The following is a 144179-nucleotide window of genomic DNA, read 5'->3' on the forward strand; positions in this document are numbered from 1 at the left end:
TTTTCTGCTTTCATGGCGACTTGATATTATAGACATCTATTATAACATTTGTTACAGTTGACTTAAATTACCTGTTCACATGTCTTGTTTCCTCACTAAACTCTGGGCTTATCGTTGTTAGGCCCCATGTCTATTTGAAGGTCTTATATTATCAACACCAGGCACAGAACTTTTTTTCTGTGAAATGCCAGAGATGGAAAATATCTTTGGAAAAAGATTTGAATTGCACCTCAAGTATGGTCGCTAAAACATGAGTTCAAGTTATACTCTACCAAACTATAAATACAAATACACAAAACCTACTCACCACCCTAAAGTGAGAGGTTCATAATCTGTCAGATTTCGTGTGAGATTTTTCTTTAGTGCCTTTTACATCTAGACCACTCTACTCAACACCCCACATTAAGAATAAGCAAGCAATAAAGTTGGCTTTGTTAATCAAAGTGTTTTATTTTGGGTGATCTTTTTCAGGGAGGTAACAATTGACAAAGGTTTAATGATAGGTTAAATACAGCTAAAGAGAATATGATAATGGAATAGAATCAGGGTCACTAAATCTTTTCAGTAAAGGTTCACAGGAATTAGTAAATATGATAAAAACAGGTGTGGCAAGGATGTGGCACCTCAGGAACTCTTACATGGTTAGTAGGAATGTAAACTAGCCCAAACTCTTTTAAAAACTGCTGTTAAATTTGAAGTCAACACATACATTAGGACCCAGAATTCCATGTCTGGGTACTAAAGCTCGAGAGACTTCTGCACTTGTCGACCACAGTATGTGTCCAAAGATACTTAAAACAACATGGTTCATATTGGGTCCAAACTAAAAATAACTCACCTGCCCATTAACAGTAGAATGGAAACAAATTTCATTATATGCATACAATGGAATATTATACAGCAAAAATGGAGATAAACGTGACAAACTTAGAGAAGCTAGACACAAAAGAATAAATATTGCATCATCATATTTATGCAAAGTTTAAAAACATAATATAGATTAGAAAATGTTTTAATATTCTATTAAAATGTATCAGTAAGGGACATATTCATAGGCAGCAACCCTGTAAAGAAAAACAAGGAGGGAAAGGGCTGTGATTAGAAAGGAATACACTGTTCCGGAACTGGCAATGTGCTATTTCCTAATCTGAGCAGAAGTCACCCATTAAATGTTCGCTTACACAGCACATTTAACGTTCGTCCGAGTTCCGACAGATGTGTGACATCCGCGTGGACAAAGGTAGGGGATTGGCTGCGGGGTCAGGGGTGGGCTGGGCAGAGGAGCACAAAGAGGGAAAAAATTGGGACAGCTGTAATAGAATAACAATAAAAAATACAAAAAAACCCTTGAAAATGGCTTTAACAAAAGAATAAGCAAGTTTAGCTAACTGATACTATCGTTAAACTGCCTCGCTTCATAGGAAACGTGACTAGGACACACTTTGTCCCTTCGCGCCACATGCCGTTCCACAGTCAGCCCTGGGTTCACAGACAGGACTTGCCCATGAAGCTCACGGCTTAATCGTAAGGCCCAGACTGCTTAGCTGCTCAGTGAGTCTAGCTCTTATAAATAAGAAATGATAGATACTGATATTTCTTACAGGAATATGTGACCTTCAATAGTATTTAACCAGTCTTTTAAACTGGTTCCCCCAAATTTTAATTTACACTTGAACTTTGTAATAGAAAATTTAGACTGTTTTAGTCTTAATTCTTTGGATAAAGAACTTGTATTCACATGATAATTATGAAGATAATAATAGGCATCACATATCGAGTGCCTGCATTGTAGCTGAGCGTTAGAAATATATTGTGCTTCCTATGTGTTTGATACATCGTATATGTAGTCTCATCTAATCTCCATTGCAACAATGGAGATTACCCTACAATGCAAGGATATTTACAACTCTTGCTCAGATGACCTTCACAGAGATCAGATAATTGGTAAATACAGTTACTATATAATAACTCTCAGCTAGGATTTGAATGCACATCTTTATTTCAAACACTGAATGTTTCCTGCCATACCACACTGTTTCCCCAGAAGAACCCAAAATGTTTCTTGCTATACCATGTTGTAGCCCCCAAAACACTAAGGGGGTTACACAAGACGTCAGGTTCCCTGAACCCTGCCATGTACTCGGCACCGTGGTGAATACTGTCGGAAATGCAAAAGTGGCAGGACGCAACATGAAGAAGATACCCCGTCAAGCCTGAGATGCTGCGATCCAGCCCAATGAGAAGACAGTGGCCACACATTAAACAGCTGAAGGACACGCCAAACATCACACAGTTAAGATGGAAGCTGTGTCCTACAGAAAAAAATAGATTCTGCTTCTCTCTTTTTATTACTTTTAACTTTTGAATTCACGAGATTTGTACCTATGGCTGATTTCTGCATGTGGCTGGGCGATAAACTAGGTATAACCGTCACTTCCATGGCTGCATCCAGGTACAGTTTGTTCTCATAACAGAAGATTGGGCCTCAGCTATTTTCACTCTCGTGATTAGACCCAATAATGTCTAATAGAGCAGTGGGTTGGGAGTGGGTGGAAATAACAAAGACCTTCCCTGGATTATGGGCTAGAACAATGGTTCTTAGTCAGAGGCAACCACAGTGTCCCCCCGGGGAGAGGTGAGCAATGCTGCTAAACATCCTAAAACACACAGGACAGCACCTCCCTCCCTACCCACCCCCAACAAAGATTATTTGGCTCAAAACGCCAATCGTGCAGGGTTGAGAAACCCTGGCCTAGAATAACCTTTAAGAAAAACTCAGAAAGAATAGAAGAGAATTTGGGAATGTGCCTGGTGATTACAGAATTAATCAGCAGAGAGCAAAAGCACACACACACAAGTCATTAGAAGAGATGAGGTAAGATCTCAATCTATAATAGCAACCACAGAGAGACAAGACTACCAAGAAACTGGCACCATTTGCAAGAATAAAGCTTTAACATGCTACTGACACACACATGCACACACACGCAGACCAGTGAAAACACATGTTACATTCTTGGGGAGAAGCAAGTAATATCATAAAGATGCTCACTTTCCCTAAATTAACCTGTAAATTTAAGGGGCCCCGATTTTTTTTAAAAGGGCAGAGTAATTTTTTTGAATTAGACAACCCGATTCTAAAACTCATAAAAAACAAGGGAAACAGGAAAATTCTGAAAGAGTAATGAACGTGAACTATAAATAATAAAACAATTTCTGAAGCTACAGATACTTGGAATAAAGTGATATTGGGATGACAGAGAAATGGAACAGACCAGGACTCAAAAAACACACACAAATGCAATGGAAATTTTATGTTATAAAAGCAACATTTCAGATCTACAGATAAAAGATAGATTATTTAGTAGTTGACTTTGGGACAACTGGGAAGCTACCTGGAAAAACATAGAGCTTCACTTACTGCCATGTATAGGAGTACTAGAAAAAACAAGGGGACTTTTAAGAAACAACCTCAAACTAGAAAAAATTCATCAAAGCTTTTCAGAAAACCAAAACCCAGGAATCAGGAAATAAAAGGTGAGTCTATTCATCTAGGTAAAGAGAAAAGAATGACAGACAGGAACAATATACTTGCGACTTCTCTCACAAGGAGCTAATCACCCTAATAAAAGAGCTCTGCTAAGTCCATAGAAAAGCAGCAACTCCACAGAAACATAAAGAAAGGAAATGGACTGTCCAATGAGAAGGGAATTCAAATGGCTCTTAAACTTGTGAAAGAAACCAACCTCACACATAATAAGAGAAATACACCCCCACCAGATTGTCGAGGTTCTAAAACTGGGTGCGTGTGTGGGTATGGGGACGCAGTGGTGGGTACGTAAGTCTACAAATCAGACTTGAACTGGACGGCCTGCTGTGCCCACCTTTTAATCCAGGAATTTCCGTATCTATTCGCATATGCAGAACGTAGAAGTTATTCAGTGAGATCTTTATTGTCAGTAACAAAAAAATTGATAAGATTCCTAAGTGTTTATTGATAGTAACTATAAAAATCAGGAAGAATATGAATGTTCATGAATTGTGGACTACAAAATTATAGAACATTTATATAGATACTACATAGCCACAAAAGTACTAAAGGAGCTATTGATGTGTAAATATACACATGGCTAATCTCCAAATTTCCAAAATGTATAAGGGAGGACCCCAAAAAACTGGAATTATCTCCCAGATGGCAGGTCCTTTTGTGGTACAGGCTTCCCCCTCTAGGTGAGTGTTCTAGGAACCCATCTACATCACTATACCAGCTGGTGTTGCTGTGAGAGGCTGTGTTTGGCTTCAGTGAATTTTTTTGAAAGATTCTCTCAATGCATGTGCCCATTTCATGGCAGGTGATTTACAAGTGCACCTGCCCACACTGAGCTGAGCATCTAGCAGTTTTTTGACCAAAAGTATGGCAGACCCCCATGCCCACCCTCCCCACTCACCCAGCCTCGCCTGTTAGTTACCCCAGATGAAAAGTCCTCAAAGGGAGATGTTTTTCCGTGTGGAAGAGGTGAGACAAAAATGGCAGCAGCACTAAAAGGCATCAAAATTGGCAAGTTCAAAAACTGTTTTCAGCAGTGGAAAAAACACCTTGATGGGTGACTGACGTTTAAACATGTAAGAATAAAGACACAATTATTTATAAATAGAGTCTGTTTTGGGGGAGTCCCCCTTATATAGCTAAGAGAAAAAGCAAAGACGGAGAGCAATACATATAGTATATCACCATTAGTTTTTTTAAAAAAGGAGGTGAGGAGAGGTACATGCATGCATAGATATTACATATTTGATTATATATGCATAAAATATCTCTGGAAAATATCTCCATGGTATCACTCCATGGAGATATTTGACTCGTGTTGCTTCTTTAGAGTTGGGTGGCGAGGTGTCAAGAATAGAAGGAATACTTTCTGTTCATTCTAAACTACTTTCACATCTTTTGAATTTTGAACCAAATGTGACTGGCACCTATCAATCACTAATCAATCAATAAGAACATTTCAGAAAAAACCCTGGCACAGTGGCAAGGCCTCCAGCTCTGGCCAGCCAAGTTTCTCGCCCTTCCCTACTTCTCCTGCCTTTTACAGACTGCCACCGCTGAGGAAAACTGGGAATAGTGAGTTTAAAAGCCCAGAGTTATCATTCCTCCACCCGCATATAGCCAAGGCTAGAGCTCTGCATGGGTTCCCAACAGCCTGCTTTTCAAGCCACAGGGGTGGAGAATTTAGCTTATTTTTCAATCGGGTGGAATTCAGAAAAGAACTGCCAAAATGATTAAATAGACTGGAGAGATCGGTTCATAAAGAAAGATGAAAAGACCTAAATGTGTGTAATTTGGCTAAATGACAGCGGGGCTCGGCCATGGTCAGTGCCTACAAGTGCTCAGCAAGTTCAGGCACCAGGACAAGAGAGGAACAGGGGAGGAGGTAAACAGGAGAGAGATGAAAATGTGAAAAGGAAAACAAAGTGTCTTGGTCTTTCTATCCGTTTCTCCAGAGCAGCCTCTCCAGGAAAGCAGTGGATGTCTTGAGCCTTGGATCATGTCCTAGAAAATCTTTATCTTTGCGTAATTATGAGCCCACACCAGCTCCTAGGCAGAGTGGCGGGGCGGGGGGGAGCAGATGTCACCACAGAGGCCTCTGTCTCTATTAAGTTCCCTTTCCCCTCTACCCATCTCCTCGAACTGGCACTGTCCTGGATCCAAGTGACCACTGTGCTTGTTTTTTTCTCCCTTCCACACATAACCCAGTAAGAGTCAGACAGACTTGGGGGGCGGGGGGCTGTCTGTGCAGAGTATATTCATCATCTTTCATATTTCAAAACCTTGCTGGGTGCCTATGATCAGGCTAGAAACAAAACTGCAGGCCCCTGCTACCATCACGGGGTTCATGATAGCTCGGGACAGTTCTGCCACCAAGAACTGACCAGGGAGATGGCCAGGTTGTCGCAGAGCAGGTTAGCAGCAGCACTGGGCTGTGCCTTAGGCCCATCTCCCTAATCAGCCTCTCACTAAGCTTATCCCTTAGGGATAATCCCTGGAGCATGTAGAAAATTTACTGCATTATTGCATTAAAAAGAAGTGCCATGGGGCATGATTGCTCCTTTCTAATCTTCCCTCCTACTTTACAAAGCAGGGAGTGCATTTACGAAAACCGTTATCTCAAGTGGGCATGCAGGCTGAGAACATAAATGAGATACAGAAAAGATATAGATACATAGACCCCATCCATGAGTGCTTCAGGTCTTGACTTCCACAAATGGATCTCAGAAAACTGCAACAGGATATACAGATGTGCTAGAAATATTTGAAGTCTATCCTAACCTAGTTGGGCTAGTATATTTTAGGGAATCATTACTTTTCACACCCAATCCCATAATTCTTTCAGAGTCAGGTACTGGTCTGGGTGGGCCATGGACTGACACGAGTTCTTATGCCTGTTTATATAATGGTGAGTGCCGGCATGACCTCTACAGCCAGGTTTTCCCAGAGCAATGGGATATCACGTCAGTTTGTAAGACATACTGCTGTGACTGGCCGTGGGAGAGCGTATGCTTGCTTTGCATGGTTGGCTTTATGCTTTGTTTATCATTACATGGATGATAATTATGACAAGCAAGTACTTATGTCACACTATATTAATAGGAATGCTGTAGCAATCGCTACAGACAGGCCATCACCGCAATAAAAAGTGAAATGTCACTGGATGCTGGCTCTGTGCCACAAATTAAGATATTGTAGCTGTATACTTAGAGCTTGTTTATTTGAGCTACCTTTACTACTGAAATTCCAGTAGGAAAATACGCATTCTGTTACTGCAGATCTAAGCCTTTATCTTTTAGCACTTTGCTTTATTCTGAAACAATGGGATTTGGGTCACAGGAGGTGACTTGAGAATGTAATTATTGCAGGACAACAGAGCTGCCTTCAATGGGGTGCTCTGAGCAGACAGCACATCATTATCTGCAGGAGGAGGACTGATTCATTAAAGAGAAATAGCTGGGCGGTAGTTCGGGCCACTTTGGAGAGACATGAGTAATCCCCTTAAAACGGAGTCTGCTTTCCCACTGTGAGAAGCATGGCCCTTCGCAGAGAAGAAGGGGATTGCCGAACTGAAAAGCTGCAAGTGACCTTCCAAGGTCATCCAGTTCATCCCCTTCAGGCAGAAACGTTTAGAACCCACAGTAATTAGACGATAAGGCAGCCTGAGAGAGTGCATGCATTCCAGCCAGAATTGCTCTAACATTAAGAACTTCACTTCCAAGAAATTCGTCCTGGGTTGGAATATAATTTCTCATGCCATGGCTAACTGGCTTTTGTTTTTGTTTTCTGTTTTCTCCTCTTGAAAGACATATAAGCTGCTCAAGTGAGACTAAGGTACTAAGGAGCCCAGTGAACACTACCTGCCCAGAGGTGGTGAATTCTAGAGAACCCCTTATGTATCCCTTCTTTTCCTCCAGGTCTAAAGGAGAGAAAATGCTTTTCTTGGCTGGCAGGGGATACTGGCAGGAGGCAGCTGGTCTACCTGTTTATGGATAACGAAAATTCTTTAAAGGCTCAAGGCACAATGCAACAGGGAATCATGTCCAGTGCCAACACCCCTCCCACGCCCACCCCCCAGCTGAAAAAAAGTATGAAAAAAAGGAAGGAGAACAGCAATTTAAAAGTCTATAAAAATACTGAGCTCTGTGGGTCTGAGCCTGGTGCTTGAGTGTGAGGGTGAGCAGGGGGTCTCTTTTTCACCCAGGTAATGATTGTATGAGACCCATAAGGAGATGGTTAAATTGAACACTGAGATGACTGCTCTTTAGAGGGGAAAAATATGTCAATCACACTTTGCCTTTGACACAAGGAAATTCCTTGAAACTGAGAATGGAGAGTGGAAGGGAGGAGAATGTCTCCTGATGTGGGTGGCCAGGAAACCAGGGGCCAGAAAAGCATGAGAGGAGAGAGGGAGAAAGAGACAGAGAGGGGGAAAAAAAACACAAGATTGAATTCTAATCAAAATGCTATGAGGCGTTCACACCAGGCCTTGAGAGAATATTAACAAGGTTACCCAAGGGGGGGCCTTTAGCCCCAGGAATTATTAGTGAATATGGAATTATATTTGCACAAACATTACCAGATGCAAGGAGCTAAATGTCCTGCAGATGTGGAAGAAGCCAGCGTATGTTCCAAATAGGCAGCAGCTTTATTTGTTTTACCCTTCTTACAAGAGCCTGGGCAGCATGGTTCTGAGAGGTTACATTCTGAAATGACCACCCCAGCATTCAGCCCCTGTTTTCAAACACCAACTGCTGCTTGCAGCAGCCTCTGAAGTATCACTGCCCAGAGGCAGGCAGGTGGCCCTCGGGCAGGTTTGACGAACTTGGCAGCTCACCTCCACCACCTCCAGGTACCGTAACACTCCAAGGGATGAAGATGCTCCAAGAGGGACTTTCTGAAAACAGAAAGAGATCAGAGTCAGGTAAATCACAACAATTTAAAAGAGTTTTGAACTCAAATACAACTGGCTGCTGTTAGGGGAAGAAGACAGCAAAGTACATAAGAAACAAAACATTTCCTTCTGATATGCCACTGTCAGATCCTCAAGATTCTATTAATTAAAATTCATCACTGCTGATGGACACCTATATCAACTGTGCAGATGGACAGGTTATTGCCTCCGGGAATCTCCTGAATTTGTAGCTGTAAATCCCCACCATATTGTGCTCACTTCCAGCAGGACTAGCCAGCGGGAGCGGCAGAATCGTTCCACACGTCGAAATGGCACGTAGAGGCAGTTGACCGCTCCAAGTCCCTGGTGGGGGCTCTGTCCATGTGTGGGCATACTTATGTGTTTTGTAAAATTCACAAAAGTAAGGTGTTTGGCACCAATTAGTTAATATCACCCTAACTTTCCCTCTGTCCCATTTTACTTTGTGGGGATTAGTTTTGGAGTTGAGTCGCAGATAGGTTTAGCTTGAGCAGAGGGGTATGTATTATGTCATTCATATCACTTCTGTGTGTGGTTGATTGCTAGCCACCTGGTTGTAAGAATGAAGTCCAAAAACACTCCTGTCACTGTCATTGTCATTGTCTGTTCATCCAGGGATCTGGGGGAGCAAGGTATATCACACTGGAATGGGAATGCATCCTACCGTGCCCAACCTGGAAATTAGGAAGATAGTGAAGGAGAAACAAGATTCGAACAGTACAGTCAGAAGCGAGTCCATGGAAGACACCTAAACCTTACCACTCTTTCATTTAAACCTTGATAGAAGTTTTTCCAAAATTAACAATGGGAAAATTTTGCATATTTCACAAGCAACAAGTTGTGGTGCTAAAAATTTTTTCCTAAACTATCAGTAATAAAAAACAAATTTATTTATTTATTTTATTTTATTATTGTTCAAGTACAGTTTTCTGTCTTTTACTCCCATCCCAGCCCACCCCCCACAGTGCTCCCCACCTGCTTCCCATCTCCAACCCCCTTAGTTTTGTCCATGTGTCCTTTATACTTGTTCCTGTGAATCCTTCCCCTTTTCCCCTGAAATTCCCTCCCCTCTCCCCTCTGGTCACTGTCAGCCTGTTCTGTATTTCAGTGTCTTTGGTCATATTTTGCTTGCTTGTTTGTTTTGTTGTTTAGGTTCCTGTTAAAGGTGAGATCATATGGTATTTGTCTTTCACCACCTGGCTTATTTCACTCAGCATAATGCTTTCCAGTTCCATCCATGCTGTTGCAAAGGATAGGAGCTCCTTCTTTCTTTCTGTTGCATAGAATTCTATTGTGTAAATGTACCATAGTTTTTTGATCCATTCATTTACTGATGGGCACCTAGGTTGCTTCCAACTCTTGGCTATTGTAAATTGTGCTTCTATGAACATTGGGGTGCATAGGTTCTTTGAGATTGGTGTTTTAGGGTTCTTAGGATATAATCCTAGCAGTGGAGTTGCTGGGTCAAAAGGCATATTCATTTTTAGTTTTCTTAGAAGATTCCATACTGTTTTCCATAGTAGTTGTACCAGTCTGCAATCCCACCAACAGTGAACTAGGGTCCCCTTTTCCTCACAACCTCTCCAACACTTGTTGTTTGTTGCTTTGTTTATGATGGCCATTCTGACCGGTGTAAAGTGGTATCTCACTGTGGTTTTAATTTGCATCTCTCCGATAGCTAGCGATATTGCACATCTTTTCATGTGTCTCTGGATCCTTTGTATGTCCTCCTTGGAGAAGTATCTATTCAAGTCCTTTGCTCACTTTAAAAAACAAATTTTGATGAATCATACCAGAAGAAAGTTAAAATATGTTTTTGTTCTATCCATGCATGTTACATATTACCATTTTTGTCATGTTAATAGGCCATCAGAATAGGCAGCATATTCAAGTGTATAACCACATGTGTGTATACATATACATGTGCACACACACACATATGTAATATAGATGTATTTCAGGTCGTTAATAAATTTAAATTTCATCTTGTTTTCCTGAAGTTTGTGATGTTTGTTTGTTGGGTACCTTTTTGGTGATTTGCTGTAATATCTTTTCTCATTTCTAAATAAGTACTACCTAATTTTTTAAACAGAACTGTAAATTTTTTTTTCTTAAAGAAGACCTTCAATATTATATAAGCTCCAGACCTCAGATTTGGCTCTGGTGTAAGCAATTTTCACTTTATTTTATTTTATTAACCAACTTATAAGGTTGGGCTTGTTCATACCAATTTTTTTCTTGAAAACCTTTTTATTTTTATTTTTAATAATTTGTTAAGTTTTCAATTACAGTTGACATATAATATATTAGTTTCAAATGTACACCCCGGTGATTAGATATTATATAACTTACTAAGGATCATCCCAGCAAATCTCATACCCATCTGACACCATACATAGTTATTAAACTATTATTCACTATATTCCCTATGCTGTACTTTACATCCCCATGACTTTTTGTAACAACCAATTTGTTCTTCTTAATCCCTCCACCTTTTTCACCCATCCCTGCAAACTTCTTCTCACCTGGCAACTGTCAAAATGTTCTCTGTGTCTGTGAGTCTGTTTTTGTTCTGCTTGTTCATTTATTTTGTTTTTTAGATTTCAGTTGTTGGTAGATCATACCATTTTTAAAAGGAGGAACCTGAGACTTTAATTACATAGCTTCTTACATGAAAGGAAGTCCATCAGGCGATGCCCTAACTGCACGTCCCAGCCCCACCAGAGGGCACGCTGGTCCCGGAAGTGATGCTCCTGTGCGCTCTCTAGTGTAGTTTAATGGCCTCCACTGACACCCTTCCCCCTACCACTCTAACCCATCTGCCCTTTGAACTACCTCATTGTTAAAAGATCTGAAAGATCTCACTGTCAGAAAACTTCTTCATTTCCTCTCCATCACTCTGAAATGTGCCCTGGTGGACCCCTTGGTCAATTCCTTCTTCTGTGACACCTGACCATTTTCTCTGGGTGGTGTTTACACTGCATAGAAACCGGAAAGACATTTCAAAGCATCTGGGCTGACGGACATACCATCTTTGAAATTGTTTTTTTAATTGAAATTCAAAGCACACCCTCTCTAGGAAGCCCACCAGATTAATTCCAGGCAGCCAAAGGCCCATACCCTCATCATCTTGAAGTCCCTCTATAAATCGCTATTGGCTATTCACAACCACATTGGATGTGTTTGCTTATATTCTTTTTCTTATTAGAAAAAAATCAAGATTAGCAATGCCTAACAATCTTTACTACTTAAACTTGAATGCATATTTGGATTCCAAAATTTTTGTGGGAACTCAGTAAAATTTTCAGACTGCCTAAGGAAGTGAAGTCTGTTTTTTTATCTTCAGTACACCTCGCATCAATCATGTGCTTTCAAAATGAAAATATGCTGGTCCGTTTTGTGTGAAAACAAAAAACCTCACTCCTGTGGTAGAACAAAAGCTCATCAGGCTCCTGATCTGGTTCTTCCAAATCCTAATGTATGTCTTCAGCTCCTTCGGTGTGTAATCGTAGCAGACAAAAACGCTTCAGTTTCTCTGTCTGTAAAATAAGAATTGCATTATTTCTTTCCCATTTACTTCACAGAAGTCCCACGGGGAATGAGCGTTAAATGATTAATGACTGAAAGTTCTTGGACAAACACAAAACGCTTAATAAAAATAATCCCTCACGACCACAGTGATAGGCACCAATGACCTGATGCTAAACCTTGACCGAGAGGGAAGGTGATTCAGATAAACTTTGGGGCCTGTCCATGAATCCAGGCTTCTTTTCCCCTGGCGAGACAATCTGGCCTCCTGCTCCGTGACTCCCTCCACAGACAGGCTCCTGTTCACAGCCCTCCCGGGCTCAAACCCAACCCCCAAGTAAGATGAAGTTTGTCTTCCTGGTTGTAGAGGAGGCACATATGGGAAACTGTGAAACGCGCCGTTGTGAGGTCACTAGGGTTTTATCCTCCCTTTTTAGGAACATGCTTGCTCAACCCATGCCACCATATTTAAGAAAACTATTTGAGATAAAAATTTAGTGTTTCATTCAGTTTAGGTCCTTCCTAAGAGAAGTCCTTGCATAGCTCTGGAAAGGGTTTCCAGGGACGTACATTTCCTGTCAAGATTGAAAAAACCAGGGTGTTCTTAAAGTAGGGGTGTCAAACTCTTGTTCACCAGGGGCCACATCAGCCTCACAGCTGCCTTCAAAGAGTGAATATAATTTTAGGATTGTGTAAATGTAACTACTCCTTAACTAGGGGCAAGAAGCTCAGTGCTGCCATTGGGTAGAAATGAGATGCTGGGCCTTATAAAACAAGGTTCAGATTTTTTCAAAGTTCAGAGGGCCAGATTCAGCCTGAGGGCCTTGTATTTGCCTCCTGTGGCTTAAATAAAGGGTATATATATCCCTCTTGGTAGAAACTGTCCCCGCTCTCTTAAAAGGAAACAAGAGATTCTGGCATATTTTCAGTTTACTGTGTTTATTGAACATACTTTATTCCTGGTCTTCAGGTATAAGACAGCCATGCAAAGTCAAAGTCACCTTGAACTTGGTCTGATCTGTGAGTACATTCAGAAAACTCAAGACGCATACTTACTCAACCTATGTACCGCATGTTAAAGTGTCTTGTCCTAAGTGACTTTCTTTTTATTCTCTTCTGTAAGGGAATGACAGGGAAATAAGGGAGCTCCCTTTAGAGAAAAGAACCACTAAGCTGTGTTATTGTTCATGAAACAGGACGAGGCAGCATGAGGGGCTTAGGCTTGGGAACCAGACAGACCTGGGTTTGGAATCTTAACAGCACCAGTGACTAGTGGCGGGATGTTGAGCAAGTTGTTTAACTTCCCTGAATCCGTTTCCCTGTCTATAAAAATATATATGGTCTGTCCAGAAGGCATCCAGCCATGTAATATGAAAAATAGAGACATTAACTGAAAAAGATGCAAGACACAAGAAACATTGTACATAGGACAATGACGCCTCAGTCCCCTTCAAAGTAGGCACCTTGGGGCCTCACACAGTTCTCCCAATTGCCATTAGCTGCCCCTTCATAGTTTCCTGAATCTCATCAATGGTCTGAAATTTATTCCCTTTCAAAGGCAATTTTAGTTTGGGAAAAAGCCAGAAATTGCAGGGTGCCAAATCTGGGCTGTAGAAGGGCTGAGTCACTTGGGTGATTTGATGTTTCACAAAAAAACTGCATGAGATGTGATAACGTGATGCATCAGCAGGCATGTTGTCATCATGAAGCTGCCAGTCACAGCTTTCCATAGCCAAGACCTCTTCTGAATCACCCAAACAGTTTCTGCAGAGGAATGTTCAAGCTTAATGCAAAGTTTGACACAGATTTGTTGCCTTACTCAGTCATTTTGAATGCCATGGCCACAAGGTACACGTGCTCACTCAACGGCGTCTACCATCCCCACTGGCTAGTACAGTGTAATCATTGTTCACACGTGCACATTCCAGTCTCCTCTCCTTGGCCTCCAGGTTACATCAGTATAATGCAAACCATTCTCATTACCTTAACAACGGCTGGACTTTTTTCGGACAGACCTTGTGTGTGTGTGTGTGTGTGTGTGTGTGTGTGTGTGTGTGTGTGTATCACAGTGAATATATATATATAATAGTGAAGAGCAAAGTAGATATTATATAAAGTGCTTGGCAGAGTGCCTAACTGGAATAATTAATCATTATTATGATTAATAATCATCATAATAAAAATAACAATATATTCCTGAATTGTCAACAAATCTATGATGTTAAATCAACAAAAGTTTTTGAGGACCTATGGCAACTATGGGAAGGGTAACTGCAAAGACACAGAAATAAAAATAACCCTCAACGATCAGACCATAAAGTTTCATTTTTTAAAATGTTCCTAAAAATATCTCTTTATGTATTTTTTGCTTTCGCTTAAAGTATATGCCAACTATAGCATAGTTTTTTTAAAGGTTTTATTTATTTATTTTTTGAGAGAGGAGAAGGCAGGAAGTAAGGAAGGGAGAGAAACATCAGTGTGTGATCGCCTCCCGAATGCCCCTCACTGAAGACCTGGCCCACAACCCAGGCATGTGCCCCAACTGGGAATCGAACCAACAACCCTCTGCTTCACAGTCTGGTACTCAATCCACTGAGCTGCACCAGCCAGGGCTATAGCACAGGTTCTTAAATTGGACAGGTTTTAACTGCTATACCATGATATACTCATTCCTCCGAAACACTACGTACCATAAAGTTGCATACTAAAAGCAAAATGGAAATGGAGAAAACCATATTCAACTTTGCAGCCAGAGCACTCACAAAAACAGTGATTATTGTGTGGGACATACCTTCAACAGCCCAGGAAAGCAGATCAGCTAGCGCTGCCCTCAGGGGTAATGTTGGAATGCACAAAAACAGTAGTGTGGGACTTCTACTTCTGGCCAAGATGGAGTGTCAAGGACTAGATTTACCCTGTTGTATAGGATAAAACAGAAAGAAAGAAAAACAGTCTGGACAAATATATAAAATAACAGCCCTCAAGACATTGGAAATAAGCAGTGGAGGTCCCTGGTTTCTGAATGATGACGAACACAGGAGGTGAGCCTTGGGGTTGCCTAACTCACTGGAGAGAGCCTCCAGGTTTCCACACCAAGGGAAGGACTTGCGCAGAGCCCAGTGGTCTCCTTGAGTTGAGGCGATGGAACTCAACCTCTGAGTTCCAGGTAAACCAACATGGCTAGGGTTCTCAGAACGGAGGCCTGCAGAGGAGAGAATTGCACAGAGAGAGAGAACTGATATCCACAGAAAGTTCCCTTCAAAATTTTGGAGGGGACACACTAATCTCAGAATGTGATCGAGAAACCTACTTGGAACTAAGGAATGAACTGCCTTACAGGATAGAAGCAAAATGCTGGAAGAAAGAACATATTAATAAAGTCATGGAAGATATTTTTTAATTCTAATTTGAGGATGTTTATTGATTTGAGAGAGAGCGAGAGATCAGTGACCTTTCATACTCACCCTAGTGGGAATTGAACCCCCAACCTAGGTATGTGTCCTGACTGGAGATGGAACCCACAACCTTTTGGTATATGGGACGATGCTCTAACAAACTGAGCCATCCAGCCAGGGCAAAAGATATTTCTGAACGGACCTTTTACAGATGAAAATAAAAATGTTTGAAACGAAAAAAATTTACCCTGAATGAAATTAATAGCAGATTAGACATCATAGAAATAAAGATAAGTGAATTTGGGGACATAGCAATAGAAAATGCCCAAGATTACCCATAGATATTAAAACAAAAGGAGAAAAAGAAAATAAATAAATAAAGCATCACTGAACCATGGGGTAACTTCAGGCAGTCCAATATTTGTGAAATTGGAGTCACTAAGGAAAAAAGGCAAGGGGGACACAAAAAAATATCTGAAAACTAGTGCCCAAAATATTTTCAAAGTTGATGAAGACTATAAACCCATTGACCCAAGTTACTCAATGGGCTTCAAGTACAGGAACATGAAGAAAATTACTCCAAAGCATATCATCACAAATGAATTGCTTAAAACTAGTGATAAAGGGAAAATCTCAAGAGTCTGAGAAAAAGAACACTTTACTTACAGAGAAACATTCATGAGGAAGACGCAGATTCTTGTCTGACACTGCAAGTGAGAAGACAGTGTAGAACATCCTTAAAGTGTTCAGAGAAACACTTTAACTAGTTAAACACTGTTTAACTAGAATTCTGTAGTCCACAAGCATTTCTTTCAAAATTAAAGTAGAATACAGTTTTAGACATATTGAGAAACAAAAAAGAAAAAATTGACAGATAATTTATCTATGATCATCTCAACAGATAGAGGAAAAAGCTTTTGTCAAAATCCAATATCCATTCGTGATTTTAAAAATGTTCCCACAAACTCTCTCAATTTGATAATGATCTAATCTTTTTTTTTAAGCCATAGTTAATATCATACCTAGTTGAGAAAGTCTACATGCTTCTTCTCACAACAGGACTAAGTCAAAAACGTCTGGCCCACTACTTCTAGTCAACATTATAGTGGAGGTTCTAGCCAATACGGTAAGCAAGAAAAAGATTCAGTTGGAAAGAAAGAAGGATAGCTGTCTTTCTCCACAGAGGAAGTGATAGTCTATGTAGAAAACCCTAGGGAAGCAATGAAAAAGCTATCAGACCAATTAGTAAGTTCAGCAAAGTTGCAGGGTACAAGGTCAATATACAAAAAAACCAACTGTATTTCAATATACTAGCACTGATTAGAAACTTCAAAATGCCATTTACAACAGAATTTAAAAATATAAAATAGGGATAATGTGACAAACATGTTTAATATCTGTGTACTGCAAACCACAAAATATTGCTAAGAGAAATTTTAAAAGACCTAAACTATGAGTGATACATTGCATTTAAAGATCAGAAGATTCAATATTGTCAAGATGTCAGTTCTTTGCAAGTTGATCTGTAAATTCAATGCTTCCCCAATCAAAATACCCACAGGCATTTTTTTGTAGAAATTGGCAAGTTGATTTGAAAATTTATATGAAAGTGACAAGGCCTGAGAAACCTTCAAACACTTTGAACAGGCAGAACAAAGCTAGAGAACTTATACTATCTGACTTCAAGACATATTATAAAGCTATAGTAATCAAGACAATGTGTATTGTTGTCAAGAAAGATAAACAGATCTATGGAACAGAACAGAGATGCCAGAAATGGACTCACACACATATGATCAATTGATTTTTGACAAAGGTACAAAGGCAATTAAGTAGAGAAAAGATAGTCTTTCAATAAACGGTGCTGACACAATTTTATATTAATATGCAACAAAGGAAACTTCAATATATAACTCATACCATATACCAAAAATTCACTCATTATGGACTAGACACTTACATGTAAACTCTAAAAGTCTAACACTTCAAGCAGTTGTTTATTTGTTGAACCATTTGATGTAAGTTACAGGTACCATGATATTTCAACCTAAGTACTTCAGCACGTATCTGAAAAAATTAAGTGATTATCCTGTTTCCAGGTTGCTGTTATCATATCAGTAAAGTTAATACTGACACAATAATATTGCCTGATATACAGTCTATATTCAATTGTCCTTAACTGATTCAGTAGTATCTTATTCTTGATATGTTTTTAATCCATAATCAAGTGTTTCTGCATTGCATTTAGTTTTCAAATCTCTTTATCTCCTATAATCTAAAATAGTCCTCCCTCTAGTCTTTAAACATTTTATGACATTGACATTTTTCAAAAGCCCATGCCAGCAGTCTGGAAAGATGACCGGCGATCTGGGTTTGTCTGATTGGTTCCTCAAGCTTGGAGACCCGTTAAATATTTTGGGCACATATACTTCACAGGGGATATTGTACACTTCCTGCTACCCACAGCAGATTCACCTAGAGGCATTTGTCCCACTGGTGATGCTAAGTTTAACCACTTGGATAAGTGATATCTATGGAATTTCTCCACTGTAGAGATCTTTCTCTTTGTAATTAATAAGCATCTGTGATATAATAGTTTGAGATGTATGAACATGATGCACTCCAGTAACAGTTCACCAATGATGATCTTTCTTTTAGTCCTTATTTTTCATTGAGGTAGAACTGATACATTACATCAGTCTCAGGTGTACAATGTAATGATTCCAGATATGTATACGTATATTGTGAAATGACCGCCCCCCCCACCCAGTAACTCTAGTTAGCATCCACCATTGATGACCTTTATCCAAATCAGTCACTGCACGGGTGGGTGCAAGATAGTACATTCGTCATTTTATCATCCACTCTGCATACATTAGCTGGTGTTATTCTGCCAAACAGAACTTTCCTCCCTTCCCCTGACTTGTTTTCTTGTAGTATCACTAAGGCATATGAGTTCTTTAAAATCAATGTGTTATACATTACAATATTATTATAATATGTTATCTAATATGTTATCAATGAATTATGTGTTATTCTTTGGATGCTCGAGTGTCTCAAATGTGGCCCCAAGGGCCCCCTCAAGGCTGCTCCCATGTCCTTTGGCACTTCCTTTGGAGTTGTTGAGCCCTCCCTTGATTTCCGGCACTAGATATTCTGCAGTCATCTTGTGTTTGCTCTCTTCCAAATTCAGAATTGGCCAAGAAGTCTTGTTTTTAATGACAAATAGCATTTAGAAAGCAAGACCTAATTTCTAGGTGTGCTCCATGCTACTGGCACGGAGTTCATGCTGGTCCCTCCAAGTTCAGGGGTCCCCTTCATCTTTCCCCATTCCCTGTGTATATCTGGGTCCTTAAACAGGGGGAACCCAAGTTCCCAACTACCTCAACATTCTTTTTGCTCTATCCTGCAACACAAATAAAGTACCTTCAGTGCTCCAATACCAGTCCTAACAACAAACCTTAGGACTACGAAGTTCCAGATTTTGTTACAGAACTTTCGAACCTTAGACTCTATTCCATTTAGATTGAGTTCAAAAGTTACTTTAATTCTTTTTACCTCTGTATTTATGTTATAAATGTAATAAATGGTTATGCTTCTATTTTTGTTATATTTAATTATTCTTCTTTCAGCCTTTTCACTTTATTTTGAATTTGTAAGACATTTATATAATTAAAAAATTCAAGCTACGTGGGATGACATGCCCAGCAGTATCACATTCCTAACTCTATCTTATGTAGTTCATTACCTGCCCCCCCCCACACCACCTCAGGTACCCTTGTCAGAGTCTATTTACCCTTCCTGTGTTTATTTCTGCAAAAAATAAGCAATACATAGACACATTTTTATTTTCTTTATTTTATTTTTATTTATATACGCATATACTCTGCTACACCTTACTTTTGTTTTGCTTAAAAATATATCCTAGAAATAACTTTGTATCAGGTCACAGAGGTCGGCCCCATCATTTTCTATGGCTGCATCGTACTCCATTGTGTGGATATACCACAGCTTACCAATCTCCCATGGCAGGAAATGAGGCGTTTCCATTTGTTTGCTATCATAAATATCACTGCAATAAGTAATTTTAATTATATATTGCTCTGTTTTATGGAAGTGTAACTCCAAAGTATGTGTCCAAGAATGCAACTGTTTGCTGGGCTTCCATGAGAAAACACCAGTGACTGGGTGGCTTAACCAACAGAGACTTATCTTCCCACAGTTCTGGAGGCTGGAAGTGCACGATCAAGGTGTCAGCAAGTTTGGTTTCCTCTGATGCCTTTCTCCTTGACTTGCAATGGCTGCTCCCTTGCAGTGCGCTCACTATCTTTCCTCTTTCTGTGTGTGGTCTGTTACAATGTCCTCTTCTTATAAGGACCCCAGTCATGTGGGATTAGGATGCACCCATATAATCTCCTTTTCCCTTATCACCTCTTTAAAGGTCCTATCTGCAAATACAGCTACAACCTGAAATGGAGAGTCTTAGGACTTCAAGATACAGACTTGGGAGGGGACATAATTCAGCCCATAACCAAAAGTGTGTGCTAATGTCAGATCCTATTTCATTGGGTTTATACAATTTGTGCTGATGCCGTCAATCAAGCCCTTATTTTTAAATCTTAAAATACAGCTGAAAAGACTATTGCTTAGCAGCAGCCACACTGAAAGGTTTTTCTTTCACATTGAAGGTTGTTATTTTATTCCTGTCCTTCCAGCTCTCTTTGCTTAGGAAAATCATGTTTAAGTTCCACAAATTTCATGTTATACCGTCATCATTTTTCTATTTACCAAGTGCGTATGGGATACTTGGTGTTCTAGAAACATCTTTTGTAGCACACCAGACTGGACCTGAAATTGTTGTGACTCGATGTTTTCCCTTGAGTCTGGGTATTGTTTGACAAAGAATTCTTCCCTGAAAATCTCTTCTGCTACAGTCCTGTTTCTGAGAGTCGGACATGTGAGTTTTTTTAAACTAAAGAGAAGGGTGAACTTGGGGAGAGATCCAACTTTTCCAGTCTAGGTGAGGGAAAGAGGAATAGAGCATACCCTATTCTAGAAGCATTTAAAATGAGAAACACAGATTGCATTGTCCTTAAGATGCAAGAAAGAGAACTAAGTGCCTTCTTCAGCATTGCCCTGGCATTATAGGTGTATCCTGTACAACCAAGTTCTCATTCTAGGGAATAGGACCTCGGAGGGAGACAGTAACACTGCAAGAGATTCAGAGCCTGCCTCACCCACGTGGTTCTCACGGGTCGAGTGAGCAGCCTGTCAGGACTGTTCCTTCGGGTCCATCAGCCATCAGCCCGCCTTCATCACACAGAGCTCCCTCCCTGCCTGCTCTCTCCTCGTCTTCCTTTGATGAAACGGTGTCATATTCAGGCCTTTATTTTGCAAGTGAGATTTTATTCCCCAAACAGTTACAAACCAGTGTTCTGTAACATTTCTTTAATCTTTTTCAATGACAAAAGAAAACATTGCTACTGTATTGCATTTACATAGTACAGATGTAAAAGCAAAAAGTCTTTTCCTGAGCCCTAGAGGGGACTTACGACAGTATTTATACGTTGTTATTTATAAAAACAAATTCCAAGTGATGGGAGAAGATAGGAAACACTCTCATGCACACTTGGGGGGGTGTACACATTGGTTAACATTTCTGGAGATAAAATTAGGAGATAATTATCAAGATGTAAATATTTCACATAAGTAATCTCAAAACCAGTTATTTCACTTTTAAAAGTTTACCCTGTAGTTATTAAGATTTGTTTTCTTATGTGTACAAATACATATTTACAAAGGTGTTCACTGAAGCTTTGTTTGCAATAGTAATAATGTAAAAACAATCCAAAATGTTGACCAAAAGGGGATTGTACAATAATGATACTCTTATTCAATGGGATACTGAAGTTAGTAATTTTCTTTTAAACTGAGATACTGATGTTTACTGATACGTAAAGCTGCTTAAGACAATAAGACAAAGAATGAAGTTGTAGAGCTTGTAAAGAAAGAAAATGTGCGGGTGTTCCTGATGCCTTTGCACAGAGCTCTTCCCGGAGGATGCACCACTGCTAACAGTGACTCATTGGCAGTGGCATTCGGAGTGGGGGTGGGATATTGGAGAACAAAACTTTTACTTCTTCTTGTTTTATATAATTCTTTACAGTTTGCTTTTTTTAAAACCATGTACTTGTATTCCTTTTGAAATAAAAAACAAACAGGATTTTAAATAAGCAATTTCCAATTTCCATGTTTTTGGGTGTGACCCCTGTCTCCAGCTCCCTGCTAAGCGGATCATGGTGCCATCATTTCCGATTGTCCCCTGAAAGTTTTCTCTTTTCTTCATCCTTTCTTTTCAGTAGCCATGCCACACAACGGACGAAATGGTTGAGTTTTGTGTAAGTAATAGCAGGCCTGGAAGGGAGAAGATAAGGAATTTGGGCTTTGTCTTACATAATTCTTTTTGTGCTATCATAACACATCTGAACTCCAGGCAACACACCCTGATGCTCATGAGCAAAGAGGGAAAGGGCAGGATGCTGGAGGTGGAGATGTGCCCAACATCTGCCTCCCCGATCGGACATTACTAATTGTTCTGTTTGTTTATTTTCTCTATCCTGGAGACCAGAAAATAGTTTTCTCCTAACAAAAGGCAATTGTGAGGTGTGGGTGCTTATTCATTTCATTATCAGGGGAGATTTGACCAGTATTTACTAGAGAAAGGTTAAGAATTACTGACTCGTAACGTACGGCACGGGGACTAGAGTCAGTGACATCGCGATAACTGTGTGCGGTGCCAGGTGGGCACTGGAAATATCTGGGCGATCTCTTTGTGAAGCATGTGCTTGTGTAACCACTACGCTGTACACCTGAAACCAATACAAAATAATACTGAAAGTAAACTGTAATTGAAAAATAAAACTGCAAAAAATAAAAATAGGTAAAACAAAAATAATCACTAGAACTTACCAGATGAAGGCTTTGTGAAATAATATCTGATGGCCTTGGGCCTACAAAATTTTTTACAGCCACGCGGAGAGAGAAGTATTGGCTAATGCTCAGAGCTGCCAAGGTGACAAATCAAACAGCACTGGACTGTGGGACGTCAACATCTGACGCTGAAGATTCAGTTGCATCTCAGAGTTGCAGCATGTGACAGCTGCCCACGCCATTCTGCAGTAGTAGCATCTTCTAAAAGCACTGGATGGCCCATTTAAATGCAAATGAAGTGCATATCTAATTTCCTTTTTAGAATATGTAGAAGTATTTCGCAATCCCCCTGGAGAAGTGCAGGCTCCTTGGACCATTGCAAAGCCAGGGCCCGTGATCCCTGCCAGAGAAGACCATCAGCATCAACTGCTTCTGAGAAGCCAGGAATGGTAAGAAGTGGCACCAGGGTGTGTTACTGTCCCTTGTGTGATTTGAATTTTAAAAATTAATCAAGAGTTGACCTCCCTAACTGGATACTTGAACAGTGTTATTGTTCAAGGCTTTTCTTGAAACCGTGCATCACTGATTAAGTGAAAGGCAAAGCCTAAAGTCTCCCCCATCCTCCCTGTCTGTCCAGCGATGGAAAATCAGCTGCCTAAAGCCAGGACATTCAACGCCCTGTGCCCATCCAAACACTGATGTCTGCTCTAGTCTGCAAGTGACCGGGCCAATGCTCAGTTTCTGTGTGAAGCCCTAAACTAACGTCTGCAACCCACTGTAGAGTCTACAAAGCGTCTTTCCCTCCTAAATCTTGCTCTCCTCCTCATACACAACCACGAGTTACAGGGCAATTAAAATACAGTATTTTTTTAATATGCTCAATCTGCGCCCCTTGTCAGCCTGTCAAATAAAGCCAAAATGTCATTGTGAATATTTATTAGAGAATTGTGGGAACATTTTTATGTTTTCTTAGAAACAACTCATTAAAATTGAAAACAATTTGCTACTCTTCCAAGATGAGAGTTTGACTTCAAATATTTCAAAGTTTGCCCAAACTAGTACCTGCATTGTTCTGTAACATTCACTTCATTGAAGCACAGTTATTTATTGAGCACTTCTTGTGTACAGGGCGTGTCTCACACAACCTCAAGCAAGACTGGGCACTGTTCTAGAAGGATCTGTGGGGCCTGTGAAGAACAAAGAGAGGCAGGAGATGGGATGGGGGTGAGGGGCTCTATGAAATTTGGGACCACAGGATGCCAATGGAGCATCAGGAGGGCTGCTAACCCCCTCTGGGGAGAAGAACGTGTCTCTGGCTTTACAATAGATAACCATCACATCCTCACAGTATGCTAAGGGGAAACATACTGTTTGGATTATAGAAAGTGGTGAGAAAGCATCCTGTTTGAGGAAGGCAAATGAAAACATGCATATTTCCCCCTTGGCTTTGCCCTTGTTCATCATATTTTCTTCCAAGTCCCTCCCTTATCTCATCGCGGGCTGTGGCTCCTCGTGAGCTACACAGGATGCTGGCTCTAAATAGATTCCTGGGAAAGGGCCTGAAATGCCTGTGTCATGCCAGGGCGTGGGAGGCAGTGAGTGAAGGGACTGGGCCAAGACACCAGGATGGGGGAAAGGTGCCTGGAAAACAGCTGGTGCTGGTTAGCAGAACACCCGAGGCCAGGAATAGGCAAGGCCAAAGGGTCCCACCCTGATAGCCAAGCAGACCACTCAACTGAGACATTGCTTTTGAGACTCTCTACTTGCCGTCCTCTCCACCCCAGCGCTGTCTTCTGGGCCTCCCTCAAAAACCTGCTTCCCTCCATGGTGACACTTGCATCCGGCAACAATTTCTGTTCACTTGCCATCCCTATTAAGCTGTGTGTGTAGTTCAAGAATTTTCTTTATCTCCAGTGTCTGTCATAGTGTTTGGCTCAGAGTAACTCTCAGAAAATATTTGTTTCTATTTCTTTAATTTAAAAAAATTGCCAGAAATCCTCAAATTAAAGTAAAACACACACCATTCGTCCCACTGCTTGTTAACAAAAATTATATTAACATGTAAAAATGTTAGACAAATGAATTAATAAAGAATTTAGTCAATAAATCTCAAGAGTTGAAGAGACTGTGGGAAAAAAAAACATCAGAAGCCAACAATCGAAAGGATCATCTCCCTACCTCAAGATGCTTGACTTTATGACATCAGCAAAGTCCCTTTCTCCAGGCTTTGGGCATTGGGGTGTAGACGTCGCTGGAGCCCATTGGTCCGTCTGCCACAGAGCCAGTGGGCCAGCAGATAGGAGACCTAAGTGCTCACTCGTCCAGAGACTTCTTCTAAAGAGCACCTTAACCTCATCCATTTCCCCTTTTGGATCTTAGTCTCCTTGACTGTAAACTGAGGAAATTCATTCAACAAGTGTGTTATTAGTCACATGCATGCCAAACATAAGGAATATGGAATAAAACAGGAGTCATTGCTCTTATGATGCTTACTTTCTAGGGGAGAAAAAAATGGATTAGGTAAAATGTTAGATGGTGCTAAGTGTTGACAAGTGGGGAGGAGACCAGTGTGTCAGAGCAGAGTAAGTTCAGGGGAAGGCAATGGGGAGAGAGGCCAGAAAGGGAAGCTGGGAGGAAGAATGCAGACCATTCGGGCCGTATAGGTTTGAGTAAGGGTTTGGGGTTTTTTTTTCCCTCGTGACATGGAAAGCCAGAGGAGTGACTACAATTTGACAAGCATTTGAATGGGTCTCTGGTTGCTGATTGAGAGAATGGACTAAAGGGGATGGGTAGGAAGCAGGGAGATGTGTTAAGACCTCATTCTCTTGACCTGTACCTTTTGCTACACTTTATTTAATTACAGACAGATCCACGTTTCCTTCTTGCAGTTATCCCTCCTAGGGGCACCCTGCTCCGCTCTCCAATTCGAAATTCTAGCTCAGAGCTGTAAGGGCACTCAGGGAACTCATTATCCTTAGCCCCCATTTTTGGATGAGGAAACTCGGGCCCAGACCCTTAGGAAAAGCCTGTCCAAAGCCACACAAATAAGTAGTAGAGCCAGGGCGGCCCCTAAGTGTGACTTGAAGGAAATTAAAATATCTTCTTGATACAAAGATGTTTTTCCTGAAATTCTGTTTGTTAATTGCAGTCTTCCCCAATTAATTGTGATCTCAAAGAGGGTAGAGATCTTTTTTTTAAATTATTATTATTATTATTATTTTTAAAGATTTTATTTACTTATCTTTAGAGGGGAAGGAGAGGGGAGAGAAACATCAATGTATGGTTGCCTCTAGTACATCCCCTGCTGGGAACTGGCCTGCAGGGAACTGGCCTGCAACCCAGGCATGTGCCCTGACTGGGAATCAAACTGCAATCTTCTGGTTCACAGGCCCGCACTCAATCCACTGAGCTACACCAGCCAGGGCTTGATCTTTTTTTTTTCTTTTCCTTTTTTATGTATTGATTTTAGAGAGAGAAGGAGAAACATGGATTTGTTGTTCCACTTATTTATGCACTCATTGGTTACTTCTAGTATGTGCCCAGACTGAGGATCTAACCCTCAACCTTGGAGTATTGGGACCAACTCTAACCAACTGAACTAGCCAGCCAGGGCAGCTTCATATACTCAGCACTTAGCACATGATAGGCACTCAGTATTGGCTAGATGAGTAGATGACAGAATGTCAAACCCTCAAGAGTCTCTGTTTACATGTTATTAACATCATGTCTCCCTACTCCACTCCATGGCCTCACGGTGTTAAAAGTCAGACAAATGGAAAAGCCTAAACATTGATTAGAACTGAGCTGAGCATTCTAGCAAATGGGGCCTTACTTTTTAATGACGACAACAACAAAACGTGGCAGCAGGATCGCAGCAGGATTTCCCTAACACAGTAACCGTGAGAGCTAGAGACCCTCTTTTTTTCCTTCCCTCCTTGATTCCCAAGCAGTTCCAGGATAAGAGAGAGAACATAAGTTCTAAAGGGACGTTCTTCAGTGAGAAGAAACCACAGTCTCATTTCCTGTGACATTCCGTGCCCTAGGCACGCAGGTCTTGTTCTTACCGAGGTGCTCACTAGCAGTGACAATGAAACTGGTAAGTGTAGCCGGGCTGGTGTGGCAGCTGCGCCTGTCCACCAGGAGAGAGGCCCCAAGATGTGCACACTTGCTCTGGCTGTGACCTTGTGGATACACACTGTTATCTGGTTGCTGATATTTTAAAACTTGGGGGACTTGAGTGTACACTACCATGTCTGTGCTCCAGAATGGCAGCTGTCCTGTTTAACAAGTTTACCAGAAATCCTCCCTGCAATACTCAGCTTCTCCCTGGTGAGTTCCGTGTCTTTATCTCCTGTGGATCCCCAGTACCTCAGATACCAGGTTAGTAGTAGGTGTGGAATGGAGAAGGAAGGGGCCTGGTAGGGAGGGAGCGGAGTCCCAAATCCATTTGTCTCTGAGGTTTCAGAGCGGGAACTAGGCAACGAGAGCCAAGAGAAGAAGGTGACCCACACAATAACACGTAACAGTTATGTGCGGTACATGCAGTGACGACCCAGGATTACCTTTCCAGTCCTTCAGTTTTATGGCCATGAAGTAAGCATGCATTAAATAATTTTTAAACAATGTTCTCTTATGTCTTCCTTTTAAAAAAATATTTTAAAATTTATTTTTATGGAGAGGAGGAGGGAAGGAGAGAGAGAAACATCAGTATGTGGTTGCCCACCTCCCCCCCCCACACTGCGGACCTGGCCCACAACCCTGGCATGTACCCTGATTGGGAATCGAACCGGCGACCCCTTGGTTTGGAGGCTCATGTTCAGCCACTGAGCCACACCAGCCAGGGCACATTAAATAATTTTTAAATGAGTGTATTTTATGAATGAATAAAAGTATTGGTGCTTGGCCTACCAACCCTTCCAGCTAAATGGTTCTCCCATCACCTCCAGGTCCCATCTGCCCCAAGGCTCTCCCCTCTGGCACTAGGTCCCACACAACCCTGGACCCCAGCACGGGAATGTGATAATATTAGAAAACTTACTTCATCTTTGTTTTATTATCTAATAATTTTTTTCACCGAGAGCACTCCCTTCAGGTTAGTTACAGATTAGGTTTGATTCCTCCAATGCCAAATAATGCAAGACACAGTGTCAGAGTCTTTCCCAAATTCACAATGTAATAATTAAAGAATCACCGGGGGGGGGATTAAAATAAAGTAAAAATAAAAAGAAGAATCACTGGGGTCCCAACAGGACCATCTGTCAAAATGGGAGGATATTTTGCCCATCAGCCTTGTGGGTGTTATTTACGAGGTTCCAGGACACCTGCTCAGTGAGCATAAGCATGTATTGAAATAGTTAATAAACCTTGAGAATCGGCTGGCTCAAACACCCCGACTTTTTTAGATAAAAAGCAGGCTGAGAGGTTAAAACTTCCTGGGATCACTTAGCTGTCATGGCAGAGTCGGGGCTGGGAATTAAGTCCAGTGTTCTTCCAGTAACGCATGGCCTCCTGAAAAACGCAGCCTCTCCTTTTTTGCTTCCCACTGCCTCCGTCCTCCTCGTGGAAGTTGATCCTCTTAAATGCAGAACTGATATGGACAGATCCCTCAAAAGAGATGCTGGCAAACAGAAAACTCGATGATAAATAGGGAGATGATGCAAGAGAAAAAGGGCTGAATCCAGAAATAAATCATATCTTCACATGGTGTTTACCGAAATTGTGTTTTGAATAATTTCCATAGAAATTATTTTACCCACCACAGGAATCCTGCTCCTTCCCACAGGGATTTGACTGGACAGAAAGAGAAGCAGGATGAAGAAAACGCAGTAATTTAGATTTATATATAAAACACTGGTTGGAACCTAAGTAATAGCCCTCGACTAATCAGAATATTTTATGCATTCTGCTTTTTAGTGGAAAGAGCAAACCACAAGAAAGCAAGCATATATCAGAGATTTAAAAAATGTTTCCAGGGCTTAGTTTAGGCTTTAAAAGTTTCCCCCCAATTCCCTGCACTGTCTGACTTTAAAATATTTCACTGCACACCTCCCTCTTTCCCTCACATGTGTTCATCTGTTCGTTTAATCAACCTGCCAATATTTATTGAGCCTTCCTCTGATGTCAAGTACTCCGTTATATCAGACAGGAAAACATGGGCTTGCCTTCAAGTTCAATGCCTGCTTACAAAGTTATCCTAAGAATATTTGGATTTTTATCAGTTTTTCACAGTTACATTTCTAGTTTTATAAAGGGATGGTAGTTCTGCACTGAGTATTTCCACCTGGACTTCCAGATCAACTCTCTCTGTCTGGCATTCTGCTTTGCGCTTCTGGGGGATGGGAGGAAGGACTGATCTTTATGGACCAGATAAATATGTTCCTTTGCCCCGAAGTTCAGTGAATGAGAGAAACCAAAAGATCAGCAGGTCAGAGGGTGGGAGAAGTGAGAAGAAGGGCTCCTGCCTCCTCTGCACACACCCCCGACACACACGTCAAGCCCCATGCCTGCCGAGTGGCCAGGGATAGTGGCTACATCCCTCTCCTACCCACAGAACCTGTTGGAAACCCTTTCCTGGAACTCTGTTGAATTGGCAGCTGTCATATAAACCCTTGCGATTGCCAATCACACAACCATGAGTATACTTGTGAGCAACAGCAGAAAGCAATACAGCTGAAAACCTGAAGTGGCTAGAAAAATGAAAACAGGTTAAGATACTCTTTCTATTTACCCTCAGAAAAGAGGTCTGTGGAAAGCCACCTCCTGTTCACAGCTGGGGGAGAAAGTTTCATATTCTGTCCTTCTCAACTCTAACCCTGCCATGACAAGACAGCACGAAGGGTCAGTTTTACTTGGCTGAGAGCAGCTGCTTGGAACACAGTCTTGAGAAAATGTTTGAGGCCCCCTCTCACTCTGTGTATCTTGGTATCTGCGATAGCAAAACTGAAGCTGTCACACTTTGGTCACCTCGTGAGAAGGCAGGTGCCTTGGAAAAGACAATACCGGTGACAAGAGAAAGCAGTGGGAAAAGAGAAGGATCAAATATGAATGAACTGACTCCATAAAAGAAGCCGTAGACCTGAGTCTACAGGCCCTGAACTGAGCAGGGCTGCTGAGGACAGGAGACTGCGGACGCCACCCATTCATAGAGTTGTCAGGAGTTGGCGCCAACTCAAGCGCACGTAACACATGTCTGCCGTAGACATGGGTTTGGGAGACATGCTCTGAGATGTGGATTTTGACTGGCATATCTACCTTTATATCTCTAAATACATCTAATTTGGGACCCAACAGAAGCTAGTTCCTAGAACCACAAGAGTTACAATGTTCGTCACCTACCCCTCCTCCTTTGTACTCATTTTACATAAAAAAAGAAGAGAACACATAAAGGGGAAATGGTCCACTGAGAGCAGTAAGGGGTCCAGCACAGTGAGTCTCAACCTCTTTCACCTCCTGGCACACATACACTAAAATTCTGCAGCACAACAGAAAATATATTTTTCCCTGGTCTGACAAAAAAAAAAGGTATAATTTTGATTCATTCACGCGGGCCAGCTACTGTTGTATTGGCTGTTGTCATTTTCTTTGGGTTGTCATTTTTTTTATTTGACAATCTAAGGGAAAAGAGGTGAGTGCCCATGACTAAATAGTCAGGTATCACATGTTTTAAAAATTCTTGCAGCACAGTGGTTAAAAACTGCTGGTCTAGCATACAAATTTTCCCAGAGTTCATGCTCAGTTCTACTTATTAAAAAAAAAAAAGTGAAGAAAAACAAAGGTGATTACAACTGTCAGTGAGTTTTGGAAAGGCCACAGGACTCTAACTGGTAGAGCGGGGATTTGACTGAGACAGTGAGGTTAACTCTCCCTGTTTTGAGAGAGATCAAGATATCTGCTGATGTTGTTTTTAGGAAGACCAAGATCCAAGCAATAGTCATGGCTAGGGTCCTAGCATTGCACAGACACACAGGGTGTGGGAAGGGATCTAATGGAGCTTGATTACACAGACGAAATAGAAAAGAGTCCATCTAAAAGGCACTCCGAGAAGCTTTTTGGGGACTTTGCTGTGGTTCTTTTTGTTAAAACATAAACTCAGAAGTGGCTGGGAACGAATGACGGTGATTTAAAGGAACAGTGTGAAGATAACAAATGTCTTGTTCTTGGGGTCATACCATCTGGAAAAGCTACGGCATGCAGAGACAACAAAGTAAAATGCTCTTCCTGAACTTTAATTTGCTCATTTCCAAGCTCTATTTCCTCCATGGAACATATGTCCTAGGTCTGAGGGGAACACTGAAGACTGAACATTGAAGACAGAGGGGAATTTTGAAAAGTCTCTTACATTTCTCCAAAATTATCCTCTATTCCAGATCCACACTTCCTTGAGGGAGCGATTCTCTGTCTTCTTTGAAGACTTGTACCCTAAAGTTGAAATGGCAGCCAGACAACAAAAAAACTATGGCCTTGGCCCTTAATTTTAAGGAAATAGTATTCTGAGAAAACTTCTGTTTTGCTGCCCACGTCACCAAGCCTCTCCCTTCATTTTGCTAGCTGACACTTGCCAGGAAAAAAGTGATAGTAATGTCTGCCTTAAAACCAGTAACTAGCTTTCCCAAAGACCACCTAAGCCTCCTGACAAATATCCTCTCACAAAGAAGGGGCTGTAATTTGCACTTCCTCAACAACCAGGGAAGAGCATCTCTTAATTTGGGGGGCGGAGAGATGAAAGCATCAACCCTTTAAAAACCAGCCGTTTAACTGCTCTGATGATCAACCCTGACAGCAGGACAAGCGTTCAGGTGAAGCCTTGCCCTTGGCCCAGCCCTGGTGTAGCTACGCCGCTTCACAGAGCTGTCCCTTAAAGTAGGGCCCTCACCAGGAAACTGAAGTTCTTTCCATTCCTTCCTGCTCTTTTTCCTTGTGTGACTTTTGTCATGGTACTTAATCTATTTGGGCCAATCTCACAAACTGTAAAATGAGGGGTAGAACTAGAATTAAGACAAAGGTGAATAAGAACAATCTCCAAATCACTGTCATGGTTTCCCAGAGTTTAATGGCTCTTGGAAGCTCTATCTAGGGTGGACTCTGCCTCACTTTAAGTCCTCAGAATGAGTCGAATATAAGACATCATGGGCAGAGAATGATAGCTATACCCAAAATTACGGAAAGAAGGGTTTGCTTTCATTGTGGAATCTATTCCATTATTTTAAATATATATTCAATATAAATTAAAGGTCAGAGGTGAATAGACTGTGCTTTAAGTAAGTTTGGAACACAGATGCCATCTAGTCTTTGCACTCTGCAAAATTCTTCTTTAAGTGAATAAATGTGTAGGCTAACTCTCCATTACCTTGATCAGCATCTAATACCAACCTGACACTTAGAATTAAATTAGAGAAACAAAATTGGATACTTTGGGACTTGAGGGCTGATTATACTACTGGAGCTAAGAGTGGATTTAAACCCTTTCCTTATCCCATTTCAATCTAACTAGATATACACTCTCCATTACTGAGGAACAGAGGTGTGTCTGCAGAGGCGGAGGTTCCCCTTGATGTTCTTGGACAAGGAAACCTAATCCTTTCTTCTGACACACATGGTTGCAATAGAAAGCGTTCTCCAACTGCCAGTCTGGTTTTAATCTATTGTTGCAAGCAGGGCAGGATTTGCAGGGAATGTGAAGAAAAGAGCAAAATTACCAGCACTTACTATAAAATAAAAGTGTTGATGAGAAACCCAATTTTAAACAAGTGTTCAAAATCGTAAGCATGAACACAAGTGTATGACTATAAACGTTTTTAATTGTAAGTCTATCTACAGTCTGCCTCCAATACAACATTTGTATCTCATTTTACTAAAATTCTTTGGCTTACCAAAGGATAGCAGTGGTAAAACACAGCAGTAAATACAGTGGCGCTTCATTTGAACAACACTGCTGGACAATGAAATACTCCATCAGGGAACTTCAGACGTAACCAGATTCACTCTACATTACATAAACTCCTAAATGCTAACTAGTTTGTAGGGAAACATTTCAAAAGTGTATTTTATAATTCTTCTTAGAAGATGCATTGAATAACAAACATCTCTTCCTGACGATTCAGGATTAGCATTTAAAGTCCTTATTAAAATAAGCTGAATATACTGTACTTCTTAAAGGAGCACAAGATGGTGAGCTTGAACAATGGCGAGCTCTTTGGTGATATTTTCCCCAACACCAAAAGGTTTCGGGATGTTGTAAGAAAGTACCAAAGCAGACAAAACTAGCTTGTTTTTGACAGGTCCAGTGTCTGTTCTGCTGCCAGCTGTCCCTTCTGTGAAAAGCCCTCCAACCTCTGACAGTTATTTGTGTACTTTGTCAAAATAAAATTTAGATTTAAAAGATACACCTACTCTATGTAAAGCACTAGATTACAAACTGGGGGAAGTGTAAGAAATACTGTACAAAATACAGCCCCTGTCCAAGGAGCGACCTTGCTGGCTGGATGACACCTAAGTCATCAGGTCGGCCCTGTCCAGGTAGCGCAGTTAGTTAGAGCGTTGTCCCAATATGCCAAGGTTGTGGGTTCGATCTCCCCTCAGGGCACATACAAGTAACCAATGAATGCATGGGTAGGTAGAACAGCAAGTTGGTATGTCTCTCTCTAAAGAAGATCAATAAATTAAAAATAATAGGTATAAGAGGTACCAGGTCACCACTGTGGTAGGAAACACAAATGTATCCTTTCAAATTTACTTCTAAGTTTGGAAATAATTTACTTAAAAATACAGATATTGAAATGATTACACTGTGTTCTGATACACCTTCTTCAATAGGAGTGTGTCTCCCATGAAATGATCAGTCATGTGAGTCTTAGCAGATAAAAGACTGAAATTACTGTTTGAGGAATAAAGTAGGCAGGCCCTTTGACAGCTATCTGCTGTAACCCTCATCTTATTTTTAGGCTTTTACAATCCAGATGGTGTAGGATGTCATAAATCTAATCTTACTAATTCCTAAGGTCACTGAATCTAATTAATAACATCTGTAAAACAAACTGTATTTTAATGTTTTGCTGTATGAGTACAAATATTTAGGCATTTTATAAAACAACACATTTACAAGAGATACTTGTATATCCACTGGCAAAATCTCTTTCCTGGGTCTCAATATTACATTTCAGGGATTTTAAAGTATCTTTTGCCTACTCCTTTTAATTTCCATCATCCAGCTGTCCACGTTTATTCCACAAACACTACCTGGCAGTCTCGAAGGCTTCCTTGGTTTCGATTACCTTCTATTTTGTAGGTCAGACCTCTCCCCCAACTCCAGACCTATATATCTAATGGGCGTCACATTTGGGAGTACTATAAGCACCTCAAATTTAACAGAGACAAAAACAAACTGATCAGTTTTGTTGAAAAATGAGACTTGATTTCCTTAGATGCTTTTTTTTTTGCCGTCATCCCTACAATTCTTTTCCTGCTTATATTACACCAATTATGCTTGCGCTTCAGCAGTACTTTGTACCGCTCTGAGATTTTAATGTATGGTTTTGATTTATAAATTTTGACTTAACCTATTAGATTTCAGTTCCTTTAAGAGTATGGACATCCTTATTCCATTTGTCTCCTCTCACTCTCTATGGAAATGTGGTTATTTTTAGTATTCGTTCAATGGATAAATACAACAGAACACACAAAGGAATTCCGATGAATCTCTTCGTTGTGCTTTTACTGATCCGTATCTTACACATTTGAGAGCTTTGGGGGTGCATTAACAAATGAGGGAATAGTGTTTTCTCATAATTTAACCCAAAACAAACCAATTCCCTCCCCTGGACAAGAAGTACAACCACAACCACCCTTCCTCTCCAGTCTTGGTGTGTGCTTCTAAAACACCTAAAGCACTGCATCATTTATTTATCTACTACCCCATTAGGCCATGCACTTCTTGGAAGGAACACGTCTGTACCTCCAGGGCCTAGTGTCTGCAGAACGGATGAACTGAGGCCACACTGGTCTCAAGAGAGCACTTACTGCTCTCCAATGGGACTGCGAAGGCCCCACTCGTGCAAAAATTTCTTTAAAGCAGACTCTGAATAACTAGATCTGAAAAGCAACTTCCTCGACTTTCTTCCGGTCTAAAACGCCGCTACTGATATCCCCGAAGGAGCCTCTCTCCCTTCAGGAAGCCTGAGCAAAGACTAGGTCTCCAACGGATACACTGCAGTCAAGCCCCACCCCGTTCCTGTCCCCACCTGCTCTGCAAACGCCGGACTGGCGCCCCCCACGCTCCGATCCCTGCAGCTGCTAAAAGGCCCGAGCCCGTGGCTACCGCGCAGGCGCAGTAAGCAAAAGGGCAGAGAATCTGCGAGCAGACTGGCTCTCCGAGCACACGTCACTGAAGACAGAAGGCTCCGCCCTCCTCAAGATGGCGCTGCACTCAACGCGGAAGACGCGTGGGTACTGGAGCTTCATCCGGGCACTTCACAAAGGACCCGAAGCTGCCCCTGCTCCCCAGGTAATCAACGCTGGCCCTTCTCCCATCCTGCTAGGTCCTTCTCGTCTCTCCTCCCTCCTTCCACTTGCTTATCTCTTTCGGTTTCTTCTGCAGAGTACCGGGCCGTCACTCTCTTAACGTGGACTCGTTTAAGACTACCCTTCAGCCCGGAACGTGGCGACTTTGTGAGAGTGCGTGATAACGTAACGCGCCCCTTGTGGGAGGAGCGCACCACCGCCAGCCCATTCGGGCCGCCCACCTTCTTATGATCCAAATGCTGTGTTATGATCCTCATCCTAACAGCAACCCTAGGGCCCGCAGAGAAACTAGCGAAGACGTCTTGTTAGGAATCGGGAGGTTTAAACTGGTGCAGCCGCTGACGTCCTCCCTGTGGCAGTGCATTTTCCATTTTGGTTCCCCCTATTTACTCCAAAGTAGATCTGCCGAAGTGCGCCGTCCTGACCCTTGCACTGCTGTTACCGTCATTCTGTTGTGCTGAGAGCTTGACAAGGCCTTCACTCTGTCCTTCGCTGCTTAGAATTTTACGCTATGGCAAAAGACAAGTGTGTGTGTTTCATCCAGTCAGGCATTTACGTGTAATCTCAGTGGTAGGCATTTGCCATGCATCACTTGGGAGCTCTCTAATGAATGAGCAGGAAAAAGATTTAAAATTCTGTGATTACTGGGTGGCTTCGTGGCACCTTTGCATATTCGTTGTTGTATTGTGTAGGTGTGAAGATTTTGTACGGTAAGTGGTATCTTGGTATCTTGGAAAGAGCATTAGACTGGAAGTTAGGAAACCAGAGGTAGATTTGCCAGCCACTTGCTAACTGTGTGACATGACAAGTCACTTAATCTCACAGGGTTTATTCTCTAGCAAAATGGGTGGAGGGAGGGTTGGACTGGTTGACACTTTTATGTTATTTCAGACTTTGGAAAAACCTATGGCTTCATGATTATGAATCAAAATACAGCGATGGGATTATGAAGACCAAGATTTAAGTTCAACTTGTTTTTCTAATCATCCCATAAATCACTTAACGTTCTGTACCTAAGTTTCTTCATTGATACGAGCCCAACAAGATTCTTGTAAGGATGAAGGATATTATACTGAAAAGCTCTTCATCAACAAAAGAGCTTTTTAAATGTTATTTTAAATTTCAGGCAGCAGTGTTAGGGCAGAATTGATTCAAATTAGATAAATCCATCAAATACTCCCCTCTTTGAAACTTGGGGGTCTGATTCTACAGAACCAGAATTGGTTGATTACTATATTTATAGCCAATAGCAGTGTGTTAAAAACCTATGGTATCAAAATAACTAAGCCTTAGACCCCAACTTCCTCTCACTAACCTCAAAAGCTAAGGATGTCATGACAAGTAGAGAATCAAAGAGAAAAGTAAGGAAAAGAAAGTAGATAGACCCTCTAATGATTGCCCAGGGAGCGTAAGGGGACTAAAACATTACCAGTGTTAAACAAAAAATGTTTTAATCATCAATTGTTTCAGTGGCATTTACAAATATGGTTACCTAAAAGTCAATCAGCTGTTCTAGATTATTTCAAGATGTAGAATTTCCAGAACAGATTAGTATTTCCAAACCTTTGATTTAGCTTTGATTAGAATAAGAATTAAATGTGAGAGCATCTTCTAGAGTATAAGTCTACATACAGTTTTCAGGCATTAAAAATGATGGTTTGAGGGGGGAAGGGGGAGGGGGCAAAAAAAAAAAAATGATGGTTTGAAGTGCTATCACAGTCTTTTGAAAGACCAGTTGAAAAGAGACACAAAATTATTTACAATATTATATTTGTAAATATATATGTTTATATATTATATAATATATTATATATAAACACATATAATATTATATATTATATAATATGTACAATATATACACAATATACTATATATTGTATGTTATAATTTATTATTTATAATAATATAAATATATATATATGCACAGGAAAAAGAAAAGAAAGACTGGAAGGAAACAACCATCTTTTTTCTCTTCATCCTCATGCAAAGATATATTTATTGATTTTAGAAAGAGAGGAAGGGAGAGAGAAACAGTGGCAGAGACAGAGAGAAACATCGACGTGAGAGAGAAACATTGACTGGTTGCATCCTGTACGCACTCCAACCAGGGATTGAACCTGCAACCTAGGCATATGCTCTGACCAGGGATCGAACCCCCAATCTTTTGATGTAGGGAACAGCGTTCCAACCAACTGAGCCACCTGGCCAGGGCCAAGCACTCTTTTTTTGTTTTGCTAGGTTTTCCTGAGCAGTGGATTAAAAATGATTTAAGTTTTCTTCTTTAAGCTTTCCATATTTTTCATATATTCTAAATTGAAGATATATCACTTTTAGACCCAGAATAAAAATTTTAAGTGTAAATCTCCATATAAATCCATAGTCATTAATATCATCTGTGATATCTCACAGAGATACTTGTCCCGCGGTGCTGTTATTAAAATGGCCTTAGAAAATGACGACAAAAAATTTATGGCCACTTTTCCCGTGTGTATCTTCTTTTTCTCTTGAAAAGCTTTCTTTGAAGTCAAAGAGATTTTGTGAACAGATGCAGAAATATGTGAAGGAAGAATTGGATTCTTAAACCAGATGCATTAGACATTTTTATGATATCTCATAACCTTTGTAGAAAACAAAAATTATTTTGCAAGAGAACAGTATAATAGAAAGAAATGTATATTTATCCTATGGGTGATGCTATCCAAAACTAAAAAATAGCCAAGTTGCTTCTTACTAGATTTGGTTGCACAGTTCCTCCCTGACGTGAGAAGCAGAAGCGGAGGAGCCATATCTCCTTTGTTACAAACTCTGATTCCCAGTGGTTTTCTTAAACATGCAAAATCTTGGCTAATAAACATGGCATTTGGGGGCCTTTAATTATCTCAGAGGCAGGCTTTTACCCCTCGAGGCTAAGTATAGACTCAGGTTTAAAATTAAAAAATAGGGAGAAAACAGAAATAACAGAGTATCAAGCAATAGTCATTTTGAGATGCCTATAATTTATATGAAAACGGTTTATTTTGCCAGGTGTTGCCTGACAGAAAGCCGTTGAAGCCTGACAAGATGAGAGTAGTTGCAGAGTCAGAATGAAGGTCTGACATGTTATGTTTAAATGCTGATGGCATTAGGTAAATAAAAGCCTGTCATCATTAGTCAAACACAGAATTCATACTTCTTTAAACACCAGCGTACGCTTTCATTGTGCAAAGAGTGACATACTGATGGTTAGTAGAGTTTTGCCAGAATATGTATAAGCATTCAATTGAAACATAGAATGACCCCATTTTATCACACTTGAACAACATGCTTCGTTATTCGCTGTCCGGTTTGGCTGGTACTAACACACTGTTTCCACTGTTGACGGCCTCTAAGTATAGCCATCAGGTGAACGAATTATGCCTGCAAAAAAGTAGACAATGTATTGAAGTTTTGACTTTGTATTTATTTCTTACAAGAAGGCTTTTTAAAAATTGCTCTTTTGAATTTTTTTTATTTTAAAATAATTTTGGATTTACAAAGTTTGCAAAATTCATATTTATTTATTTATTTTTATTGTGTTTTAATGTTACCATTTATCGCCCTTATACTTTCCTTCCCCCTGCCCTCTGTAATCACCACACTGTTGTCCATGTTCGTGAACCCTTTTTTCTTTTTGCTCAATCCCTCCACCCCTGTGCTGTCATTCTGCTCTCTATTTGTGAGTTCATCTCTGTCTTGCTTGTTAATTCAGTTTGTTCATTAAATTCCACAAACGAGTGAAATCATGTGGTATTTGTCTTTCTCTGACTGGCTTATTTCACTTAGCATAATGTTCTCCAGGTCCCTCTATACTGTTGCAAAGGGTAAAAGTTTCTTCTTTTTTTTTTTATGTCCGAGTAGTATTCTGTTGTGTAAGTGTCCCATAGTTGTTTTAACCACTCATCTACTGATGAACACTTGGATTGCTTCCATAGCTTGGTGACTGTAAATAACGCTGCAGTGAACATAGGGGGGCTTATGTTCTTTCAAATTAGTGTTTTGGGTTTCTTCAGATATGTTCCCAGAAGTGGGAGAGCTGGGTCGAAAGCCAGATCCCTTTTTAATTTTTTGAGGTACCTCCAAACTGCTTTCCACAGTGGTTGCAACAGTCTGCATTTCCACCAGCAATGCAAAGTGGTTTCCCTTTTTCCACATCCTTGCTAGCATTTGTTATTTGTTCATTCATTGATTATAGCCATTCTGACCAGTGTGAGGTGATAACTCATTGTGATTTTAATTTGCATTTCTCTGATGATTAGTGACATTGAGCATGTTTATTGACTAGCTGTATGTCCTCTTTGGAGAAGTGCCTATTCAGGTCCTTTGCCCAACTTTTAATTGAATTGTTTTTTTGGTGTGGAGTTTTATAAGTTCTTTGTAAATTTTGGGTGTTAACCCCTTATCAGATGTATTGGTGAATATGTTCTTCCATTTTCTGGGTTGTCTTTTTATTTTGTTGATGGTTTCCTTTGCTGTGCAAAAATTTTAGTTTGATAAAGTGTCATTTGTTTATTTTTTCTTTGTTTTCTTTTGCCTGAGGAGATAATATTAGATAAAACATTGCTATGAGCAATGTCTGAGATTTCACTGCCTATGTTTTGTTTCAGGATTTTAATGGTTTCAGATCTAACATTTAAGTCTTTAATCCATTTTGAATTTATGTTTGTGTATGATTAGTTTCATTTTTTTGCGTGTACCTGTCCAATTTTCCCAACACAATTTATTGAATAAACTGTCTTTAGCCCATTGTATGCACTTGCTTTGTCTGTAAAATATTAGTTGACTAAAAAGGTGTGGGATTATTTCTGGGCTCTCTATTCTGTTCCATTGATCTATGGATCTGTTTTTATGTAGTATCATCTGTTTTGGTTACCTTGTAATGTAGTTTGATTTGTAGGTAGCATAATTCTTCCAACTTTGTTTTTCTTTCTCAGGATTGCTGTCACTGTGCAGGGCCTTTTGTGTTCCATATAAATTTTTGAAGTATTTGCTCCAGTTCTCTGAAGTATGTCATTGGTATCTTGATAGGAGTTGTGTTGAATCTATAGATTGCTTTGGGTAGCATGGACATTTTAATGATGTTAATTCTACCCACGAACATGATATGTGCTTCCACTTATTTGTATTTTCTTCAATTCCTTCTTCAGTGTGGTATAATTTTCTGAGTACAGGTCTTGTACATCCTTGGTTGGGTTTATTCCCGGGTATTTTATTTGTTTTGAAGCAATTTTGAATGGGGTTGTTTTCTTAATTTTCTTTTCTGATAGTTCATTATTGGTATATAAAAATGCAACTGATTTCTGGATATTAATTTTGTATCCTGCTACTTTGCTGAATTCATTTATCAGTTCTAGTAGTCTTTGGTGGAATCTTTGGGGCTCTCTATGTGCAATATCATATTATCTGCAAATAAAGACAGTTATACGTCTTCCTTTCCAATTTGGATGCCTTTTGTTTCTTCTTCTTATCTAATTGCTATGGCTACGATTTTCAGTATTGTATTGAATAAGAGAGGTGAAAGTGAACATCCCTGTGTTGTTCCTGAACTTAACACTTGTAATTTTTTATGATACTGGCAGTGGGTTTGTCATATATGGCCTTTATTATGTTTAAGTATGACCCCTCTATTCCCACTGTGCTGAGAGTTTTTATCATAAATGGGTGCTGGATTTTATCAAATGCTTTTTCTGCCTCTATTGATATGGTCATATGGTTTTTATCCTTCATTTTGTTTATGTGGTTTATCACATTTATTGATTTGCAAATGTTGTACCAACCTTGCATTCCCAGAATAAATCCCCCTTGATTGAGGTGTATGAGCTTTTTGATGTATTGCCATATTCCATTTGCTAATATTTTGTTGAGGATTTTTGCATCTATGTTCTTTAGGGATATTGGCCTATAATTTTTTTTGTTTGGTCTTTATCTGATTTTGGCATTCGGATAGTGTTGGCCTTGTAAAATGAGCTTGGCTATCTTCCCTCCTCTTGAATTTTTTTTTTTAAATACTTCGAGAAGGAAAGGTATTAGTTCTTTATTGAATGTTTGGTAAAATTCACCTGTGAAATCATCTAGTCTAGGATTTCCATTTGATTGGAGTTTCTTGATTGCTGCTTTGATTTCGTTAGTTTAGTTGATGTTCCTGTATACCATTCACCAAGGTTCCTCCTACATAATCATAATCCATTGAAGAAAGCCAAGACCTTAACTTGGTCCAGCACTAGCTACTAACCCAGTACTTCAGATTTCCCCAGGTCTTCCCTTAGCCTCTTCCTGGTCCAGGATCAAGTCCAGGACCCCACATGGCATTAGGCTGTCATGTCTCCTTCAACGTACAGCACTTCCTTAGTCTTTCACGACCTTGGCACTTTTCAAGAAAATTGGTCGCTTATTTTGTAGAATGACTCTCAGTTTGGGCTTGTCTGATGTTTTATTATGATTAGACGAGGTTATGGATTTTGGCAAGAATACCACAAGAGATACTGTTCATAATGAGGCTTTAAGGCAGATACTAGCATCTTTTATTTTTTATTAGTTTTTGATAATCCTCACACAACGATATAGTTATTGATTTTAGAGAGAGAGGTGAAGAAGGTAAGAAACAGAAACATCGATGTGAGAAAGAAACATTGATCAGTTGTCTCCTCTACACACCCTGGCTGGGGGCGGTACCACAACCTAAGTATGTGCCCTGACCGGGGATTGAACCGCAAACCTTTTGGTGTATGGGATGACGCTCCAACCAGCCAAGCCCCAGCCGGGGCAGCATCCTCTTTTAGATCAGGAGGAAGTAAGTTTTAATGAAGTAACTTGCCTAATGTCACAAAGGTAATTAATTCGGGAGTTAGGATAATAAAATTCCCTATTGGGATTTTTGTTCCATATTTTGCATTTAGTTATTGTAGGTCTGTGATCTAATGACCTTAAAATGGGGCAGTGTTCACAATGACTTTACCCTTAGCCCTTCTCTGCCATGTATTGCCTGTTCAACATGCAACATGAGCTAATTAGCATGGAGAGCTATCAGGACCTGCTATAGCCATCTGCAATTTTGCTCGATGATAACTGTGCCAGTGTGATCAGTCTCTTCATCTCTCTGTGCTTTTCTTAAATGGGTAGTAAAGGTGTTGTACGGATCCGCTCTCAAGCCCCTTTTAAGCTCAGTCAGTCTAGGAGTCCATTTGTTTAAAGTGCTCTGTAGAGTTGGTTTTCCTTGTGAACTGACTTGGCTTACTAGAAACAATCATATTTCAACTTTTAAAGATATCTTTGAGTAGCTAGTAAAAGCTGATGGAACTATCAATGAGGAACAGTAGAAAAATGTGAGGAATTATGCCAGCCATATTACGGCAGCCAGAGCCAGGAAGTGCAGAGGAATGTGAGGCTGCCGACCACACATCCTCTCTTGGCATCCTTATCTGCTGCATGACTGCAGGTTGTAGAACTATCTGCAGGGGCTTGCACAATGGTATATTTATACCTGTATTTAAACCTGCACACACACACATCTGGATGTCTTTCAGGAAGGGAATTAGCATTTAGCTAGCGCTCGCTATATGCTAATAATGCCTTGTGCTATGTGCTATACATGTTTTATACTTTTTACTTCTCACAGCAATCCTGTACATATTATTTTACCCATTTTATTAAAAAGAAAACTAAGGTACTAAGAGATTAGCTCACTTTCTCAAGTCACAGAGCAAGTAAATGGCCAGGCCAAGATTCCAACTCAGCCTTGCCTAAGCTTTTCCCACTTGACCAGTAGTGGTCTGTTATCTAATACAATCTCAGATGAACCTAGGTTAGATAAAACCGAAAAAGCACAGCCTTTCTGGTTTAAGAAGTGGAGGAGCACATCAGCCCTGCTGGTTGACCCCTCTACCCACCACCCCCTTCACTACACCCCAGGGACCACACAATGTTGGGTGTTTTATGATGCAGGTTGGAAACTACTTCAGCTCCCTTGAACATCTGAGTGAGTTTGATGGCTCGGCAGCATGTGTGATGGATGGGTTAGTTTTAAGGAGCTGCCCTGTAAATGAGTAGTTGGGGAGTATTTACTTTGACATATATGTATTTTATCAGTGAAATGCAACATATAATCTATTTATCTAAAGCTGCGCAAGCACTTAAGATAATAGCAGTCCATTTTTTTTCCCCTTTCTTCTTTCTCTCCAAACACAGCTAGAATCTGCATAGTGTGCTGATCTTTGTGCACAGAGGTGATTTTATGGATTCCCTCAGTCGCTATCAGGACTCCTTGGCCTCTAGCCTCAAGAGCACTTACCCCAGGTCTGCTCTTGATTCCATTCTCCCACCACCACTCAGGGGTCAGGAATTTCTCTTCTAGAGACTGCAACATGAGGCCTAAGCCTTTTTCCTGAATATCCACAGGACGAATACACTCACTTAGGGTAGAAGCTGCCCTGCCAGGGTGAGATGCTAGATGCAGAGAGATAATTTATAGGCACAGGGATGATCCATCGGCTCCAGCTTGACTTAATTTAACTCTGCTCAGGCGTTTACAGTTGGCTCTATATATCATTTCTGAGCAATACTCTTTTATTCCCAGTTGGAAGTTTAACACTTTTTCTTAACTTCTCTGTGCACTGAGCGAAGCAAGGTCATATCTAGGTCTTCTCACTGCCCCATCATCTGAGTTCTATTGGTCCTCTAGTCATTTATCAAAATGTACCTATAGCCCTGGCTGGTGTGCCTCAGTGGATTGAGTGCTGGCCTGCAAACCGAAAGGTCACTGGTTCTTTTCCCGGTCAGGGAATAGGCGTGGGTTGTGGGCCAGGCCCAGTGGCAGGGGTGCGGGAGAGGCAACTGATCTCTCCCGCATTGATATTTCTCTCCCTCTCTTTCTCCCTCCCTTCTCCTCTCTCTAAAAGTAAATAAATAAAGTATTTAAACATATTTACATATAGCTCTCTTTTTTCTAAGCACACAGTTTTCCTTGCATCTATTCAACCTACATTGGTTGGCTAAGGGACCGCCTCTTTGACTGCCCCTTTGTCTCCTTAAAGCAGAGTGAAGCCACCCTGGTTTCTGGTGCTTGGAGATTCTCACAACTTCTGCTTCACCATCCATTGCCCTCCAGGCCAAGACACTGAACAATGTGCAGGGATGGCAGTCTGTCCTTGTCATTCCTGCGCTGGTGTTGTGGCTGGAACTCATTACAGAGCCAGGCAGCTCCGCATGTATAGGACCCTTGAATGGGTGCCCTCGGTTATGTTGCTACTTATCCCAGGTTCTTGGGATGATATTTGTAGATATTTCATGAAGGTACTTGAAAGCATAAAAGGAAAGAACATATCTGGCCTTGTTAAACATTTTCAAGTGGAGTCTATCATTTTCACTAATAATAATACCCTCTTCTAAAGTAGCACTTGGTCGTTTCCAAAACGCTTCATGCAGTCTCATTAACCTTCGTTAGATTATACAAAGTTTCACTATTTAGTCTTCTAACAGTTTTAGTTACTGGTGAAATTTTCATTGTCTTTATTTCTTAAGCCAGTTTTGTAAGATGGCGAATTTAAGTAAATGAATATCAGTATTCCTTAAAGATTTAGTTCAGTGGATATTATCGTTTTTCATCTGCACTAAAATCAGTTGAATGTGCGATTTATTTGGGGGCCCTGTTGCAAGTCCAGTCATCCCCAAATGTGCTGCCGTGGGAGTGGCACCAGCACACGCCTGTTGGGTGCTCACCACCTACCACCTACCTGGTTTTAAGTGCCAGGGAGCTAATATTAGTCCCATTTTATAGATGGGGATACTGAGAGACTAAAGGACTCAAGGTCATTTAGTGAGCACGTGTGAGAGCCACAACATAAACCCCAGTCATCTGATTCCAACCTCTGCACACTAACTATAATACATAATAAAATGGCATTAAATTCTGAAACAAATTGCCTGTGATAATATGCTGATAACTGCTTTGCACCTTTTAAATCTGTCCCAGGAAGGCCACTTACGCATCTCACCACGGTGACGCACCGAGGAGCAATTATAAATCATCCTTGTTGTTGCTGTTCCTACAGTCTTGTTTAGCTCGATGAATTATGGGAACAGAGCAAAGCTGTCTTGTAAATTTATCTCCATGTCTCTATTTGGCTACTGCCACTAGGATTACCCTGTGTAAAATAAGGTCTTTTAACACATGAGTCCCAAGGTGCATGTAGGAAGTTCTGTTTACACACAGTCTATAGCTAAAAGGTCAACCTGTGCACAGCCCGGCAGGCAGAGGGGAAGTGGTGAGTGTTGAAGCTGATGGATGGCCCGGACCACTATCTAGGGCCTAATTGGGATTTATGGCTCGAGTACGTTCTTCCAAAGTAGCGGAGGTGCGAAGTGGGAAGATGGGAGAGATGAAAGTAATTAGTGCTGTGGGCCATTTCAGCAGGGGATAAGTAGGGATTTTATTCTAAAGGACTCTCATTCCATAGAGCTCTTAAAGAGGTCTATAATTCACTAATTAAATTAAAGTGAATTATCAATTAGTGCATTAAATAGGATGCTGTTGAGGCTTTAAAATTGGCAACATTGAACAGTTTATTTTATATACCAAACAAAGGGCTCCTCACGAAGTGTTTCTTGTCTTTCCCGTGAACAGAGACCTCGCACAGGTCCTTCTCCTTTATATTCATTCAGCCCCACGCTTTACTCGCTGTATTACTTTAGGCCCCTTTGGGGAAGCAGGAGAATGTAATGGTGAAGGGAAATGGAGCTGTTTACTCAAAGCCCCGAGTTGGATTCCTCATTCCTCTCCTCCCATGGGAGAATGGTCTAAGCAGCCAGTTCATAAATTTTCGAGAAGAGAGATCTCTTGGGCTGGGGTAAGTGTGCAGGATAAAGGCGGAGTTCGAGGGAGACATTAAACACCAGACTCTGTGGAGCCCTTGCCAATTCTGGGGAGAGAGCCAGGTTGGCCCTCTGCGGATACTAGTTACCTGGAGGAAAACCCTCCTTTGCAGGTAGCTTTGGCTTCTCCAGTGGCTGGCAACTTTCCAGCCACCTCCCCTTCCTGCCCCCTGTGCCACCAAGCTGTGAAACTCCATAACCTGGAGAAGCACGTGTCTAGGAGGATAAGGGGTCGCACGAACACTATACTTATCATTTTAAAATTGAATGGCTCGTCACCGAGATGAAGCGTGATAAAGCAGAAGGTGTATGAGTTTGGGGATCAGATGGGCCAGGCTCCACCACACACTGACTGTGTGTTGCCCGCCAAGTTATTTGACCTCACCAAACCTCAGTCTTCTCATCTGCACAGTAACAATAATAATACATCGAAGGAATTTTATGTGGATTTGAGATCCTGCCCTGTATATCTTGGCCAGGGCACTGCACTTAGTGGGTCCCGCATGCCTGACTATTTCTTCATCTATGTAGAATTCAACCCAATAACCTTTCTCTCCTTCACCCTTACCAACCTTAATAATTCTTTGATTTCCCCCATCTCCATATTTTTCTCCTCTTCCTTCCCCCTACCAAAAAAAAAATCAGTCTGACCAGATTAATGTCCTAAAAGCAGAGCTTGGATTATGTTGTTCCCTTGCTCGGGAACTTTGGGGGCTTCTCATAAAGTTCAGATTTCTTAGGGCCCCACATGCAAGACCTTTTACCATCCAGGACCAAACCGCCCTGTAGGCCTTTGCTGTCTTACATGGGTCCTTTGCCCTGGAGTTCACAGAACTGCCAAGTTTGCTCAGAGCTATTCCCTTTTACTTCTTTTTTCCCCCCTTTTACTTCTTTGTTTAAAACCATCCTCTCTTCTCGAAAAGGCCTGTCTTCCCATGCTTGTCAGTATTCCACTATTCTTTAAAAACGAGACAAAAATGACAAAAACTAACAACCAAAAACACTCATACGTAGGTTCCAGAAAACTTTGTTCTGAAGCTAAAAATGATTGCTTACATTTTGAAGTTTTGTAGGACTTTGTACTTTTCTTATAGAATTAATACACCCTTATATTCTATCTCTGTTTATAGGCATTTGCTTGGCTATAGGCTATAGGCTATAGAACATCCTCCTGTTTTATTTAGATCTTTCTGTGAACACTCCAGCAGGAAACAGTTTGTAAAAGATCTTGTTTCCCAAGCTTGATCTTAGGCCGCCTTTGGCAGGCCATCCTCACCAGGAGTATGTACCTGGCTACCTCCCGTAGTGAAGGGTGGGCAGGAAGGATTCGTTCTGTTGCACCTCAGCTATGATAACTGTATGTGTGAGAAAGTGAGGTATTACTTAAGTCTTTGCCATATTAATTTCTGTATCAGAAGGATCTTAGTAAACATTGAGTTAAAGAACTCAGTGAAAAGTAAAACCAATGTGATAAGAGAAAGTACATACCACAGGCATTTAGCGTATTGTTCAGTTTAAACCATACATTTTGTGTATATTTTTAAGTAGTTAATTACAGAAGATGCTCGATGTTTGCTAGAGTCAAAAGTGATCTCATTATTGCCCCAAATATCCAGATGATTGGGAGATAATACCAATTTTACTATACTGGTTTTCCAAGCAGGCTATGAATTTTCATACTAGTCCCAATTTTATTTTTCACAGGTGTAACTAACTGTACTGGAGTTTCTACCTCTGTATATTATACTAAAGCTTGTTACCTCTGTGGATAGAGAAGTACAGGATTAAGAATTAAGATGAGATTATTTTATTTGGAGGATAGTTTTGCCTCAAGAACTATCGATTCAATAAGTGTGCCATATTATCTATACAACAACTGATGTAGTTTTTGCTTTTATATTCAAGAGTATTCTTTCTTCAGCTCATGAAAGAAATTAAAAGTTCACTTGTATCAACTTTGCCATTTTTAAAAAATCAGTGTGTGGTTGCCCCTTGTGTCCCCCCTACTGGGGACCTGGCCCACAACCCAGACATGTGCCCCAGCTGGGATTCAGACCAGGGACCCTTTGGTTCACAGGCAGGCACTCAGTCCACTGAGCCACACCAGTGAGGGTGCCATTTTTCTTAATTGTTAATTTTAGGTTCTTTTAAAGCAGCATGTCAAACCATGCCTAGCTCCTTTGCTATATAGACATTGACATGTTCTGTGTAGATACAGGAAAAACCCCTAAGTCTCGCTGCACCGTCACACAATGTCGACAGTAAAGCCATTTGTAAACTTTCAACCTAATGCTATTGCATTTTTTTGATAAGAGTGGAGTAGTGTGAATTAGGCAGAGTTTATATCTACGTTACAAAGAACTTATATTTTTTTCTTTTAAAATGCTAGTTGGTAAGGAAGTTTTTATTGTTATACTTGCTTACCAGTTTCTCACTTACATGTGTAATAAAACCTGAAATCAACCAAGCATAATCAGGAAACCATCCCAGAATTGCCATCTCTGTTAGAAGAGGGGTGATTGTAGCATCTTCCGGGTAAGTCTGTTAGAAGAGGGGTGATTGTAGCATCTTCCGGGTAAGTCTCTGCCTACAGTGGCCACACATCTTTGTTAAATCAAGGACCAATCGTACCCATGAATCTTTTAAATGTCTTGGAAATTCCAGTGTGTCAGCATCCACGTGACATTTCCCACGTTGTTTTTCACATTCTAAAATGGACCAGAAATTCTCTGGCAGACCATGTGTCCTTAATTTTGATTGGGAATACATTAACATATCTATGGCTCAAATAGAGACAGCTTATCCTGTGCATCTTATTTTTCTGTCTGAACAGCAGACTCTTTGGTCAGGCCTCCATGAACCTGTCTTCTTGGAAGTCAAACGCCCTCCTGTAGACTAACCATGTGGAAGGAGGGTCGTCCAGCTTCCATTTGGAGCACATGTGAGAAGGGATGGGGGAGAGAGGAGTGTCTCTTCAAAAAGGAGTAACAAAGCCATGACCACTGATGGGATTACTGTCAGCTGAATGACACTGAAATTTGTTTTTAACACAGAGAGATCATCCAGAAAAGCATGTCAAGTGGTAAACATTTTTTTTTAATCAGGGTTTTTTTTTAACCCACTAGAGGCTCAAACTTGGAGAGAGACCAGAGTCGAAGAATCCCAACCAGAGACAGAGGTGAGAGAAGACTCACTGGAACTAAGGGTTCCCAGGGGGTAGAGAATTTCAAAGCAAAAGAAATAAGGAGTAAGATAGTGGTATAGTATGACAAAGATGAAATATTATCCATTAAAATTTACAGTTGGTTTATCACTAATGATATTAGCACCCACAAAGCTGTTAGAAAAGTTATGGGTACAGGACAGTAATCGCAGGGATATGAGAGGTGAGGAAGCGAGGCTGGATGAGGCAAGGATCTGAGAGGGTGACGGGAGGTAAAGAATGGCCTGACCAGGTGAGTTTTTTGGAGCTAGGGGCTTTTAGGATGGAAGAGACATGAGCTTGTGCATGGTTATAGGAGCCAGTAACGATGGAGCGGCTGAGGGTATGGGTAAGAGATGGAAAGAAATGGAAGAAATGCAATTCAGAGCAAACGATTGAACGCAAGGAGAGGCAGATCAACTCTGAGACTGGGAAAGAGGGGTAGAGATGGCTGTGGGCCTAGATCGGTTTGCTAAGAGTGGGACAGGAAATCTAGGGACTCCAAAGCCTGATGGTATAATTGTCTCGGGGGCTTAAGACACAAGGAGGTGAATAGGTTAGAGGTTGTAGCGTATGGACTCTAACGTCAGACTGGGCTCAAATCCAGGTTCTTCCACGTGATAATTAGATGTCCTTGGGCAAGTTACTGAACCTCTCTGTACCCAATTTATTCACCTGTAAGATGAAGTATAAGTTAAAAACTAGAACTCTGTAGCCAGACTACCAGGGTTTGGAGCTAATAAATCCTACCACTTATATCCCTGTCTAGCAGTGTGTCCTGAGCAGGGCAACACCACCTTTCTGTGCCTTCATTTCTTCATCTGTAAGTCAGAGACGATTATAGTGTCTATCTCAGAGGATTGCTGTGAAGAGTAAACAAGTTAGTATTTAAAGGTGTCTAGAACTGTACCAGGTATATTGTGAGCACTACACAAGTTTTTGAAAAGGTTCAGTAAGCAGTGTTGAGATTTGAGTGTCTAATTGGGATTAAAAACCATAAATTAAATTAATAGGTAGATTCTGCATAGTTTGAGATTTTTTACCAAGAGCGCTCAGCTATCGTGGTGTGTGAGTGAAGTTTGAGTTGTCTAAGTCTTGATCCAGGCTCGGAGTTTTTGCATGGCTGTAGGGGCAGACTGACCAGGGGACATGGGGTTGCTAATGAGAGTATGGTCCAAGTGATTGACCTTGGGGCGAGGCTGGGGAGGGAAAAAGAGGGGATGGATAGGACTGCTGCAAAAAAGTTCAAGTCAGAGGCTGTGATTTTCTAAATGAGTTTGGAGAGCAGGTACAGTGGGGCTAAGCATGACAGAGTTGAAAGGTGGAAGGTTGTCGATTGAGTAGAATGTTGAAATTTATAATTTCAAAAAAAGGAAGAATTTTGAGTGCTAACAAGGTCCAGGGTATGATGGTGGCAATAGGTGGTTGAGGTTGAAGAGATCAATCAAAAGTATGGAATCTAGTGTATTAGATAGAAAGTCTATCTGATAACTGAACTCTTCTTGGATGGAAGTTAGGTAGAAAGCTCGTGTCCTAAGCTTTTTAATCGATTTAGGAGAGTATTCAAGAGGTGGGAAGATGACAAAGTCAACATCTAAAGAAATGTCAACATCTACTCTTTTCCCATTTGTGTATTCACATAAGACATGTTGGGCCATTTGTACCCAGTGTCCCTTGAACTATTAAAAGACCCTATTCCATGGTGTATTATTTGAATCTGTCCACTGGTGAGCTCTGTCCTCATCATTAATTCATGGGTATGGCAGGTTGTGAATATTTCAAATGTATCGAAGCAGTCAACAGATATGGAGCACTATCTCCAGGCATTGGAGATAGACCAATGAGAAACAACACAGACATTCCAGAGGGAGAGACAAATAATAAACAAGTAATTGAAATATATAGCATGTTAGAAGATAGTAAGTGATATGGAGAAAAAAATAAAGCAGGTGGAGGAGATGGGGACTGTCAAGGGCTCTTGCAGTTTTAAATTGGGGGCTCAACAAAGGTCTCCAGGCTGGTGACATGAAGGTGGTGAGAATATGTACAAGGTGGATCCTGGGGTAAACAGGAAACAAGAATGGGTGGGCCTGAGGCGGGGGCTCCCCTGGCATGTTTGAAGACCAGCAAGGAGGCTGAGGAAGAGTGAGCATTTCCTTTGTTTAACACATACTACATAGTACTTACTGTGTTTCGGACACTTTGATAGATGCTTTGCAAATACTAACTCATTTCATTCTCATACGACCCTATAAAGCAGTCATGTTATGAGCCCCATTTTACAAATGAGGATCTGTAACACAGATGTTAAGTAACTTTCACAGGAGCAACAAAAGGTACCTACCTAGAAGGGGTAGGAGCCAGCGTCCTAAACCTGGGTTGGTTTTACATTATGCTGCTGATGACCGTGGGAGGACCTGAAGTCAGAAGGCCGATAGGAAAGTGCAAGCGAGGGAGTCAACTGTATGGAACTTCAGAAACAATTGTAAAGATTTTGTCTTTTACTCAGATTGAGTTGAAAAGCCACTGAAAGGCTTTGTTTGGAACAATGACCTGATCTGTTGTAGGTTTTAAAGCCTCACTCTAGCTGTTATGTCAAAACAAAATAGGATAGAGGAGCAAAGATAGAAGCAAGGAGAACCCAGTGGGGACCAGTACAAGATTCGAGCAAGAGAGGCTGGTGGCTTGGACTTGGATGAGCAGTCAAGATGGTTTCATGAGAAGTGGTCAGATTCTGGGTATTTACTTTTTTAAAGTATGTAGAACAAACAAGATTTTTTTTTATTGATTAGATGTAGGATGAAAGAAAGAGTCAAGAATGCTCCCCAGGTTTTTGGCCAGAGCAACTGGTAGAATGAAGTGAAAAAGGAATCAATAAATCCTTGGTGGGGGTAGATGAGGAGTTGAGTGTTAGACGTGTGGGGTTTAGATGCCTATTGAACTTCTAAGTGGCAGGTGGACAGTTAGATATAAGAGGCCAAGCCCAGGAGAGAGGTCTAGACAGAGACACAAAGAGGTTGGGTGTGATCATCTGGGCAGTATCTTTAGCAAAAGAGAAGAGGTCCAGGTACTGACTCTGAGAGCATTCATTCCAACATTAAGAGATTGGGATGATGAAAGGAACCCGCCAAGATAGTGGTAGCCAGAGCAATGGAAGAAGTAAAAGGTGAGATCCTAGAAGCCAAGTGGGGTAGACATTGCTTAGATGAATTCACATGTTTCTCTGCACACACATAGACACACCACATATCATATATGAAGATAGAAGGGTTAGGATGCCAGCTGCTTTTACTCATTGAGTGTCGTAGTCCCTTTTTGCAGGCAAATTTACTTGGGAAGCCAAAGTACTAAGTAAGGTAGCTTGACAGGTGTGGAATCAGAGCAAGGGGTGTTCACTGAATCACCTCGCTGGCTAGTGTGTTCAAGGTATGATAACCCCGAGCTCCATCTCCGTTATGGGACCCATTCCCTGGGCAGCGCAGTGCTGGCCTGTGTGACAGCGCCGTTTCCCTTGGTCAGCTCTGGAAACACATGGCCAAGGTTTTTGGAGCTTCTTTTTCTAAGCTTCCACCCATCCAGGGGGCCTAGTCTTCCCTTAGATATGTTAATGTACCTCATCTTGTTTCTATTAAGTCTTATTCTAAGAGTTCTTATACTTCTTTGGCGGGAGGAGGAGTCACTATTTCCTTTGATTAAAATGTGGACCTTCTACCTAGAAAAATATGTACCTAAACTCTCAGAACTTTGTGTACAATCGCATCAACCCAGGTTAAGAACTCCTTTAAACTCCCCTCTCTCTGCTCTGCTGACTCACAGAAGTTAAACTTGGTCCCTTCTTTCAGATATTGAGCCCCCCTCCTCACGTGCCTCCTCGACCACTTACTCATTACAAAGCCTGTCTTATGATCTACACCACAGGACTTTCATGGGAAATAGTTTTATAGTGAGGCATTTATAAATGGTACTTTAATAAGTCTGGAGAGTGAGACAGACCTTCATACCTTACCGCTTCCTGCACAAGTGGCTTTATAGTGAAATCCAAGTTATGCTTATCCAGTAACACAGAAGAGTACAGTTCATGCTGGCCAACTTGAAATTCAGGTTTCAGTGGGGGTGTGAGAATCTTACTATAAGATGCTGCTGCTAAAATGTTTAGGAATATATATACACATATATATACACACACATATATATTAAAGTTTTAGAGGAGTATTAAAAATATTTGCCTGAGGTAGAGGAAAGCCATTCAGAATATGAAGAACAAAACATTCATCTGAACTTCACAGAAAGTATCATGAGAGCCTTTCGTTCCCTCCTTAATTTAAAATGCATTTTAAAAACCTGCAAAACCGTAATAAAAAAAAGGAAAAGGAAAAGAAAGTGTCATGAGTGTCAGTGATTAGAACTGATCAGATATTTGGCTGTCCTTTTCAACCAGAAGATGGATTTGAACCAGATTACCACATCCATGCTTCGGTTTTGAAGAGAGGGGGTGGGGGAGCCAATTATTTGTCTCTTTGTTCAAAGGCCTTTTTTGTATTGTGGATCCTGAAAAGCTGGTAGAGAAGCCAGCCTTTCACATCCATTAAGGTTAACCCTGAAACTGTTGAATTTGATCTCTTCCATTTGCCATCTGGATACAGTAGAGAAAAAGCTATTCTGCATTGGGTTGCTGGACACCATCCAGAAAATAATATGTCAGGGGCATCAAAGGCTTGAGGCACTTGGTCCAGTCTGTCTAATGATCACAGGCAGGGTCTGCTCTCCAGTTTTGCAGTGTGTGTGTGTGTATGTGTGTGTGTGTCCATATCCCAGTAAAATAGATCATAAGGATTACTGCCAACTTGTCAAAGCTAGGATTCTTCCATCATAGACTTCAAAAAAAAAGGAAGGACCAGGTTTTAATTGGGCAAGGCTTGCTCCCCAAAACTGAGGAAGCTCCATCTCATTCCAATCTTTCCCCTTTCTTAAGGAGAGCACTTAATGCGAGGAAGATTTTAATTCCTAGATGGTTTCATCCCACACCCAAATGCCAACTTTCAAGTCTGCTTAAACTTGACCGCATTTAGAATTGTGTTCCTTACCCTGTGTATGAGTGGGCCCAGTGTCTGGCCAGCTATTGGCCAGGCTGGCAGCTGCCCAGGAATCTGACAACCACATCTCATTATTCACACCAACTGGAGCCAATTGTGGCTGGATTTTTTTTCTTTCTTTTCATTCTGTTATTTTAAAATGTGAATAGGAAGCAAAAGCAAGCAATGGCATGTTGTTTGCTCTCCTCTGGGATCGGGGAGGAGCCTTGCATAATAAGACCTGTGATACCAGGGAGCATATGGCTGCGTTTTAAGGTAGCTGGAGGCCATCTAACTCTAAGCTCCGACAAAGCAGGCTTCGGTGGGGGTCTTTGCAGGATGTACTTAGGGATGAATTTATAGCTTTTGCAGTGGCTAAAGTCATAGGGCCATTGCCATTTTATCCCTTGCACAGGGATGGGATGGCAGGAAAAGCTGCCAAAGCCCAACCATGAATATTGTTTTTCCTTGTGGACAGGAATGAGCCCCAGGCTACTCCCTAAATACCGGGGAGACACCCAGATCTCCCACACTGACCCCGGAAGCTGGAGGAGCCCCTGCTGGGCCCTGGCCAGTGCACTGCAGGGAGTGTTGTGGACAGCGGAACTCTGGCTTTCTACTTTGTCCAGTTCAGCCTGTGTTACTAGTCTGCTCCACACTGTTACTGGCCATACTCCCATCTTGTCACTCAGGGACTTCACTCTGAAAATCTTCCCCCTCTTCTCTTACCTCTTCAGATATCCTGGTATTGGGAAAATCAAGTGGTATTTGCCCTGGCCACGCAGCTCAGTAGGTCAGAGCATCGTCCTGACGCACTGAAGTTGTTGGTTCGGTACCTAGCTGGGAGACACATAGGGGACAACCAATGGGCACACAGATGAGTGGAACAGCACATTGATGTTTCTCTCTCTCTCTGTACAAAAATCAATAAACAAGGAAAAAACCAAGTAGTTCTCCTAGATTAAGAAAAGCAAAATCTCCTCCCAATTCAGGTAAAGCAATGTTTACGGCTTTCAGCAGAAGTCTCCCTGCTAAGCTTTGTGCACATACAGCAGGTCCTCTGATAATGTCGTTTTGTTCAACATCGTTTCGTTAGGACGTTGACGAGGTTCCCTAGGAGCTGCACTCTTCCGTCAGTTATGGTAGCACTGGCTCCATTGCAGGTCGTTTCACTTAAAGTCGCAGGACCTGCTGACAGTGAGTAAGGACTTACTGTCGCGCAGCTTCCAGCCTGTCCCTTTCCCTGTCGATGATCTATTTTTAAAAACTAAATTTATTGTGATGACACTGGTCCATAGCGTTGTATAATGCTCAGATGTACAGAATTACAGTTCAACATCTGTCTGCTCTATTGGGAGCTCCCGGCCGGAAGTCCGATTTCCTCAGGATGTCATAGTCTGACCCCCTTTGCCCTCTCCTGCCCCCGGTGTGGTGTGGAGCAACCACCACACTGTTTCCGTTTCTGAGTTTGTTTAGTTCATTAGTTACCTTTTGTCTTCCATGCCACATACAAGTGAGACTATACAGTTTTTGTTCTTTTCCATCTGACTTATTTCACTTAGCATAACACTCTCAAGACCCATCATGTCACCAAGGGCAACAGTTCATCTTTGTGATGGCTGAGTAGTATTCCATTCTGTGTGTGTGTGTGTGTGTGAGTGTGTATGTGTATCACGTCTTTTTTATCCAGTCATCCATCCATGCCCATTTAAGCTGTTTCCTCGTCTTGGCCATTATAAATAATGCTTCAGTGAACATAGGGGCACCTGTATCTTTACAAATACGTGTTTTCATTTATTTCCTACAGTGTTAACCTGCTCTGAGATCCCCTCCCTCGTTTAAAAAAAAGAAAAAGGAAAGATTGTGATATCAGGTCATTATTAGAGCCAGAATTCCTGGCTCTGCTACCTCCTCTCCAAGTGACTTGACCGTCTTTGTCTTAGTCACCTCGTCCGCACACCGGGACTGGTGCCTGTGCTGTAGGTTTGTGGGGACAGGTAAGGGATGCAAAGAAGAGCCTGACGGAGCCAAGTGCTGAGTGTGTGTTTACTGCCGTGGTTGTTGTCATTATTCCATACACTTTAGAATAAACAAGTCTGGTTATTTTTTCTACCTCAACCAAGTGGTCAGCACTTTAAGCCCTCTATTACTTACTGAGGATGAGAAGATTTGGGTTCTACTAGGAGAATTTCAGGGATTAGCAAGCAGGAGGGAGCGGAGCAAGGGAAATCCTTAAGATCAAGTGATGGCTTTGCTCGCTTTGAAGTTGCAGCGGGAGCACCGTGTGTTGGAAGGAGCTGAGGCCCCAGGCCCTGCTGGCAGATGTGCTCCTACGGCACCGGCCTTCGGTTTTCACCCCCTGTGTCTCACCAGTTTCTAGAACAGTGCCTCTCAGCACAGTGACTCCTCTTCTTCCGTCTGGTTCCTCACAAACTGCTAAGATTTTTTTTTAATTATCTTTTATTTTTTGTCTTTTAACAAAAAATTTTAAAACTGCCATTATCTGTCTGGAGCCCTTTTTAAAGGTTTTTAGGAATCTGCCCTGGCTAGTGTGGCTCAGTCGTTTGGGTGTTAGCCTGCCGTCTAAAAGGTCACCGGTTCGATTCCCAGGCAGGGCAAAGGCCTGGGCCCCAGGCCAGGTCCCTGGTTGGGGGTGTGCGAGAGGCAACCGATTGATGTTTCTCACATGTCAATGTTTCTCTCCCTCTCTTCTTGACTCTCTAAAATAAATAAATAAAATCGTTAAAAAGTGTTTAGGAATCCCCTCTGTGTGAGTTTTGGTGGGAGGCAGGACCCCTTCTGCCACAGTGGAAGCCAAGGAGGGCTTCCTCATGTCTCTGCCCTCAGCCGGAATGAGCAAGGCCAGGCTCCTGACCTGAGCTCCGGGGATAGGACGAGCCTTACTGACCCGCCTGCCCCGTCTGCTTCCCCAGCCTCGTCTGGCTCATCGCCCCTCGCTCACTGCACACCAGGAACTCCAGTCTCCCCTCGGTGTAAAGAGATAAAGATGGAGGATGGAGGAAAGGAAAAGAAACCTTCCTGGCAAAATAGTCTGAAGAACACAAGAAAACATAGAACGAGTAGCACTGTGGGAAAGGGTCAATCTTAGGAGGGGTTGTTCTTTTTAAAACGAAAGACAAGAAAAGGTGGTTATCCTCATGGAAATATATGGAGGTACAGAGTAGAGAAGATACTTCAGACCAAACTCAGTAAAGCAAGAACGGTGCCTCCTCGTTGGCATGTTTCAGTAACTCGGAGGTAGTTCAGGCCTTTCTATTTAAAACTGGATGACCCCCACGGTGTGTTAGAGACACAGGAATCCCGTATCCACTGTGGAAACTGAACATCGAGATTCCAGATGTGATAGCAGGGGCCTGGAGTTCCGTGAAAGACTTTGAAGAGAAAGGAGGACAGGGACTGACATGCTTGAAAAACAAAGGAAAAAGAACTGATTTTTCTCTGGGAATGAAAAGGAAGCTGGTGATGAAACTCAGTCATTCAGCAATTCTGTCCGGAGCACCTGTGGTTTGCAGCGATGTTGCTTTAAGATAGGCTACTGACATGTGACTGTTCACCAGGTGAATTTCTTTATTTTCCTTCAGGAAGTATAGCGTGGTCTTGTTTTGACTTTAAATCAGTGACCTAATATTCCAAACTGATTATTTCCTAACAAAGGGAAGTTAAAATGATTCTGGTGCTAAAACACACATTTCTTCCTAACTCACCAGTAAACATTGGGATTTGCTGTCTCCTCATTGCTACCAGGGACACCAGTAGGACCAGACCATTTTTCTCTCCGGTGCTTTCAGTGTTTAGGGACCAGTGCAGTGGAAGCCCCAGCCTTGAACCATGGCAGCAGCAGTGAGGAGAGAAGGAGGAACTAGATTTCAAAATATTTTGTTTTAGAAGGTTACTTGTGGTGTTGAAGTCATTCATTACCTAACATCTGATGTCGATTGCAAGATTCTTCATTTATTGTTATTAAAGATTCAGATTTAAGAAACATACATAGTTCCACTAGGTATTCCCATAAATCCCATTTTTTAACTCAACTCAGAACACCCCGATCCTGCAGTGTTCTGCTGTGTTTCGGCCCCTGCTGGGTGCCCTTGGTGCCTGGTGGGGTGCACACAGTGCTTGTGCTCCAGAAAAGAGGAAATGACACTGGTTTGTGGGTTAGACCCTCTCCCCAAGGGCAGAGCTGAATGTACACTCTGAGCTCCCTGTGGATTTGTGAATGCCTCTTCCACAGCGAATTATTAAAATAAAATGCCGGGAAATTATCTCATAAAATTCACTCTGAACCTTAATGTAAGATTGCTTGCAACTTTTTAAGGGGTTTGTAAAAATCGTTTTTCTGACATTTTATTACAGAAGTAATTTATTACATTGGGACAGATTCAACTAAAACTCCAGTACATTACACATTGAGAATGGTGTCCTGAGAGCTGTAGATACAGATGACTAAAAAATGGCTGGCACTGCCACAGGGAGTCTGGGAAGGGGCAACGGGAAGACGGCCTGCTACTCACGGGAACGGCCGCCCCGTGTTCTCCTCTCTCCCAGGGCTACTGCGTGCCACGCACCTGAAGACCAGCCTTCCAGCGCCTGCATTCTCCAAACCACATACAGTTAGTGTTTATTTCTACTTCATTCATACATGTACATTGAACTTCTACCCTGTTGATATTAGGAATTTAAAAAAATGACTCTTACCCTTGAGGATTTCTCTTGTCGCAGAGGGTAATAGACTTACTCGTAGGGAAAGTAAATTACAGAACAGCCAAGTGCTGTCAGGGAGGGAGAGCAAAGAACTGCAGGTGCTTGTAGGAGGAAGTAACTCACCTTGCCTCGGATGGTGGAGAAGACCCCAAAAATGTGGCAACATCCGAACCAGCTCGTATGAGATAAATTGAAATTAGTCAAGTGGAGAAAGGCAACTGGGCAGAGAGAACCAAACGCACAAAGGTTGGAGCTAAGAACGAGTATGGCTTCTTCAGGGAACTCAGAGAGGCATACAGTTAATTCGTGGAGAAGAGAGGCGGAAGAAAAAGGCTGCAGCGGTGGACTTGGGCCTTTATTGACTTGGCCGTGCTGGTGGGTAGCAACCTGCAAAAAAGGTAAAATTGAACCTCCACCTTAGCAACATGAGGAAACTTGTAAAATACATAAGTCATCTGCAAGGGCATTGGGCTATTTTCTGCAACAGTGGTTTTAAAAATTCTCAAGATGGAAAACACAGAAAACCGCTTTAGTATAACCGAACTACGGCATCCACAGCATCATCTACTACATTTCCACAGCATCATCTTACCGAGGTGGAGGGCGGGAGGGGGTGGGGGCGCCTACGCAGCAGCCCGGTTGCACTCAGGACACACATGCCTCTTCCTCACTGCCTGGTGGTTCGGACGCAGCAAGCATTGTGGTCACTTCCTCAGTGGTGATTATTTGGTAGGGACATCAAAAACAAAAGCCAGTGTTGTTTTTCACAAAAATGGCGAGAGCTTGCCGATTTTGACAAGCAGTCATGTCACTTGTGGTACCGAGTATTTTGTGGTTAATAATTATTCGGTGTACAGTGGTTTGTCATCTAAGGTAGATGAAACGAAATGTGCTTTCAAACCATCTGATTAAACTGTTGAAAAGGAGAGCAATATTCTATTATTTATTTTAATTATCTTATGAGTTATTTTACCTAGTAATTATTTTGTCTACTAAGAACACTAGTTATTGACCTGCTGAAATTTATTCATAAAGGAGAATTATATACAACATAAAAATTTCCAGTTGGAGAGGGGAGGCAAGTCTCAAAAACTCAGAAGTAAACTGCATTTGAAGTCACAGTTTGAGTGTAGTGAAGCTGTTAAAAAATGATCATTTTTCACTCAAAGCATATTTACCAAAATAGACTATACCGAGACAAAATATATAATACATAAAACTAAAATCAAAGTTACAACCTTATTGGAAAATAGCATTAACTACAAAGGGGACATGCTAAGTACTCACTGGTAAATAAAGGCAGTTTTTTGGACTTACTGGGAATCAAACTAAAATATAAAAGAGAATCATTACTTTTTGGTTTATGCAGTCACAACTGTTTTAGTACAAAAATGCACAAATCCCAGATGAAACAACTGGAATTGAGGGACTGAAACTATGATGCTGTATTACCGTCCTAATGGGGTGAGTACTTCCTCGGCTTGAACAATACACAGTGAGGCACCTTCACAGAAAACGTGTCATCAGTTTGTATGGACAATCAGGGAAGGCAAAGCTCTCGTGATTAAGGAAATATTCTTGAATTTTAGTAGGTACAGTGAGACAACCGACTAAGGAGCATTTTTACACACACACACACATACGTGTACGCACCGAGCGAGTGCAAGTGAGAACCATCATGGTGCCGGTTAAAAAGGGGAGAGAACTGAATGTGACGGTGAAGTTTTACAGTTAGAGCTAAGTCAGTACTCGACTGTGTGAAATTCTAAGGTTTACCAGTAAGTGTGAGCAATTGGAAACTCTGAAGCGCCCCCATTTTGATACTTCTCTGACAGCACCGTCCCTGCACCTGTGTGCGGGCTCCCAGTTCTTCCGAACCCGTGTAAGAGGCCCAGACCCCTTCCCTGCAGGAAGCGAGGTAGCATCGGAAGCATGCACTGGACTAACTGGTCCGGAACGTCACAGGCTGGCACTGAGCGCTTCCAGAGACCATCTGGATAACCTTCCTTCCAATCTAAAGAGGGATGTGCATTAATGGTCAGCTGATGTTGGTTTCCAAGTTTATTTATTTATTTCCAAGTTTATTTATTTATTTCCAAGTTTATTTATTTATTTCCAAGTTTATTTATTTCCTACAAAACAGCATAATCATTCTTTCTAAGGAGCTGCAAAAAATATCGTAGACATTACTGTAGCCAGTTAGTATATAAATATTTTTTTCACCTTTTGGGCTTTCCATTCTAGATCCTAACGCTGACTCTTGTGGTTTTAGTTGGGTATGATATTGACTCCAGTGCTACGATGATTGACAAAAAATAGCATGTTATAAAGTGTTAAGTGTAAAACATTTACCCCAAATTTCTCCTAGGGCTTCTCTCTTCCTTAATTAAGGTTCATTTATGGAGACACTTGCCCCAACCACGTCTAAGGAATCTGCATGTGTGTGGTGTTAGATTACGGAGGATTTTGTGGACTAACTGAGGAGCTTGGACTTGACTCCATAGGAAAGGAGCAACCAGTGGAGATTCATTATTTTACAAAGATAGTTGGTGGTGTGGAGACACAAATGTCAGGTCGACGCCATTGAAACAGCACAGGTGAGATGGTCGGGGCTTAGACCACACTGATGGAGATGGGAGAGTGAAATTGTGTTGGGTAACATCCCTGGGGATTTAGCAGCTGATTAGATGATGCTGATAAAAACAGCTAATGTTTTTTTCCAGCCTTATTGAGATACAATTGACATGTGACATTGAGTGAGTAAGAGGTGTCCACGTGACGATTTGACAGGTGTGTATTGTGTGGGACAGTAACCAGATAAGGTTAGTCAATGCACCCACCACCTGACATCCATACAGTTTCCTGTGTGTGTTGTGAGTACGTCTAAGATCAGTCATAGCTAATACTTCCTGAGCGCTTTCTATGTGCTAAGCACTTTTTATGTAGCAATTTATTTAATTCTTGAAAGAATCCTGTGAAGTAGTACTGTTAAAATTTTTATTTCAGATGAAGGAAACGAGGTACAAATACTTGGCAAAGAAGGCATATCCAGTAATTGGAGGATCTTAACCCACAGAATCTATAGGGGGGAAGGAATTGGAAATGACTGACGGTTGGGAGACTGAGTCCATGGCTGTGTCGTTCACCAGCGTGAGGACACAGAGCAGCAGGCTTGCGGGCCGTTGAGTGGCCGGGTATGAATCAGCAGGTTGAGTTTTGACATAACATTGAGTCTGATTTGCTGCTGGTGAGACATCCAAATGGACATGTTCATTAGATAGCTAATAGTAAGTACTGGAAATAATACTTGCGTTAAAATTCATCTTTTCTCAAAAAGAAAATACTGTTTTAATGGATATAGTATGCAGCTGCAGTAAAACGTGAAAGATCGGTGATACTGTCTCCCCGCTGCGAATGGCAAGGGCACTGTTAATCGGGAAGCCTTCGGGCTGGTGTATTCTCAGGCCCTCTGCACATTAAGGTAGGTAAGTAACTGTCTCACCTTGAACTGTGTGACATTTTTCAGTCAAGTGGATAGAGAAGGCGACTTTATTCATTATGATTTGTACCACCCTATCACAAGTGAATTTCGTTACCAGCTCGGCTCCCACCCTCACCCTTTGCTCCGCGCATTCCTCCAGATACACCCCTGCCTGGCCCGAACCCTGGGGCACTCCGGTTCAAACCCTGCCGTTTATGGGAACCGCTTTTGTGGAAATCGTTAAAGAAAGACAGGCCTGTGAATTCTCTGGCCAAGGCACTGCCTGTTTTCTGTGTCATTTCAGTCTCATTAATCAGCGTTGCAGCGAGGTAGACACCGCGCTGTGTGTTGTACTGTCCCCAGCACAGCAGCGCCTGCGTCTCTGCCCCGAGGCCGTGGCATTGGGGAAAAAGAGAGAGGGAAGCCATCAATCTTCCCAGCTGCACATGTCAGCAGTGACTCCTCCCCCCTTCCTGTTGGCTGTCTCTCTCACCACCTGTGTTTAGAATTAGCACGGAAGCTGCTGCCCAGATGAATAAGAACCACTGTCCCTGTCACCTGCCCTGATGCCGACCACCACTTCTAATCGAAAACAAGCCAGTTATCTTTGTTGTGAGCAGTGCAAGAGAGAGAACCAGCCGTCCCCTTAGAAGTTCATTGTAATGTAAAATTGAAGCAGATTTTGGGCCGTACCTTCTAGAAGGTAGCATCATGTAGTGGATCAGAGGGATAAAAGTAAATAATTTCTTGAATGCTTTGCTAGTCTCTCCTGGTCTTCCTCTGCTATAGTGTAGGCAGCGGAACTTGATCTGTGTAGGTTCGGACTCCACTATTTCCTAGCTGTGTATGACTCACCAAACCCCTCTGTGCCTCAGTTTCTGTATCTGTGAAGATAGTGTTACCTACCTCACAGGGCTTTTTGTGAGGATTAAATGAGGTAGTGCATTCATAGCTCTTGCTATAGTACATTGCACACAGTAAGCACTCAATAAATGACAGCTATTATTACTGTTAACTTCTTGTTCAAATAATAAAACTGAGGTTTGGATAAGGTGCTAGGAGAGATAGATGGAATTTGAACCGAGCCCCGTCTGATCCGCAGAACTCATGTCCTCTCTATGCCATTATATTTGTTCCATTATAGTTCCACCTCACAAATAACTTCATATGTGAGCTTGATGAATCTGTTAACTTTATTTATGCTTTTATTACTGTTATGTAATATAGTGACTGATATTCCTATAGTATGAGATTTATAATTTCATGTCAATTAATATAACCAGCCATATGCAGAAAAAGTAGGCATATTTTTAAAATTTGCCTACAGAAAATGTTTATGTCCTTCCAAAAAGTTAAATAATACAGAATTGTCAAAAAGGAAGTTATCACTCCCATTCCTTGGGGTAACCGCTAAGTTAAATGTGTGTTCTCCTTCCTTGTCAGCATCATCTGTTTAAAACATTTATGTAGAATCACTGTGGGCTAAGCATCGTCCCTGAGCCTGGAGGGGGTGCGGTTATCCCGTGTTACCGACAGGGAGGCTGTCTGACTTGCAGGACACACAGGCAGCCTGCAGAGCTGGTACTGGACTCTGCGCTCTGGTCCAGAGTTGGGCCTCTTCGCCTCCTCTTGTGCTCTCAGTGCTTACATTCTTCCTGTCTGTCCTGAGGTATTCCATCATGTAAAAATGAGACAGCAATTTATTTCATACTTCCCCTACTGATGGACATCTAATTGCTTGCAGTTCTTTTGTTACTAAGTAATCATATAAGGATATTTCGCCAGAAGTTCATACATGTTTGTAGGGGTATCTCTGAAGGGCAGGTTTCTGTTTGCTGAATGGTTATGTCAAAGTATACAAACACTTAAAGTTTTGACCTTCACAAATAGTCAGATAACTTATGGATTGTTTACTGCATGCCAGGCACCAAGCACTGTACACTAATAATCTCATCCTAATCCCCCAGGTACATGAGGTAGGTATGTTACTATTCGCAGGTTGTAGCTGCTCAAGGCCACCTGAGTAATAGGGCCGGGGCTTCAGCCCAGGCCACCTGGAGCTACAGCCTGCTTCTTAATAATGGTTGGTAACCAAACAAGTTATCCTTATTCTTTTTACTCCTTGCCTTTGCCATTTTCTAACTCATCTAAAGCTGAGTTCATCTGAGTTGACAGAGGGTCTGAACTGACGCGAATGTTGAAATAACCTTGGGGATTGTATCCGTCTGCAGGTCGGATGCTGAGGAGGGGAGCCGGGGGGGGGGGGGGGGACTGGGAAATGAGGCATTCAGATATTCCCTCCCTCTGAACTGTCTTCATGCCATGAGAATAACGTTAGAATTGTTTTTTCTCTGTTTGTAGGGTGAGTACCTGGTAAGAAATTCTCTCTCAGAGGGTCAGAGAACTCTAGAGATGGCCCTGGAGTCACTTCATATGTTATGTCCAAGAATTTCTGGCATCTCAGCTTCACTTAGTCAAGACCTGCCGGTGTGAGCCCAGGTTTGTGGTGGAGGGACTGAGCCAGTCAGGGGACCCACCTACAGCTGCTCGAGTGTTGGATCTGGACTCTCTGAGTGGGATCAGAGCGAGTTTGAGACTTTGCCAGGGAGGGAAATGGGTAGAAAAAAAGCATTTTTTTTGCAGAGATAAGTTTGTTTTTCATTCATGGCCATTCTGATATCAAAAACTTCGTAGTGGGATTATTTTCTTGGTGAAGTTCGAAAAACACAGGCTCCCTGAATCCTTGTGCCGTGAGGACGCAGGGAACTGGACATTGCCAAGTGAGTCTACCTGACCGTGGCGGGTGGTATGCTTACCTGTCGCAGGTGCTTTTCTCACTGACGGAGGGGCATACGCACAGGTTCAAAATCTGCTGGCCGTCATGATGCCGAACGTGGTCCCAGAGCTGCCTGAAGCGGAAGAGGCCTCTGACCGCGCATTAATAAATAGCTGGTCAGGGATTTTGTTACCTGGACCTGTAAATTATAAGCAAGTGAACTTTTCCCATTTTTACAGTCTCTTTATTTTATTTGTGTGTGTGTTTCCTAGCAGATTGGCAGCTTTGGAGAATAATTGTGGGGTAGTTGGCTCAGAACAGTGGTTTTTCAGTCTTGGCTGCACATTGGAATCACCTGGAGAGCCTTTAAAACTCCCGATGCTCACGCCAAATCCCAAACCGGTTACATCAGAATCTCTGAGCCTGGGGCCCAGGCATCAGTGTTTTTTAAAGCTCCCAGCTGATGGCCGTGCAGCCAAGACTGAGAACTGCTGGCTCCGAAGATGTCTTCCCTTGCTCGTTGTAGTGTTTTCACCCAGGCCTCGTTTTACGTCGTTGACATGGATTTTAAGAAGAGATAGTGGTGCCCCAAGCCCCTCTCTAACGGGAGCCTGCGTCAGAACAAGCTGGAAGGCTTGTCACAGCACGGTTTGCCTAGGTCATCTCGTCTCTTTTTCTGGGTGACGCTCACCCTGGCAGTTTCTGGGCCGGCAGATTTGCATGAGGACCCAGGAACTTGGCGTTTCTAACAAGCTCCTGTTCTGGTGCTGTTGCTGTCACCGGGAACACCTGAAAAAGCCCGGCTCTGGGGCCTTCCTTCCACCTTCTGCTCCTCCAATGTGGCCAGGACAACTGCCCGCAGGGAGTCCCCACAACAGTGTTAGGAAAGCTAATGGATGCTTCCGGAACTTTGCCATTTACCCCACCTTTCAGTGATCATACAATCTAAATTTTGAAGTTTATTCCACATGCAAATACAACCTTGTCTTCGCATCAGATCACTGCCCTATGCCCTTTCTCCCTCACAATCAGAGCCACCACCCGGAGGGTCACTGGCGTCCCACACAGAACTTGGAGTTCACCTTCCCACAGAAACAGTTTTAATAGCAGTATTCAGTTACAGCTGAAATGGGCTAGTAAAACCGTGCTTCACGGGTACTGCGGGCTCAGTGACGCTTCCATGGGCTGCCTTCCAGGAGCTTAACTATCATTTAAAAAATGGACTCTGTGAGTTTCAGAAAACCGATTTTCAAACAAGCTCTTATAGAACATAACTCATTAAAGAGCTGCCTGTAACTAGAGCACTCGGTCCATCTTGTTTACCGTTATTTTGCCCGTTACATTTGGAGCCAAAGTAGGGGGAAAGATTTCTCATTCACCCCGCTCACATTTATGGGGTGCTCCCCATGTGCCCAGCCCTGCCGTGTCCTGAGGACATAAAGATGAAGGAGTCTGCCCCTGCCCTAGAGGAGCTGGTGTTGGAGGTGGGAAAAATATTTACTAAGCAAATAAAGAAATATTTACCAAGTTACCGATGCGAGCCGTGCAATAATGAGGAGCTGGTGAAGGAGGGGTCTGTTCTGCCTGGGGGAGGGAGAGCGAGCTCCCTCCTGCTCCGCGCCAGCTCACCGCCACCTCTGGGCCTGTGGCCTTCCGGTAAACGTCCCTGTGACGCACTTTCTGCTTCTGAAAAGTGTGTGCCTGGAGGGGAGGTGTTGGTGGGAGGAGGGCTCTTCAGGGCCAGGCCGACCGTGAGGTCGTCAGGCGATCCCAAACCGGACTCAGCCCGCGTAAAGGAAGGAGGTAGCACTGGTGAGGGCTGGCGTCCAGATCTGACCCACCTCCCGATGTCTTGTGCGTGTAGGGGGTTTCACCTCGCTGCGTCCTTCCCTGGAAAGTGAGGCCGGTCATTCCTATCTGCATCAAACAGGTGAGGGCCGAGCAGTGCGGGCAGCGTCTCTGCTGGTGGGCGTTGCCCACAGGCAGGAAGAGGCCCGTGCAGAAGCCTCTCGTCTGTGGTGGGAGGGCAGCGCAGGGCCCACGGGGAGAAAGACGCCCAGCCCTTCATATTTGGAATCGGCTTCAGTAAGTCTCGAGGAAACCTTTAAAAATCAAGTATATTCCTTTAAACTCATTCACTAGTCTAACAGCATGCTCTAAATGCTTATCATCTATATCTCTAAGGAAATCTCATTCTTTTAAAAACAAAATAATTTTCCCCCTTTAAAAAATAATGTTTCCTTCAGTTTTCATTGTTGGCCTACATATTGTTTCTTGTGTGGGGGCCGTAAAGACCTGCTTTCTCTTATACTGAATTAATGTGTACAGTATTGATTCCCAGGTCTGACCATCTGGTTTCATTTCGAAGCAGAAACAAACCCATTTTTCTTGGTGCTGAGTCAGCACTTTCTCTCCAAACCCGGGGTGGGGGGCTCTGTTCTTTCTGGGAGAAAGAGCTGACTGTGGCAGAACAAGGCTGAGTGGCGGCCAAAGCACGTTTCAAGGAAGCAGCACCTGGGTCCGAAGTGCTGTTTTCCTGTGCTGGGTCTCTTCTGCTTCAGCTCCTGATTCACTAGTTGGTAGTAGAGACATTATAAAGAGAATATCGAAGGCGGATTTGAGGCAGCTAGGACTCAAATCATTGGGTGACATAGGTGATAACATTGCGAGGCACCAGCAGCGAGCTACGGAGTATGTTAAGCTGTGTATTTTATTTGCACACAGTAAGAAGCCTAAATAGACTCACAGGAAGAGATTTTCATCCAGGTTGGTTGACAGCATTGTGGATGGCTTTTCTTAAGTCACAGTCTGATAACACGCCATTGGTGGAACCAGTCAGTCGCAGTGGTTGTTCAGCCAAGGTTTCACTTTACCTCTGATTGGAGTTGCAACAGGTGTGACGAGTGGACAATCGACTTGGCAGCTGGGTGCAAGCACCTGATGCAATAAGAGTCTTGAAACCTCTTGTTTTGGGTTCCCACCCCCATGCAAAACTTGAGTGTTTTAAAGGGAGTAGGCAGCCTCCTTCTAATGTATTTTATTCACTTGGGATTAAAGACAGAAGCCTATTTAGAGCATCACAAAAATGATCTTTTTCACAAAAATCTCAAGCTACATAATTAGCAGCTTGAGGGGTTTTTTTAGTTGCTTTGGGTGCAATAAGTTAAATTAAGATTATGAATTTTGCATATGCTTGGTACCTTAAGACAGGGAGAGTTGCAGCTACATCTGCCAGATTGATAAGTTCTCCCTTATGACTCGAACACCTGCCTGTTACATAACGAGTCAATGAACGTGCTGATTCGAAGCGGCATGATTTGTTAAGGAAATACACCTGAAATAAAAATGAAGCCCTGTTTGTAAAAACGCTCCTTTTTTAATCCTCCCGGCACCTGATGGGATCGTTGGCTGATGCTCCGGGCTTCCCGGGACTGCGTGGAGGCCTGTGGGCGAGTCTTGAAGCTGTTTTCTTTGTGGTTTGCCTTTCGTCCACTGGGAAGCCCATGCTCTTTTCATTTTCATTTTTTTCCAGCTCTCGCGCTTTTGAACACAGGACCCCCATCCTCCCACCACCCGAACTGCACATTCCAGCCCCGTGATCTCATGGTACCAGGCGTGTCTCCCCTGCCATGCCGCCAGGCCGCCTGCTGACTCTCGCAGGGGGAACTGCCGGGAACATAAACTCACCGCAGAAAAGCAGGATGCTCTCTGTCTATTTTTCGGAGCAGGAATTCACTTCTCATTTAGAGGCTGTATTTTTTTAATGGCTCCTTGAACACTGAAGAAAACATTGCTTATTGCTCTTATTTCTCGATAACATCATCCCCTCTGGGTGGACGTGGAGAATCACAGGACGTGCAGAGCGGACAGATGTATTAGGTCATGCTGAGTCCATTCCCACCGGCCACGGCTCTTTTTTTCCCAGAGTCTGTCCTCCAGTGCTTTTCCCTTCCAGTTTTCTCAAGAATTAGTTTCTGCATTTCTCCTGGGGAGCAGTTCTTCAGTTTAACCAATTTATGTGGGAATATGAATATTCTTTTTTTTTGGATTGATATTACTACTCTTCCTAACTATTTACATTAACATAAACAGTCCCTCTTCATCCCAGGTCAAGTATTTCTGGATGGTATTTTTTTCCCTTCCATTTATTAAGTTCAGAGCTTGTTTTTCTGCTTTGCTTTCTCCCTTCATCAATCAATCCCTAAAGCCCATTAATCATTTTTACCTCACTGAAAGCCCGTTTGCTTATTTCCTGATGAGGACCCCGGGGCTGGTTAAGGTCTCAAGGTACTGGAGGAAGCCTCAGTGATGCGTATTTATTCTAGGCTAACCCCTCTCCCTCCCTCTCTCCCTTCCTCATTCTCCCCAAAATCTCAGTTCTCAACCACAAACTATTTTGAAAACAATGTTTCTAAAGTATGATGAGGGAGATAGTCATTCACAGGCCTCTTCTGTGTATGCACATGTGTGGCTGTAAGTGGTAAGATAATATTTGTTCTGAGTCACTTCAAAGATATTTTTCACATCCTCGGAGTCACGCATCTTGTGGGTCTCCCGAGTGCCTAGATCAAGTGTGGTTCTGGGCCACGGGCTTCGGTGTAGCATTCCAGTTTAGGGCTGTCATCTCAGGGCCAGAGAGGAAGATGAGCAGATACAGGGAAAATAGATTGTACTTATAGGATCAGGAATTCTTAGGGAAGGGAAAGGCAAAATTTAAGTAGTCTCGGCATTCATGTATCTAAAGGAGATTAGCTCTAAGGAGTTGGTGTTAGGTATAAAGGTAAGGACTTTTTAATGTTGTTTTTTTTTTAATTTCAGCTTTATTGAGGCGTAAGTGACAAATAGAGCTGTAAATATTGAAAGTAAGCATTGTGGTCATTCGATACACATTGTGAAAAGATTCCCCCGTCTAGCTGATTAACACACCCATCATCTCGCATATTTATGGGTGTGTGTGTGTGGGGGGGCATTTAACTTCTCTAAACAAATTCCAGTCACACAACACAGTGTTATCAGCTGTAGTCACTGAGTTTCATATTAGATACTCACATGTTATATGATCTCCTGGGTTGGAGAACCCAATGTTATTTGGTTCTCCTCAAAGTAATCTATAGGCTCAATCTTGATTTAAAAAAAAAAATCAACATTTCTTCTCCTGGAACTTGACAAAGTGATTCTAAAACATATTGGGATGCATCAAGGGCCAGTGCTGGGTGGGCAGGCTTCCCCCACCAGGCCCCAGGGTTCGCTAAGAAACACTTGTGGTTCGGGTGCAGTGACAGGCACGTGGACCGGTGGGGCCAGCCGGGAAAAGCAGGTGCAGACCCAAACACACGGAGACACTGACTGAGGACAGAGGTGGCCTTCCACAGCAGCGGGGAAAGAGACTGCACCAAGTGGTGCTGGAACAATGAGGTATCTACATAGGAAAAACAGAAAAGAAATTGGATGCCTAGTTCACACCATATGCCAAAAACTCCAAATGGATACTGGTTTAAGTGTGAAAGATAAAACGTTAAAGCCTACCTACATGCACATACATGTGCTTTATATAAAGTATATATGGGGGGGAAATAGGTTTACAGTTGTTTGTGGAAATAATACAATAGTTAATTAAATAATAATTCAAGAATAAACTGTGTTTTGCATGCTCAGAACTGTAAACTTACGTTTGCCCACCTCTGTATGTGTGCACACATGTATCTTCATGACCACAAGGTACTGAAAGATTTTTTTCTATGCCATAAAAATCTGTAGTCAGAATTATGTATTTGGTAAAAGAAAGAACACCTCCTCATCAAAAGATAACATAAAGAAGACAGGCACACAATGAGAGTATACTGAACAGGTGTAATTGATAAAATATTAGTATCCAGAATATATAAAAGTTCTTAAATCAATAAAAAGACAATCCAGTCTAAGAGTAGGCAAAATCCCTTGAAAAGGCTGGCCACAGAGGAGGAAGTGAAAGTAGCCAATAGCAGTAGAGTCCTCACTCTTTAGTAATCAAAGAAATGCAATTAAACCATAATGAGATTCTACCTCGTATCCACCCAGATTAGTTAAAAATAAAAGTGCTGGCAAAGCGTTGTGGAGGATGTGGAATTAACAGTAGAGACTGCAGGGTGTTCCGCAGCTGGGAATAGTGTAGCGCACTGTGGTACAGTCCAAGGTACACATGCACACTTGTGGCCCAGAGCTTCCACTTGTAGGTGTGTACGCTAGAGAAACTTGGCACATGGTACACAATGATACCTGCGTTTGGAATGGTCTGTTTTTCCCTGTAACTTTTTTTTTTTTTGCACATTTTCAAACCTGCAGAAGAGTTGCAAAATTAATGCAGTGAATGCAACAAAGTGTTACTAGATGGTGCCTGTGCAAAACATGGTAGCTAGTGGGAGGCTCCTCTGGGGCTCCAAGGCCAGTGGTACCAGCCTGAACCCCCATTCCAGCACTTACTTGCGTGGTCCATGGGCAACCTGTTAATATCTGTGAGCCTCAGCTTTCTCATCTGCAAATTGGAGGTGATACAGTGCCTACCATCCTGGGAATTACAAGGATTAAATACGTTATGTAAAGCACTGAGCACAAATGCCTGCAAGGTCTTGGTAGTCCCATGAATGATGGCTGCCAGGATGATGGTGCATTTTATTTCCTCACATTCTTTTAGTCACAGCACATTTACTGATAAACATTCACTTTTGGTTTATCACTGTAGAGTGTAAAATCATTCAGGGGAAAAATTGGATATTTTCACCCTGTTTTATAATTGTTCTTTTTATTTACTATTTTACCTTCAATATTAGAAAGTGTAAGCCAGTTTAAAAACTTACAAAACTCCTTGTGAAGAAATAAAAAAAACCAAGTGTGATTTATCAAAAGTAAAAGGAAACTGAAGCTTGAAAATTTTCAGGAACTTTATCGAGAAGTAATATTAGAAATATAGTGGAGGTTTCTAAATTTCTAGCCCAAGATCCCATGCACTTAATTACATTAATTATATAAGTAGCTATACTACACTTAGGTTATTATATAATATTGCAGATAATTATATCAGCAATTATATTTAAAGAAAACTCATTAAGTAAGCAGTAGCCTTTATTTCTAACCTGTGGCCTTCATTGCCTTAACTCAAAAAAAAAAAAATGAAATCATGTGAAAACCCTTGAGGTCCCTTTAATCTCCAGAGAAATGCGATTCTCTGTCCGAAGTCTTTCGCACTGACCCCCAGACCCACGGTTGTCTTTTCCTCCAGGGAACTCCGGCCAGCACTCCACTATTTGTCTTTCCAAACTGATCAAGGTCATGTCGCCACGCTGTTCTGTTACTCGTCTTTTCCAGAACACGCCCTCTATCTCCAATTGGATTGCATTCCTTGAGGATGCAGACCTTTTGTGGTGTGTCTTTGTATGTATAAGTTTTTGAGTGCACGAGACCACACATTTTGAATATCATTTTCTGTCCCTAATAGCACTTAACACCATGCTTTGCACAGAGTAGACAGACAGCAAATGCCTAAGAATGATGAGTGTCAGATTGCAGTTTAAAAACACGGACTAGCGTTGTGGCTGCGCTGATGTGGACATAGGGTTCGTGGGCTCTGCCGCAGAAGCAAATGTGTTTGTTCTCCTCTGTTCCAGAAAGATGCTGTCAGGCGAGTGTTCTCAGGCATTCAGCCTACAGGGATCCCTCACCTCGGCAATTACCTGGGGGCCATCGAGAGCTGGGTGAGCCTACAGGATGAGCCCGGCTCCGTGCTGTACAGCATCGTTGACCTGCACTCCATCACGGTCCCCCAAGACCCAGCCGTGCTGCGGCAGAGCGTCCGGGACATGACGGCCGCGCTCCTTGCCTGCGGCATAAACCCGGAGAAGAGCACCCTTTTCCAGCAGTCTCAGGTCAGCTGTGCACATTAGAACCGAGGAGACTTTTATGTTCAGACTATTTGAGGAAAATTTTGAATGGTTTACCTAGCTCCCAAAAAAAATTGTTCAAGGGTGATTTCATCAAATGTGATTTTCATTTTAATGTTTTCCTTGTAGTCATATCATGAAGTATCATTATAATGCAGTAATAGTCTTCAGTTTTCCCCCCACTATACATGGTAAGTTTATAGTGCTTCATATACCAGAAGTTGTGTCTCACTAGTGCTCACGACCCTGGAGTTGATTTCCTCTGCTGGGTTGCATTCCAACTGATGACCTCATACTGTTGCCTAATCTCCCGGGGATCGAGGATGGAATTTAGTGACCAGTGCTTTTATGTGACTCCAATGTCGCTTCATTGGGTATTGCATTTGGAAGGCCTATTGGATAAGTCCCATTGTTCATTCTTTGTATAATAGCTATTGAGAAGATTTGAGAGAACTAGCTGGGAAATTGGAAGGCAGTGTCCAGTGACTTGAGTGCAAGCCAAGAAAGGTTTGAGAACAAAGCCAAGATATTTGACTCAGACTTTCACTCGGGGTGAAGCAGTTTGCTCTTGGGCAGGTAGCCTGGACAAGAGACAGGCCCAGGAGAGACTCCATAGCAAAAAAAGGTGAACGTGTTAATAGGATCGTGCCCTCATTGCATTCTGCTTTAGCCTTGTGACAAAGCCCCAGCCAAGGAATGGTATGTTACATGTGTTCACATATGTACACATGTGGCATGTGTTGCACACGTGTATATCTCCTTCCTTGGTCCTAAACTTCTGACAGTTACTATTTTTATGTATGTTTTATCACCCACAGAAGTTAATGTAATGATTCACACAGAGCAACCATTTAAAAAATATATAATAAATGGAGAGCATCTTCGCAAAATAAATTGGTTATCAACAAGTTAAACTTGTTACCAGCTTGGAGATAATTTGATAGAAGAATACAATCTAAATACTAAAATGACCATAAAGGTAATTTACTTCCATTTCCTTCCTTACAGTTGGTCAGGAAGCCTTTACTCACACACGACTTTTCAATCCCAGACAGGTCTAATTGTTATAAACTCCTTGCTTATACTGAGCAGGCACCTGCCTCTCTATATAATTTCCGTCCATTGAGTTAACTTTCTCAAAAGTACGTGATAAGTCAACTCTGTGTTCCACATGACTGCTCTTCAAATGCTTGGAGACATTCCTGTTGCACCTTCCTTACCCCACAGGTTTTACCTTCTTCACACCAGGTGTCCCCAGATCTCTCACCCTCTTCATTGTCTGACCTTGAAGAACTCCCTCCTTCTCTCCAAAAGGAATGTGCCTCTGGTATTTTATGAAACAGTGTTTATTCAAACCGTTCACATCCAGCTCTGACATTGCTGTGCTGATCATCCTTAGAACCTCTTTTTCAGTCACTAGTATGCGTTTCCCAAAGTACATCTTCTTCAGCCCATTTGAGCTATTTTTAATACAAGTTTTCTTTTGATCCTTATGTGATACTCTTTCTAAAAAAATGTATTCCTAGTACTTATTTCCTAGTACTTATATTCATACTTCTTGCGGATGAAAATGTCTGATCTCCACCAAGTAACCACTGGCCAGTTTGCTTTTTTAAGTGACCTTTAAAATTTACCACTTTTTGTCCTGACCGGGTGGCTCAGTTGATTGAAGTGTTGTCCCATGAACCAAAAGGTTGCAGGTTTGATCCCCGGTCAGGGCACATACCCAAGTTGCGGGTTTGATCCCCACTCAGGGTGCGCATGAGAGGCAGCTGATGGATTTCCTCTCACATTGATGTTTCTGTCTGTCTGTCTCTCTCTTCCTCTCTCTACAAACATACCATTGGGTGAGGATTAAAAAAGAAAATGGAATGCTTATTTACAACACATCCAATACTTGCACACTGAGCTCATACCCCCAGGAATGATGACCATATTATGACTTTTTTCTCTGCAAGGGGTTTTTGGCAGTGACCTCCATAAACATTTAATTAACTGAGGTATCTTCTTCCACGCCGTACTTAGCTGTTCAAAATAGCAATTGAGAGTAACCCACAAAATGGAGACTCTGTAAGAATTCCCTTGGACATGAGGAATAATAAAACTCACCTTTGGTTTTTTTATGGTTCACAGCGAGCTCATCGGATCCCAAAGTGGCTGTTGGTCCAGGTCAGAGAGTCGGGGTGACGGGGGGCTGAGACTTGAGTGGCCTGCATGCAACTCTAAACTCCGCCAGGGTTCCACTCCCATCCCTGCCTCCGGCTCCCTTGGGAGAGTTTCGATAGTTTGCCATTAAAAGTTGAGGGAGGTCCTCATCTGCCCACACTCTGCAATATATCCCACAAACACAGAACGAAAGCCTTCTGAGGTGCGTTTCTGACCTCCTGACATGCTCGGTGTGGGCCACCCACTTATTTAATAGGGGCAGCCAACCTTACCACACTTCAGTGGATGGGCTGCATATTTTATCAGGTTTTCTTTCCTTTCTTAAATAGGCAATCATGAAAATTATAAATATGTACAACTTATAAATGTGCATATCTGTATATGTGTGTAAATGTATGTATATGAGCAGGGAGAATACTACGCCACGTTCGCATCACTTCCTAACACTGTGATCTGTCTCATCGGTGTTTTCTTTGTTGGAGTGTCGTTGAAAAGCAGACTCCACGCCTCCTGGCGTTGCATTCCCTGCGTAGCTCAGTGCGCCTCCCTATAAACTAAGGAGATTTTCTTACATAACCATAATACTGTCATTATGCCTAACAAAGGTGATAATTCCACTTATCATCTAATACCCAGGTCATATTCAAATTATGCCGATTCTCCTGGCACGGCTTTTATAGTTGGCTTTTTAACGACAGTCCAGTCAAGGCCCGTGCATGACATTCCATGATGGATCCTAAGTCTTTTTTGACTTGTCGACTAAGTCTTCTTTTCTGTAAAGTCAATTTTTTTAAAATTTAACTTTGATTTTTATACTCCCATTTTTTTATGCCTTTGATATGTTGAGCAGGGTTTTTTTTTTTATTTGCTATAAAATTACCTCTTTTGAACATGAAATAAACCTTAATTTTTTGTCGCTTCCTTTTTGCACCAATCTGGGTTGGCTGAAATTTAGTGGCCGTGAATCACTACCCCACATAGTCCCTCATCACCATTTTAATAGTGTCAACAGAAGCTGTGTTTGCCTAGTGCCCACAGCACTCAGATGGAATGGCTACAAGTCATGAGGAGGAGGAGAGGTTCTTCCTCACACGTCATCCTGAAGCTGTGAAGGCAGGTATTGGCTTTCGCTTCTTGGAACCCTTCTCATGGAGAAGTGTAACCAAATAAGTGGGTCTCCTTCTAGCAGCTATAATTTAAACACTCAGCTTCCTATTTGCAGTGTTCTAGTAGGTGAGAGAATCATCACCGTGTCCATATTTGATGGCTTGTGATACAAAAATCAACTATTAACAACTGTTTTTTATTAACCCATGGATTCTCCACTAGATGGGGATTGAAAAGAAAATACTTTTAGCATTTTTAGATTGAGAAAAAAACATTGGAAGTCATTCATTAGATAGCTAACCTTTTTAAATGTGTAAGATTTACAAAGCCTTTTTAAGTATGTGACCTCTTTTGTAAGCCTCAAGATTGTATGTAAATTAGGCATTACTGTTCTTTCACAGAGGGATACCTGAAGGTGTGAAAGGATTAAATAAATTACAAAATCCACTTAAATCCATCTCTGAGAGGTGTCTGGTACTTAGTAAAATGCTTCACAAATAGATCTTAATTAGCTACCTGAGGTCATACAGTTGTAGGTGGCACATCCGGTACAGTTTTTTCTCTCCAAGGTACCACTTCTGGAGGAGACACTCCTGGGAGAGAACTTTATTCTGGCCCCACCTCGCCTTTGCCTCAGGAGCCAGTGGCGGAGGGGCAGTGCCGAGCCAGAGCTGACCTCGAGGCCATCATTATTTCTTGCCTGGACGACTAAATCACACATTTACTCCTGCATCCATCTCAGAAACTGGTAGCTCATTTCCTACACTGTCGCCTTGGTCATATTTCCATTAAAATGCTTCGGCCCCTCTCTTCCACCCTTGGGGTGACCATCTAAACTTGGCTTCTGGATAAGCCCTTAGGATTCGGTCCCTGAGGATTCCAGGCCAGTGTTCCTTCCACTGCATCGCTCTCTCTCGCCAGGTTAGTTTGTGTTCCTTCGGACGATCCGATTAGCTTTCACTGGTAGCTCCTCAAAGCAGAAATGGGAGTCCTTTTTTTTCTGGCTTTATTTTTAGAAAGTTTGATAGCTCAGTTCTTCTAAAACAGATCACTCAAAGATCGGTCGTTTATATTTTAACAAGGTTTTTGTTAGTTCCTTTATGTTAGGAATTCCGTTGTGCATTTAATTGATCATTAAATGTGTCATGGAGAAAACAGTGATTTAGAAAACAATTACTCTTAAACTGTTGGGAGCCACTGCAAGTTAGAATTAATTATACCTGCATCCCCTCCCCATAATTATTTACAAGTAAAATTAAGAATATTTGAAATTGTAAATTAGAGAATTTTTTTTATCTTATAGAATAGGCTCTTTTCATGGATATTCACTGTGTTAAGCAAAGCACTTGCAGCTGAATGTAAAGGCTGGTTTCCCAGGTGCCATTGTTGCCCTTCAGAGTGAGTTCCAGTAACATCTGAAGTGGAGAAAAGAATTTAGCTATGTTATAATGCTGATTTGACCAATAATTTTCATCTCCAATCCTTTGCATTCTTTCTCAGCAGTCTGACTGGAACAATTTAGGCTTATTGAAGATTTTTCTCATTATTTTCTTTTTCTTTCTCTCCCACTGGCCTCTAGTCATGGTGCTTCCCCTAAAATATGTTTGCCATATGTGGAGAATTCTACAGAGCGTCTCCTGTGAAAGGTGTGTGTGTGTGTGTGTGTGTGTGTGTAAGTGTGTAAGGGGGAAAGAGAGACCAACCATCTATGTGTGTTTGGCAGAGGTTTTCATCCCAATGCCAAAGTCAATGGTCTTTTATTTGCAGCAGGCTTGAGTGCAGATCCGATCTGATTCCCACAGCTGTCTCCGAGGTGTGCACCTCCACATCTTTAGCTGTTACTTTCCTTCCAATGAATCACCCTGCAGATGGGAGATAAAAGCTGGGGTTTGTAGTTGGGGGCATGGCTTTCTGCCAAGGCTAGGAGCAAAGGACAGTTTCGACCACAGACGTCATGTAACGGAGGGTCCACACAGTCCAGGGAAGAGCCGGGGGAAGGGAATGGAATCTGCCGCTCTCGAATGTGGTCTCATTCGCTAATTAGAGTCATGTTTTCTTTCCCAGGAAATGAAAATCAATAATAATAAAGGAGAGGGAGCTGTGGGGGAATGGGTTTTACAATGAAGGCCCACAAAACTGACTCCATGAGTCTTGGCTCGCTGAATACGAACAACAGTTGTGCCTGACCCCTTGCCCCTTGTCTCGGAGGTGGAACACCATGACCGAATCACTTGGACAGAGAATCACTCGTGTTTTCACGGATCCTAGTAATATTGGAAGCATATTCGAATACAGACTTATATTTGTTGACCTGTCAAAGTTGTTAGGCTGCCAACAGCAGGTGTACATTCAACTCAGAATCGAAAGGAAGCAAACATCCAGTAGACGGGCGGACTTTCGGGATCTATTTGTAAAACTGGCATCACCTCCCAAGTTTCTAGGGAGAGACAAAGGATCTAAACGGCCCCAGGCACAAATAAGGAGTTAGGGAGATTATTATATAGCCAAACTCCTCATGCTATTTCCTTCTCTGGGACGTTTCCAGGTAGTGCCACGTGTTCCCAGGTCTGTGCTCCTGCATGACTTGATGAGCAGGTTGTGGTGTTGGCACCCCCTCCCTCCTGGGCCTCAGGCTTAGGTCATATCTTAAGCACATTTTCAAGAGGAGATTTTTACTCTCAGAGTGGAAAGAGTACAGGCTTTGAGGCCAAGTACTGTTGGCCTAATCGCACTGCGACCACTTCTTTCGACACACTGATCAAGTTACTCAGCTCTCTGAACCCCCCTTATGGGTTATTTAAATGACATGGTATATAATACATGGCAAACGGTAACTTCCTTTCGTCTCACCCCCCTATGCACACACTGCCCCAACCCCTTGATTTGTTTGGGGGTGGAGTGGAATGGGAAGATGGGCAGAGGAGAGGGGGGATGTCAAATTAATGGTAGTGCCTCTCTTTATACTTAATAATAAAATATTTCAGAAGGGTTTGTTGTAAACATTCAGAAAAGTGTAGTTTAATTGGCATTTCCGTCATGATTACTGATGTCGAGCATCTTTTTGTATGCTTGTTGGCCATTTCTATTGCTTCGTTGGAGCAATGTCTGTTCAAGTTTTTTACTCATTTTTTAACCACATGGCTTGTTTTTCTGTTTTGAGTTGTAGGATTTCTTTGTTTTCTCCCATCCCATTGGTTGCTTATATGCTTTGTTGTTTGTATCCTTTGATGAACAAAAGTTTTTAATTTTCATATAGTCCAGAAAGCCTTTATTATTTTGTTAGACTGGAATTCCTGGGGCTATCAGATATTCCCACATAGAAATTTAACATAAAAACTTACTGAAGAGATATTCTTTTTTTAAAACTGTCTGCCATTAAGTTCTGTATAGGATAGCTCTCTTATCCTTCCTCAAGTTAGCTAATTTGGGGGAGGTGCTTGTGGTAGATTGTTATTGTTTCCAGTTTTTCATGTTCATTTCCTCTAAGAACAGAGATCAGCAAACTTTTTCTATGAAGGCATAGATAGCAAACGCTTTCGGCCGCCACCATCGCCACCTTTTCTCCCCTCTTCCTCCTCCTCTTTCACCTTATCCTTCTCTCTCTCTCTTTTGTAAAATTTTACTACCCCTAAACTATATAAAAACATTCTTAGCCCATGGGTTGAACAAAAACAAGCCACATTGGCCTATGAGAGCAGCTTGCTAACCATAGTATACGAGGATTCTGTGTCCGTATCCTTGGCCATGTGACCAACAATGCATCCTCTGGGAGGAGCATCTGTTCTTTCCCCTGCCCCGTGATGTTGGTTTTGTCCATGTGACTTGCTTTAGCCAGTGGAAACTGAGTGGGTATGATGTACGCCATGCCCATTCAGAATCTTTAATAGCTGTTCCATGCTTGTGCTAATGCTAACTCTCTTGCTCTTTTTCCTTCTAACTTGAGAATACCATGTTCCAAATGGGAGTACTCCTTCAGTTCGCACCCTGGAAATGAGAAGGTGTATAAAGCAGAGTTATAGCCAGCCTACAACTGCCAATATATACATAATGTGAATGAGAAAGAACCCATTTCTGTAAGCCACTTATATTTGGGGCTATTTGTTACCCAGCATAGTCTAGAGAAAGCTGACTAATATAATGTTATAGATTAAAAATACATATGTGCACACCTACACAAAATAAGCAACAGAATTGAGATGGAGGTGACTTTTGAGTCCAGAGCAGACTGATTGAAGTAATTTATTCAGCTTTGGAAGTGTAGGACTAAAAAAAAGTAAAAATACAAATAGGTACAGAGGGATGTTCACTGGTGAACATAAATACTGACAGAAGGCAGACCAGTTGAAGGATTTGTCATTGATAACAGAGCTCTTTTAATTAAAATCAGATCCCCAAATAAGGTTTCTGTTAAGGGGATTTGACATAGGCATGATAAGAGTCTAATAAAAATAACTCAGCATGAAATTGCTAATTTCCAAGGGGAAATGGTAATTGGGAATTTGTGAGTCTAAACAGTTTTCCAGGTGTACTAATCCAAACATATAGGACCTGATTCCTGGAAAGATAACATTTATGGGAAATAGTTTGATTCCAAGGGACACTGAGGGTATCTCAGACATTCAAGGCAGTATTTAGTAAACCAGTTCCTTGTTTAAATGGGTTTTCTTGATACCTAGCCACTATATCTTTTGGGATCATGCTATTCTGCATTTTTTTTGTTGATTATTTTTGAAAAAGTTAAAAAATATGTAAACTATAACAAACATTCATGTTCCCAACACCAAGGATGACTGTTGTTAACACTTTGTTATATTTGCTTGACTTCCTTATGTTGAAAAATAATGATAAAGCTGAGAGTGTCTTGAATACTTGTCTTTACCTCCTCCCTTTGCCCCTCTTCCCTGGGTCCCTTTTCTTTGTCCCCAGGCAACCAAAATCTTAGATTTGATGTAAATCCATCTAGCCAATTTTTCATACTTGCTTTTGTATATAATTCTGTGAACAACACTTAATATGGTTATTTATGTGGTTTTTAAAAATATATATTACATGAATGTAGCACTTGTGTTGGTTTTTGCTTAATTCGTGGGCAAAGACTACATACAGGTGTGGAATATAAATCTTCTTTTGCAATCCAGAACTCATTGTTTGGTATGAGTTTCAATACAGAGAAGAAGGAACATGATTTAAAATTTATATATTTTTTATGTTTTTATACATATAACATTATTAACATTATTTTATGTTTTGTATATATAACATAAGTGGTGCCATATTGTAGTACATTTTGGAGTTTCCTTTTTTCACACAGCAGGATGTTTTTGTGATCTTATATTTGTACATATAAATCTAGCTCACTCCCTCTATTTGTTGTGTCATATGCCATTATATAAATATGCTATATTTTATTAGTCTCCTATTACTAAACCTTTAATTTTCCTCATGCATTTATTTAACAAATGTTTATTGAGCACTTACTGTGTCCTAGATACTGTGCTAGGTATTCAGGTTATATCAACAAAGAAAACAGACAAAAATCTTTGCTGCCATGGTACTTTGTTGGGGTAACACAATATGAATGAATAATCAGTATAATAACTAAGCCAAACATAAAGTATATTAGAAGGTGATAGATTATACAGCAAAAAAATTAAGGGGAATGAAGAGCAGTATTGAGGGAAACAGATCAGTATTTTAAAGAGTGTGGTCTGGGTACATCCCCTGGATAATACTTGAGCAAAGATTTAAGGCGAGGGACTTAGCTGGTGAATATCTGGTGGAAGAGGATGGCTATCAGAAGAAAGGGCCAGAACAAAGCCTACAAGGTGGGAGCACACCTGGTGTGTTCAGGAAACCCAAGAATGGGGAGCAAAGAGGAAGAGGCAGAGGATCCAAGTCACAGATAAGATGGGGTTGAAAAGGGACTGTGCCTGGTCTCATCGTCCATTGTAAGGACTGTTGGCTCATACTCTGAGGAAATGGGAAGTGCAGGATTTTGAGCAGAGAAGAGACATGATGTGTGTTTTAAAGGGGCCACTTTGGCTGTTATGTTAAGAATAGATGGCTAGGGAGCTAAAGTGGGAGCAGGGAGACCAGTTCAGAAGTTATTACAGGAATGCAGCTGAGACCTGGTGATGCCTTAGACCAGAGGGTAGCAGCAGAAGTGGTAAAAAAGTGGTCAGATTCTGAGGATATTTTGAATGTAGAAGCAACAAGATTGGCAGATGAATTACATACAGAGGATAAGAGAAAAAGAGAGTTTGCCCTAAGTAACTGCAAAGATGAAGTTGCCACCAACAGAGATGACAGGCGTTGAGTTGGTGATGCCATTAGATAGCCACAGAAAGAGGCCGAACAGATAGTTGAATGTATGAGCCTGGAGTTCAGCAAGGAGGTCTGGCTGCAGTTACGAAATGAGAAGTCATCAGTTGTAAGATTGCAAGTAAAGCCATGAGACGAGATGAAATTGCAGTGAGTGAGTGTCAAAAGGAATAGAAGTAAAGAAACAAGGACCAAACCCTAGGTGCCCTACAATATTAAGAGGTCAGGGAAAAGGGTAAGAATTACACAAAGAGACTGAAAGGGGGGACTATTGAGATAGGGAGAAAAACTACAGTAACACAGTGTCTAGGAGACAAGCAAGAAAATGAATCAGAGTGGAAGAAGCCATCAGTTGTGTCAGATGCTGCTAAATATTTCAAGCCAGTGACGCCTTGACACCATCAGCACTGCCAACGGTGACGAGTGGCCATAGTGGAGTGGTAGAGCTGAACACCCGACCGGAAGGTGTGAGCAAGAAGGGGAGTCTCGTCAAACACACTGGCAACTCTGGCATCTTCCTTTACCGTTTTTCATGGATAAGAATCCATTCTCCCCAGTAACCATTTTGAAGGGATTTTCCTCCTGTGCAGAGGAAAATAGAGATCTTGTCAAAGGTCAGAACATGAGGACTACTCAACGTATGTTAGCTGTTACTGCCCCGGAATAATTCGTGGGTGATGCCTCAAAGAACTGTTGTGCTGAACTCCCTCTGCACAGTTTTTAAACACTTTTATTGAGATAGAATTCACATATCATATAATTCACTCATTTAAAGTGTGCATTTAATGACTTTTAGTATATCCAGAGTTCTGGCTCACCACCACAGTCAATTCTAGAACATTTTCATCATTCCAGAAGGAAATCCTGTGCCTGTTGGCCTTCTGCCCTCTCCCTGGCAACCTGTGATCTACTCTGTCTTATATTGGTTTGCCCTTTCTGAGCATTTCATACAAATGGAATCATATAGTATGTTCGTTTATGATTGGCTTCTTTCAGTTAGCATAATGTCTTCAAAGTTTATCGATATTGTAGTATCTATCAGCACTCCAGTTATTTTTAGTTTTGAATAATGTTGCATTGTATGGATATACCACAGTTTACTCTCAGTCAGTGGACATTTGGGTTATCTGCACTATTATGAAACTATTATGAAAAATACTACTATGAATATTTGTGTCAAGTTTTTGTATGGATATATATTTTCAATTATCTTCATATATACCTGGAGCAGAACTGCTGGGTCTATATTTAACATTTTGAGGAATTGTTAAACTGTTTTTAACCTGGCTATTCCACTTTGTATGAGGGTTCTGCCAACAATGTATAAGCATTCCAAACTCTGTTTCCTTCTCTAAAGTTATTATTCTTTGTCCTGTTAAAAAATATTTTGCCTGTCCTAATGAACATGAAGTAATATCTCCCTGTTGTTTTACTTGCATTTTTCTAATGACTAATGAGGTTGAGCATCTTTTCACGTGCCCATTGGCAATTCATATACCTTTGGAGAAATGTTTTTTCAAATCCTTTGCCCATTTTTTCAACCAGATTATTTGTTTCTTTATGATTGAGTTATTAGAGTTCTTTATATATTCTGAATACAAGCCCCTCATCAGATATGTGACTTGCAAATATATCCTTGCATTTTATGAATTGCCTTTCACATTCCTCACAGTGTTTTTTGAAGCACAAAAATTTTAAAGTTTGAAGATCAGTTTATTTTTTTTCTTTTGTTGCTTGTGCTCTTGGTGTCATAGTTAACAAACCATTGCTTAAGCCGAGGACCTCGAGATTTACTGCTATGATTTTTCTAAACATTTTATATTTTGGCTGTTACATTTAGGTCTGTGGTCCATTTTAACTTAATGTATGGTGTGAGGTAGGGGTTCAGCATTATTCTTTTGCATAGAGGTATTCAGTTGTTCCAGCTTATTTGTGAAAAAGACTCTTGTTTCCCAGCACCCTTGTTGAAAATCAGTTGACCATAGATATATAGATTTATTTCTGGACTTTAAATTCTATTCTATTGATGTACACATATATTTGTATATTCTATCCATATACCACCAGTACTACATTGTCTAGATTATTGTAATAGTACATTGATTTGTTTTTGGATATTAAACCAAGCATGTGTTTCCAGGGTAAATCCTACTTGCTGATATTGTATAATTTTTATGTATGTTGCCGGATTCATTGGCTAACATTTTGGTGAGGATTTTTACATATAGATTCACAGAGGGCATTGGTCTGTAGTTTTCTATTGTGATGTTCTTGCCTGTTTTCCTATCAAGGGAATCCTGGCCTCTTAGAGTGAGTAGGGAAGTGCGCCCTCTTTCAGTTTCTGGAAGAGATTGTGAATAATTGGTATTAATTTTTTTAATGTTTATGGGAATCCACTAGTGAAATCCCCCACCGGCGTGGTTCATTTTTGTAGTTACTGTTTGTTTGGTGCTCCCGCAGCAATTTGGTAGTGTCTGTCTTCAGGACTATGCCTGGCCACCAGTCCCTGCTGGGTTAGCTTGAGCTCAGGTACTGACTGAACAGAAATTTCCAAATGCCTCGATCCTACACTTTTGATCCTTGGTGGAGGAGCTCTCACAGGACCTCGAGCTGAGCCCGCGGTGAGAGATGGGCGTCTGCTCAGGCCTGTCCTGGTGCTCTGCATAGCCCAGCACACGCATGTGGCCATACAGATGCCCAGGGATATGTCAGGTCTTTTCCTAGCACCCAGCAGACGTATTGTCTTGCAGCTTTTCTTTCCCTTTAAGTTTTTTGACCAGCCTTGTATTTTCCCCTGCTGGTGTCAGCACCTCAGGCAGCTGCAGTATTAAGTCTTTGCTGCTGATTATTTCTGAAAAATGTCCCAGGCTTTTCCGACTGCATGAGTTCTAAGACAGGTCAAATGACAGCAACCCTGCACATGGGGCTTTTCCAGGGGGCCATCAGACAGGCCAAGCAGTGACAGTTCTCTGGAGATGGGCCTCTTTGAGGCACTCCAACCCCAATTTTCTCCATCCTGTGAAGACTAGGCTGCTGGTTTCCATGGCTACCACAGACCTTGGGGGAGGCTGATGGGAATAGGATGAGTTAAAATGCCACAAAGCTCTTCGTTTTTACTGAGATTTGGATGTTTTCCTTAAATAAATACTCTTCAGGTTATTGCCACCTTGGATTAATTTCCACAGTTCGGAAAAACTTGAGTTGAACAGTGTTTGCTAGTGTTCTCATTGCTTTTGTGAAGGAGCAGATTCTCAGGGGTTACTTGACTATTCCAGAAGTCCCATCACCTTACTTTAAACACCAAAAAGGTTTTAATTTTATTTTATTGGAGGCCCAGTGTAGTTGCATTTACTGCCTCTTACCTGTTTTCACACACTGAGCACACCCGTGTCGCTCGTGCCCAGAATGCTCTCCAGGCCCCTTTGCAGCCTCCAGCTGTCCTTCTGCACAATAATATGTTTCTGAATTTAATAGAACTTGGATCATTTAGTGCATACCCTTCTGTTTTCGTTCAACATTGCCTCTATGAGATTGACCTGTGTTGTTCAGTGCAGTTGTTCATCCATCCTCATTGCTATAGTGTTCCATGGTGTGGATGTACCACTATTCACCCGTTCTACACAGGTGGGCAATTGGATCGCTTACAGTTTGGGGCTATTATTGCACACATATTTTTGAGGTCATTCCTGTTAGATGTATACCTAGAAGTGGACTACCTTGGTCATATGCTATACGAATGTTGAGCATTAGTGGACATAGTTTTTAAAGTTGATATATTGCCAGTTTACATCCTACAGCAATGTATAAGCATTCTGTTTACTTAATATCCTCGCCATAGTTGGTATGATCAGGCTTTTTGAGTTAATCATCCTGATGCTTGGGTAGTGGTACCACAGTGATACCACTTGAATATGCATTTAATGCATTTGGCCAATTTTCATAGGTTTGTCTGCTATTTTCTTATCAATTTGTAGGAGTGTCCACATTTCCTGTACACCAATATATTCTGTATAGGTTTACAAATATCTTGTCCCACTCTGTAACTTTTCTTTTCTTTCTTAAATCACAGGTGGCAAACATAAGGCCCTCAGCCCCTATCCAGCCCTCCACCTTGTTTTATCTGGCCCGGCACCTTGTTTCTGCCCGGCAGCAGTGCCAAGCTCCTTGCCCCTTGTTAAGGAGTAATTACATCTATACATTCCTAAAATTACATTCAGTCCTTTGAATGTAATTCACCCACGAGGCTGATGTGGCCCCTGGTGAAAATGAGCTTGACACCCGTTTTAAATGATGGGGTTGGATAAAGAGTTGTCCATTTTAATGGAGTTTAATTTATCCAGATAATTCTGCTTTGTGTTTAGTACTTCTTGGATCCCATTAAAAATCCTTACTGGCCAAAGGAAATTAAAGATGCAACCAACTGATTGAATTTTTTTCTGCAAAAATTTTAAAGACTTGTTATTTAGGCAGAACACTAGTCTATCTTCAAGAATACCAGTGTTTCCCCAAGAGGGTATATTACAAATGATTGCCCTCTTTAATTCACAAAAACATCCACAAGCCATCATGCCTCATAGAACTCTGTTCCAGAAGATCTTTTCTTCTTCCCCATCAAACCCAGCAATTCTGTTGAGTATGTTTCTTACCCCAGTTGTTTCTAATCACCCTGTCTGCTATGTTCAGAGACAGTGGAGCCCTTACACGTGAAGTCCTCGAACTTTCTGCTCTCTGCTTCTCTCCTACAAGATAGAACTTCATCTATATTTATTTCCTCTCCTCCGGTTTCAGTGGAAGAAGTTTTGTGAAGTAGGCCTATCCCCTCCTACTAGCTACCACCAACTCTACCCTTTCTTAAAAAACAAATGTCTTAGATGTGATAGAATTGCATAGGACTAAGTATACCCATGCAATGAGTGCATGGAAAACTGATGAAATCTAAATAGGGTGGATGGATCGTACCAGATTCCGTTTCCTGGTTGTGATACTGCGTTATACTTATGCAAGGTGTTGCCATTGGGAAAATTGGGTGAAGGGTGTACTGGGCCTCTTTATATTATTTCTTACAACTATATATGAATCTGTCATCTCAAAATTAAAAGTCTTCCGGGAAATTATCCATAATAATAGCTACCATTTATTGAGCGCTCACTGTGTGCTACATACTGTTCTAAGCACTGTCAGGTGGATACTGTTGTTAACTTTGTTTTGTAAATGATGAACTGAGGCACAGAGAGGTTAAGTCACTTAGTCAGGGTCACCCAGCTAATAATAGCAGAACTTGCATTAGGATCCAGGCAGCCTCACTCCAAAGAGAGAGCTCTTAACCACTTCTTTGAGGAGGGGTTAAGAGCTCTTAGCCTTACTTCTTGTACATCTGTCTTCATCTCCTGCCTCCTACTCACACTCCGACCCACCCCCTGTACTGTAGCGTCCTTCCAATCACTCCAAGGAAACTGCTTGTACCTGGATGACCAGCAAGCCTGTTGCTAAATCTAATAGATACTTTTTGGTCCTAACCATTCTTTCTGCAGCCTTTGATATTGCTCATACATTCAATAAGTATTTATTGAGCACCTACCACGTGTCAGACTCTTGATTTTTTAAATTAATTTTATTTAGTTATTTTTCAAGTACAGTTTTTTGTCTATTTTTCCCATCCCAGCCTCCCCGCCCCTTGCTCCCCACCTCCCTCCCATTTCCACCCCCCTTAGTTCTCGTCCCTGTGTCCTTCCTATTTGTTCCTCCAAATCCCTCCCCCTTTTTCCCCTTAACTTCCCTTCCTTCTCCCCTCTGGTCACTGTCCCCTTGTTCTCTATTTCAGTGTCTTTGTTTTTATTCTGTTTGCTTGTTTTGTTTTATTGTTTAGCTTCCTGTCAAAGGTGAGATCATATGGTATTTGTCTTTCAATGCCTGGCCTATTTCACTCAGCATAATGCTTTCCAGTTCCATCCATGTTGTTGCAAAAGGTAGTAGCTCCTTCTTTCTCTCTGCAGCATAGAATTCCATTGTGTATATGTACCACAATTTTTTGATCCATTCATTTACTGATGGGCACCTAGGTTGCTTCCAACTCTTGGCTATTGTAAATTGTGCTGCTATGAACATTGAGGTGCATAGGTTCTTTGATATTGATGTTTTAGGATTCTTAGGATCAGACTCTTGATTTACAGCAACGAACAAGAGGAGGCAGAACTGCTGCAGCTGACGAACACACGCGTCTTCACTGTTACCTTTAGGGGCCCGAAATCTTTGGTCACTAGTGACTTGTCTGTGGATGGCCATCTTATCGTGTCATGATTTTGTTTTTCTGCGGCTCAAACAGGTCACATTATCATTTTGTTTGTGGTTTCACAGCATAACTCAGAACATACCACATCACAATGCCATTTTTACTTTTCTCCAAATACCAACCTGAACCTGTCCACGCAGTTGTCTTGGAAATATGAGTAAATTAAAAAAGCCAAAGCCTGAAGTGTTCTACTCTTCTTATATAATTAGTAATAATAAGTTGGGAAAATTGTCTTTGACCTTTTACCTACTTATTTTTCTGTCTAAGAATAATTTGGCTTAATTGTATGCCCCCTTATTTGGAAACACCAGGAAGATCTCTGGAGATTATTAAAGTCTCATTCCATTCATCAAAATAAAATATAAAATGCTACTCCAAGGAAAATACTTGACCTCACGGAGACCTGATGCTAGCTGTTTGCGCATTGCCAGAGCTGACCACCTGAGCCCGTGTTGAAGGAAGGGAATTGTCTTGTCCTTTCCGCGTGTCCACTGTTATTTTCTATATTATTCCTCTCCCCGGTGCAGTAAAGAAGAAACAAAAAACCCCTCCTACTTCTTCATGCCAAAAACCAGCTCTTGTTTGATTAGTTCTAATAGGTATGTGCTCTGCTTGATGATTAGAAGCAACGCGAGCCCTCCTGCCCCACCCAGCGTCCCTGTGCTTGCCTGGTGGCTGTTTGTTTACAGCAGCAGTTAGCAATTTGCACGGATGGTGCTGTCAAAGTCACTGCCCTTGGGGAGGCCCCAACGGCTCTGGGAAGAAAGATGACAGATTCAGCCCAGCAGCTTGCAAAACTTGAAAAGCGATTCCTTGTCAAACATGTGAAAAACAACTCTTCCCTCTCCATGACTTGAGGGAAAAAATGAGAAGCTCGCTTAAGCCAGATGGCGATTCCTTGCTCGTGAAATAGGCCCGGGCTGATTCGGCCCCATCCCCTTATGTTCCTTTTGCAAAACCCACAAAGAACACATTTGGGGCCACTTTTCAGAGTTGGCAACAGTCTCTGCTTTTGAAGGAAATCATATGGACACAAGTAAAGCCACAGTGGATGAAGCCCCGGAATCTCCAGGGTCCGGAAACAAGACGCATAGGCCTCACATTCCAGGTCATCACTGAGAACCTGGCCGGGGCCCAGGAACCACCCCGATTGTAACCAGTTTGGTGACTCGATTAAGTTTGGTTAAAACAAAAGCAAATTGGGAAAGGCTATATTTTTTGTTGACTAGACTTCTTTTAAAAAAAGGGGGGGGGGAGGAAGAGGAGGAAGAACAACTAGAAACTATAAAAACACCCTTTGAGATGATAAAGTGATTCCTAAATTTCTCTTTATTCTAGGTCTAAAGGATCAATCTTTAAATCCAATACCTTTCTCTACTATTTACATGTAAGGTATTATAGCTACTTTCATATAGTTAGAAGTCATTTAGACTGGATTTGAACGTGTGTGTGTGTGTGTGTGTGTTAATAACTTTGGCTTTTTAAAGAGGGAATAGGATTTAGTGAAATCCTCTCACTGAAGATTTTGAAACAGTGTGGTCAGCCTCTTGAAAGGGATGTTGTAAAAAAGATTTAAACTCTAGATTAGCAATCCTATTGGTTAGTTTTGCAGATTTCTTCTTCACCTAAAGTCCCGTGCATTACGAATCCATCTCTGCCACCTGTCCTTTTAAAAATTACCTTGATTTGGGGTATTCTCGGCCATTTCAGGTGACACCTGTCTGTTTGGTTTTGTTGCGTATGCAAGAAAAACATTGACCACCTTTGTTAACATTCTGCTTTATTTCTTTAGGTGGCCGAACACACACAATTAAGTTGGATCCTCACCTGCATGGTCAGACTACCCCGATTACAGCATTTACACCAGTGGAAGGTAAATGCTATAGTCTGATTAACAAGCAGAAGTTCAAGGTCCGCATTACAGCTGTTTTTCCCCTCTCTGTTTATGTTTGTGGCTAGCCCTAGGAATCCTGAGTTACTGACTTCCCTGGTCTGCAACTCACTAGTAACTAGAAGGGCTCTCTTTAAACTCTGTGCCTCGCCGTATTAGATGGAAATTAAAAGAGTTCCCTAAGATTCCTTCCAACTGAAAAACCGGGTAAAAATATCCAACTTATTACTTGATTTTATCTGTGTATGGTTGAATCGGAGTAACCTTTGGTGGACTTGGCAATGGCTTTGAAGCTGCCACATTATAATTAACAAACAATCACTATATCTGGATTGCCGGACTCTCTGAAGTCGTCCTATCGGCACTGGGATTAACTGGCAGTGAGGCCTAAGAATGTTTTCATTGTGGGCAGAAGAGACAACATATTTTATTTAACATTTAAACAAGTTGAGTCCAGGCAACAGTTCAAACCCACAGAAAAAATTAAGGCTAGACTTTTTCTTACAAGTTCAACTAAGAGAGATAAATTTGATAATTCGCAGTACTTTACTTCCATTTATTTTTGCAACTGGATAACCCAGGGGTAGGTAGGCCCTGGCTGCGGCGGTGCCAATTTCAGCCTCGAGCCTCTTTCCAGCCAGCTGACTCAGCAGCTTGGCCGGGGCTGCGGAGGGCCGTGGACAGGGCTTAACAAAACAGTGCTTGAGAAAGAGGCGTTGACGATGCTGACAAGAATTCAGAACAGAATTTGGTAGTGTTCTCCACCACATTTTAGCTTTAGGCAAGACTTTCCCGGTTCATCATAGTGCTCTAACACTCAGTTAAATACTGAAATCCTTGTTTATAAGAGCTGGATACTAATTTAATGGGAAATGTTCCTCCTTGAAAATAGTGTCTGAGGACCTCCCGGTGACGCTAACTAGTGAATGCTGTGTTGACACCCTGGAGGCGCCTTCCCCTGAGCCCGTAATTTCGTATTTGTGGGGAAAACATGGACTTCCCACGCCAGCCTTCACCTGGAGCACATCACTGCTGTCTGTGGTCCTTTCTTCATTGGCATAGACTTGTGATGCTTCTCCAAGTCTCCTATCACACTAGGTGCTAGAGGCTCAGCAGTCATCAAGACTGATGGATGTGGCCCCTTTCATGAGGCTTATAGTCCATGTGAGAAAAGGCAGTGAAACAAGTGATTAGAAAGTATGAAAGAAAAAGGGAAGGTTCCGGATCTAAGAGCACCAGCTTGGTTTTGATCGGGGCCATGAGGGGTGGGATAGTGTGGGAGGAAGGTGGAGAGTGAGGGCTGCCAAGGTCCAGGCTATTGGGAGGATTAACGAGATAACAGATATAAGCCATCTGGGGCTGATAATAAGCACTCAGTAAATATTAGTACTCTCCACATCTTTCCCTTCTCTTTGCAATTTCAAGATCCAGTCTTCTAATATAAAAGGGCTATAAATCTAATGCAGTGGCAATTTTAAAAATTGAGTTCTTTTCCCATTTGCTCATTTCCAAATTAAACTTTCATTATCTCTACGCAGTGATTGTTGGGGACCGTCCTTTAGCATGGACATTGTAAGGAGATGAACGGAGGGGAGCTGGGTTTGAACTTTCACGTTGCCTTTGAATGGCCTACAGCATAGTTGCTGTGAGCCAGAAACCCCTTGAAGCAGTAACCAGGAAATTTAAGTTTGTAAGTGAATTATGGAACACTGACGTTACGATGGTTGGAGAGCAAAGCTTTTGCCTTTCAGACCCCGGCTCATGGGGCGTGTCTGCATGTTTCTGGGCAGCCTGAGTTGTGAGTGTTGTTGAGCCTGGCGCTGGGGATCATCCAAGGCCATAAATTCAGCCGTTTGATTCATTCAGTAATAAAAGGACTCCTGAGAAGAGATTCATGCTAACTAGACAAATGAGATTTATCTACACACCAGGATATCCATTTCTCATTGTACATGCAGCGAGATACCTAGACTTGGAAGCAGTTACCAGTGAACTGCACATAATATTCCTTGCTCATAAGTAGCCCTACTCAGAGAACCAAATTACCTGTCACCCTGTTCAACTGCAGCAGGGAGCTGGCATCACTGGGGCTCACATTCAGCGGAACATACTGGTGGTTTATAGTTGGCACCCAGTGCTCACCAGGTATTAACTATTTCTAATGTCACCCCTGGTGTCTCCATCAGCTTCCCTGTTAAGGAAATGTTCTGTTCTCTGTGACCTGTCCTGTCCATTGGAATCACTTTACTTTAGCATCTAAAGATCAATGCAGATCATTAGGATTGGCAGATTAAAATTTCTCTTTATTTTTTCAGTGCCATGATTGAGGGATGGGCTGTTGTTTTCTTAAGTGAGATGGTAAGGGGGCACTCCAGTTTTGTCCGCTGCACAGTGTGAGACTTACTGGGATGCTCCCCCAGGCAAACGACAGGCATTTGATGTTATCAAGTGTTGTTATATAGACAGGTCATCTCATGACATTTCCCGGCCTCACCTTTGAGGTCAGGAATGCATCTGACTTGGAACCTGGAAAACACTCATGCCCTTAGCTTAATAAAATGAATGAGAGACGGTGGCAGTGGTGGAGTGGACTCCCTCATCCCTGCCTAGGCCTGGAGCACAAAGACGAGCCAGCCGGAAGACGGCTCGAGCTGCTAGAGGGGCCTGAGATGCAGTGTTTTTACAGGTGGCTTCAGGTTACCCGTTGCCTGCTATAACGATTTCTTACCTTGGCAGTATAACTAGGTTCATGTCGACGTCTTCCCCTCCTCTTTTTCACCCCACAGGCAAAGACTGCCAGGCAGAAGCACGATGGAACCGTGGGCCTGCTCACGTACCCGGTGCTCCAGGCGGCTGACATCCTGCTATACAAGTAAGGAGCCAATTGTACCCGGTCTCATGCATCCTCCTGCTGACAAGGGGGCATTTTAACCTATTCTAGTACGGTGGGCTTGTGGGGAAGGTGGACACAGAAAAGATTACAAGAATTGGTTTGCATCCATTCTGCAGTAACAGACACTAAATTCTGGACGTATGTTCCAGCGTGAAACTAATAGGATTAAGGTCTAACACTTAAATAGCACACACGCGCTGGAGACTGTTATAAGTGCTTTCTGTACATTAACCCATTTAGTGCTCACAACTCCTTGTAAAAGTTGCACTGTTATTGTTCCCATTTTACAGATGAGGGTGCTAAGGCACAGAGTAGTTAGTTACTTGCTCAGAGTTGTATAGCTTGGACCCAGTATTTGAGGCTAGAAAGTTTGGCTACAGAATTTGTGCTCTTAGCCACTCTGCAGCGTGGACTTGCCCAGTGGTAATTAAACTTCAAGAGTTTTAAGTGTTGATTTCTCGAATACTCCAGACTCTAAAGCAGTGCTGTTCAATAGAACCTGCCTGCAATTATGAGATGTATCTGTGCTTCCCACGACTGCAGCCACCCCTGTGTATAGCAGTTGGGCACTAGAAATCTTGACAGAGGAGCTGCATTTTAAATCTGTGCTAAGTGTGATGGTGGCATGGAGATGACAGTCCGTGTGCCTTGTGGTGTGACCCCAGGGCCCTGGTGCAGTCCCCACGGAAACAACTGGAAGGGTAGCTGCTTAGCTTTCAGATAAGGAATGTCGAATATTACATGCAGGCTATCTTTAATTCTGATTAAAACGTATATATGAGGGTTATGTGTCTGTTTCTTGTATTAACTTCAATGCTGGGCTCCTGGTAGCATTTAATATGAATTATAAGTGACTTTTGATTTATCCTGGGAAGTCTAGAATACATTTTCCCAGGAATAGTAAATGAAAGTCTAAGGAAGATCTAATCATGTATTTCCTAGCAAAGTAGCACGTTTACTTAGAAAGTTTCTATAAAGAGCCTTGATTTTTAATCTGTAAAATAGGAATAATATGTACCCCACACAGGATTATTAAAGGGTTAAAATGAAATATGGGCCAGGCTGCACTGTGACTGAGAGCTGCCACTTGGTTATGACTGATGATGATTATGTTTTTGACAATGACATCTTATATCTGATTTCATTTCCAAGGGCTACTTGTTTGTAGAGCCAGGAGCTGAGATTTTTTTAGTACTAGGATACAGAAGCCCACGAACATGGCAGGTTTCCTTAACAGTTCAAGAGCTGTAATGGGCAAGTGCTCTGCGCTCAAGGCTGTGAAAGAGTCCAGTTCACCAGGAAGGAGTGGCCTCTGTGAAAACGGGGCGCTCAGAGTGGGAAAGGACTGCAATGGGCCTCTTCCTTCATCCCGGTTTTAAAATGCGAGCGGATGGGGTGAAACAGGTTCCCCAAAGCTGTGGAGTCAGTCCTGAAATGCTGGAGCCTTGAGCCTGGTGCTGGTCTCCGGAGCCCTGTGCCGACCTTCCCGACGGAGCCAGTAATTTTGTCAGGAGACAAGATCACATGAACAGCCAGGACCACCCAAGGTCAGACACGCTAAAGTGACGATGAATTTACCCTCATCAATTGCCCAAAATACAGTTGGAGGAATGATAAAATACTCCAGCTTTCTTCATCTACAAAGTGGGTTAATGCTCATGGGGGTTATTAAACAGATTTTATATAAATAGAAATCACCTTGCATATTATCAATGCAAACATTTTAAGAGTGTAAGAGCAACAACTGAAAAGGCTGAAACTGGTGAAAATAGTTCCTTAAGATCCCCACATCTGTATGTATTCTAAATATATATGTCATATATTGTATATTTCTATATTATATATTATTTTATATATTATATTTATATACCGATAAAATATTATTTTTAAATATGTCATTTATTTACTTTTTTAGAGAGAGGGGAAGGGAGAGAAACCTGATCAGTTGCCTCTCACGTACCCCCAACTGGGGCCCTGGCCCACAAGCCAGGCATGTGTCCTGACTGGGAATCAAACTGGCCACCTTGTGGTTCACAGGCTGGTGCTCAATCCACTGAGCCACCCCAGCCAAGGCTAAATATATTATTTTTACATATAAATACAGGAAAGATTTTTAAAGATTTTATTTATTTTCAGAGAGAGGGAGAGAAACATCAATGCATGGCTACCTCCTGCCCCCTACTGGGGGGGCGGTGCCTGGCCCACAACCCAGGCATGTGCCCCGACCTGGAATCAAACCAGTGACCCCTTGGTTCACACCAGTGTTCAGTCCACTGAGCCACACCAGCCAGGGCCAAATACAGAAAATGTTACGTATTCTAAATGTATAAATACAGGATCCGGCACAAGTAACACCCCTTTTTAATTACAAAGTCATAAGCATGTAATTCTGTAACATAACAACATCACACTCAAGCACACCCTATGACATCTTAGGTGAAATGTTCAAATTAAAAGTATAAATCGTTGCACCCGTGTTTATTACCCTGCCAGCCGCACTCACGTAGCCCTTCCTTCTGCCGGACCCTCCTTATTTCCTCTGCTCAGGTTGTGAGCGTCCTCTTTTCTACACAAAACAGTAACTGTTTCAGATGTGGCAGGAAACCACTAAGCTTCCTGACAGCGCCCTGTCTTTGTCACTCTGCCCGGTGTTGGCAGGTCCTCACACTGTTGGTCGGGATGCTCCCAAGGAGAGGTATTCTTTCCCAAGCTCCGTTATCCCCAGCCCACTCCCACTAGCAGAAGTATTTTCACGCTGTAAATATTCCTTCTCCAACTCTTACTGATCGATTCGCTGGTTAGAACATGTACTTAGCATGGTATAAGGTGCCTTTCTGTCTCCTGTTTTCTGAAAGGGGGATTATGGTGGCAGATCCTTATTTACTCCCGTCAGGACCCTGATGCTTTACACACAATTTGTTAAAACGATTAGATAAAAGCATTTTTCTATCACCCTGGCTGGTGTGGCTCAGTGAAATGAGTGCCGACCTATGAACCGAAAGGTCACTGGTTCAATTCCCAGTCAGGGCACATACCTGGGTTGCAGACCAGGTCCCCAGTAGGGGGCATATGAGAGGCAGCCACACATTGATGTTTCCCTCCCTCTCTTTCTCTCTCCTTTCCTCTCTCTCCAAAAAGAAATAAATAAAATCTTTAAAAAGTATTTTTCTATAAAGCTAAGTATCTATTCAAGATGACTGTCTGCTCCACAACCTAGGAACCTGCCTACCTGTGATGCTGTCATTAGATCGTACACGTGGAACAGACACCTGCGTGCGCCTTTTCTTAAGAGAAACAACATCCCCACCTTTCCCTCCTGCCTGGCCCCAGGCCGGACTGGCTGCTGCCAGCCGTACACGCTCAGCTCATAGGCCGTTCCTTCGGGCTCTTTTTTCTGGCCACCTTCCGTCAGACCGTCCCCAGGGGGCCATTGGCACCCCACACAAACCCCACATTCCCTGGGCATGTATGCCGTTTGGACTGCTACAAAGCATGCAGACCAGTACTATAAAGTCATGTCTGGTTGACTGCAGCATTTATTCCGCTGGCATTCATTTCTCATCCGCTTCATTATGCTTCCTCCCGAGTGTAGAAATCCCTAATTGCTTGATAATAAGTAGCAGGGGCAGGACTCAAACCCAGGTCTGATTTTTAGCTGCACCACTATTTTCTGTGTAACGGAGCTCAAGCACTCGGGGTGCTTCTGTTTGATTTTGTTTAGTTTCGGTTCAGATATTGCTGGGTTTTTTTAAAGGTCACAGCCAGAATGTCTGTGAATATTTACATTGTAAATGTAGGTAGATACAAAACACAAAGGTAGGTAGGAAGAAAGACAGAAAGAAAGAATGAATATTTGCATTTTCTCTCATTGGCAAATCGATAATATGTGTGGCCTCTTCATAAAATGTTCATGCAGGGCAAGTATATTTAGTGTCTGCTTTTGTCAAAACCAGCATGAGCGTGAGTGGGCGTGGTCTGGGGAGGGAACGGGGGTGCCGTTCAGATGGGTGTGTGACAGAACTGTGTAGCCACGCTTGGTAAGGGATCCAGAAACGTACAGCGGAGACCATCTTCAGTTTGAGAGTATGATGAAACAGCAGAAATTTGAGGAGAGGCAGAATGCTCAAAAATAGCAAGGGTTCATAATTTTTATTTTGCCTCTACGTTATTTGTTTTGTTTTTTGTTATTGTTGTTGTTTTTAGTATCTAATATCAAATAGCTGGCTATATACTAAGCAGATATTTCTCTCACTTTCTCTCTCTGTACACACATACAGCAGATACTTGTTTAGCACCTGCAATGCCACACATCCAGGGAAAGGCAGGGGCGTGGACTTGAGGGAGAGGGGAGGAAGGAACCAGCATGTGGCAAGTGCTGCCGCCCGGCCGTGCTGGCTGCTGCGGCTGCTGCACACACGTCACCTTTTCCGGGTCTCGCCGCTGCAGCTCTGCCACGCAGCTCAGTGGTGTTTTCCCATGTTGCAGAGAAGGAAGTGAAGTTTCAGGGAGGTGCTGCTAACTACTCGGATGGAGATGGGAGTGATTGCCTGGCTACTGACTTTCTTTCTCAAGAATTTGAACAGGGAAATGTGGGAAGAGGATAAGAAGATAGTGAAAGCGAAAGCCGAGGTGACAAAGGAAAACGAGGAAACAGAGGCGTCAAGGAACAGTGAGTGTGCAGAACGAAGAGCAGACAATAGCAGAGCAGAGCCAGTAAGCAGACTGGTTGGTGACATCCCTCCCGCTAATGCCACAGAAGGGCTGAGTCAGTATCAGGTCTGAGGGTCAGACCCTGCCACTGAGGACAGTCGAGATGATCGTCCCTCGAACTGCTTTGGAGACTGACTTCCAGGTCCTGGCTGACATCCTTTGTCTGTGAGGCCAGGCCAGGCTGTCCCGTCTCCAGGAGGTCCTGGAAGCTGCCAGCCGGACCTCCTCTCAGCGGTCTCCTGATGTCCTCACACTCTCGGGCCACTGCCAAAGCAATGGTCTCTTCTCCGTCTCACTTCCCAGCTCTCAGGCAGGCGCCACACAGAGCCGGCACCTCCCGGAAGGCACTCTGAGGAATAGCCTTCAGGGAGAGAAGAGCCCTGCCATGTCAACAGGCCACCCAGGACATTCTCCTACAAGCCGTGGGGAGCTGTCTGTGCATCTTAAGGACGGTGTGAACTAATGCTATGTATACTTTCAAAAGAGAACTGATTAACATACAGAAACTAAGCTGGGGGACAAAAGCAGCTGGGGCAGTCTGCTGAGAGGCTCTTTCCTAGTCTGTTTGGACCCGGAGGGTGACAGTAAAGTTGAAAAGAGGAGACAAACTTGGAGATGTTAGGAGGCGAACTGCATAGGCCTCCTAATGGAGCGGACGCGTGTGGGGAGAGGCATCTGGGACGACTTTGCATTTCTGACTCCGCTCCTGGACCGGTGGCATCGTGGCTCACTGAGGTAGGGACACCGCAAGGGGACTGGCCAGAAGGGCGTGTGGCTTCATTGAGTGTTGTCTCTGCTCCCGGAAGCCTTGACTCCATAGACGGATACGTCTGTCTCTGCCAGCTGCCCGCCCCAGGCTTTGCACACCGCAGGTCTTCAGTAAGTAATTGCTACACCAGAGTCCTCACGGCGAATTCAGCAAGCAACCAGTGACGGTGAATTAATCCTTTATAAAAGGAAAAACAGCACCAAACTCCTGTCCTAGTTGGGCTGGTTAAAGGCCGCAGCGTGGAAAGCTCACAGCCAAAGAAGTGGGGGGCAGGGGGCAACCAAGAGAACGAATCTCTGCCCGCAGATCTATGTAGGCAATGATTATTCATCTAGACACTAATTCTGCCAAAGGGTTGGGGTGGATCCCCAGTGAACGTAAACGCGACGAGGAACTCAGCAAAAGAAAAATGGTTTAGTCACCAGAGAAGATCAGACGCATTATTATGTGACAGAAGTTATAACAATCAAAATTATGAAAGGCTTTTGTTTTATGTTGTGTCTAAGAAAGCACACTCAGGGTAAGTAAAAAAAAAAAAAAAAGAATATGGGGAAAAAGAAAAGACATTAATATGGATATTGTTATGGAGGGTATAAATTTTAAAAGAGCGGCACTAAATTATTTGAAGTGAAAGGAAGACTATGAGGAGAGAAGTTGCAAATGCGAAGCGTGCAGGCCCCATAAGTGCGCAGAATCAAAGACAGGCTGCGTTAATGTGAAGTGTAAATTCCCTGGATGAGAAGTGAGGGCCCAGATAAATTACAGGAGGTGAAAGGAGCAGAGGGAGGAAAGACGAGAAACAAACAAACTAAAGTCAGATGAAGAAGCCGAGTAGAGCAATAGGGCCAGGTGAAAAAAATTAAAATTTTTAAAATCTCTAAAAAAAAAAAAAAAAAAAAGAAAGCAAAACTTCACAGAATGGTGAGAAAAGAGGCGAGGACCCAACATGAGGCAAGGACGCATGCAGAGTCATTATGAAAACTAAATGTGTTTTCTGTTTAGTTTGGTTGCTTTGTAAATCTGGAACCGTTTTGACATGTGGAAATATTCATTTTGATGTGCTTAAAGTGTATTGATTATGGTAATTGTTTTTTCTGTGTTAGTTGCAGTCCATTGTGATTTCCTATGGGCTACCGTAATTGCTTTTTAACCTGCCCTGTTGGCTAATTTGGTTTGGGAGAGTCATGGTGACCCCTGCATGTCAGCGTCACTGTAATTTCAAGACCGGAGTAGGGAAGTCCAGTCAAAGAAGAGAAATGTTAAAAAGGTCGGGGGGCGGGGTGCATGTACACCTCAGAGAGCAGCATATGCAGGGTTATGGGCGCCGAGGGAATTGTAAAAAGGAACGGTGTGGTTTTTAGCGCTCACCAGGCCAGGGACCGTGTGCTCCAGGCTGTGAGGAAGAGAGCGCCAGACAAAGGCCTACGTCTCATTTTGTACAATTTCCTAAATTCATTTACAGACCTCAGAAGGAGAGAAACTACCTCCTGGTCCATGGTCATCATCCCTGCATTTTACCTTTCCCATTCATTGTTCTGTCCCTGTTTTCCAGCGATGAAGAGAATTCTCACACTTCCTGTAGCATGCCATTCATACTTTGGAATTATCTAATCAGATATGTGAGCTGTCGGTTTCAAATGTGTTTTGCACCCACATCTATCAGGATGGCTGCCCAGGCCGGTGCTTGTCTCTGGGCTTTTGAGTCAGTGTTTATGGTATGTCAGCTATTAAAAGGAAGTGATTGCGGCTTGAAAAAAGTCACAGTGGGCCTCACACCAAAGTCTCTAATAGTATCAAAATTTCTCTTACCATTTTGTCCTTCACCCTATCAGATATTGATGAATATATGTCATATCAATCACTAGTGTTTTTTGAGCTCTTACTGTCAAGTTCAATTCTTGGTCATCTCATTTAATCCTTGAAACAAGTCTGTAAGGTTGGCACTATTACGATCTCCGTTTTACAGGAGAAACAGACTCGGAGAAGGTAAGAAAGCTGGCTCTGATGACTCGCCTTGGAGCTGGTGGAGCTGTGACTTAAATTCTACAAGACCGACTTCTGAGTCTACGCTTTCAGCCTGATCACGAGCTGATTTTATTATCATTGCCGTCTTGGTATGAAACGAAAGTGGCTTCGTGTAGATGATAGTGGCTTCCTCTTAAGATCGTTCCTTTCTTGAATGAGTGTTTATTGAGCTCCTCCTACACACCAGGCAACTTGACTAGGTGCTGGAAATACATAGAAAAGTAAGACAGACGAGCTCTCTGAGAGCTTGTTCAATAGCAAATAGAAAACGGCATGCTAGTCAATAAACAAACAGATGAAATAAAGTAATTACATTGGGATTAATACTTAAAGACAGTAAGTAGGGTAGCTTAAAAAACAATAGGAGAGGGAACCCAACTTTGAATCAAAGCGTAGTTAGTAAAGGCTTTGCTGAGTAGGTGCTGTGTGAGCTTGACTGAAATAAAGGAGCCGTCTTGAAGGAATTAAGGGAGGAACATTTTTGCAGATAGAAGAGCAGTACGTTCAACGAACCCAGCTCCCTGCTTTCTACACTGGAGTTATGAACTATCCAGGATACGTGATTTCATTTTGTCTCTTTAGGGTTCAGTAGTGGGAGAGTCAAGTCTCTCACAGGTGCATTTCAATGTTCTAATGTTGTGAAAAGATTCTTTCCATATTAAATAAGAAAAATTGAAAAGCCCTGCTCCCGTTTCTGTATTTATTAACATATTGGTGCATTTCCTTCAAACCAGTTTCTTAAGCAGACATTTCTTGTGTGCAAACTACATGCGAGGCACTAGATTGCGCTTTGCATGTGTTATTTTTCCCTCAAAGAACCCCATGAGTAGGAACTATTATTAGTCAGTTTTAAGAATTAAAAAAAGACTGCAGGAGGTTAAATAAGTTCCCCCAGAACGCCCACCTGGAGAACAGGCATCTGACCTCGGAACGGCCTGAGCCCGGTCCCACTCCAACCTGGCTTCTCCTTTATGTGAATTCGTGTCCTATGTATTTTCAAAAACAGCTTGCATCCTGTTTTTTTGTCTTATGTTTTCCTACATCATTGAAGTGTTTTCTGTTTTTCAGTGATTCTGTATTTTGCTATGTAGACTGTTTTCTTTACCTTTCAAATACCCCAGTGATTTGGAAGGTGTAGTTCTGTTTCCCATTCCAGTGATGACCATCTTTGAACTAAACAAATGAGCAGACACAGAGACCAGTTATGCAGAGCCGGCCGCAGTAAGGGAGGCAGCCACCAGTGCTCATGTTTCTTACAGGCTCAAAGGCGGGAGGGGAGCGGGAAATCTTTACCGGAAAGGAAGGTTTCAGGTGCGCTTTGTGCTCTGAGGTTGTTGCCATGGGGAAGCTGGAGGCTGGCTAAGGAGAAATGGGGCATCTTGCATGGTTCGTTTGGGGAGCAATTTGACTTCCTCCGGTTGGTCCTGAGTTGGACAAAGCGAGGACAAAGAATGGGGACACCGGCAGTCATTGAGGAAGTCACGACCGTTCTGGGGCAGTTGCCGCAGGGGTGGTGATTTGGCCTCCTGGTCTGGGTGCTCCAAAGGTTTTGGGTCATAGTTTTTCTATTATTTATTATCTGGCTATTGTCCATTTGTATATTAGTTTCTCTCTTTTCAGAAGTTATTCTTTGAGTCTGTTCTTTAACTGTTCCAAGTAAAAAATGGTATCCTGTGATCAGATGGGTTATTAATCACCCTTTGAGAGCTTCAGTCTATACGTACTTCCTTTCGATTTTGTTAACTAACCTGGCATTTTCAACAAAGATTGTTATAAATGTACCGATTTTAGATTGCATTTCCTACTGCAAATTGCAATCAAAATTTAGACTTTATGTTTTCATGTTTATAGCCCATCTTTATACCTCAGCATCTCCTCTTCTGAGTTCTTAAGTCCTTAGGTTTCATTTAGATTTTTTTCCAGTCCTTTACATGTCTGAGAATTTCTCTGCTTAACTTGCAACATCTGTAAAATGTGATTAAGTACAGTAATAATACATTAAGCCCTGGCTTCTGTGGGTCCGTGAACTGACCACCAGCCTGCAGACCGAAAGGTCACTGGTTTAGTTCCCAGACAGATCACATGCCTGGGTTGTGGGCCGTTCCCCTGCTGGGGGCATGTGAGAGGCAACTGGTCAGTGTTTCTCTCCCTCTCTTTCTCCTCCCCTTCCCATCTCTCTAAAAATAAGTAAAATCTGTAACATATAATAACACATTAAAAGTGCTTAGGAAAGTATACAGCATGTAGGAGGTATTCAATAGCTATCAGCTATTTAATTGTTATCATCATAATTATTACTGTAGTTCACAATAAAAGACAGCTTGACTGGGTTTTAATACCTTTTACTCTCAACCCTGTAAACACTGTTGTGTTATGAAGCTGATTTTTTTTATTTTTGTTTTTATTTTCTGGCTGTGGCATATGGGATTTTTTTCTTTAACGTTGTAATTCAGATTTTCTTTCTGGGTGGTGTTTCAGTAGGAGTGTCTGGTGGTTTTTTCCCTGAACCCGGTCAGTATGCATCCTGGCCTTTGCTTGCTTTCTTGTTTTCGAAGCAGTCGCGTTTCCTTCCATTTTAAGGTTATGGCTTGTATTCCAGTGGCCCTCATTTCTTCCTCTGCAGAACCATAATCTTAGGTCAGAGGACAGTCCAACCTGCCAGCTGCTGGTCACGCTTCTTTTTCCTCTTGCTGTAAGTGCTGGAGGAGCTTTGAGTTGCTCACCCAGGCTATGTTTTTAGAAATGTCAAGAAATGTGAAAGTTTACATATAAATAAATGCTCCATCAGGTCTTGAATGTCCACTTTGCTCACAAACTGCCCCTATTCCTGGCCACAGTGGAGGGAAGTTGGGGTCAGGGTCAGGTAACAACCGCACATCTAGTCCCATAGAGACTAGAGGCCCCCTTCTGAAATGCAATGCCTGTAGTCCTTTTTAGAATTCTGTTCTCTACAAAGCTGCCGTTATTTGAAAGCTTGCCAAATTTCAGGCACTATGCTAAGCGCTTGACATGCATTGTCTCATTTAATCTCCATAGCAGTAGTATGGGGTAAATGTTACTACTCCCAATTCACAGTAAAATAAATTACTTATGTAGAAATCTGTGATTTACTCAGTTACATAAGACAAGAGTGGCAGAGTCAGGATTTGGTGCAAGCCTGATCAAAAGCCTTTTATTGCGAGTGAGTACTCTAATGCATCTCACACGTGCACACACCCACGCGTGCACATGAGCACACGCACATATGGCGTCTACATGAGTATACGAGGAACTATACAAAAACACAGGTAATGTTCAGGGATTTTTTTTAAATAAACAAAATGCGCCCTGGCTGTTGTGGCTCAGAGGAATGAGCGCCAGCCTGTGAGCCAGAGGTTCGCCAGTTCAATTCCCAGTCAGGACACGTGCCTGGGTTACAGATCAGGTCCCCAGTAGAGGGTGCTGGAGAGGTAACCACACAATGATGTTTCTCTCCCTCTCTCCTTCCTTTCCCCTCTGTCTAAAATAAATAAATAAATAAAATCTTTAAAAAGTAAAGTAAAATGAATTCCATTTGACTTTCATGCAAAAGAAGTGTCAAAGGGTTGCTTTGAAACCTATTCCTTATTCTGATACTCAAAACATTTATCAGTTCTTCTTTTGGAAATATATTCAGAATTATTTTATCAAACAAATATCAGTTTCATTAACTGACAGTCATGCTTGTTTCTGACCAGAAAGTATGAAGCATTCATTCACCAGATTTATCTCAGATAATTTTCAGTTATTGTAAAAGGTCATTTTTTGTTCATTCTAATCAAAATTTCCCCCTATATAAATATTCAAAAAAATCTGTGTACAAAATAATGCAAGTTCCTTATCATTCTGTAACTATAGTTCAGGGACAGTCTTGTACTTCTATTAAAATGCTCTTAATGAACACCACATAGATATATAGGAAATGCCTTTTATGTTAACATAAAATGTGGTATGCATATTATAACTGCAGTCATACAAAAGTATAAATTTATTATATAGAGACAATAACAAGGACTAGAAAGTAATTTGCAAAAATAAAAATGATTAAAATTATGAGGGATATTTCAAAAATTTTCTAAATGTTCTCAAGTATTTTCTTGTCTTAAAGTAGCTGGTCCTCATGCTGGTCATCACTGCCTTCACTGTCCCATGCTCTAGACAGATATGTTTAATGGCCCAGTAGCCTGTGGACAGCGGTTCACAAGGAAAATCGAAGATCTTGGCCAGTTTTTCAAGAATCATTCACTACCCCTGGGCGAGGAGGTTCTCCTCTCTATAACAAAGCACCATGGTTTTCTAGCAATTTTTCTTTGCTGTGGCTGTTTTTCTCTTAGAATTTATAAGTATTTAAATACTCAAGTTCACTTTAAGGCTGCTGCTTTCACAGGGGGGATGTTCAACTTCTTTGGTCAAGAAACTGCAGCACTTAATTAACTATTATCAACTGTAAACTCCCCAGCCAGCATTAGAGAGTTAAAATCCTGACCTGGCCCTGTAGCTTAGTTGGTTAGAGCTTTGTCCTGTTATGGCAAGGTTGCAGGGTTTTTTTTTTGTGTGTGAGGTTTATTTATTTATTTATTTATTTATTTATTTATTTTGACTTTTTTTTTATTATTTATTTTTTATTGATTATGCCATTACATTTGCTCTATTCCCCCCTCCCTTCCCCTCCACCCTGCATACCCCTCCCCCACCATTTCCCCCTTTAGTTCATGAACATGTGTCTCAAATTCTTTAGATTCTGTATTTCCCCTACTATTCTTACCCTCCCCCATCTATTTTCTATCTACTGTCTATACTACTTATTTTCTGTACCTTCTCCCCCCTTCCCCTCCTCCCACTCCCCTGTTGCTAACCCTCCCCTGTGATCTTCATTTCTATGGTTCTGCTCCTGATCTAGCTATCCTCTTAGTTTGCTTTTGTTTTAGGTGTGGTTCTTAATAACTGTGAGTTTGCTGTCCTTTCACTGTTCATCTTTTTTATCTTCTTTTTCTTAGGTAAGTCCCTTTAACATTTCATATAGTAAGGGTTTGGTGATGATGAACTCCTTGAATTTGACCTTATCTGAGAAGCACTTTATCTGTCCTTCCATTCTAAATGAAAGTTTTGCTGGGTAGAGCAATCTTGGTTGTAGGTCTTTGGTTTTCATGACTTGGAATACCTCTGTCCAGCCCCTTCTTGCCTGTAAGGTCTCTTTTGAGAAATCAGCTGACAGTCTGATGGGAACTCCTTTGTAGGTGACTGTCCCCTTAGCTCTTGCTGCTTCTAGGATTCTCTCCTTCATTTTAATCTTGGCTAATGTAATTATGATGTGCCTTGTGGGGTTCTTCCCGGGTCCAACTTCCTCGGGACTCTCCGAGCTTCCTGGATCTCTCGGAAGTCTATTTCCTTTGCCATCTTGGGGAAATTCTCCTTTATTATTTGTTCAAATAATTTTTCAACTGGTGGTTGTGCCTTTCCCCCTTCTGGTACCCCTATAATTCGGATGTTGGAACGTTTAAAGATGTCCTGGAGGTTCCCAAGCCTCTCCTCATTTTTCTGAATTCTTATTTCTTCATTCCTTTCTGCTTGATCATCTTTTTCTTCTGTCTGGTCCTCTCCCTTGATTTGAGTCCCAATTCTCTTTCTTTCCATCACTATTGGTATCTTTTGTATCAGCATTCATTTCAATTAATTTAGCTTCCATATGTTTCTCTAATTTGTGACTAAAATCCACCAGTTCTGTAAGGATCTTTATAACCAGTGTTTTGAACTGTGCATCTGAAAGACTGGCTATTTCTTCATCACTTAGGTCTATCGGTTCTGGGGCTCTGAGTGGTTCTAGAGCCATTTTTGGTCTATTCGTGCTGTTAAGTGAGCGGAGAGAAGCATTAGTTGTTTACCAGGACGGGGCGACCCAGGTCGCTGGTTTGTGACGCTGTGTGTGGGGGCATGGTCAGAGAGGGAGCAATGGCGTTCCACTCCGCTAGCCCAGCGCATCCAGTCACTCACACGCCTTGGGCATGTTTATCCGATCCTAATTGTGTGAGCCTGCTGCACCGCACGGGTTTCCCTTCTCACTGGTTTCTCCGCACGTAAATGCGCGCGACTGAGCGACCCACCCGCGCCCCTCTCCCGTGCGTTCCGCAGCCAGCTCCGCTGCGGCGTAGCCCCTCAGTTGCTTTGTGCCGCGCGCCCCCGCGCACCCCCCCGGGGATTTTTTCTTGCTAACCTGCTCTGCTTCTGGCCTCGCTCCTCGCACCGGTCCAGCCGAGTATCTAGTTGTCCTTTGGACTCCGTATTGTCGATTTTCCGTGTGGCTTGGTTGTGACTGCTGTTAAAAATAGTTGTTCTTAGATTTGGTTGTGCACAGAGGCGAGGTAGACCCTCCACCTACTTCTCCATCTTGGCAGAAGTCCCTAAGGTTGCAGGTTTGATCCCCAGTCAGGGCGCGTACAAGAATCAACCAATAAATGCGTAAATAAGTGGAACAACAAATCAATGTTTCTCTCTCCCCCGCTGCAACCCTTCCTCTCTCTCTCTTTCTCGAAAATCAATAAATAAAAATCACCCATCTGCTTTCAGTATAGAGTTTTCTCCACCAAGACTCCTACATAATGGTTCATTCTTCTCCACGTGACATAACTCACCATGAGTCAAGATCGCAAACGTTACATATGGGATTGAAATAATTATAAATGAAGTCCCTGTATTCTGATCATTCTTGTTTCACCCCTTCATTGCATAATAACATAAAATATCGCAGATATAATTCAAGCCTCCTTCGTTCCTTTCCTCGGGCTCATTCTTTCCCCTCCGTCTCTTGGAGGCAGCTGTGATCGTGAATTTATGGAAAAGCCCCCAATATGTTCTTTAACTTACATAGGCATTGGTAAACAATGTATAGAATTTTCACATGTACTTTAAGATTTACATTAATATCTTCTGCAACTTGCTTTTTTTTTTTTTTCATTCATCGCTGTTTTTGAGATCCCTCTGGTAGATTTTGCTCATTTATTTTAAGTTCCCTACAGCATATTAATTGTCCTGTGATGGAAGTGTGCTCGAAAACAAAGGAGCATATTTCCTTTTTTAAAATTTACTTCGGAGAGAGAAAGACATTGATTTGCTTTTCCACTTATTTATGTATTCGTTAGTTGATTCTCGTATGTGCTGTGACCAGGAATTGAACCCGCAATCTTGGCATATTGGGATGACACTCCCACCAACTGAACTACCCCACCAGGACTGACAGCATAATTCAAAAAGATCTTGAGTTACATACACCCTGTGTGACAGAGAGGAAAACTCGCGCCCGAAGAGCTGTCTGCCACGTTTGATTTGAAGAGTTGGGTGGAGTGTCTTTCAAGTGTGAGCACAACAAGCTCTGAAGTAGGAAGCGTCTGGTCAAAGCCAGGATAATATGTGCTGAGTGGGCGAGGGAAGGAGGAGTGGTTTTGGAATACAATTATGCTTCGAGCCTGTGCTGTTTAAGATACCATTCCTCCCTCGCAGCCAGATCCTGTCACTCTGGTGTTGATGGCTGTATTCTTCCGCTGTGGAGGGGAGAGAACTCGAGCAGAGGAAGGTCTCTGGCATTAGTCCGACACACAGATAGAGACGTGGGCCTCCGCGTCCCGTCTGCAGCGGGAGAGCGTTTGCCAAACACCACCAGTGAGGCAGGCACAGGAAACGCGGCTGCGGGCAATAGCGTTTCCCTCTAAGCAGGAGCCTTGCGGAGCTTTCTGTCTGTCTTTTATTAAAGGTCCACACACGTCCCTGTCGGGGAGGATCAAGTGCAGCACATGGAGCTAGTTCAGGATCTCGCTCGAGGGTTTAACAAGAAGTACGGGGAGTTCTTCCCAGAGCCCAAGTCCATTCTAAGTGAGTAACAAACATGTGATGGATAAATCGGAGCTTGTTTTTTAATCCTTTAGTATTTGAAAACATTTTTTAGTTATAACTGACATGCTATATTTTATTAGTTCCAGGTATACAATGTAGTGATTAGACATGTATATGACTTACAAAGCGATCCCCTTGGTTAAGTCCAGTAATCAGGGCGTGTTCGGAAGAAAGGATTGGATAATGGGCCAAAGCTGGGAACTTTCTTGAGACTCAGCTTGGCTTTCTCATGGACAGGCCTCAGGATTTACAACTAGATCCCCATGTTTTTCTACCATGCAGGGCTAGTAGACCTCATCGGATAATCGAATAAAATAATCAAGCTGGAAAAGTATGGGGGAGACTAAAAACTAAAAATAATCATTTTCAAGTATATTTTATGACTTGCCATATAGAAATATTTACACATTTACATATAAAATGTATACTTGTATATAAAATACCACTCCTTTGGTGGAACAGGTACCTGCCCCTATTTTATGGATAAGGAAGGTAAGGTTTGGCAGGGCTAACAGTGTGTTCAAGTCCTGTACGTAGTTAGTGGCAGAGCTGGGTCCTGCATTGAGTCCTTCAGATTCCAGAACCGGTTCACCTTGCCTTCCCTGTCCGCAGTAAGACAAAAGCCATGTCACTGAGGACTGCTGGGTCATGACCAGATAAAACCAGAAGGCGCTGGTGATCCTCATACTCTGCCCTCTTAAACGCACAACCGAGGTGGAGTGTTAAGGCCACCGACCGAACCTGAGACCTCAGCTGCAGCAGCCGGGCTGCGCTAGTTTGGAATCGTCTTGAGGAAAGAAGCGATAAATCTCTACCAACATTTTTGTAGCTGTGTAAACAGGGCCAGAATCACTGAACCTCAGCTCTGTCCATCTTTATTAAGCTGATAGCCTTTTAAAGGAACAGAACATGTTCCCAGTATCAATTCAGAAACATAAGGTGGATATAAATTTCTGAGTTATTCCAACCGTTGCCACAGATGAATTCAGGGCACCCCATGCACCAGAGTCAACCTTTTAGCAATAAGTAACATTTCAGTGTTTTGGCCTATTATTACTTTACCTAGTTCAACTTTATATGCTTCATATTAGCCATAAAAGAGGCAGTTATTACTACCACTGGTTTATGAAGCACAGCTTAACATCTTGATTCTATCAGAGCAATAAGCTTCTTCAGTGCATATGCGTTTGCACACACTTGTGTAATCCTGGGTAAGGGTTGTATAAGTGTGTACCTTCTGAGTGTCAATCCTTGGAAGGACTGACACAGATCATTAAAATTGGTTTGGGGACAGCAAGGGCAGTCAGTGGTCGTGGGTAGGGGGTGATTAGCTATAGGCAAACACAGAGAGGAAAAGAGAGAGAGAAGAAAGAGTCCTTTTTTTCAAGGTATGCATGGTAAAAACAGTGTGATTGATATGGTTTATTTGTATAAGAGTATACATTTTTATGTGTACACGTGCATTCACAATGCATAGAAATATGATCAACCAAATGTTAACATTATTACTACACATTTCAGATGACATTTACTTTCTCGCTTGTATAAATTGCTTTAATTTTGCAAGGTGAGAATTTCATTTTTATATCATCAGACAAAAAATAATAAAGTCATTTGGTATTCTTGATTTTTTTGAAGAGCTGGATGCTGACATTCCTAGTGTTTTTTTTCATGTTGTCTTTTGTTTTGTTTTGGGGATGTGCGTGTTGTTGTTTTCTCCTAAGCATCAATGAAGAAGGTAAAATCCCTCCGAGACCCTTCTGCCAAAATGTCGAAATCAGACCCAGACAAACTGGCCACCGTCAGAATAACAGACAGCCCAGAGGAGATCGTGCAGAAATTCCGCAAGGCCGTGACGGACTTCACCTCGGAGGTCACCTACGACCCAGCCGGCCGTCCAGGTGTGTCCAACCTGGTCGCCATCCACTCCGCAGTGAGCGGACTCCCAGTGGAGGAGGTGGTCCGCCAGAGCGCCGGGATCGACACGGCTCGCTACAAGCTGTTGGTGGCAGATGCTGTGATTGAGAAATTTGCTCCAATTAAGAGTGAACTTGAAAAACTGAAGTTGGACAGGGACCACATAGAGAAGGTTTTACAAGTTGGGTCAGCCAAAGCCAAGGAATTAGCCTACCCCGTGTGCCAGGAGGTGAAGAGGTTGGTGGGACTTCTGTAGGGAGTCTCAACTAATGACAAAAAGGCTTTTCTGTTTGGTGGCCCGGGCACTCCAATAAAGGCAGCTTTCCTTGCAAGCAAACAATTATAGTTTGGGGGCATTTAATTTGGTGTACCTGATTTTGGCTTCATTTGATGAATAACACTTTGTACCTTCAAACAGAGCAGTGTTCTAAATTCTATCAATACGGTGCTATGGCTGGAAAACAAACAAACCAACCAAGAAGCCATAGCTTTCTGAATCCTCAATTTCTGAGGCAGACTCCTCAGCCTGAATCCATCTACACAGACGTGACTGAGGCGATCAGCGATTTGGCAAATGGGGCAGTTGTGTGTCTCTCCAGCACATGCTGTCACGTCATCTGTCCCAACCCTGCTGCAGTGGCGTGCAGAGGTCTTAGACTTACAACCCCTGGGTCGCCACTTGGAACAATTTGTCATCAGATCTCATAAAAATAAGTTGATGATGGCGGTTCATGTGTCACTGAGGAGGTCCCTGCTTTAATGGATTTAACCTGCTTGTTTCCCAAGATTACACTGATTGTTCCAGCAAGTTCTTTTTTTTTTTTAATTCAGAGTTGCAGGATATAATCTACTTTTTCATCTTGATTTATTTGTGATACAAGAGCCCAGTCCCTGCTTAGATGATGTTCCTAATAAGTACTTCCTTGCATTTCTCTCTCAGCTTCACCTCGCCCCCATAAAATACATAGGAGAAGAATTCCTATTTTGTGCCGAGGAGGGGGAGTCTCCAGGAGTGTGGTACTCGCTCAGAAAGTGAGAAGCAAATCCAAGGTCAAAATCGTACTCCTTCCAGGAGCCTCCAACCATGATTATTTGGGAGGTGGGTCCTGGAAATGCACTCTTATAAGACCTGAAACTACTGATATGCTTTATAGCTCAACCAACAGCTGCCTGCTTTGAATCTGGTTTCAGCCAACCTTGGCGTCATTTGCTCCTTGAAGTCCCAGAGGAGGCCAGTCCCAAGTTCTGTCTCCTGTACTCACTGCACCTGCACTTCAGTGTCTCCTGCAACAGCAGTCAGCAGCGGAAGCTGTGCCTCTTGCCTCTACCTCGGTCTCTCTGAGTGACAGCAAGTCACTCTGAAACTAGCTTCTCGGCACTTCCATTCCCCACACCTGAAAATGGGAGTGGTGATCCCCGCTCACCAGGGTCTGCTAGCAAGATTGATTTTGTAGCAGAAATGGCTTCTAATTGTTTGCCAATGAATATGATGGCTGTCATTTATACATGAGACTAACTAGTATGTTGGGCAAAGAATTTTTTTAATCCTCACCCAAGGATATGCTCCTTCAGTTTTAGACAGAGGAAGATTGATAGAGAGAGGGGGAGAGACATCAATGTGAGAAACATCGATCGGTTGCCTCTGGTTACATGCCCTGATCAGAACTCGAACCCACAACCTCTTGGTGTACAGGAATGACGCTCTAACTAACTGAGCCACCCAGCTAGCGCTAGGCAAAAAATTTTTACTCAAGTTTCTTAAGAGACATGACTAGAGTGGTCTGTGTATTAAGAGATAAATCCACAGAACACTGCATCCCAGAATCCAAATTAAAAGACCCTTTTTTATCTTTTTTTGGAATGGGTGTCAGTAGTCCTACTGCAACCCTCTCTGGGCAGGTTTCTTCCAAGGCTCTTTTTTTCTTCTTCTCCAAAGGAACCCTGTTATGAGTACTAGAAAATGGCAAAATTAAAGATGGATCTGTCAAACTCATTGTCTCCGTGTTTGCTCTCTGTGTGTTTCTTTACCTCCTTGCAACACCTTTTCATCCACAGAACGAAAGGCTGCCTGGGAAGAATCTCAGAGCAGCCAAACCAGACGACTTGTGATAACTTCCGAGGAACAAAACCCTGCACAGGTGGGTTGGGCTTGTGAGCATCCCGCTGCTGTTACTCTTCGAGAGTGACCTGAGGGCTCAAGTCCAGACCGGTCCATAATGACGGAGACGTGCCCGGTGACCTCAGGACGCCGGTAAGAGCAAGGCTGGAACCAGCTCCGTCTTCCCACCCCTTCCGCTTACCACTCACAGGCCTCCGCACAGTCTCTACTGAGATGAAAACTCGGGAGCTTTCCGGCTTGTGGCTCACTTAGAAAAAGTGGTTTTCATTGTGATTTTCTGTATGTTTCGTGGAGACTTGAAATGATGATTCATGTTTTCAGTGGCAGTAATTAACGGTGGTCCGGGCAGCCCCGTGTTCTTCAGCTCCACCAACGGACAAGCCCTACTTCAAAACCACCTCCACAGATTATCACTCATGGGGGTATATCTTGCCCTTGGTAGGTGCCTCATAAACATTTACCAAAATAATGTTAGAAAATGGGCTAGAGATCCCCAGCAAAGCGTGAGGTGTGTTTGTTTTTCAGAAACCTTGCTGCACACCACGTCGATGCTGACCAAACTAAATGTCGCATAACTGTTTGTCCAAGTGTGGTCCCCCGAGCAGCAGCGTGGGTACCCCCGTGGGAAGTCACTAAGAACAGGAACCCTCCGGCTCTACCCCAGACTTACCAAGTCAGCCTTTGGGGATGAGCTTTGCGATCTGTGTGTGGCAGCTTTCCAGGCTTCGCTGGTGCATGCTGACCTTTGAGAACCACGTGCTCTCCCACTTCCTCGTAACCCAGTAAAGTGAGGCTATTGTCCGTCTTACTAAGAATGAAAGGAAGGCACAGGAGGTTGAACAGTTTTCCTAAGACAGCTCAGCTTCTAAGAGGTGGAGTCAGGGCATCCCACCCAGAGGGCCACCAGGGCCACCGTGGCTCCCACGGGGTGTCCTCCCGTTGGTGTTCTGTGCTGTGCTCTAAGGGTGGACTGTCTCATGTGGTACGTGTCCGCTTACATTTAATTTAGGGTTACCTAACTAAGTAATCTGCGTCTGCAGCAGCAACTTCCAAGTGCCCAGTACCCTCAGTGGCTGGCTAATGGCTAGTGTAGTGGGTCGTGCAGATGCAGAATATCTCTGTAATCACAGAAATGTCGGTTGGACACCACTGCTTTAAGGCATTCTGCTTACAGATTTTGCTTGTAATAGGTCTTCCCTGGACAGTTCTTCAGCAGGAGGATTCCTGAAGATAGTAAAAGGACTATTGAGAATGACCGTATCGTTCCCCCAACAATACTCAGATAATAAGGGCTGATGTGTATTCTGTACTTGCTGTGTACTGGCACTTGGAGTGTTTATCTCATGTAATATCTGTATCACCCTAAACTATTAGTGCTGCCTTTTGAAATAAGCAAACTAAGGTTCAGCCTGAAGTCACACATCTATTATTAGTCTCTAGTTTCTCCTAGTTAGGTCCTAGTGGGGATTCCCCTTAACCAGAGTGCCCATGGACATGGCCTGCCCCTTCAGGACTAGAGTAAATGTTTCCCTCAGCACCTGCGACCCTCGGCTGTGTGTCCCGTGAGCCTGGCCCTCCCGGCTCCCTCCGTGCCTGCCTTTGTCCCCTCTCCTCCTTCAGTGTCCCACTCATCACCTTCCAGCAGCTTCTCGTCTGTGCCCACAGCCCAGCATCCGGGCTGCTTTCCTGCGGCCCGTGTGCCCGCAGCTTTCCCTGCCAAGTGCTGGCGCCTGCGTCATGGGCGGCTCTCGGTCTCTCTCCCTTCAACCTGCCAACTCCGTCCTCAATGACTGTGTCTTCTCCCTGTGTGATCAATATTCTCTTTTCACTCTGTCAGCCGGATAGGTCTTCTGAAATTTCTTGGGCTGGGGGAGTCCATCCTCCCTGAAATTGAGCTGAAGACAGATTGCCTCTCAGTAGCATGACATTTGCACACACACACACACCCCACACACACCCCACACACACAGGCAAAACAACCTGGAGGCTCTCCTGTTCATCATGTAAATCCCTGGTGTGTGAAGGCTCACAATGCTGTTGTCCTGGCCCGGGATTGTCCTCTTTCTGCAGGAAGGAGCGACTTCACCCTCAGATACGTTATTCAGCACCATGGCAGTGTTTGCACTGGGGCTGTTGCATGAAAGGCACAGGGGAAGTCTGCCTGTAACTTAAAGTGAAGGAGGACACACAGCTAGCACATGCTGGGGAGCATAAGAAGGAGTGATTAACCAAGATGTTTAGGAAGGAAATACGATAGGGAAGAGGAGCAAGGGCCTTCCGATCAGAAACTAGGACATAGAGGCATGAAAACATTTCGGGAAAAGCAAATCCGTGTAGTATGTAAGCAAAATGAGAGTGGAGATATTAGATCGAACCACACGAAATTGTCAAGATTGGGTTATTATTTTTTTTTACCAACAAAACCAGTATCTCCAGGTGGATCGACCTCATACACGTGTATCCAGAGAACAAGCAAGAGCCCCTGTTTTGCAGGCACCATCTCAGCGCCCAGAATTAGAAATGAACCGCAGCCTCCACCCTCAACCTCCTTGTCTTCGTAAAAATGAATTTGGAAAGCCAGTGAGGGGTAGAATAGGAACTAGAACCAAAACTTTCTGAGTCTCGTCACTCTCCTGGGTACGTCAACTATGGCATTAGTTCTTAATTATTTATAATATGGCTTCTCAATGGTACGCTCACTTAATGGTTCTGAAATAAATAGAATATTTAATATTAGATATAATCGTATTTGGCTATAAGGAATGCAGATTTGTCTTTTTTTTTTATATCCCTTCCCCACATACACACACACTAAGCCAGGGCAACAGTCATCATTTTCTAAAAGTGTTTCTGAGCCCTGGCTGGTGTGGCTTGGTGGATTGAGCACCAGCCTGTGAACCAAAGGGTTGCTAGTTTGATCCCCACTCAGGGAACATGCCTGGGTTGCAGGCTGGGTCCCCAGTGGGGGGCACATGAGAGGCAACCACACATTATGTTTCTCTCCCTCTATCCCTCCCTTTCCTTCTCTCTAAAAATAAGTGAAATCTTTAAAATAAATAAATAAATAAAAGTGTTTCTGAAAAGCAGATGTGACCCTATGACTGTATTTAGAATAAACTGGTCTGATTTTATATAGTCACTGCCTTACTCATCACATCCACCTTAATCCCTTTGCAAGTAAGATTTTAAAATACAGACTGCTCCTATCTGTGAACGCAAGGACAAAGAAGCACGTGGCATTGAACACCGGATCCCACACTAGCCTGGCCACAGGGAAGCCCACCAAGAGCAGCTGTCAGTTCAAACAGTTCTCGGGTTATCCAGAGAGTTCCCTGAGGTTGCAGTAGCCTCCCCCCAAAAAGAGGAGCTCCCAGGATGATCAAAGCAGAGAAAACTCTGTGGCTTATCTGGACACGGGCATGGGAACGGGACCTGGGGAGAGACGTGTGTTCCCACCGTAAGTCAGCCAGCGAGTGAGCCAGAAGAGTGTTCTTAGTGCTGTTCCAGAAGAAAGGCCTTGCACTGGAAGGGGAGGTGAGCACCACGGGATTTCAGAGTCACAGCCTCATCTTACAAGAGATTCCTTTCCTGGGGATTAACAAACAGTGGAATTTGGAGGCTGCAAATTCCTCAGTCAATGATTACTCTTTTATTGTTTTTATGCCTATGTCTTCTGCTTGCTATTCTCTAGGCATCTGGAAAGCTCCTGCAAGCTCAGTACAAAAACAAAGCATTCCCTGCTGATCGGTGAACCCTTGCATTCACACATAATGGGCCTCGGCTCTTCGGCATCCCCTCCCCCCACCCACACCTGACACCCAACCGGCTGGTGTTGCTGCGGCTCCTACCTGCTTTTCCTATGTGGTTTCTAGAGGAACAAACAAAACACACCTTCTCTTGAGACCTTTTCAACTTCGCCTTTTTCTAGCTCCTGGGCTTTGTAACTCCCACGCCCGCTGACTGCTTCAGGATCTTGCCTGACTCCTGTGTGGGTTTGATTTCTCTCTTCCCCAGTCTCCCTTGATGTCCAGCGTCACTGCAGCCAGTGTAAGCTGCCTCCCCGACTGTTTTGTGTCTGTGCTTCTAGGTTTTCCTGATTTCCTGCCCACGGCCCCGCAGAAGCAATGGTGTGTAAGTTGCTCCTAATCACTCAGTTCCTCCCTTGTCCCTTCTGCTCCAGCCACTGTCTTGACTTCGGTGTGCATTTCTCACACTTTCTACAACTTCAAGTTCATCAAACCACCTGTATGTCCATATCCCTCTTGGAGAAAGCACATTCTGATGCCCTTCTGATAGGCTGGCATATTGACTTGTCAAAGTAAATGGAAGGGTTTTCGTGTTTTGATCCATGCTAATTCTAAATTAGCAACCTCCGCGTTACGCCTCAATGCTTCCCCACTTCACCCCATCTCCCCCTCAGAAAACAGTATGTACAGCTACACAAAGAACCCTTATTGAATTATGGCTCCGGTTTTACGTGGATTTGCCATAGATTCTTGTGGGAGAGACTGCTAACTATGCCCAGTATCCAGTCTCTCCTTCCTTTTCACTTAATAGGATCCTCAGTCTTAATTTCAGTACAGCATACAGTCCCCAGTAGGGACGACATTTTCCAGCCCACCCTTCTTCAAGGTATGATCCTGTGAATTTGTTCTGGCCAATGGGATGTGAGCAAAAGTGATGTGTGCAAGTTCCAAGTCACGTCTTTTTTTAAAGGCAGTTGCTCCCCTGCCCCTGACTTCCAGCAACAGCATGTTGGACCCATTGATGGAAGCCCCAAGGGAAAGATGGGGAGAGTCAACGCCCCAACCTGGGCCCCTGGACCCAGCGAGCAGTCCTGCCTTTCTGCCACACACTGCCCAGCCTCCCTCCAGATTATATGTGAGAAATAAACTTGTATCCTTTAAGCCACTTTATCTTCAGATTTCTTTGTTATAGTATCTTAACTCCTCTCTCGACTACGTACTGTTCCTGCCAGACTCTTTGTCTAATGTCTTCCCTCCAGTTGGGTCACTGCCATTCAAGTCAGCATCTTGTGAGAACCATGTATGTGGTGAGGAGCGGTGGTTCTCAAGCGTGGTTCCCAGACCAGCATAATCCTCCCCTGGGAACTTATTACACAAAGCCACAGACTTACTGAATGGGAAGGTCTGGGGGTGGAGCTCAGCTAACAAAGATGCACACTAGTGTTTGAGAACCACTGTACTGGGGCATGAAAAGGGAATAAAACCCAGCCTCTGTCAGGAGTTCACAGGAAAGAGAAAGAGGAGAAAATAGATAATCAGTCACAGAAACATAATTATTGTCTTGGCTTCCTGCTATTTCCTGTCTGTCTCTCTTTTTTATCAGATTCACTCAATGTCGCTTAGATTGTTTCTGCTTACATACGTGATTATTTATAGACAGGCTAAAAACTTATGTCATTTGGGTCGATGAAAATCCTAAAAGGGGAAATGACCGAAGCTACATTTGTAAATAGAGTGAACAGATTTTCTCATCAATACTTGAATTAATGAGGATCTCCTGAACCCAAGAGGGACAAAAAAGAGGAGGAAGTTATTTTACACAGTGGGCAGTACAATTACAGTGCTTCATGCCCCATAAAGGGTGGTGTGACCTAGGAATAAAAACAGTTTGGCATGGATTAAATTTACAACTGAGAAAGTCACAAAATTACACCAGTTAGGGACATTCAAATTGTTTTCGAAAGTGTGATGTCCATAGAGAAGCTACCCTCTTCGCAGTCACTACCCTCGTTCCCACGGCCTCAGTGTCAGCCCTCTGGGCCAGATGGAAGAGGGGCCGTGTGGAACTGGCCGTGGGCCGGGAAGGAGCCTGCCTGAGAGTGAGGGCTTGCACTGAGTGTGTTCTCTAAACACCTGTGCACACTTGGGATTTAATCAGTAATAACGCTAGAGGAGATAAAGGAGACAATGGACACAATTCCTAAAGGAATTTGTTGTGATTTCTGATTAACACTATTGTGCCATTCTTCTTATTAACAAGAGACAACCCAGATCACTGAAATAATCCAAAACCTAAGTAAAATATTGTTGATACTTTGCAAGGGGGGACCTAAAAAAACCCTGGAATTTATTATTAAAAATGTGTATTTAGCCCTGGCTGGTGTAGCTCAGTGGATTGAGCGCAGGTCTGCGAACCAGAGGATCGCGGTTCAATTCCCAGTCAGGGCACATGCCTGGGTTGCAAGCCAGTTCCCTGCAGGCCATTTCCCAGCAGGGGACGCACTAGAGGCAACCATACATTGATGTTTCTCTCCCTCTCTCCTTCCCCTCTAAAAATAAATAAATAAATATATTTTTTTTAAATGTGTATTTATTCTTTTTTTTTTAAATATAATTTTTTTATTGATTATGCCATTACATTTGCTCTATTCCCCCCCTCCCCTTCCCCTCCACCCTGCATACCCCTCCCCCACCATTTCCCCCTTTAGTTCATGAACATGTGTCTCAATTTCTTTAGATTCTGTATTTCCCCCTACTATTCTTACCCTCCCCCTATGTATTTTCTATCTACTATCTATGCTACTTATTTTCTGTACCTTCTCCCCCCTTCCCCTCCTCCCACTCCCCTATTGCTAACCCTCCCTGAGATCTTCATTTCTCTGGTTCTGCTCCTGATCTAGCTATCCTCTTAGTTTGCTTTTGTTTTAGGTGTGGTTCTTAATAACTGTGAGTTTGCTGTCCTTTCACTGTTCGTCTTTTTTATCTTCTTTTTCTTAGGTAAGTCCCTTTAACATTTCATATAATAAGGGTTTGGTGATGATGAACTCCTTGAATTTGGTCTTATCTGAGAAGCACTTTATCTGTCCTTCCATTCTAAATGAAAGTTTTGCTGGATAGAGCAATCTTGGATGTAGGTCTTTGGATTTCATAACTTGGAATACCTCTTTCCAGCCCCTTCTTACCTGTAAGGTCTCTTTTGAGAAATCAGCTGACAGTCTGATGGGAACTCCTTTGTAGGTGACTGTCCCCTTAGCTCTTGCTGCTTCTAAGATTCTCTCCTTCATTTTAATCTTGGCTAATGTAATTATGATGTGCCTTGGTGTGTTCCTTCTTGAGTCCAACTTCTTTGGGACTCTCTGAGCTTCCTGGATTTCTCGGAAGTCTATTTCCTTTGCCATCTTGGGGAAATTCTCCTTTATTATTTGTTCAAATAATTTTTCAACTGGTGGTTGTGCCTTTCCCCCTTCTGGTACCCCTATAATTCGGATGTTGGAACGTTTAAAGATGTCCTGGAGGTTCCTAATCTTCTCCTCATTTTTCTGAATTCTTATTTCTTCATTCCTTTCTGTTTGACCATTTTTTTCTTCCTTCTGGTTCTCTCCCTTGATTTGAGTCCCAATTTTCTTTCCATTACTATTGGAATCTTTTGTATCCCCATTCATTTCAATTAATTTAGCTTCCATATGTTTCTCTAATTTGTGGCTAAAGTCAACCAGTTCTGTAAGGATCTTTATAACCAGTGTTTTGAACTGTGCATCTGAAAGACTGGCTATTTCTTCATCGCTTAGATCTATCGGTTCTGGGGCTCTGAGTTGTCCTAGAGCCATTTTTGGTCTGTTCGCGCTGTTAAGTGAGCGGAGCGAAGCCTTAGTTGTTTACCAGGACGGGGCGACCCAGGTCGCTGGTTTGTGACGCTGTGTGTGGGGGCGGGGTCAGAGAGGGAGCAATGGTGGTCCCCTCCGCTAGCCCAGCGTTTCCAGTCACTCCGCACGCATGGGGTTTATCCGATCGGTATTGCGCCGGCTTCCCTTCTCACTGGCTTCTCCGCACGTAAATGCGCGCGACTGAGCGACCCACCTCGCCCCTTCTTTGTGCGCTCCGGCAGCCAGCTCGCTCGCAATCGCGCCCTCGGTTCCCTGCGCGAACCGCGCACCGCCCCGGGAATTTTTCTTGCTAACCTGCTCCGCTGCTGGCCTGGCTCCTCGTACCGGTCCAGCCGAGTATCTAGTTGTCCTTTGGACTCCGTATTGTCGATTTTCCGTGTGGCTTGGTTGTGACTGCTGTTAAAAATAGTTGTTCTTAGATTTGGTTGTGCACAGAGGCGAGGTGGACCCTCCACCTACTTCTCCATCTTGGCGGAAGTCCTGTATTTATTCTTATATGTTTCAACTTCAGTCACCTTCAAAGTGCTCTCCACCTGATGCAACACACCTCCCAAGACTTTTTTTCACTGCTCGAGACAGTTGGACTCATTGATTTTGATGCCTTTTAGTGCTTCTGCCATTTTCCGTTTCACCCCTTCCACGTCAGCAGAATGTTTTGCTTTGAGGACATTTTTCATCTGGGGAAACAAAAAAAAGCCAGGCGAGATTGGATGCATGGGGAGCGTGGGGCATGGGGGTCATGCCATTTTTTATCAAACACTGCTGAACACTCAGCATGGTGTGAGCAGGTGCGCTTGTAAATCACCCACCATAAAATGGGCAAACGTGTTGAGTCTTCAAAATAAACTCACTGAAGCCAAATGCAGCCTCTCACAACAGCACCAGCTGGTGCACAGACACAGATGGGTCCTGGAACACTCACCTAGTGGGGGTTTAATCTCAGCAAAATCATCCTCTATAACTCTATTTAAAACAAGTATTCTTGCCCTGGCCAGGTGGCTCAGTTGAACGGAAAATTGTCCTCAACTGGTTGAGGGTTCAGTTCCTGGTCAGTGCACATACGTAGGTTGGGTGCAGAGCACCTAGTGGGGGAAGCCTGTACTACAAGGGGCCCACCTACCGGAAGATAATTCCACTTTGCAGGGGGAACCACCTTGTAATGCAGGAGCTCAAGCCCAGGGATCTCAACTATTCATTTGGATAAACCAAAAAATCCACAAGGAGAACTAGGTGGAATAGACATTGCCATTATTACTCATCTTACAGGGAGTTCCAGTGGTGGCAGGTGGCAAGCCCGACCAAACACCCATGTCCAAGGCCTGTTTTAAGGGGTCCCAGACAAAGGAGGCATGTGTCCTGAGCATGACTCTAAACTACGTTACCTCAGTGTAAACAAAAGGTCAAGAAGCAGTCACAGGACAGGAAGCTACTCACAAAATTGGTAAGGAGGAAGTTACAATCCATTTCCAAAACAATACCCATTCCTTCTGGCCAGGGGCCCCCTGATCAGCCCTCAGTCATGGGAGGGGAAAGGACCATGTCCACTGACCCCTCACCCCTCCTACACAGTGAACTGATCTTAGGTCTTTACCACTTTGGCTGGTGCTAACATACAAGAGTTAGCACATCCCCAAACTAGCCAGACTTGAGACGTAGACACTTTAGATTCTGTGATAATGAAGAAGTAGCAGTTAGACCCTGATCAGTGTGACTCAGTGGGTTGAGCATCATCCTGCAGAGCAAAAGCTCACGGCTTCTGATTCCCGGTCGGGGTATCATATTCCTGGGTTGCAAATTGAGACCCTGGTTGGGGCGCATAGGCGAGGCAGCCGATCGATGTTTCTCTCTCACATCAGTGTTTCTCTCTCTTCCCCTCTCTCTAAAAATAAATAAAATCTTTGAAGGAAAATGAAGTAGCAGTTAGTATCGCCCATCTTCCCCAAAGCCATGTCCATCTTTAGAAGAAAGGGTTTCATTTCCGGCCCACTGTTAGAAACATAGTCATTTTGTAGGTCTGCCGTTTGCTGCTAGAGATCAGTTTAGCTCTGGCTTCTATGTTTTTTCATTCTTGCAACATCTTTAAACTGCCTTCCAGTTTGGTAAAGTACAACCACTTTATTTGCTTCTTCCCTTCCTTTATCCCTTTAAGGAGACTTCATCCATCTTCTTTCCCCAAATACTGTCAGTCAGGATTTCTATTCCAAATAATTCAGAGTCAAAAGTGTTCAATGGTCTGGAGGCAAGTGAGCTTTTTATTGCATTTTTATTGAGAGTAAATTGAACTGTGCAGGCAGGCCAGAGAGGGGCTCCTCTGTGAGCCTCCAGCACTCCCCACCATCTACACTTGCAAGCACTCAAGTTACAAGAATTACATCACTGGGATCTGCTTGTATTGGCTGGACGGCCCAAGGGACCCCTGGGCCCTGCCAGGCAGGTTAACTCCTTCTTGATCCTTGTGAACCTTCCACAAGAGAGCTCGTGTGGCCCCCAAAAGTTTCTGTCTTTCATAACTTTCTGGTCTCTTCCTAATTTAATATATTAAGTGTTGGGTAAAGTCTAACCACATTTCATCTTCACAAAGTGTAAGAATTGATATCCCCAGGGGAAAAATGGAGACAAATGTACTTGAACAACAATGAAAATAAGATAAGATAAAATAAACTCTTTGAATTTTGCATTACAAAAAGAATCGATATCCCCATTTTACAGATAAGTTCCCCCCCAAGTACTTTGTCACCAGGTAGCTCATTTATTGATTTGAAGTCTGTACCACAAATGTACTTGCTTGTAAGTGTGTTTGAGAACGTGCTGTTGCAAAAAGACTGGGGGATTTTTTTATTGTTTTTGTTTTGTAAATTACACTGAGTCTACAGCACAAGACCAGCTTGGAGTTGATGCTAAATAAGTGCTTATTGATTGGAAACCACCCTGAGAGAAAGAGAGGTTAGGGACTGCAAATTCATAGGGCTTCACAAGACACATAACTTTGTAATTTCAATAACTTAACACATATTTATTCAGTGCTTACTATGCGCTGGGCACAGCTCTGGACATGGGGATGCAGAGGTGAACAAACTAGACAAAAATCCCTGCCCTCTTCGAATTAACATTGTAGTGGAGAGAGACAGACAACTAAAACAACAAGGAGAGTGAATGGTCACTCACCTGGTGATGAGTGTAGAAAGAAGATCGGGATGCATGTGTCACTGGCCGAATTGTGCCCCACCCCTAATATCTGAGAATATACTATATATTGGGTGAGAGGGCATTTAAAGAGGTAATTAAAAAGAAACTAATCCAATCTGACTGACCTCTTACGAAGAGGGGATTAAGATACCAGGAGTGCCTGTGCACAGCGTAAAGGCCACATGAGGACACCGTGAGAAGGTGGCCGTCTGTGAGCCATGGAAATAGGCCTCGGGAGAAAGTGAACCTGCCAACGCCTCAGTCTCAGACTTCTATGCCCTGCACACCGTAAGAAAATAAACTTCTGTTGTTTAACAGTGTGTGGTGTTGTGTTATGGCAGCCCTAGCAAACCAGTCAGAGTGCTTGGGTTTTTTTAAATTTGTTTGTTTTTTAAGATATATTTATTGATTTTAGAGGAAGGGAGAGAGAAACAGTGATGTGAAAGAAACATCAGTCAGTTGCCTCCCACACGTGCCACAACCAGGGATTGAACCTGCACCCAACCTACGTGCACTGACCAGGAACTGAACCCTCAACCAGTCGAGGACAATATTCTGTTCAACTGAGCAACCTGGCCAGGGCAAGAATACTTGTTTTAAATAGAGTTATAGAGGATGATTTTGCTGAGATTAAATTTAAGCAGAAAGCTAAATGGGGTAAGGAAGGTGGCCGTGTAATATCTGGGGTAAGACCAGTGCAGACCCGGGGAACATCAACCATGAAAGCCTGAAGCAGGGGTACCCTTGATTTGTTTACAGGGCAACCAGGAGAGCAGTGTGGCTATAATTGAGCGAAGGAGAGGGAGAGTGGTGAATGGGGTCAGGTCTATAATGCAGTGAAGGCCTCGCTGGCCGTTGTACGGATTTGGGCTTTTACGTTAGGGAAGTGCCAGCTATGATGTTGGAAAACAGATTGTAGGGATAAGAGATAGAAGCAGGAAGACCACGTTAGGAAGGTATTTTAATCACCCGAGTATGAGGAAGGCTTGGAGTAGGCCCACAGTGATGGAAGTTGTGAGACATGATCAAATTTGAGATCCGCTTGTGAAAGTAGAAAAAAGGCATCCAAGGACTGATGCTATTTAGAGAGTGAGAGGAATGAGAACCGCACAGCAAGGAAACTGAAAAAGAAAAGCCAATGGGATAGAAGGAAAACTAGGGAAGAGTGTTGCCCTGAAAGCCAAGTGAAAAAGCTGTTTCCCAGAGAAGGACTAACGTGTGTTGAGTCGGGTGAGTAATGAAGAAGGTACCATTGGGGACCTTGATCAAAGCAGTTTCCGCAGATGGTGGGGTCAAAAGTCTAACTTTTGAATAGGTTTAAGAGGAAATGGAAGAAGAGAAGGTAGAGACAAGGAACTTGACTACCCTTGAACGGAGTAATCCTGTAAAGAGAAAAAAGAAATGGGCCAGTGCAATAGTGACACAGAGTCAACAGAGAGTTAGGTTCCTTTTAAGGTGGGAAAAATAGTTGTACGTTTGTGTGCTCATGGGAATGATCCAGAAGGGAAAGATTGATAATACAGAGTGAGAGAGAGCAATCACTGATGCATGTCCCTGAGGAAGTATGGAGCGACGGGCTCCGGAGCACATGGGAAGAGGCTGGAGTTAGATGGAGACCCGAGAACACAGAGAAGGATATATGGACACGGGCACAGATGGATTTCTACATGTGGTACAGTAGCAAGTAGGTCTCTTTGTTGCTTCAATTTTCTTAGTAAAATCGGACTCAAGTTGCTTGGCAGAGAATTAAGATGAAGGAAGATATATCAGAGGTTTGAGGAGAAGGAGGTATGAACTGTCATGTAGGGGAAAGGAAGGGGAACGGACGAGGCTCATGTAGAACTGCCAGGCAGCATTTAAGGGCTCTCTTGAGGCTAGAAGACATGAACTTAGAAGAGCCATCAACCAGTTGATTGTTCTGCTCCAGCCACATTCTGCTGTGTGGGTGCAGGCAGAGCGTAAGCAAAGTCCCATTAGCCTAGAGCTGGTTTTTGCTAAGTGACTGCCACAAAAGGGCAAAGGGACAAAGGAACTAAATGCGTATAATGATGAGCCATTACGGGGCCATCTGAACGGGGCCAGGGAGAATGAGGATGTGAGAGGCATGGAGACAGTGAAAAAAAATGAAATCAATTGATTGAGGGTTCCAGTGGTCCCAGTGGTGCCAGATAGAAGTGAGGGAGTGAACCAGAGACACAGACGTTGGTCTGAGCTTGAATTCAAGATGTGGACATGTGACTCTTGGTATCAACAAAGTTGGAGGTACGGCTTGAGGAATGGCTGTTGGAGTAGGGTGGAAGATACAGTCTCTGGGGGAGGGAAGGTCAAAGAGAGAGGGCGTTGTAAAGATCATTCACTTCAAGGTGTGTCCACAAAGACTCTCTGTGCCCAGAGGAGCACTGGAGATAGAGCAAGCCAGGAACAAAATCATCAAAAAATGAAGGGGACTGGTCTTGGGAGTCTGTCGGCTGATGACATGAGACCCCGAACCAGAGGTTCACCTAAGGGTATGTTTTTTTTTTCCATTGATTTTAGAGCGAGAGTAGGGGAGAGAGAAAGAGACATCAACAAGAGAGAAGCACCAATCCTTTGTCCCCCATACGTGCCCCAGAACTGGGATTGAGCCTGCAACCTAGATATGCTCCCTGACCAGGGATCGAACCCACAACCTTTTGGTGCACAGGAAGACGCTCCAACCAACTCGGCCACCTTGCCAGGGCCCCAAACCCAAGGATTAGGGAGGAAAGAGGGATAACAATCTGGAAGCAACAATGAGGAGCCAAGGGGACACACCTCCAGCTGCCAGTATTGTGCCTGGGCTGGAGCATGGGACTCATCTTCAGCACTTCCTGAGCTGCAGGCCTGGCTGTGTGGTGAGCATGGAGTCTCCCCGCTCTGCACTTTGGAGAATTATGTCGGGAACATTCAGAATGCTGAGACCGGTCATTGGACTGTTGCCTCTGAACCCATAGATGCCCCATCACCATTTAAACCACCAGCAAACTTTTGTAAGTCTGATTGTTTGGCTTTACTAGTATGATTCCCTAGTCTAAAACATTTGTTTTTGTTGGTTTTTTTAGAGAGTTTGGGAAGGTGAGAGGCCTGACGGCTAATTTAGCCCAATTCCTCTGAGACCTCCTTAGAATATCCTAAAAACTTCCAATGGGGATGCTGTCCTGGAAAAAGCTCTCTCTCAAATGAAGGCCCAGAATGTCTGGGACTCCCAGGTAGGTGCACCTTCTCTAGGAATCTGCTCTGATTGCCTGGTGCCGCTTTGTGCCAGCAGTCTGGATGTGACTGCAATGGTTGCTCTGGGTCACCGCTTTGCTTGCTGTGCGTTCTGTCACAGGGATGCCATTGCAGTCGACCCACTTTCTCTAGGCAAAGACGCTGCTCTGCACCTGACATGCCTAACTTAGCATCAGTTCTTTGGCATGGGCAGCTTCGGTTTCCAGAAGCGCACCCCCATTGGCTGGCAAAGAGGAAGAGTATTGGGGTAAGTGAGGACACAGCCTTCTCTGGGGCTGGTAAACTATCCCTGAAGTCATTTCCAAAAGAGGCATTCCAAAAATGTTTTCGGCAATCACTTGAATAAGATATACAACCTGAGGGTAACTTCTTTGAAGGACAACTCCGATGTGAATAAATTCTGGTATTTAAAGATACAAATCAGCCCCATTACTTCCTAGTCAGCTTTCAATCCTTGAATCCTTTAAAACAAATTCTTCTAACTGACCAAAGGAGAGAGCCCTACCTCAGTGACAGCTGCTACTCACCACCATGAGATAACACGCAGGGCGTGTGGCTAAGATAGGAAAGACTTCTGATTTGGTGGTTTAGGATCAATCCTAACATTGTATGCCTTCTAATTTAGCCAACATTCAATTCAAATATGTGAGATTTCTGAACGTGCTAAAGCAGAAACATAACGAGGAATCAGAGGGTGCACTACTCAGTGTTAGGAAGGCCGGCATTTTAGACACTTGTGCATTGCGCTCTATATCTAAGTGAAGGGCGCTAATGAGATGGCCCAAGAAAATGGAAAGCCTATTTGGAAAGCCACAAGGAAATGATCAACTTAATTGTGAGTACCTATCTTTGCCTTAGGGAAAAAATTTAAAAAATATTTTCTTGTTGTTCCATTACAATTGTCCCAATTTTTCCCTGTTGCTCTGCACTGTCCCCCCAGTCAATCCCCACCTTGTCATCCATGTCCATGGGTGATTCATACATGTTCCTCAACTAGGCCCTTCCCCTTCTTTCCACCCTTATCCCCCTCCTGCCTCCCCTCTGGTCACTGTCAGTCCATTCCTTATTTCTATGCCTCTGGTTCTATTTTGCTCATTTTGTTTGTTTTGTTCGTCAGCTTCCTGTTAAAGGTGAGATCATATGGTATTTGTCTTTTACCACCTGGCTTATTTCACTTAGCATAATATTCTCCATTTCCAACCATGCTCTCACAAAAGGTAGGAGCTCCTTCTTTCTTTCTGTTGCTAGTATTCCATTGTGTAAATGTACCACAGTTTTTTGATCCACTCATTCACTGATGGGCCCTTAGGCTGTTTCCAGCACTTGGCTATTGTAAATTGTGCTGCTATGGACTTTGGGGTGCATAGGTTCTTTTGAATGGGGAATTCAGGATTGTTAGGGCACAATCCCACCAGTGGAATCACTGGATCAAAAGGCAGTTCCATTTTTAGTTTTTTGAGGAAATTCCATACTATTTTCCACAGTGGCTGCACCAGTCTGCATTCCCACCAACAGTGCACTGGGGTTCCCTTTTCTCCACATCATCACCAGCACTTGTTGTTTGTTGATTTCTTATGATGGCCATTCTGATAGGTGTTAGGTGGTATCTCATTATGGTCTTAATTTGCATCTCTCCGATGGCTAGTGATGCTGAGCATCCTTTCATTTGTCAATGGGCCCTCTGTCTGTCCTTGGAAAATTGTCTGTTCAGGTCTTTTTTCCAGTTTTTAACTGGACTGTTGGTCTTCCTGTTGTTGAGTAGTATAAGTTCTTTATATATTTTGGAGATCAAACCCTTGTCCAAGGTATCGTTGGCAAAATATTTTCCCATACAGTCAGTTCCCTTTTCATTTTGATGATGGTTTCTTTAGCCATGCAGAAGCTTTTAATTTGATGTAATTCCATTTGTTTATTTTTTCCTGTATTTCCCTTGCCCTAGGAGTTATATTGGGGAAAATATTGCTGAATGAGATATCTGAAATTGTACTGCCTATGTTTTCCTCTAGGACTTTTATGGTTTCATGGCTTATATTTAAGTCTTTGTCCTTCTTTAGTTTAGTCTGATGTATGGTGTAAGTTGGTGGTCTGGTTTCTTTTTCCTTTCTTTCTTTATTCTTCTTCTTCTTCTCCTTTTCCTTTTTTTTTTTTTTTTGCATAAACCTGTCCAGATATCCCAACACCATTTATTGAAGAGGCTGTTTTTCTTCTATTTTATATTTTATATCCCTGCCCCCTTTGTCAAATATTAACTGACCATAGAGACATGGGTTTATTTCTGGGCTCTCTATTCTGTTCCATTTTTATGTGTCTGTTCTTATGCCAGTACCAGACTGTTTTGATTACAGTGGCCTTGTAGTATAGTTTGATACCAGGTATTGTGATCCCTCCTACTTTGTTCTTCTTTCTCAAGATTGCTGAGGCTATTCAGGGTCACTTTTGGTGCCATATAAATTTTTTAAATGTTTGTTCTAGACCTGTGAAATATGCCATTGGTATTTTAATAGGGATTTCAATGAATCTATAGATTGCTTTGGGCAGCATGGACATTTTAATGATGTTAATTCTTGCAATCCATGAACATGACATAGGCTTCCATTTATTTGTTCTTACTTAATTTCTTTCTTCATTGTTCTGTAGTTTTCCAAGTACAAGTCTTTACATCCTTGGTTAAGTTTATTCCTAGCTACTTAATTTTTGTTGTTACTATAGTAAATGGGATTTTACCCCCTAGTTTCTGTTCCTGGTATTTCATTGTTGGTGTACAAAAATGACTTCAATTTTTGAATATTGACTTTGTATTCCACTATATTGGCATATTCACTTATTAAGTCAAGTAGTTTTTTGGTGGAGCCTATAGGGTTTTCTATGTACACGATCATGTCATCTGCAAATTATGAGTTTTACTTCCTCCTTTCCAATTTGGATGCCTTTTATTTCTTTTTCTTGTCTGATCACAGTGGCTGTAAGTTCCAGTACTTAAGTGGTAGAAGCAGACACCCTCATCTTATTCCCGATCTTAAGAGGAAAGCTTTTAGTTTTTGCCTTTTGAGTATGATGTTGGCTGGAGGTGTCTCGTATATGGCCTTTATTATGTTGAGGTATGAAGCCTGTATTTCCACTTTGCTAAGTGTTTTTTTTATCATAAATGAGTGCTGTACCTCATCAAATGCTTTTTCAGCATCTGTCTTTGCCTTAGGGAAATTTTAAACAAAAAAAATATAAAAAGAGGTAGCAAACAGAAAGCTCCTTGAAAGTAGGTTTTATGTCTTTTTAATTACATAGTCTGATAGGCACATAAACCTATGTGATGCCTCACATAGGTTTTTTTCCCCCCTATGGGAAAATCCAACCAGCATACCCATTTGAAAACACATAATCTCTTGTGAGGAGATTAAGAGTGACTCCCATTTCCCTTTGGCCAAAGAACAGATTTATAGGAAACACTACCATGGATCTGCTTGCAATAGGCTAAACTAACCAGCACCCAAATGGGTGGAGCTTTGTAATGATTTCATTGGTACCCACACAAACCCACTGAGCTAACCAATCTTCACAGCTTCCAATGGAGCAGCTAAAAAGGCCATGAATGGGGGAGCAGGTTGGGAGGTAATGTGGAAGTCATCCTCAGGTGAACTCACCCTCACCCTCTGTTTCCCTAGCCTACCATGGGATGTTGGGGGAGGCCAGGATATTTCTTGTGGAATATGGGCAGGAGGGTATATGACCTAATTATGAAGGGGAAATCTGAACGGAAATTTCCCTGCCCCTGGACCAGTACTGCCCCTCTACTAGGAGACCTGGCACTGCTCAAAGGGGTACCTGCCCATTAAATTTTTCTTTACATTTTCCAGGTTGAGTCGGTCCTCCCCTTCACCATACTCTAAGACGGATGTATCCAACAAAATGCAAACACTGTACATAACGAAAGCATTAACATTGACTCTCTGGCCTCAGTAGGTTACAGTTTAAGCTGGGAGACAAAACTTCAACCCATTCAAGCTCTGTCACTCCCTCACAATGTGGCAAAAATAGTCTTGCCTTGTAGGACACATTCACTCAAGAAATGGATCATGGAGGAATTTTTAACTTAATGGAGTTAAATATCCAACCCATTTTGTACTCCTTTGCTTTATGCTCCTCAAGTAATTTGTCCATTCATTCTACAAATATTTACTGAGTGCTGCCTGCTCTGAGCAAGGCGTTATGTTGGGCGGGGGGGGGGGGGGACCTTGGTAAACATATCAAGGATATGAATACTGATCAATAACACCCCCTGAAAAAGACATGATTCACTGCGGAGCATTCTAAACAAACGACCTATTAAAATGTGGTTAATATTTTCCCTTTCCCCTCTTGATGTGCCTTTTTCATTCTACTATAAAGTACTCACAAAGTACTTTGGCGAAACAGGTAGGGAAAAAAAACCCAAGTTTGTGGTGTAAAAGAATCCATTAAATTGGCACTGTCTTCTGCCCCCGGAAATAGGAGGACTCTGCTTGCTCCGAGGCTCCCGTTCCTTTGGAAGCCCTCAGCTGGTCTGTAGCAGCCATGATGACATAAAGGAAAATCACATTCTGATGCAGAATTCAGCCCCTTCATCTTTCTCCTGTCTCTACAGCATGGAGCTAGGGGCCTACAGAGGATCTAATATCAAAAGGAAGAGGGTAATGCCACTACACGAAGAAAAAAATAATTACCAAATTTCCTGAATAGTAAACAGCTTTTAAAAAGAAGAAGCTGAAGCCTTTGATAGCTTGGCCCTTGGTCTGCCCGAGAATGCCTTCAGGATTATATCACCAGACTGACTCCAGCAGCCCGCGCTGTTTTTTCAGAGGAAACGACGACGCTGGGGGTTGCGGGGAGGAAGAAAAAGGAAAGGGGGCGCGCGGAAGTCGGTCTGCACCTTGGGGAGAGGAGTTTGATTCTGAACGTGCAGTTATCAGATGTCAGTGGTCGTGACACTAGAAAGACAAATTGAACAATTTCTCAGCGCCCGTGGGAAGGAGGATTTTCGAGGCCATTACTCCTTTTCTTGGGAGAGTAACGTGAACTTTTTGGATTCGGTAACTTCTCCCACAGATGACACTGGCTCCGCACAGAGAAAGCGACTGCAAATTGCCTGCAAATGTTATTGCCGAAAACCATCACCTGGGGGCAGTCTTGTGACTGTTAAGGGTCCTCGGCTTCGTTCTGGCACAAATTTTACTTTTTTTTTTTTTTTTAAATGTGTTCAGTTTCTCTATCCGAGGTTGAGGGTGAGAAAAAAGGGCTAAAGGGGAAGGTGGCTCAGGAACCGAGCCTTGCGCCTCCTCGGTCAGCCAGGAGGCCAGACCACGAAAATGCGCGGGAATCGGGAAGGGCCGCGCACATCCTTCGGGTCTTTGGAATGGGAAGCGTCGGAAGCGGAGAGGCGGCGGGGTGGGGGCCGCAGGCGTCGGGTCCTGGGATACTAAAGACCTCGGCGCAGTGGCGAGGACCAGAGGCCGGGATTCCCCGCATTCCCGGCACTCGCCGGGCCCCAGCCCCCGACCCCGACCCCGCACGTCCACACTCGCCCCCGTCTCCCTGCGCCGCCGCGCCCCGCCAGCCCCGCCGGCTCCAGAACGCCCCGCTCCCGCCCACGACTGCGCGCGGGGACTGTCAGCAATGGGAGGACGGGGGCCTGGACCTGCGGGGCGCTGCTCGACCCCGACCCGGGAGACAAGGGCTGCAGCTCCCAGGCCTGCCCTTCAGGGCGCTGCGCCCACAGGAGTCCTGAGCCCCAGTTCACAGGGGCGCGCTCCTGGCTTCCTTGGGGGGGCGGCGCGGAGGGATGCCGGCTCACGGGCTGCATCCTCGCAGTTAGGCCGTCTGAAACCTTCGTGCTCTTTCCCACTCAGCGGGCTAGTAATGCCTTAACCTTGGGGACCCCTAGGACCTGCACGTGCCACCGATGAAGCCTGTCAAAGGGAAGGCGACTGCGGCCTCCCCGGACCGTAGGCGAAAGCGCTGGGCCTGGAGGATTCGTCTCTTCGCGTGCATCAGTCCTTCCAACGCAATGCGTCCCGTCGCGTGCGTGTGTGCGCGTGCAGCCGGACGTGCGAGCTGGGAGCGTGTAAAGTAAACCCAAGAGCACCAAGTCCGCCCGAAACGAAGCCAGATCTTTCCTCCACGAAACAGCAGCGGGGATTCTCTCTGGCTTTACCGTCTACCCCGACAGGCCCACCAAGCCCCCGGAGCAAATAGGCTCTTGAAGAGCTCGGCCTCGGCCTTCACCAGGAGCCCGCTGAGCAGGCCTCCTCCAGCCCAGGACCCCACGTGGGACGCGCGGTGCCCGCCGGCGGATCGGAGAGCCCGGGCCCCGCCCGCGGCCTCCACGGAGCTCGGCGCGCGGGCCCATTTCTCCGGAAGTCGTGTCTTGCGGGCCAGGCCCTTGTTGGAAAAGAGGGGGAGGCCGTCGCTTTTCAAACTCTGAAGAAAAAAAATAATAAAGTTCCAAAGGCTTTTTCCCCTCCAGAAGAGGCAGGAGAGGACAATACCTGGTTTAAGGTGGATGGGGCGCCTCAGCCCTTCTTCAACTCCGAGCCCCTAGCAATAAAGGCGAGGGCGCCTTTTTTGCGCTGCTGCGGGCTCCGCTCCCTCCCCCCACCCCCGGCGGCCGGCTCACGGGGGAGTTCGGGTGGAGGGTCCTGGGAGTGGACGAGTCTTATCTCAGACAGGTCGCGAGAGGCCCCAGGGCCCCGGGGCCCCAGGAGCCGCACGTCGAAGCCTCCTCTGTGTCCGCGAGCGAGCGCATTCTTGGGAAGGGTCAAATCCGAAGCCCGCGGAACTGAGAGGCGCATTTGGACGCAGGGCCGGGTCCCTAGGGGGCCCTGGCCCGCAGCTCGGCCCGAGGCTTCTTTTAAGTCTCCCGCCCCCGCTCTTTCTGCAGCCTCGGCAGAGCTACGAGCGGCGGCTTCCCGCCTGGGACAAAAGCAGGCGCAGCAGCCCTGTCTGCGTCTGAACTTTGCAGACACGCCGGAGTCGCGCACGTAGCTCTTGCGCTTCGCTGGTGGGGACCGAGCCGGACGGAAAAGCCACCACTCTTCTCCGCCGTGGATGGAACGCGCAGAGCGGCGATGGATGCGCTGGGCACTGGCCACTTCCTGCGTCTGAACCGCGGCCGCTGCGCTGCTTTTCCCGCCTGGCTCCGCCGCGGGCGGGCAGCCTCGCTCCCTCTCGGCCGGCCCTCCCCACCGCGGGCTGCTGAATCCGGGCGGAGAAGGGAAACCCGCGGCCCCGACTCGCCCTGGGTGGTAACCGCCCGGCCGGGTCACTGAGCGACCCAGCGCTACAGGGCGTGAGCCTGGCTCACCTGCACAGGTGCAGTGGAAACGACTGTACGCGTTCCAGCCCGAGGCCGCATTTCCAAAGTCTAGATGGAAAAATAGGAACGATGTTCAGAAAAGGGAAAGCCGTTTGCTTCACTTGTTCAAGATGAAAGTGAAAAGGTTTTCAGCTCGATGTAGCCGGATAATTTTCCCTGTTGTCCCCTTCGCTTATAGCTAAGGTGAAGGGTCACTCCGGAGGTGCTGTGCCTTTTGCCCCGTTTCCGAGTCCGCAAAGGAAAGGCTGCTGTTTGCAGTGCCTCTGCGCTGGGAAAACTGTGCCCGCTTCGGCCGCCGGCCGGGGTGCGCCCGAGCACAGCCGGGTCCGGACCAGTCCGGGGGCGGTCGACCCCCGCCCGCCCGCCAGCGGCGTTGTTTTCTGCGGCAGCTTCTCTTTCCTCCGGATCGTTTTACCTTCCTCTCCACCGCTTTGTCACCCCCTCCCCAAATCAGACCCCCCAAAAGGCACTCATCAAATTGGTGCCCCTCTGCCTGGCCTGGACGTTAGAATTCGAAGTCGCTGCCCAGGAACATTCTCGCACATGCAAATGCCCAAGGCTGCTGAGCCTCCCGGTGGGTCTCGGAGGGTCTGCACACTCGACACCGGGGAGTGCTGGTCTGGTTTTAACCTACTGGGCCACGAAGCCAGTGGTGACCGGTTGATAGACACCCAGGCTAGTGTCTGCTCTGCTGGTTACGCGCTGGTGGAGCAAAGAAGTTGGTGAGGGCACGTGACAGTGACTATTAAGAAGCGGAGTGGCATTTTGAGCCTACCTGTAGGGTTTCTGAATTGAGGAAGTAAGGGACACTGAAGGTACCCTTTTCCCACTCTGCTTTTTTTAACAATTATTTTTAGGTATGCTTACACTGTGTAAGTGAATTTGTTATAGCAGTGTAGTAGTGCATGTGTTTTGTGTGCATGCATGTCTGTGCATCATGTCTGTGAGCATGCATGTCTGTGAGCATGCATGTCTGTGAGCATGCTATGGGAGTGTGCACCCATGGAAATGGCCCCGAGTCAATTTCTCCTCTCTGGAATATGCACTGGAAAGAAATCTTTTGGTTGCAGAGTTTGCGATCCCCAGCCTTCTTAGAACACTCCTGGAAGGGGAGCAGGCTTTTAGGAATGGAAAGTATTAAAAGGGATTTAACATACTCTGCTTCTCAGCATTTCCCTTAAAGGTAGTAGGACTGGAAGTTGGAGCCCAATGCTGCCCCCCCCCACTTCCACAAGTGCTCAGGAGGAAAAGTGTGAACTTCCTGAGCACCCACAGACTCTGAAGACTTCACCACCTCTGGCCGTGACCCAAAGTGTGTGCGTATCCTGAGGTCTACGCCCCACCGCTCCAATTGTTCGGAGCTGACAGTCCCACAGACCTGCCATGAAGCCAAATCAGAGTTTGTGGGATGAATCTATAATCAGGCACAGACTTTTTTTTTTTTTCTAAAGGAGAGCTTAGTGAAATGCCTTGCATGTGGTAGACATTCAGTGATTATTTGTTGAGAGAATGAATGAACTCATGTGTATATTTATTCTGTCCAAGGCAAGTTTTTTTTTCCACTAAATAAGCTGGTATATGTGTATGTAATATATATGTGACAAAGAATTGCGCTGAGAACAGAGGGGATTTTTTTTTGTATTTGTCTCTTTGCCTTCCAGTTTTCCCGAGCATCCTCCTCCCCCACGTCCCTGCCTGAGTCACAGGTCTCTGCAACCAGCTGGCAAACTTATCCAGCCCCTACCAAAGCCTGTCACTCGGCCAGTAAAAGCAAATGCGTTCCTTTGGCCGCGTCCGTCCTTCCCTCCCAGATCACACTCGTATTTCTCTAAGAGTTCTTCGGCCGATTCCACCCTGCACAGCCCCACATTCCTCTATATTCTCTCTAGGTGGTATACTGCTTGGGTTTCACGGGCCTGCAAGCAGGCAGGTTGCCCCTGTCAACCGATGCAGCCTCAGTCAGCATTTCCACAGAGCGGCCAAAGTTCTCAGGAGAGATTGGGGTCTTAATTTTGGAGAGGGTTGCCAGTTGCAGGAAGGATGGAAGCCAGTGTTCCCAATCTGGCTGAGACTAGTCCCACCACTCTAGGTTTGTCTTACAAAAACATATTTCATCACAATAGTGTGTGACTTCAGACATTACAGACTTGGTGGCTCCAAGCAGAGAGTCCAGTACCAGGACCTTGGAGCTCAGTGGGTCTCTCTTTCAACCCAGCAGTGCCCCAAGTCCGCATTCCTTGGAGGGGCTGGTGGGATCCTCTTCTGTGCCCCAGCCAGCCTGCTGCCACCTAGAGGACGCTGATGTCCAGTCCCTCCAGGCTCCAGCAGACCCTTGCTGAAGGACTGCAGTCTGGAAGGAGCCGCCAACCTGTCACTGCAGGGGGAGAAACCGTTCAACTAACTTCTATCCCTTCTGAACAGAGTCTGCCCCAGCAAGAAAGACCCAGGAAAACAAGAACAAAGGTTCTTCCCTTTCCCCTCTCCCTCTGTTCTCCCCTTCCTCGTCTCCCACTTCTCCTCTCAAACTCCCCCTGACATTTGGGAGTCTGCAAGTCCACCAAGTGCGGCGTCTCTAAAGCCTTCGCCCCGGGCCGCTGCTTGCATCACCAGGAAGGAGGGGCAGAGGCAGGAAAGGTACTTTAAAGGCTCCACTCAAGCCGGAGCTGCCAAGGAAACCGTGGCAGTTCTCTGAGGCAATCTGGAAAGTTTCAGACCCCACCCTGGAAGGGACAATATCCCCTCTTGAAAGAGATGAATTGTGATCAGGACGCAGAGTGGGGTGGGGGGGAGGGGACGCAAACTCACTTCCAAGGCAGAAGAGAGTCTAGCCTGTTTCCAACCTGAACAGCTAGGAAGCCGGGGCGGTGGGCAGCTGGGCCCGCAGACAGCCTCGCTGCCCCTCCACTGCCCCACACCACTTCCTCTGGGCCAGCTCCCTGGCAAGCATTTGCAGGAGCAGGCCTGACCCAGGGTACAGTTCTCCCAGTGAGGCCTTGGATTTGGGGGGCGGGGGGGGGACACCGGGGACCCTCCGTTTTCTCACCTGTCTGCCCCACTACCTCCAGAGGAGCTTTGCGATTCGCCAGCGCTTTACAGTTTATAAAGAATCAAAGTGGTGACAACCCAAAGGCTAGTCTAGTGCAGGGACCTCCACGGCCTGCTGACTGACGCCTTCTTGAAGTTCTCCAGGGGCCGCTTTCGGAATCGCCTTAAAAAAAAAAAAAAAGCCACCCCCTAACAACAGTGTTGAATCAGCTGCTCACTCTCCCTGACCCGCCCGTGATGTGATCTACAGCCGCGATCGCTAACGGTCACCTAGGGACAAATTAAGGAATTGAAAATGCTGAGCTTGAGGAGCCGAATTCCTCACACTATCTGGGGTCGTTAATCACCCAGCAGAAACCAGCCCGGCAAGGAGGAAAAGCAGCCAGGGGGACAGAAAGACTGTGGTTCCGCGCGCCACAGTTCAGGGGCTCAGGTGCTGGGGTCCAAGTGCGGTTGCTCACATGTGTCGGATGTGTTCGGACGGGTGCCACCGCTGACGGACCCCAGGAACCGGGAGGTTCTCACAGGCTGCTCCCAATGCCCTAGTTTAACACACGAGAAATGTCGACTCGGTCATCAAGACCTGACTGGATGGCCCAGTGAGTGGAGGCGACGCCCACACGCGGCGGTTTTGCGAGAGAAGGCTGCCGGATATTTGCTCAACGTGGAGAGAATAGGAGAGTAGTGAGTAGTCAGAGTCCCCGGGTCTCTTGAGGATCCGCCTCCAAGGACGGGGCCAGTTTAAGGGTAGTGCGTGCTGCAGGAAGACTCGTGCCAGGCAAAACGAGGCACGCGAGATGGGCAGAGCTAGGACAGCAAGCATCCGGGGGTGCGGGAGTGTGACTTCCGTGCAGAGAAGGAAGGGGAAGCTTCGCCACCCAGCACCCTGTTGGATGGGGACCTTGACATATATTGAGAAACCTGGAGCTTGGGGCATGGAGTCGGGGACCAGGTGTTTCCAGGAGCTCAAGCTCTCCCAGGAGCCCGCCGCTGCCTGACTTCTGCCCCTTGCTCACCCGGAACCCGAGAGGCCAGGGCTCGACCCCCTCCTGCCGGGCCTCGCCGCCAGAGGCTGAGCGCGCAGAGTGCAGCTCCGGGAAGCACCCAAGCGCTGCGCTCTGCGCTCCCCGAGGCGCCCAGGTGGTGCAGGGCTTCCGGTCACACCTCCCGGCCCTGCCTTCTCCCTAACCCCCCGTTATCCGTATGTCTGCGTAGCCCCTTAGTTATGGGGACAATTTGTTTAGGGAAGCTCCTCAAACAATGGAAAGTTTTGAGGTTTCCTGGACGTTGTGTTGGGGAGGCGGGGCCGAGACCCGCTGACGGCGGCTTCCCCAGCCCTGCTCCCCCCCTTTTCTGCCCCCTCAGCCACCGGGCAGCAGAAAGAGGCGCCCAGGCTTCTCCTGCCCTTCGGCCGGCCGGACGACCCACGGCTGCCCCGCGCCCGCCACCTCTGCACCTGCCTGGCTGAGGTGAGATGCCCCGCGCGCGCCGAAAGAGCGCTGCGCACAGCTCCAGCTGCTGGGGCGGTGACCTCGAGTGACGGGCGGGAGAAGGGTGTTGGAGGAGGGTGGAATCACCCGCGAGGGAGTGGGAAGAACACAGATTTATTGGTGACCTGGGTGAAGGGTCCTAACTCCGTCGCTCAAGAACCTAGGACCAGTCTACGAAGTTTTAGGGACCTTGGTTTTCTCGTCTAGAAATGAGGATAATCACACCTCGTTCTCCCGCTCCGGGCGGTGACAGCTTCTCCTCTGGGAGATACAGTCCCGCGGGCCGCTGGGGGGGACGCGGGACTTCGGGCAGGTAAAAGCAAGCGCGCTGCCTGCCGGGTCAACCCGTCTCGTTACGGCAGGAAAATCTGAAATTTAAGTGGTCAGAAATGGCGAGCGCAGGGCAGCTCAGACCAAGTGCGGTCGGGGTGACTTTTCTTTCCAGGAAAGGAAAAGACAGCCGCGGGTTCGGAGAAGCCCAGCCTTTTGGCTTGACCACCTCTTCTGGACCCGCCCCAAAGGGCGCAGGGAGCCCACTGGGGACGTGGCGGGCCCCGTATGCCCCTGAGGTGGCTGCCTCCCGCTCCACGATAACCTCGCCGTGAAAGCGGTGAGCGGCTGGCCCCTGCCTAGATTCCCTTCTTTGGCCGCAAACCTCCACCAGCCCTGCGAAGTCGCAGCGCACCCCTCGCGACTGCGGGCGCCAGAGCCCCGGCCCACTTCCGAGCTCCCGGCGTGGCGGCTGCCAGCCCTGAGCTTTTGCTCAGGGAAGCGCGTGGGGGCCCAAGGAACCCCGGCCTACTCCACCAGGCCCGAATAGCCGCCCCGTGGGCTGTCGCACAGAAACAAATCCTCCATCGGGAGCCTCGCTATCTGCTGCGTGGAAAGCCTGGGTCTGACCCGGGTCCCCCGAATAATCCGAATCCTAAACTAGTTCTCCCCAGTCCTTCCGGCGGAGAAGTGACCCGACAGCCTCAGCCCAGGGGAGGCTGACACGAGACGCAGGCAGTTACTGGAGTAAGAACGTTGCGATTTGGTGGCGCCTCCGCGGTTCGTTCGGGTATCCGGCGACCCGACAGTGCGAGATTAGCCATGCTCTCCCCCGGCTTACCACGCGCTCCCCCCCCCCCCGCACCATCTCTGAGTCAGCGTCCCAACCCGAGCCCCAGGTCTCCGAATCTAGTTCGGGCACCTGGTTGGTCGAGGCCAGATTTCTCCGGGCACCCAGAGCGCGCAGTTGCGCGCTCCCCCACTGCGCGCCCCGCACCGTGAAGGGGAAGAGAATTTAACATGCACGGGCCAAAATTCACTCTCGAGAACACTTTGAAGTTGGGGAACTGTGACTGCGCCACTCTCCCTCCACCTCCCCCCTCTGCCGCCCGGCCAGATGCACCACAAAGCCGCACTTTGATCTTGCAAAGCAGCAATTTATATTTCTTTAAAAATTTTTTTTTCTGTAAAAAGATGATTGGACCGGGAAAAAAAATAATGTAATTCCGCGGGCGCAGGGCTGAGGAGAGGCTTTCTGGGCCGGCCCAAGGGTGGGCCCGGAGCGCCAGGCACATCTGTTTGCCCGGGTTTGCAGCGCATTCCTCTTCGCCAGGGTTTCTCTTCCCCTCCCCGGGCGGACCGGCCCTTGGGGTTCGCCCCGGGCAGGAAGCTGGGCTTTATTCGTGTTTGACCTAGAGATGCTGGGAGAGGTGGGGGGGGGGGAATTGTAGTAAGAAAAACTAAGACTGAGGATCCACGTCGATGAATTGAATTGGAAGACGGGAGGAGGAGCTCAGAGGGAAAAGCCACCTCCCTCCTTCAAGTGGAGAACGCGCTGCTCCCCACCCTCCTCCCCTCCAGCAAAGGGGTGAGGAGGGAGGGCAGCTGCAGACTCAGTGGGTGGAGGGCGATGTCGACCGGTTCCCATGCGGCTTTGCAGCCAGGGGATACACTGTAATAAAACCGATGTGTAACCCTTCCTGGCATTTTGATTAATAACCGCAAATTGGATTAAAATTTAGGAGAATATGAAACTACTACAGCTCTAGTCAGACACAGCAGACTTTCCAGCAACTCCTCCCACCCTCGCACCCAGCTGCAGGGCCCTGCCTCCTTTGCAAGGCCCACGGGCCCAACAGCCACCCTGCAGGGCCTGCGTGGAGTCTCCGATTCCCTGAGGCCCTCAGCACTTCCTCCCCTACCTATGCTCTTTCCCGCTTCTCTAACCAGAATCCCTTCTCCTTCCTCTCTCGAGACCTGGGGACTGTATCCGACTCACCAGTGCTTCAGCAAGTGGTGCAGGATATTCACCTGCTTCTGCCCCTCAGTCTGCAGGCTGGTCCAGCCGGGCCACTAGGGTCCCTCTCTGCAGGCGTCTGGTTTGTGCCAAGAACCCTTGGCTGAAGGCTGCAGGCCCTAGGCGGTTGGCCAGAGGGTCTTTGCTGTACATGAGGCACTTTCTCAGAAGACCCGTTCCAGCCCCTCTCCCTAGACCCCTGCTCTGACTCACCCCAAATCCTACTTTGGGAAGATGATGGGTCAGAGTGAGGGCCCCCGACTTTATGCCCCAGACCAGGAGTGGGGCTGTGGCTAGAGGACTTAAAGCAGCCCTGGCCTCTTCTATCTTGTTTTCTTTCCTTTCCTCTTGCTATTTCCACCTTTCTTTACTTCTTCCTTAACTTTTGTCTTCCCCGTTTATCTATCTATCTTTTGTCTATCCTTCCTTTCCCTCTTATGCTCCCCTGCCTTTCACCTTTTTCAGCCCGGAGAGAGGTGCGTGGTCCTCCCAGCCCAGGCCCTTCCTCTCCTTTGTCCGGCACCACCACTCACTCACCTGTCTCCCCACAGTCTTCCCCAAAAGGCACTGGAAAGGTTGACTTCCAGTTACAATGCTTAAGTCAGGAAAAAACAGATGGGAAGATGGCAAATGGGTATCCTGGGTGGGTGGGGAGAGGATGCAGTCAGCTGGTTAAGTGGAAAAGTTCATCTTCCCACTGAGGGGAGCTGGGGGCAGCAGGGACATGGATGGAGAACACAAATGAGAGCAGGAGAAAAAGGTTGAGGAGCTGCACGGGTCTCACGCTTGGGGCGACACCACAGGGTTTCACGTGGTCTCTGCTCGGAGCAGTCTGCCCGTGAGACTGGATTTGCCATCAGGAGGGCGAGGAAAGTGTAGCCCCAGAAGAGAGGCTGTCCACGTTCCACTGAGAAACCGGAATCAGGAAAAGGGAAAAGGAAGAGGAAAGGTCTTCCTGCGTTTCACCTCTTTCTGGGTCTCGCCACTCTCCGCAGCTCCCGAATCCAGGCTTCTTCACAGGCGTGGGGGGCGGGGGGGGGGGTGCTGAGCCAGGCCTGTGACCTGGGTGAAGGGAGGGGGCTGCGGCAACCCCGTGGGAAACTCGACCAAACTCAACCTGAGCCTCGGAGCCGGAAGGTGACACAGGACTTCGGGGCATCACTGCCCAGCTGTGCCCTTTAAGAAATGAGGACACGGATGACACGTCTGTGTCTCCTGCACAGTTCCGCTTCTGGGGCTGGTCTGTGACATCAGGGGAAGCTCTTCTTGGGCACCCGGGGCCTCTGCTTGACCGCCCCCACCCGGTCCTGACAAACTGAGCCAAAAAACGTTCCCTCCCAAGCCAAAGCTTTTCTCCTTGACCCTGGGCCCCACGGGCCTAGGCGGTTTCCCTCTCTGCCTGCTCTTTCGCAACCAATCTGAGTTCCGAACCCTCAGCAATTCCGAGGACTAAAGGGCCGCGAGAAATCAGTGCTCGGGTCACGGGACCTGTTTCTCTTCTGCATTCCAAATGGGTGCGAGCTGCAGCCATCGGGATGACGACACACAGAAGACCTGGAAGACCCCCGAAGGGGAGCCCCGCGTGTGTGCGTAAGGGTGAAGGAGACAAGAGGGCAGGAGGGGAACTCGGTGTAAAACCTTTGAGGGCCAGTCCTGGGGAGCCGTTTCTCTCTAGTGGGCTTAGGAATACGGCTCCCAGGCAGATCCACACACCCCGAACTCGGGGAGCTCCCACTCTGAGGGCGGAGACGGTCTGCACAGCACTGGTTACCTTCCTCGAGGTGGGTGGAGGGGTTGGGGGGGTGCAAATTCCACCGGAGAAGGACAGGTGCTAGGAACTGAGCGGGAACTCAGCTCATTTGCTGTCTAATCGCTCAGGTGCCGGCCCACGAATGCCGAGGGAGGATCGGTGGCCAGCGGAAGGGGGGCTGGGTGGAAGGCAGGAACCTTCCGGAAGGGAGTTGGTGGTTTGGGGGTTGAACCAATAACAAGTCGGAGCCACAGTGACCCCGCGCTTTAGAGCAAAGCGGCCCAAGCCGCCAGGGAGTGCCCCCGGCTGGAGAGTCCCTGGGAGAGGCCGGCTAGAAGCGAGTGTCACAGAATCACTGCAGCCCAGCGGAGCCTGGCGCCTTGATCGTAGTTGACTGAGCCCCAACCAGAGGTGACAGTCCTCTTCCTGGAAGCCGGGCTACTCCTCTCTGAGGAACACCATGGGACTCCGGTCTTTTGGTCTCCTTGCTGGCCGAGACGCTGCGCTTAAGTTGGGGAGGCCTCCTGCGTGTGAGCATTTTAGATGGAGGTGAGCTCTTTTCGCCTGGAGTATTACACAATTCCATCAGTGCTCTCTCCCCAGCTCCATCCCCTTTGCCAGAGTCACTTGCAGGCAGAGAGAACCCCAGTGTGCAAATTGTGTAAGTGCGTTTTTCTTAGAGGGACCGGAGGTATAGGATTTAAGAATTCTGACTCTGGAGATAGATTATCTGCACTAACAGCTGTGAGAGCCACCCCAAGTTACACGACCCCTCTATACCTCAGTTTTCTCCCCTGTAAAATGGGGCTGGTAACACTGGCTCCTGGGCCATAGAACTTGGAGGGGGAGGGGGCACGTTGGTGCATGCAAGGCACATGGCACAGGGCTTGACACGGAACAAAGGACTCAATAAGTGGTGCTGGCCAGAAAGAGAGAGGATACAGGCTGGGACTTGGTGCCAAAGGAGGAAAGTTGTGAAAAGAAGCACTTATCTTTTCTCTCTCTGATTTTCCTGGAAGCCGGGGCCTCTGGACAAAACGGCCTTCTGCTGTCTTTTGAGCTGGGTGGAAAGTTCTCTTTTCCCGTGAAGGCAGCCTGGGCGAGCAACACAGGGGGCATGTGTCCGTGGTGCAGTTCCAGCCCACCCTGGTGCCCCTGCTCCGCAAAGTTCTCAAACCGTCTGGGCCCCGGA

At 43.9% G+C, this 144179-nt stretch overlaps 1 protein-coding gene and 1 non-coding gene across 9 annotated transcripts; both read left to right on the forward strand.

Annotated features, from left to right (window-relative positions):
* Window positions 1-34731: 34731 nt before the first annotated feature.
* On the forward strand, window positions 34732-112934 carry WARS2 (tryptophanyl tRNA synthetase 2, mitochondrial). Of its 8 annotated transcripts, none has more exons than XM_053655995.1 (7): window positions 34732-34832; window positions 72624-72881; window positions 90572-90652; window positions 93457-93542; window positions 108830-108948; window positions 111827-111985; window positions 112078-112934. In XM_053655995.1, the coding sequence occupies exons 1-7, from the start codon at window positions 34743-34745 to the stop codon at window positions 112230-112232; spliced, it is 948 nt and encodes a 315-aa protein (XP_053511970.1). In that variant the 5' UTR covers window positions 34732-34742; the 3' UTR covers window positions 112233-112934. The 8 variants fall into 8 exon arrangements, 6 of the variants coding, with proteins under 6 accessions (XP_053511970.1, XP_053511973.1, XP_036990981.2 ...); XM_053655998.1 differs by lacking the exon at window positions 112078-112934 and adding an exon at window positions 34926-34996 and having other exon boundaries at window positions 110694-111912; XR_008389857.1 differs by lacking the exons at window positions 111827-111985; window positions 112078-112934 and adding an exon at window positions 97841-99562 and having other exon boundaries at window positions 108830-108897.
* LOC119041761 (small nucleolar RNA SNORA40) lies at window positions 81227-81353 on the forward strand. The gene has a single exon (XR_005081104.2). It is a non-coding gene; the product is annotated as a small nucleolar RNA SNORA40 (small nucleolar RNA).
* Window positions 112935-144179: the final 31245 nt, after the last annotated feature.

The sequence above is a fragment of the Artibeus jamaicensis genome, unplaced genomic scaffold (genome assembly GCF_021234435.1).
Source record: "Artibeus jamaicensis isolate MK-2021 breed Jamaican fruit bat unplaced genomic scaffold, CSHL_Jam_final scaffold_1689, whole genome shotgun sequence".
In the NCBI taxonomy this organism is placed as follows: domain Eukaryota; kingdom Metazoa; phylum Chordata; class Mammalia; order Chiroptera; family Phyllostomidae; genus Artibeus; species Artibeus jamaicensis.

Coding starts and splice junctions, on each gene's coding strand:
- WARS2 (XM_037135086.2), top strand. CDS start 34,743: ATGGCGCTGCACTCAACGCGGAAGACGCGTGGGTACTGGAGCTTCATC. Junction 34,833..72,623: donor AAGCTGCCCCTGCTCCCCAG/GTAATCAACGCT, acceptor CCTCTGTTCCAG/AAAGATGCTGTCAGGCGAGT. Junction 108,949..110,693: donor AGAGCCCAAGTCCATTCTAA/GTGAGTAACAAA, acceptor TTTTCTCCTAAG/CATCAATGAAGAAGGTAAAA.